The sequence below is a fragment of the Mobula hypostoma genome, chromosome 5 (genome assembly GCF_963921235.1).
Source record: "Mobula hypostoma chromosome 5, sMobHyp1.1, whole genome shotgun sequence".
Taxonomy (NCBI): domain Eukaryota; kingdom Metazoa; phylum Chordata; class Chondrichthyes; order Myliobatiformes; family Myliobatidae; genus Mobula; species Mobula hypostoma.
The window spans coordinates 1085956-1230134 of NC_086101.1; the positions used below are offsets into that span (position 1 = coordinate 1085956).

Here is a 144179-nt window from a genome sequence, read left to right on the forward strand (position 1 = left end):
ATCTGTGGAATTCTCTGCCACAGGAAACAGTTGATGCCAGTTCATTGGCTATATTTAAGAGGGAGTTAGATATGGCCCTTGTGGCTAAAGGGATCAGGGGGTATGGAGGGAAGGCAGGTACAGGGTTCTGAGTTGGATGATCAGCCATGATCATACTGAATGGCGGTGCAGCGTTGAAGGGCCGAATGGCCTACTCCTGCACCTATTTTCTATGTTTCTATGTTTTCTAAGTGAACTATCAGGGAGGAGGTGTTACAACCTCTCAGTGTATTGAGTTTGTGAAATTGCCGGGGCCTGAACGAGTGGGAATCACTGGGAATTTAGGGAATATTTCGCAGAGAGCCTCAAGTGGTTTTTGCTTCACACCTGTCCACAAATGAGGTTTCTGATAACTGTAGAGGGGCTGACTTGTGACTGTTGATTAAAATAGGAAACAAAAACAAGGCAGAAAACTGCGTCAGGGAGTCATGCCTTGGACTATTTCAAGGAGGTAACAGGGATTGTAAATGCAAATAGTATGGTGCATGTTCTCTGTATGGATTTTAGCAAGGGCTTTGACAAAGTCCCTAATGGCAGATTAATCTAACAGGTTAGATTGCATGGGATCCCGAGGGACGGGGCAGATTGGTTTCATAATTACCACAGTGGTAGGAAGCAGAGTATGATTTTTTTGTTTCTCAGAGTAGAGGGTATTTTTGTCTGATGTGTCACTGGGTTCGTTCTGGGACAAAAGTTGTTTGAAATTTATATATGAATATACACATCGCCAACGACACTAAAATAGGTGGTGCTGCAGATAGTTCAGAGGGGATCATCTAGCAACTTGGGCTGAGATTTGGCAAATGGCCTTCGAAGCAGATGAATGTCCAGAAATGCATTCTGATACAGTGAAGGCAGCAGTACTGGAGATACTTATGGAGCAGGATAAGGTGAAAGCATAGTTGTTTTCTCAGGAAGAAGGTGCTTAGAAACAAGAGGACGTTGGTGTAAAAGAGGTGAGAGATTTTAAATGCTAAGAGTTGAAGGATTTAATTGGATTGCCTTTGTGCATATGGATTGGAAAAGGACTTATTAAAATACATCGAAGAAAGCTTTATTTGCCAGTACATAGATCAGGGGTGCCAAACTCATTTTAGGTCACGGGCCGGGCCGATTGGACAAAATGCAATTTCATGCGGGCCGATCAGTTGGGCGCGCGCATGTTCCCACAGCTTTCATTACCTTCGTTTTTTCAACAATCTCTCACGTGTCCCAGTCTCTGCTATAACTACAAAGTGTTTCACTTTACGAATTTCGTTTCTTATGATGAAGATTGCCTAGTAAGCATTATTTTTATGATTGGTATTAACTTACAGTCATAGGCTACAAGAAAGTTGTGTTGAGAGAGAGAAAAACCGATGCTATTTTGGCTAAGATTGTTTTGGGAACCACACCCTTTCCATTAAAAAAACATATGAAATCAGACACTAGCAGACACAAATGTAGACCTAAGGAAGCAAATTGTAAATGTAGGCTACACAACTGCACCTAATTTTTATTAGCCTGCGTCCAGCAATCAAACTCAAACAATGAACACAGTTAGCCTCTAATTTTTATTGAAGTGATCACATTTACAATAATAGTCAGAAAATGAATGAATCACAATACTATGACACTCAATATTTCATGAATCATTTTGCTTACATGTCGCAATGCATCGAACAGTGTCACTGAATTTTCACTTGCTGCTTCCAGACACCTGGCATCTCTTGGCTTTAACCAGCCTGTCGACATCAGGGACCAGTTTCTGGGCAGTTGTGATTTTCATAATGTCATTTAGATGTCTGTGTGTCAGCTGCGAGTGCAGTTTGGATTTGTTAATGTTCATTATGGAGAACACCTGCTCAGAGATATGTTGTCCCGAACATGCAAAGGATCTCCGAGGCAAAATCTGTCATCTTGGGGAACATCAGTCCCAGGTATCGATAGAATGAGTCCAGACTCTCAGTCTCAAATTTATATTTCAAAGCCGAGTTACACTGAATTTCAGTTAGTTCCATTTGGAGTTCCTCCGGCACATCTGATGCTACGTTGACGGCAAACGGCGAGCAAAATAGTGAGAATTCCTTCTCGAGCTGATTGAAGACTTGGAAACGATTCTGAAACTCACTTCTCAGCCGTGATATTTTGTCCTTGTACCTGTCCATGTCGTCATTATTCCCATGAGCGACACACACAGACTGCAAAGAGGGGAAATGAGCTGGGTTGCTCCGGGATAGTTGCATCTCCCACAGGCCTAATTTAATTTGAAAGGCACGAATGCTGTCGTAGTATTCCGTAACAAGTTTGTTACGGCCTTACATGTTAACATTAAGCACATTTAAGTGCTCTGTTATATCCACCAAAAATGCAAGATCATGAAACCAGTCTGGGTCATCCAACTCTGCCACTGGCTTCCCTTTCTCGTTCATGAATAGTCCAATTTCCTCACGTAATTGAAAAAAAGGTTTGATTACAATCCCTCTGCTCAACCAGTGGACTTAGTGTGGTAGGGTAGGCCGTGCCCAATATTACTTTCGGACAAAAGAATGTCAAATTGCCAATTGTTGTGTACCTTGGCTCTAATAAAATTAACCGTTTTGATCACTACATCCATGACATTGTCCATTTTCAGGCTCCTGCTACGTAACCTCTTGGTGTATAATGCAAGGAAAATTCCAGAATTCCTGCTCTGGAATCTCTGTCTGAACTTTCTCTCTGAGTTTCACAACAACACCTGCCTTTTCCCCGACCATGGACGGTGCGCCATCTGTTGCCAGGCTGACAGCATGACTCCAGTCAACTCCCAGTCTGTCCAAGGCCTTGACGAAGCTGGAGAAAACGTTGTTCGCCGTTGTGGTGTTTGTCATGGGCACCATCTCCACAAACTCCTTGGTGACGGTCAAAGATACGTCAACACCACAAAGGACATCCTTTAGAACTGAGTACTTTAGTCAAAGGGTGGTACATCTGTGGAATTTGTTGCCACGAGCGACTGTGGAGGCCAAGTCATTGGGTGTATTTAAGGCAGAGATAGATAGGTTGTTGATTAGCCAGGACATCAACGGGTATGGGGTGAAAGCAGGGGAGTGGGGATGACTGGAAGAATTAGATCGGTCCATGATTGAATGGTGGAGCAGACTCAATGGGCCAAATGGCCTACTTCAGCTCCTGTATCTTATGGTCTTAACACTAACTCTTCATCACCTTTTACATGTGCGCTTTATTTATTTTTGTAGCTTCTAGATTTTTCTTTTTGCACTGTCCTGCTGCCACAAATCGATATATGTCCTGTCTTATGTCACTGATAATAAACCGAGTTCTGAGTTCTTGCACATGAATCACAAATGTTAGCAAGTGAAGAGAGCAAGACAGAGCATAATGCAACGAACAGGGCAATGTTGTTCTGCACCAAGTAACTGGTGAACTAATCTCTTCTACATGTCCACCATCTTTCATTTCTCTCACATTCACGTGCCTATCTAATCGGATCTAAAAGTCTCTAATCTTCTGACTCAATGACCACCCAGGCAGCAAATTCCAGCCACTCACCACCCCCTCTGTAAATAAATAAACAGACTTTTTAAAACAACCTTGCCACTTCAAATTACCCCTCTCAGTTTGAATGCATGTCCTCTGGTATTAGATATTTCAGCCCTTGGAAGATATTGTCTATCTGCTCCATCTCTGCCTCTCATAATCTCATAACCCACCCACCCCACCACCCAGATCTCCTTCAGCCTCCAGTGCTCCAGAGAAAACATTACAATTCTGTCCACCCTCTCACAGTAGATGCCTTTTAATCCAGGCCACATCCTGGCAATCCTCTTCTGCAGCCACTCCAAAGCCTCGACACCTTTCCTATAAAAGGGGTGACTGGAACTGCATGCAATACTCCAGATGCAGCCTAACTTGTCACAATGGGGGCGCTGGGAACGCACCCAAATGCAAGACACAGACACTGAAGTACAACGAACAAGACTTGACTAGAGTAGGGACGTGACAAGATACAGACAAGGAGCAGGGACAAGAACGCAGACTTGAGCTTGGACCCCGAGCCAGAGACTGGACAAGGACCCACAATCTGGGTCTTGCATCGGGCTCGGGCCCCAGAACCAGGCATGGAGATGACATGACTGCAGGATTGGAGTCTGGGGTCTTGAGGCTTGAACTTGGAGACAGGCTGGAGTCTTGGTCTTGAGGCCTGAGCTTGGAGACAGGCTGGGGTCTTGGTCTTGAGGCCTGAGCTTGGAGACAGGCTGGGGTCTCGGTCTTGAGGCCTGAGCTTGGAGACAGGTTGGGGTCTTGGTCTTGAGGCTTGAGCTTGGAGACAGGCTGGGGTTTTGGTCTTGAGGCCTGAGCTTGGAGACAGGCTGAGGTCTTGGTCTTGAGGCCTGAGCTTGGAGACAGGCTGGGGTCTTGGTCTTGAGGTCTAGGGTACTTCGAGGCTTGGGTACGGGCTCCGAGCCAGAGATTGGGCAAGGACCCAGAACCTAGGAGGAGGTTACAGGACTGGACATGGCTTGGGTGAGGAACTCCTAGGTAGGGCGAGACACAAGGACAGTAAAGGCACATGGACAGGACTCGGATAGGACTGGGCTAGGCACGGACTGGACGAGGGCCTTCAGGAGCACGGAGTCTTGGACTAGAAGAGACAGGAACATGGAACACAGAGCCGGGATCCCTCCATAGGAACAGGACATGGGGTCGGGACTCACACACATAACACAGAGCCGGGACCCCTCCCTGGGAACAGGACGTAGGGCCGGGACTCATACACAGAACACTGAACATGAAGAGACAGATCCCAACACTTGGTTGCAGCAAACGGTCGGACCCACCTATCAAAGGTGTGGACACAGAGACAGATCCCAACACTAGGTAGCGGCAAATGGCCGGACCTACCTAGCGAAGGCGTGGGCACAGAGAGACAATTCCACACAACGACAGACAGTTTCTTAACTTGACCTAACAAGGCTTCAGTCTTGCTCCAGCAGTAAGACTTCAGTGATACAGGCGGGGTATCCAGGCAAAGAGTCGGGCGAGGGGGGAGAAGACGGGGAGGGGAACAGGACAGTCCAGCAGGGAATCCCTGGTCTGCCTCTACCACCATCACCAGCAGCCTTTTCCACGCACTCTTAGGTCAATGGCTGTGCGAATCCTGTTCGAGATCATCTGATTGTATAGCTTTTCTAAGTTGCAGGTCAAGCTGATACCTCGGTAGTTATCTGTCTTCGTGAGGGATCCAGACTTGGGGACTGGGATAATGTATGAGAGTGACCACTGTTCTGGTTTGTCGCCTTTCATCAGTGCCGTATTACATATGTCCAGCAAGATGTTGTCCAGGTTGCAGTTCTTCAGGACATCTGGTGGTATCCCATCTGGTCCAGCACTCCTGCCTGTTTGAATGCTTACTTGGCCTTCTTCAGTTCCTCAATGGTGAATGGGCCGTCATCGATGTTGACTTGCGTTAGTATCGTTCTTCATCATCTGTGATCGTTGGAGGGCTTCCCAGCAGGTTCTTAAAGTGGGTAAACCATGTCTGGACATGGTCCTTTGCTGTTTTACCACTTATTTGACCTGATGGGGACTTCTTCCGTGTGCTAATCTCATTGACTAGGCACCATGCTTCTCCATGCTGCTTGTCTTCATTACCTCTCTAATCCTCTCAGTTAGTTCCTCTTCCTTCAGTCGGTCGTAGGTGGCAAAGAGATTTTTCTTTGCTGTCTTGAACTTGTCTCTTAGCGGGAGGAGAAGATGGCGGCGCGACGCAGCTGGCAGCGGCCACTCCGGTGGTGATGTCTGTTATCTGTCAAGCAGGGTGCTGTGCACAATCCTGATTTGATGGAGACAGATGTGAGATAACGAAGGAACATCTGGTGAAACTTCTGAAATGCCTGTTTCGCTGCCAATGCTACTGTGTGATCCAGAATCTCCGGAGGGGAAGGCCCCGAGTCCTCGGCTTTGCTTGTTGCTCGGTGGCCGGGGCGGGGTCGAAGCGCTCGGCAGAGATGGTGCTCGGTGTCGGAGGCTCAAAGTTTTCGAACGGACTCAGAGTCGGCTGCGGTCGGGTGCTTCCAATGCATCGGCAAGTTTGCGGCGCTTGGAGATTCATGGCAAGGAGAGTTTCTCCCTTCTACCGTCTGCGTGAGATGATGCGGCTATCGGGACTTGAGACTTTTTTTTACCGTGCCCATGGTCTGCTCTTTATCAAATTACGGTCTTGCTTTGCACTGTTGTAACTATATGTTATAACTACGTGGTTTTGTCAGTTTTAGTCTTGGTTTGTCTTGTGTTTCTTGTGATATCACTCTGGAGGAACATTGTATCATTGTTAAAGCATGCATTTCTAAATGACAATAAATGAGGACTGAATGTCCTCATAATCTAATCATCTAATCGAATCTAATCTAATAATTTACGTAGAAGTTAGGTTTCCTGCCGTTGCCTGTGTCTGTGATGCAGCTTTTCACTGCAGAACCTGAACTGCTGGATGGTGGGGGTTGTCTGGGTTCTCACTGGGTGGGACGGGGGGCTCAGGCAGCATCTATGGAGGGAGATGGACAGTCGACATTTCCCCCTCGAAACTCTGTTTCCTTCCACAGATGCTACCTGGCCCGTCGAATTACCTCAAGCATTTTGTGTGCATTGGTCATGATCTTATCACTTGATTCTGGCCTGATCCCAGAGGACTGGAAAATCCACAGTGGGTTTGTTTGATCCTCGCCATCCAGCACCACCCTCTTCTCGCTGATACCATCAGGAAGAGGTACAGGAGCCTGAAGACACACACTCAATGTTTTACACCAAAGAACACCTTGTATTTTCCGCCATCAGGTTTCTGAGTGGACCATGAGCCCATCGACAGTACCACACCAGTTTGCACCATGCAGTGCAACATGTAGTAAAATTATTTACTGTGCTGTCCTGCTGCCGCAAAACAACTATTTTCACAACATATGTCAGTCACAATAAACCTGATTCTGATTCTAACTCTTAACCCACACTGGTTCAACATCAGCCCTACTCCACCTTGTACCAACATCGTTGTTGGCTCTCTCCATGCCGACGAGGTGATGAGTTGCATCCCCTCTAGCTCTGTGAACCTCATCTCTTCGTCAGGGTGTACATGACGGTGTTCTTGGATCCCCAGGATGGAGATCTCGTGGCTGCTTGCCTGTGATGCCAACTCTGTGCATCGAGGCAAGAGGCGGATGGTGTTTGCGTTGAAGGTTGAGATGATCGTTTTTACCTCACAGCGCAAAACAGGCGCTGTTTGCTCGGCCCCCTGGTCGGACTCAACCCTCTTCATGGGGTTTGAGGTTGCATCTTCATACTGACTGCCTTGGCCAGGGTCTGGGAGTTGCACAGAGTTCCTGAGCACTCCCAGGGTTTGTTGGGTTGTCTGTCATCATAATGGCTTACAGGGCGCGAAACGTTTGTTTCATTTCAGAAGGAAGGTCCCACGAATTCCAGTGTGACAAGGAGCATTTCCAACGGAGACAGGAATACTGTCCGGGAGTGCGGTGAGAGACAACCCCAATTGGGAAGTGATGGATTACTCACCTATGGTTCCCAGTCTCTCCCCCACCACCTTTTTCTTCCCGCACAACCCCACAACCCCTCGACTGAGTTACAATTGAATGAACTTCCATCTGACCGAGATCTACAGATGCAGAAACCATTTCTTTCCCCTCCGCCATCTTCCTACCATTAAACCATCTACTGCCTTATCTTCCACTGGAAACCATCCTCTGTTAAACCGATCTTTGTGAAACTCCTCCGTTCACTGTCGCCTCATCCTTTCTAGCACACTATCTTCACTGGCTGATATCCGCCCCTCAACAGCGGTGGTGAAGTTAAAGTTAACAGTTAGCTTTGTTTGTCACACGTACATTGAAACATACAGTGAAACGGGTCGTTGTGCATCAATCACAAACACAGTCTGAGGATTGCCCTGGGCACTGCCACAAATGCCAACACACTTCTGGCGCCAACATAGCATGCCCGAACCTGTACACCTTTGGAATGTGGGAGGAAACCGGAGTATCCGGAGGAAACCCACGCAGGAAGAACATGCAAAGTTACAGACAGCAGCAGGAATTGACCCCGGGCCACTGGCGCTGTAATAGCGTTACGGTAACCGCCGGGCTACAGTGACACTCGAATGGGATGAGTTTTTACATCCTGTAAAAATATAACATTCGCTGTCACCGACGCTAGTGCTTACTTTAAGTCGTCGGTGATAAGGTTCGAACTCCGGTGACAGTTTTAATTAGCCAGACCTATTTTTTGCCCCGACTGGGGAATCAAGAACTAATCGGTATAAAGTGAGAAGGAAAAGACTTAACAGGGATTTTCACTCAGAGGGTGGTCAGCCATAGGAAGCATTTCCCGGGCAGCAACAGTTAAAAGGAGGGGGCATAATGTTAAGAGAGTGGAGGAAAGTACAGGGGGCTGTCAGAGGTAGATTTTCATACAGAGAGTGGCGAGTGCGTACAATGCTTTGTAAGGGTAGAAACAAAATGTTGTAACTACTCATTAACTTACAAAATGTTGTAAGCTGAAGTCGCTCGTTTCGACCTTCTCAGGGGCAGTCGATGGGCGGTAAGAGTCGTTCCTGCTGCCGATGCCCACATTCCGGACACAATAAATTCTTGCGCCTGTTCCCGGCAATTACATTTTGTTTCTGCCCTTCCTGCAGTACCGGTGTCCAGCAGCAGGGGGCGATCCTGCACAGTGAAACTGACCGCTCGCCATCCCCGCCCTCTGGATGAAAGCGGTACTGCAACACACTAAATTTCCTAATCTGCATCAGCGAGTCATTAAGAAAGAGAATGTGCTGGAGTTTTCGAAAAGTATTAGATTAGATTAAATTAGATTATGAGGACACGCAGTCCTCTTTTATTGTCATTTAGTAATGTATGCATTAAGAAATGATACAATGTTCCTCCAGAATGATATCACAGAAACACAAGACAAACCGACTGAAAAACTGACAAAAACCACATAATTCTAACATACAGTTACAACAGTGCAAAGCAATACAGTAATTTGATAAAGAACAGACCATGGGCACGGTAAAAAAAAGTCTCAAATTTTCTTGAATGTCCCATCATCTCACGCAGACGGTAGAAGGGAGAAACTCTCCCTGCCATGAGCTTCCAGCGCCGCAAACTTGCCAATGCAGCACCCTGGAAGCACCCGACCACAGCCGACTCTTGAGTTCATCCGAAAACTTCGAGTCTCCGACCAGCCCTCCGACACCAAGCACCGGGCACCACCTCTGCCAAGCGCTTTGACCCCGGCCCCGGCAATAGGCAAAGCTGAGGATTTGGGGCCTTTTCCTCCAGAGATTCTCGATCGCACAGTAGCAGCGGCAGCGAAGCGGGCATTTCAGAAGTTTCTCCAGGTGTTCCTCCGTGCTTCTCACGTCTGTCTCCATCAAATCAGGATTGTGCATGGCATCCTACTTACAAATACGATATCATTTCGGAGTGGCCGCATGCACTGCCTCGCGCCGCCATCTTCTCCTCCCTCCTAAGTTAGGTAAGTCACTGGGACCAGACGAGACATACCCCAGGCTGCTGTGGGAAGTGAGGGAGGAAATTACTGAGCCTCTTGCGATGATCTTTGTGTCATCAATAGGGATGGAAGAAGTACCATAGGATTGGAGGGTTGCAAATGTTGTTTCTTTGTTCAAGAAAGGGAGTAGAGATAACCCAGGAAATTATAGACCCGTGACTCTGACAAGTGATAGGCAAGTTATTGGAGAAGATCCTGAGAGCATTTGGAGACACATAATCTAATTAGGGATAGTCAGCATGGCTTTGTCAAAGGCAGGTCGTGCCTTACGAGCCTGATGGAATTGTTTGAGGATGTAACAAAACACATTGATGAAGGTAGAGCAGTGGATGTATTGTAGTGTATATGGATTTCAGTAAGGCATTTGGTAAGGTTCCCCATGCAAGGCTCATTCAGAAAGTCAAGAGGCATGGGATCCAAGGAGACCTTGTTTTGTGGATCCAGAATTGGCTTGCCCACAGAAGGCAAAGGGTGGTTGTAGGTGGGTCATATTCTGCATGGAGGTCAGTGACCAGTGGTGTTCTGCAGGGATCTGTTCTGGGACCCCATCTCTTTGTGATCTTTATAAATCATCTGGATGAAGTGTCACTCAGTTCGGACATGGCCCAAGTGTGGTGTGAGAGACACGGACGTGGGTCGACAGTTCACAGACTTCAATGTGAACAGTGTTAAAGGGAAAAGAAAACAATAAATGCTCGACCAAACAGGGCCGGTAACTAAAACTCTCAAATGGAAAATAAAGCCCACACTGTGGCTGAAAAGAGCAACTAAATATAAAAAGAATATTGACTCGACAGTCCATTTTCTCAGGCAAGGCAGAAAGCAGATGGACAGTAAAGTGTTACTGTGTTGTGTCTAAATCTCGACAAGCACTACGATGGAACGAATGGACTGAAGTACTATCACAATGAAATAATAATTAAATGGCACATGCATATTCACAAGCACAATAGTCGTATGAGGCTATCATACGAAATATGAGGCTATCAGGCAGGAACTTGGAAGCAGACATTGGAAACAGATGTTCTCAAGGAAGTGTATGGAAGAAATGTGGCAAATGTTCAGGGGATATTTGCGTGGAGTTCTGCATAGACTCGTTCCAATGAGACAAGGAAAGGATGATAGGGTACAGGAACCGTGGTGTACAAAGGGTGTTGTAAATTTCATCAAGAAGAAAAGAAGACTTTACGAAAGGTTCAAAAAACTAGGTAATGATAAAGAGCTAGAAGATTATAAGGCAAGCAGGAAGGAGCTTAAAAGTGAAATTAGGAGAGCTAGAAGGGGCCATGAGAAGACCTTGGTGGACAGGATTAAGGAAAACCCCAAGGCATTCTACAAGTATGTGAAGAACAAGAGGATAAGACGTGACAGAATAGGACCAATCAAGTGTGACAGTGAAAAAGTGTGTATGGAACCGGAGGCGATAGCAGAGGTACTTAATGAATACTTTGCTTTGGTATTCTCTACAGAAAAGGATCTTGGTGATTGTAGGGTTGACTTGCAGCGGACGGAAAAGTTTGATCATGTAGATATTAAGGAAGAGGATGTGCTGGAGCTTTTGGAAAGCATCAAGTTCATTAAGTCACCAGGACCAGACGAGATGTACCCCAGGCTACTGTGGGAAGTGAGAGAGGAGATTGCTGAGCCTCTGGCAATGATCATTGAATCATCAATGGGGTCGGGAGAGGTTCTGGAGGATTGGAGAGTAGCGGATGTTGTTACCTTATTCAAGAAAGGGAGTGGAGATAGCTCAGGAAATTATAAACCAGTGAGTCTTCAGTAGCTGGTAAGTTGATGGAGGAGATCCTGAGAGGCAGGATTTATGAATATTTGGAGAGGCATAATATGATTAGGAATAGTCAGCATGGCTTTGTCAAAGGCAGGTCGTGCCTTACGAGCCTGATTGATTTTTTTGAGGATGTGATTAAACACATTGATGAAGGTAGAGCAGTAGATGTAGTGTGTATGGATTTCAGCAAGGCATTTGATAAGGTACCCCATACAAGGCTTATTGAAAAAGTAAGGAGGCAAGGGATCCAAGGGGACATTGCCTTGTGGATCCAGAACTGGCTTGCCCACAGAAGGCAAAGAGTGGTTGTAGACGGGTCATATTCTGCATGGAAGTCAGTGACCAGTGGAGTGCCTCAGGGATCTGTTCTGGGACCCTTACTCTTTGTGATTTTTATAAATGACCTGGATGAGGAAGTGGAGGGATGGGTTAGTAAGTTTGCTGATAACACAAAGGTTGGAGGTGTTGTGGATAGTGTGGAGAGCTGTCAGAGGTTACAGTGGGACATTGATAGGATGCAAAACTGGGCTGAGAAGTGGCAGATGGAGTTCAACCCAGATAAGTGTGAAGTGGTTCATTTTGGTAGGTCAAATATGATGGCAGAATATAGTATTAATGGTAAGACTCTTGGCAGTGTGGAGGATCAGAGGGATCTTGGGGTCTGAGTCCATAGGACACTCAAAGCAGCTGCACAGGTTGACTCTGTGGTTAAGAAGGCATACGGTGCATTGGCCTTCATCAATTGTGGGATTGAATTTAGGAGCCAAGAGGTAATGTTGCAGCTAATATAGGACTCTGGTCAGATCCCACTTGGAGTACTGTGCTCAGTTCTGGTCGCCTCACTACAGGAAGGATTTGGAAATGATAGAAAGGGTGCAGAGGAGATTTACAAGGATGTTGCCTGGATTGGGGAGCATTCCTTATGAAAACAGGTTGAGTGAACTTGGCTTTTTCTCCTTGGAGTGACGGAGGATGAGAGGTGACTTGATAGAGGTGTATAAGATGATGAGAGGCATTGATCGTGTGGATAGTCAGAGGCTTTTTCCCAGGGGTGAAATGGTTGCCACAAGAGGGCACAGGTTTAAGGTGCTGGGGAGTAGGTACAGAGGAAATGTCAGGGGTAAGTTTTTTTAAATGCAGAGAGTGGTGAGTGCGTGGAATGGGCTGCTGGCAATGGTGGTGGAGGCAGATACGGTATGGTCTTTTTAGAGACTTTCGGATAGGTACATGGAGCTTAGAAAAATAGAGGGCCATGGGTAAGCCTAGTAATTTCTAAGGTAGGGACATGTTCGGCACAACTTTGAGGGCCGAAGGACCTGTATTGTGCTGTAGGGTTTCTGTGTTTCTATGTAAGTGGCAGCTGCTCAGCGAGATGACCCAGGCATTGGTACAATTTGGTCAGCAGTCAGTAAGGGAGATATGGCCCAAGTAGAGAAGATGAAGCACATGGGCAGTAGCTCCATTACTCAGAGAATGGCCCGGAATGGAGTCGAGGAACCAGATCCTAACCGGGTCACGTTGCCTCCACACTGACCTTGGCATTCCCAGCTGGTTGTGCCTGAGAAGTATCGGAGGATTGTCTTGAAGCCATTCTGGCCATATGGGATTGAAAAGACCAATGGATTGCTCAGAGAGTGGTTTTGTGGGCCCCGAATGAAGCCAGGTGTCGAAGAGTACGGCAGGTCACGCATGCGAAGGTACCACCTACGAGGGCCGCTCTGTTGTCCCACTTGCTGAGTACAGGGCCCCTTGACCTGGTGTGTATGGATTTCCTGTCAATAGAGCCAGATGCAAGCAACATGGCAAATGTCTTGGTCATCACGGATCACTACACCGATATGAGCAAGCTTTCCCTACCAACAATCAGAGGGCATCCACGGTGGCCACAGTGTTACGGGAGAAGTATTTCATTTGTTATTTCCTCCCCAGGCAGATACATAGTGATCAGGGATGGGATTTTCCGGAGTAGGCTCACACATGAGCTACTCAGCGTGCTTGGATTGAGAAGTTGAGGACAGACTGTTATCATCTGCAGGGTGATCCCCAGCCCGAGAGGTTTAATCGGACCTTGCTAGACATGCTCAGAACTTTGGAAATCAGCAAGAAGAACAAGTGGAGTCAACATATTGGACATCTTGTCCACTGCTACAACTGTACACACAATGAAGCTACCGGCTACTCACCATATTATCTAATAGAAACATAGAAAACCTACAGCACAATACAGGCCCTTCGGCCCACAAAGCTGTGCCGAACATGTCCCTACCTTAGAACTACCTAGGCTTACCCATAGCCCTCTATTTTTCTAAGCTCCATGTATCCATCCAGGAGTCTCTTAAAAGACCTTATCATTTCCGCCTCCACCATCGCCGCCGGCAGCCCATTCCACACACTCACCACTCTCTGCGTAAAAAACTTACCCTGACATTTCCTCTGTACCTACTTCCCAGCACCTTAAACCTGTGTCCTCTTGTGGCAACCATTTCAGCCCTGGGGAAAAAGCCTCTGACTATCCACACGATCAATGCCTCTCATCATCTTATACAACTTCGGGTGCGAGGTGAGGTTGCCCATCGACCTTTGTTTTGGGACTGGCGAGGAAGACCTACCACCGAAGACTTATCTGAAGAATGTGTCTGATATGAGAAAGGAGCTGAAAAAAGTCTTATGAATTAGCCGGGGTCGCGGCTGCCAGGCAGAATCAAGGAAATAAGAGGAGCTATGATCAAAATGTTACGTTCTCCTAACTCATGCCGGGAGACCGAGTCTTCATCAGGAATTTGGGGCCTCCTGGGAAGTGTAAATTGGCTGAACGCTGGGTGGCTACTCCCCATGTGGTGGAGAGTCAGGTGCCAAACGTACCAGTTTTCAGGGTGAAGCCAGAGGATGGGAATGGGCCTGTCAAGATTCTCCATCGGAACCACCTTCTGCCTCCGGGACCCAGAGCCCGACTTAGTAGCGGGACTCTGCAACAATGTGGGGTGACTGAAGGACCAACAGCAGGAGCGATTAGAGCAGCCCCCACCCCTGAATGGGATTCGGACTCGGAGGATGAAGAAATGGGGGTGTGGTATGTGTTGCTTTTTGCTAACTCTCCACTGATTGAGGAAGAGATCCCCAACCCTTCTCATGCTGCATCTGCTGAAACCAGGGGGACTATCTGTGGACAGGCTGGGTTTCAGCAGGACCGTGAAGGGGATAAAAGGCAGTTCAGCCAAGTGGCAGAAGGGTCCACGTTGCAGGAGGGCACGAGTGATAGACCGGGGGAGGCCTCACCAGGTAGACCAGCAGTATCCCACGGAGTAGGTGACTGGGTAAGGAGGTCTCAGATAATCAGGAGACCCCCAGATAGGCTGGCCTATGTAGCACTCGGGGAACAGAGAGCTACGGCTGTCCACATAGTGAGATATGTCACTACCCTTTACAAATGGATTGCAAGTTCTGACATCAGAAAATTCTTTTGAAAGTAGTGTTATTAATAATGGGATGACAAGTTATTTCCGAGTCATGGGGACATGACTTTTGGTGGGTGTGGGGGTGTAATGCCCTGCTTGATATGGCTCATGTTTTTTTCTGCTCTCTGTGCAAGCTGCTTGTTTGGGTTACTGTTGAAGTTCAGAACCAGGAGATATGTGTCCCATCCAGTGGGGATGAACGGATTCAGGGGAGGTTCCTCTGGTGAGGGACACTAAGGTTGGGGCTTTTGAGAGGGGAGAAGAGAGAAGACGCCGGAGAGGAGAAATCGGAGGAGTTGACCCGGAGTGGGGCCGGGATTTGATGAGGTCTGGGGAGATCGAGGAGGATCAGCGAAGGGGAAACCGTGAGCTCCAACTTGTGCACGTTAAACTGCTTCATTTAAAATGGGCCCTTCTTCTTTCCTTTCTTTTTTGTTTACTAACCCTTTAGTTAAATTACGAATTATAAAGTTAGATCTTTTAATTTTATGTGGTGTACCCTCTGTTATTTCATGGTACTGATTTGTAACAGGGTAACAAATCACGCAGCATTCACAGAAACAGGGGGATTTGAGGGACGTACACTTCAATGTCACACATTTGGTGGGGTGGGAGGGTGAATTCCCCAGATTTGCCCAGATTTGCACAGATGTGGTCCCAAAACCGACCCCTGTGGAACACCACTAGTCACTGGCAGCCAACCAGACAAGGATCCTTTTATTCTCACTCGTTGCCTTCTTCCAATCAGCCAATGCTCTAAACATGTTAGTAAATTTCCTGTATTACCATGGGCTCTTAAATTGGTAAGCAGCCTCATGTGTGGCACCTTGTCAAAGGCCTTCTGAAAGTCCAATGACATAGGTTGAAAAAGGGAAGAAGTCCTGAAGCAGAGTACAGGGAATGAGGAAGGAAGCCTTCCTGCCTGTCCTTTCGTTAGAAGGTATATTCTTTGATGTTAGGCTCCCAACTATGACCTTCTTTCAGCCACGTCTCAATGATGCCCACAACATCATACTGACCGATCTCTAAATGTACCACACATTCATCCACCTTATCCTGAATGCTACACGCATTGAGGTACAGCATCTTCAGTCCTGCATACTTTATCCGTTTGAATTTTACCACTGTGTCACAATTTAACTCTTTGCTCTGTCTGCTTTTGTACCCAATCACTGGCTGGCCCTTCTTTACATTTGTGTTACACCCAGCATCTACTTGTAAACCTGCTGGCTCATCCTCAGCTCTATCATCCCGGTTCCCATCCCTCTGCCAGATTAGTGTAAACCACTCCCAACGGCTCTCATAAACCTGCCTGCAAAAATATTGGTCCTCTCACATTCAAGTGCAATCCATCCCTTCTGTATATTTCCTACCTGTCCCAGAAGAGGTTCCAATGATCAAGAAATCTGAAATCCTGCCCCGTACTCCAATTCTTCACTGCATTTATCTGCCATCTCATTCCATTCGTATCCTCACTACTGTGGCACAGGCAGCAATCCTGAGGTTACTACCTTTGAGATCCTACCTCTCAGCTTACTTCCTCACTCCCTGTAACCTGCTTTCAGGACTTCTTCCCTTTTAAGACCCTAAGACATAGGGGCAGAAGCAGGCCATTTGGTCCATCAAGTCTGCTCCACCATTCAATCATGGGATGATCCAATTCTTGCAGTCATCCCCTACTCCCCTGCCTTCTCCCCATACCCTTTGATACCCTGGCTAATGAAGAACCTATCTATCTCTGCCTTAAATGCACCCTATGACTTGGCCTCCACAGCGGCTCATGGCAACAAACTCCACAGATTTACCACCCTCTGACTAAAGTAATTTTTCTGCGTTTAAATGGATACACTTCAATCCTGAAGTCGTGCCCTCTTGTCCTAGATTCCTTTACCATGGGAAATAACTTTGCCATATCTAAGCAACACACATAAAAGTTGCTGGTGAACGCAGCAGGCCAGGCAGCATCTCTAGGAAGAGGTGCAGTCGACGTTTCAGGCCGAGACCCTTTGTCAGGACTAACTGAAGGGTCTCGGCCTGAAACGTTGACTGCACCTCTTCCTAGAGATGCTGCCTGGCCTGCTGTGTTCACCAGCAACTTTTATGTGTGTTGCTTGAATTTCCAGCATCTGCAGAATTCCTGTTGTTTACCATATCTAATCTGTTCAGGCCTTTTAACATTCGGAATGTTTCTATGAGATACCCCCTTATTACCCTGAACTCCAGGGAATACAGCCAAAGAGCTACTAGACGGTCCTTATACGGTAACCCTTTCATTCCTGGAATCATTCTTGTGAATCTTCTCTGAATCCTCTCCAATGTCAGTATATCCTTTCTAAAATAAGGAGCCCAAACTGCACACAATACTCCAAGTGTGGGCTCACGAGTGCCTTATAGAGCCTCAACATCGCATTCCTGCTCTTATATTCTATACCTCTAGAAATGAATGCCAACATAGCATTCGCCTTCTTCACAACTGACTCAACCTGGAGGTTAACCTTTAGGGTATCCTGCACAAGGACTCCCAAGTCCCTTTGCATTTCTGCATTTTGAATTCTCTCCCCATCTAAATAATAGTCTGCCTGTTTATTTCTTCCACCAAAGTGCATGACCATACACTTTCCAATATTGTATTTCATTTGCCACTTCTTTGCCCATTCCCCTAAACTATCTCAGTCTCTCTGCAGGCTCTCTGTTTCCTCAATACTACCCACTCCTCCACCTATCTTTGTATCATCGGCAAGTTTAGCCACAAATCCATTAGTCCCATTAATCTAAATCATTGACAAGCATCGTAAAAAACAGTGGTCCCAACACGGACCCCTGTGGAACTCCACTGGTAACAGGCAGCCAGCCAGACTAGGATCCCTTTATTCGCACTCTCTGTTGGCCGCCGATCAGCCAACGCTCCACCATGCAAGCAGCTCCCCTGTAACTCCTTGGGCTGTTAGTTTGCTAAGCAGCCTCACGTGTGGCACCTTGCCAAAGGCCTTCTGAAAATCTAAGTATACCACATCTACTGCATTTCCTTTGTTTACTCCGCTTGTAATTTAGAAACAAAAAAACTACAGCACCATACAGGCCCTTCAGCCCACAATGCTGTGCCAAACATGTACTTACTTTAGAAATTACCAAGGGTTACCCATAGCCCTCTATTTTTCTAAGCTCCATGTACCTATCCAGGAGTCTCTTAAAAGACCCTATCGTATCCACCTCCACCACCGTCGCTGGCAGCCCATTCCATGCACTCTCCACTCTCTGTGTAAAAAAAACTTACCCCTGACATCTCCTCTGTACACTTCCAAGCACCTTAAAACTGTGCCCTCTCGTGTTAGCCATTCCAGCGCTGGGAAAAAACCTCTGATTATCCACATGATCAATGCCTCTCATCATCTTGTACACCTCTATCAGATCACCTCTCATCCCCCGTCGCTCCAAACAGAAAAGGCTGAGTTCACTCAACCTGCTTTCATAAGGCATGCTCCCCAATCCAGGCAACATCCTTGTAAATCTTCTCTGCACCCTTTCTATGGTCTTAACATCGTTTCTGTAATGAGGTGACCAGAACTGAGCACAGTACTCCAAGTGGGGCCTGACCAGGGTCCTATAAAGTTGTAACATTACCTCTCGGCTCTTAAACTCAACCCACAATTGACGAAGGCCAATGCACTGTATGCCTTCTTAACCACAGAGTCAACCTGCACAGCAGCTTTGAGTGTCCCAAGATCCCTCTGATCCTCCACACTGCCAAGAGTCTCACCATTCTACATTCTGCCATCATATTTGACCTATCAAAATGAACCACCTCAGACTTATCTGGGTTGACCTCCATCTGCTATTGCTCAGACTAGTTTTGCACCCTATCGATGTCCTGCTGTAAACTCTGACAGCCCTCCACACTATCCACAACACCCCCAACAACAGCAAATTTACTAACCCATCCCTCCAGTTCCTCATCTAGGTCATTTATAAAAATCTTGAAGAGAAGGAGTCCCAGAACAGATCGTGGAGGCACTGCACTGGTGACCGAACTCCATGCAGAATACGATCTGTCTACAACCACTCTTTGCCTCCTCTGATTAAGCCAATTCTGGATCCACAAAGCAAGGTCTCCTTGGATCCCATGCCTCCTTACTTTCTCAATCAGCCTGTCATGGGGTACCTTATCAAATGCCTTGCTGAAATTCATATACACTACATCCACTGCTCTTCCTTCATCAATGTGTTTAGTCACATCCTCAAAAAATTCAATCAGGCTTGTAAGGCACGACCTGCCCTTGACAAAGATATGCTGACTATTCCTAATCATATTATGCCTCTCCAAATGTTCATAAATCCTGCCTCTCAGAATCTTTACCATGTACAGTCCAAATACTGAAGTAAAACTCACTGGATTTTAATTTCCTGGGCTATCTCCACTCCCTTTCTTGAATAAGGGAAAAACATCTGCAGCCCTCCAATTCTCCAGAAACTCTCCCGTCCCCATTGATGATGCAAAGATCATTGCCAGAGGCTCAGCAATATCTCCCTCGCCTCCCACATTAGCCTGCCGTACATCTCTTCTGGTCCCAGAGGCTTATCTAAATTGATGCTTTCCAAAAGCAGTGAAGAAGGCTAATGGAATGTTGGCCTTTATTACAAAGGGAATGGAGTACAAGAGCAAGGAAATCCTTTTGCATTTGTATAGGGCCCTGGTGAGACCACACCTGGAGTATTGTGTGCAGTTTTGGTCTCCAGGGTTAAGGAAGGACATCCTGGTGTGGAGGAGGTGCAGCATAGGTTCACTAGGTTAATTCCTGGGATGTCCGGACTGTCTTACGCAGAGAGGTTAGAGAGACTGGGCTTGTACACACTGGAATTAAGGAGATTGAGGGGGGATCTGATTGAGACATATAAGATTATTAAGGGATTGGACAAGATAGAGGCAGGAAATATGTTCCAGATGCTGGGAGAGTCCAGTACCAGAGGGCATGGTTTAAGAATAAGGGGTAGGTCATTTAGGACAGAGTTGAGGAGGAACTTCTTCTCCCAGAGAGTTGTGGAGGCCAATTCTCTGGATGCTTTCAAGAAGGAGCTAGATAGGTACCTTATGGATAGGGGAATCAAGGGTTATGGGGACAAGGCAGGAACCAGGTATTGATAGTAGATGATCAGCCATGATCTCAGAATGGCGGTGCAGGCTCAAAGGGCCGAATGGTCTACTTCTGCACCTATTGTCTATTGTCTAAAAGCTCTTTCTTCATGTCTATATGCTCAAGCTTTTCAATCAGCTGTAAGTCATCCCTACAATTGCCAAGATCCTTTTCTGTAGTGAATACTGAAGCAAAATATTCATTAAGTACCTCAGCTATCTCCTTCGGTTTCATACACATTTTAACACTGTCACACTTGATTGGCCCTATTCTCTCATGTCTTATCCTCTTGCTCTTCACGTACTTGTAGAATGCCGTGGAGTTTGCTTTATTCCTGCTTGCCAAGGCCTTCTCATGGTCCATTCTGTCTCTCCTAATTTCAGTCTTCAGCTCCTTCCTGCTAAACTTATAATCTCCTGGATCTCTATCATTACTTAGTTTTTTGAACCTTTCGTAAGCTTTTGTTTTCTTCTTGACTGAATTTTCAACTGCCTTTGTACACCACAGTTCCTGTACCCTACTATCCTTTCCCTGTCTCATGAGAACATACCTGTGCAGAATGCCACGCAAATATCCCCTGAACATTAGCCACATTTTTGCCTCACATTTCCCTGAGAACTTCAGTTCCCAATTTATGCTTCCAGTTTCCTGCCTGATAGCTTCATATTTCCCTTACTCCAAATAAACGCTTTCCTAACTCATCTGTTCCTATCCCTCTCCAATGTGAGAGTAAAGGAGATAGAATTGTGATCACTATCTCCAAAATGCTCTCCCACTGAGAGATCTGACACCTGACCAGGTTCATTTCCCAATACCAGATCAAGTACAGCCTCTCCTCTTGTAGGCTTACCTACGTAATGTGCCAGGAAACCTTCCTGAACACACCTAACAAACTCCATCCCATCTAAACCCCTCACTCTGGGAGAAGCCAATCAATATTTGTAAAATTAAAATCTCCCACCATGACAACAGTGTTATTATTACACCTTTCCAGAATCTGTCTCCCTATCTGTTTCTCGATGTCTCTGTTACTATCAGGTGGTCAATAAAAAACACCCAGTAGAGTTATTGACCCCTTCCTGTTTCCAACTTTCACCCACAGAGACTCCGTAGACAATCCCTCCATGGCATCCACCTTTTCTGCAGCCGTGACACTATCTCTGATCGACAATGCCATGCCCCCACCTCTTTTGCCTCCCTCCCTGTCCTTTCTGAAACATCTAAAGCTGGCACTCAAAGTAACCATTCCTGCCCCTGAGCCATCCAAGTCTCTGTAATGGCCACAACATCATAGCTCCAAGTACTGATCCACGCTCTAAGCTCATCCGCTTTGTTCATGATGCTTCTAAAATAGATACATCTCAAACCATTGGTCTGAGCATATCCCTTCCTTATCACCTGCCTATCCTCCCTCTCACACTGTCTCCAAGCTTTGTCCATATGTGAGCTTTCCTCTGTCTCTTCAGTTCAGTTCCCAACCCCCAGCAATTCTAGTTTAAACTCTCCCCAATAGCCTTAGCAAACCTCCCCGCTAGGATATTGGACCCCTGCGAATCAAGTGTAACCCGTCCTTTTTGTACAGGTGACGCCTGCCCCAAAAGAGGTCCCAATGATCCAGAAACCTGAATCCCTGCCCCCTGCTCCAGTCCCTCAGCCACACATTTATCCTCCACCTCACTCCATTCCTAGACTCACCGTTGCGTAGCACAGGCAGTAATCCCAAGATTACTACCTTTGAGGTCCTGCTTCTCAACTTTCTTCCGAACTCCCTATTGTCTGTTTTCAGGACCTCCTCCCTTTTCCTACCTATGTCGTTGGTAACAATATGTACTACGACCTCTGGCTGTTCACTTTCCCACTTCAGGATATCGTGGACGCAATCAGAAACATCCCAGACCCTGGCACCTGGGAGGCAAACTACCATCCGTGCTTCTTTCCTGCATCCACAGAATCGCCTGACTGACCCCCTAACTATAGAGTCTCCTATCACTACTGCCTTCTTCCTTTAATTAGGAAGGGGAAAAAAGATTATGACAGAAAACTGGCAGGGAACATAAAAACTGACTGTAAAAGCTTTTACAGATATGTGAAAAGAAAAAGATTGGTTAAGACAAATGTAGGTCCCCTACAGACAGAAACAGGTGAATTGATTATGGGGAGCAAGGACATGGCAGACCAATTGAATAACTACTTTGGTTCTGTCTTCACTAAGGAGGACATAAATAATCTTCTGGAAATAGTAGGGACAGAGGGTCCAGTGAGATGGAGGAACTGAGGGAAATACATGTTAGTAGGGAAGTGGTGTTAGGTAAATTGAAGGGATTAAAGGCAGATAAATCCCCAGGGCCAGATGGTCTGCATCCCAGAGTGCTTAAGGAAGTAGCCCAAGAAATAGTGGATGCATTAGTGATAATTTTTCAAAACTCTTTAGATTCTGGACTAGTTCCTGAGGATTGGAGGGTGGCTAATGTAACCCCACTTTTTAAAAAAGGAGGGAGAGAGAAACCAGGGAATTATAGACCGGTTAGCCTAACATCGGTGGTGGGGAAACTGCTGGAGTCAGTTATCAAAGATGTGATAACAGCACATTTGGAAAGTGGTGATATCATCGGACAAAGTCAGCATGGATTTGTGAAAGGAAAATCATGTCTGACGAATCTCATAGGATTTTTTTGAGGATGTAACTAGTAGAGTGGATAGGGGAGAACCAGTGGATGTGGTATATTTGGATTTTCAAAAGGCTTTTGACAAGGTCCCACACAGGAGATTAGTGTGCAAACTTAAAGCACACGGTATTGGGGGTAAGGTATTGATGTGGATAGAGAATTGGTTGGCAGACAGGAAGCAAAGAGTGGGAATAAACGGGACCTTTTCAGAATGGCAGGCAGTGACTAGTGGGGTACCGCAAGGCTCAGTGCTGGGACCCCAGTTGTTTATAATATATATTAATGACTTGGATGAGGGAATTAAATGCAGCATCTCCAAGTTTGCGGATGACACGAAGCTGGGTGGCAGTGTTAGCAGTGAGGAGGATGCTAAGAGGATGCAGGGTGACTTGGATAGGTTGGGTGAGTGGGCAAATTCATGGCAGATGCAATTTAATGTGGATAAATGTGAAGTTATCCACTTTGGTGGCAAAAACAGGAAAACAGATTATTATCTGAATGGTGGCCGATTAGGAAAAGGGGAGGTGCAACGAGACCTGGGTGTCATTATACACCAGTCATTGAAAGTGGGCATGCAGGTACAGCAGGCGGTGAAAAAGGCGAATGGTATGCTGGCATTTATAGCGAGCGGATTTGAGTACAGGAGCAGGGAGGTACTACTGCAGTTGTACAAGGCCTTGGTGAGACCACACCTGGAGTATTGTGTGCAGTTTTGGTCCCCTAATCTGAGGAAAGACATCTTTGCCATTGAGGGAGTACAAAGAAGGTTCACCCGATTGATTCCTGGGATGGCAGGACTTTCATATGAAGAAAGACTGGATCAACTAGGCTTATCCTCGTTGGAATTTAGAAGATTGAGGGGGGATCTGATTGAAACGTATAAAATCCTAAAGGGATTGGACAGGCTAGATGCAGGAAGATTGTTCCCGATGTTGGGGAAGTCCAGAACGAGGGGTCACAGTTTGAGGATAAAGGGGAAGCCTTTTAGGACTGAGATTAGGAAAAACTTCTTCACACAGAGAGTGGTGAATCTGTGGAATTCTCTGCCACAGGAAACAGTTGAGGCCAGTTCATTGGCTATATTTAAGAGCGAGTTAGATATGGCCCTTGTGGCTAAAGGGATCAGGGGGTATGGAGGGAAGGCTGGTGCAGGGTTCTGAGTTGGATGATCAGCCATGATAATACTGAATGGCGGTGCAGGCTCGAAGGGCCGAATGGCCTACTCCTGCACCTATTTTCTATGTTTCTATGTTTTCCCCATCCTTCTGAGCCACAGGACCAGACACGGTGCCAGAGGCACGGCCACTGCTGCTTCCCCCAGGTCGGCCATCCCCCCACAAGAGTACTCAAGGAGCAGTATTTATTTTTAAGTGGGATATTGACTCTAGTATCTGATTCTTGCCCTTCCCTCTCCTGACTGTTACCCACTTATCTGTCCCCCAAGGCCACCACCATTGCTGGCAGCCAATGCATGCACTCACCACTCTCTGTATGAAATGGGAAGGTGAAGTTACCCCTGACATCTCCTCTGTACCTACTCCAAGCACTTTAAAACTGTGCCCGCTTGTGTTAGCCATTTCAGCCCTGGGAAAAAGCCTCTGACTACCCACACGATCAATGTCTCTCATCATCTTATACACCTCTATCAGGTCACCCCTCATCCTCTGTCGCTCCAAGGAGACAAGGCCGATTTCACTCAACCTATTCTCACAAGCCATGCTCCCCAATCCAGGCAACATCCTTGTAAACCTCCTCTGCACAGCCAGACATCGATAGGATACAAAACTGGGCTGAGAAGTGACAAATGGAGTTCAACCCAGTTAAGTGTGAGGTGTTTCACTTTGGTAGGTCAAATATGATTGCAGAATGTAGTACTATTGGTCAGACTCTTGGCAGTGTGGAGGATCAGAGGAATCTTGGGGTCCGAGTCCATAGGACACTCAAAGCTGCTGTGCAGGTTGACTCTGTGGTTAAGAAGGCATACGGTGCATTGGCCTTCATCAATCGTGGAACTGAGTTTAAGAGCCGAGAGGTAATGTTGTGGTTATATAGGACCCTGGTCAGACCACACTTGGAGTACTGTGCTCAGTTCTGGTCGCCTCACTACAGGAAGGATGTGGAAGCCATAGAAAGGGTGCAGAGGAGATTTACAAGGATGTTACCTGGATTGGGGAGCATGCCTTATGAGAATAGGTTGAGTGAACTCGGCCTTTTCTCCTTGGAGCAACGGAGGATGAGAGGTGACCTGATAGAGGTGTATAAGATGATGAGAGGCATTGATCATGTGGATAGTCAGAGGCTTTTTCCCAGGGCTGAAATGGTTGTCACAAGAGGACACAGGTTTAAGGTGCTGGGGAGAAGATACAGAGGAGATGTCAGGGGTAAGTTTTTTACACAGAGGGTGGTGAGTGTGTGGAATGGGCTGCCAGTGACGGTGGTGGAGGTGGATACGATAGGGTCTTTTAATGGACTCTTGGTTAGGTATATGGAGTTTAGAAAAATAGAGGGCTGTGGGTAACCCTGGGTAATTTCTAAAGCAAGGACATGTTTGGCATAGCATGGTGGGCCGAATTGTCGATATTGTGCTGTAGGTTTTCTGTGTTTCTATCTGCATAATCACAACCTCCAACACTGACTTGTAGCTCATTTTAAGAGGCTGGTCTGACATGAAGACTTAATCACATTTAGTTCTGTGTTCTGTGTTTCGAGCACAATAATTGAGTTATCATGGTTTTTCTTAAACATAAAATGCTTCACACCGTTCTGTTTGTGAAAACCTACAGGAAGACTGTCTGTACAAAGGAATTAACACATTCGTAACACAATCCAGTCTATGGTCTGGGCCAAACCAAAGGCACTTCCGTTACTTCTCACATCCTCTTGCAATTAAACTGTTTCGAGCTGATGCTGCTCCCCAGCACAAAACCGTGACCGCAGGTGGGGAGGGGAGTGGGTAGAATAAAGAGAAAGGCAGAGGAGAGGTAGCAAGTAGTTAGGGATGAAGTGAAAGAGCAGAGTGAGGGGAGGGGATGAGGAAAAGGTGAGAGAGAGAGAGGCAGTGAGAGAATGGGAGAGAGAAATGGAGAGAGAGAGTGTGAGAGGGAGAGATGGAGAACATAAGATATAGGAGCAGGAGTAGGCCATCTGCCCATCAAGCCTGCTCTTCTGTTCAATGGGATCATGGCTGATGAAAGAGCGGGACAGCGTGAGAGAGAGAGGGGCAGGAGAGAGAGAGTGCGATTGGATAAGGGATGATAAATGACTACATACAGTAGGGAAGTGAGTATGATTGTGAAGTGTGAAGGAAGAGAGTTGGAGAGAGAGGAAGGGAAGAAGAGGTATGGGAAATACTATCAACAGAGTAAGAAAGAGGCAGGAAGAAAGGGAGGACAATTGCTATGGGTCCCGGACAGAACATACTTTGAGCTTGTCCACGCCCTGTAGTGAAGTGACAGCAACAGTCTCGCACACTGCCCACAGCTGTGGATTTCCTCAGAGCAACCCAGGTCTGCCTGATAACGTTCACCCACTGCTATTTCACATTGAGATTGTTGGAAGCTACAGCATGAGGCTGCTGCTAATCACAGCAGTGTTGCTCATTTTTCTAACAGGTAAGTGGGCTTTGAGATTTTTTAGCTTGCAGGAGGGCGAGTTACTTTTAATGTAAAGTGGACAGTGAACTTCGCTCAAGTTCTGTACACATCCATGAGGAACTCTGAATCCGAGTCAACGCACAATGGGAGGGTGTTTGTTGGGACAGGGAAACGCTGTTTGTCAGAATGGAGGCTGCTTACTGGAGGTGTGCCACAGGGCTGGATGTTAGATTCCTGTTACTTGCTGTCTATATAAAAGAGTAGGATGCAAATATTGCATTGTTAAAGAGGGACAAAATCATGAAGGGTGATGAATATAGCACTGAAGGTGTTATATTTGAATGCACACAGTACACATAGGAAGGTAGATGAACTTGTAGCACAGACACAAATTGGCATGTATGACATTGTGCTCATCACTGAATCGTGGCTGAAAGAACATAAAACATAGAATAGTACAGCACATTACAGGACCTTCGGCCCACAATGTTGTGCCAACCCTCAAACCCTGCCTCCCATATAATCCCCCACCTTAAATTCCACCATATACTTGCCTAGTAGTCTCTTAAACTTCACTAGTGTATCTGCCTCCACCACTGACTCAGGCAGTGCATTCCACACACCAACCACTCTCTGAGTAAAAAACCTTCCTCTAATATCCCCCTTGAACTTCCCACCCCTTACCTTAAAGCCATGTCCTCTTGTATTGAGCAGTGGTGCCCTGGGGAAAAGGCGCTGGCTATCCACTCTATCTATTCCTCTTGTTATCTTGTACACCTCTATCATGTCTCCTCTCATCCTCCTTCTCTCCCATCCTCCTTCTCTCCAAAGAGTAAAGCCCCAGCTCCCTTAATCTCTGATAAAGAAGATTATAGCTGGGAGCTTAATGTCCCAGGATACACATTGTTTCAAAAGGACAGGCAGGTAGCCAGAAGGGTTGGTGGAGCTTGGTGGGTGAAAAATGAAATCAGATCATTAGAAAAAGGTGATATTGGGTCAGACGGTGATGAATCATTGTGTATAGAGCTACGGAACTGCAAGGGTAAAAAGACCCTGATGGGAGTTGTATACAGATCCCAAAACAGTAGAAAGGATGTGGTCCACAAATTACAATGGGAGATAGAGAAAGCATGCCAAGAGGGCAACGTTACAATAGTCATAAGGATTTTAATATGCACGTAGATTGGGAAAATCAGCTTGGTGCTGGATTCCAAGAGGGGGATTTTTAGGGTGCCTACGAGATGGCTTTTTAGAGCAGCTCCTGGCTGAGCCCACGAGGGGATCAGCTGTTCAGACCTCCAAACAGTAGTAAGAATGTGGGCTACAAATTACAGTGGCAGATATAAAATGCATGTTAAAAAGGGTAATGTTACAATAGTTTCATGGGGGACTTCAATGCACTGATAGATTAGAAAATCAGATTGGTGTCAGAATCCAGGAGGAGGAATTTGTAGAATGCCTATGAGATGGCTTTTTTAGAGCAGCTTGTGGTTAAACCCACTAGGGGATCAGCTATTCTGGATTGGATGTTATGCAGTGACAGAGGATGAGAGGTGACCGGATCGAGGTGTATAAGATGATGAGGGGCATTGATCGTGTGGATAGCCAGAGGCTTTTTCCCAGGGCTGAAATGGCTAGCATGAGAGGGCATAGTTTGGAAAGAGGTACCGAGGGGATGTCAGGGGTAAGTTTTTCACACAGAGTGTGGTGGCTGTGTGCAATGCACTGCCGGCAGCAGTGGTGAACGTGGATACAATAGGGTCTTTTAACAGTCTCTAGGATAGGTACATGGAGCTTAGTGAAATAGATGGCTATGCACGAGGGAAACTCTAGGCAGTCTCTAGAGTGGGTTACATGGTCGGCACAACACTGTGGTCAGGGGAGCCTGTATTCAGTCATGATTGAATGGCGGAGCAGACTCGATGGGCCAGATGACCTAATTCTGCTCCTATGCCTTATCGTCTTATGGTCTTATTTCTAATATGATAACCCTTTCATCTCCGGAATTATTCCATGAACCTCCCCTGAACCCTCACCAATGACAGCACATATTTCCTTAGATGAGGAGACCAAAACTGTTCACAATACTCAATACGAGGCCTCACCAGTACTTTAAAGCCTCAACATCCCATCCCTGCTCTTGTATTCTCAACCTCTTGAAATGAATGCTTTCATTGCATTTGCCCTCGGGCAGGATTCTCTAAAATTAATCTGCAGGTTGTTGGTGGTGAGGAAGGCGAATATAATGGAAACTTAGAAAACCTGCAGCAAATACAGGCCCTTTGGCCCAAAAAGCTGTGCCGAACATGTCCTTACCACCTCTTAAAAGACCCTATCGTATTCGTCTCCACCACCATCGCCGGCAGCCCATTCCACACACTCACCACTCTCTGAGTGAAAAACATACCCCTGACATCTCCTCTGTACCTACTTCCAAACACCTTAAAACTGCGCCCTCTCGTGCTAGACATTTCAGCCCTGGGAAAAAGCCTCTGACTATCCACACGATCAATGCCCCTCATCACCTTGTACAACTCTATCAGGTCACCTCTCATCCTCCGTTGCTCCAAGGAGAAAAGGCTGAGTTCACTCAATCTGTTCTCATAAGGCATGCTCCCCAATCCAGGCAACATCTTGGAAATCTCCTCTGCACTTTTTCTTTAGTTTCCACATCCTTCCTGTAGTGAGGCGATCAGAACTGAGCACAGTCCTCCAAGTGGGGTCTGACCAGGGTCCTATATAGCTGCAACATTACCTCTCAGCTCCTGAATTCAATCCCACGATTGATAAAGACCAATACACCGTATGCCTTCTTAACCACAGAGTCAACCTGCATAGCAGCTTTGAGTGTCCTATGGACTCCGACCCCAAGATCCCTCTGATCCTCCACACTGCCAAGAGTCTTACCATTAATACTATATTCTGCCATCATATGTGACCTACCAAAATGAACCACTTCACACTTATCTGTGTTGAACTCCATCTGCCACTTCTCAGCACACTCTTGTATCTTATCTCCAATTCCTCATCCAGGTCATTTATGAAAATCACAAAGAGTAAGAGTCCCAGAACAGATCCGTGAGGCATATCACTCGTCATCGACCTCCATGCAGAATATGACCCGTCCACAACCACTCTTTGCCTTCTGAGGGCAAGACAGTTCTGGATCCACAAAGCAATGTCCCCTTGGATCCCATGCCTCCTTACTTTCTCAATAAGCTTTGCATGGAGTACCTTATCAAATACTTTGCTGAAATCCATATGCACTACATCTACTGCTCTTCCTTCATCCATGTGTTTAGTCACATCCTCAAAAAATTCAATCAGGCTTGTAAGGCACGACCTGCCTTTGACAAAGCCATGCCGACTATCCCTAAATATTGTATCATTTTTTAATGCATGTATTACTAAATGACAATAAAAGAGGACTGCGTGTCTTCTTAACTAATTATATTATGCCTCTCCAAATGTTTATAAGCCCTGCCTCTCAGGATCTTCTAGATGGATGTTAGCATTCATTTTGAGAGGATTAGAGTATAAAAGCAGAGCTTGGATTACTGTGAGCAGATTTGGATCCCTTATCTGAGAATGTTGCTGAAACTGGAGAGGGTTGAAAGGAGGTTCACAAAAATGATACTAAGACTGAATGTCTTGTCGTATAAAGAGTGTTTGATGGTTCTGGGTCTGTATTCAGCTAAATTCAGAGGAATGAGGGGTGAACTAATTGAAATCTATTGAATGGCTTTGATAGAGTGGATGTGAAGAGGATGTTTCCTGTGGTGGGAGAGTCTAAGGCCAGAGGACATGGTCTCAGAATAGAGGGGTGTCCTTTTAGGGGGGAGATGAGGAGGAATTTCTTTAGCCAGAAGGTGGTGAATCTGTGGAATTCATTGCCACAGGCAGCTGTGGAGCCCAAATCTTTATGTATATTTAAGGCAGAGGGTGATAGATTTTTGATTGGTTAGTGCATGAAGGGATATGGGAGAAGGAAGGAGACTGGGGCTATAAAAAATGGCTCAGCCATGATGAAATGGTGCAGCAGACTTGATGGGCCAAATGGCCTAATTCTGCTTCTGTACCTTATGGTCTTAATTCATTGACAACACAGGTGGATAGCAAAGATGAAAAATTCTGCAGATGCTGGAAATCCAAAGCAACACACACAAAATGCCGGAGGAACTCAGCAGGCCGGGCATGGTCTTAAAATTTCAGCACCACATTATGGGCCGAAGGGCCAGTACCTCCCTATTCTACACCCACCGTTCTCTGGGTGAAGAAGTTGCCCTTACTTCCAGTTTACAGTTTCCCCCTCTCATCTTAAATAAACCACTGCTGTCTAGTTTTTGATTCCTGAAATCTGGGGAAAAAGACTGTGCATTATCTTTATCTATCCCCTCATAAGACCATAAGACATAGGGGCAGAATTAGGCCATTCAGCCCATCAAGACTGCTCCACCATTCCATCATGGCTGATCCCAGATCCCACTCACTCCCATACACCTGCCTTCTCGCCATATTCTTTGATGCCCTGATCGATCAGGAAACGATCGACTTCCACCTTAAACATACGCATGGACTTGGCCTCCACTGCAGTCTGTGGCAGAGCATTCCACAGTTTTACAACTCTCTGATTAAAAATTTCCTCCTTACCTCTGTTCTAAAGGGTTACCCCTCAATTTTGAGACTGTGCCCTTTAGTGCTGGATTCCCCACCATGCAAAACATCCTCTCCACATCCACCCTATCTAGTCCTTTCAACATTCTGTAGGTTTCAATGAGATCCCCCCATGCATTCTTCTAAATTCCAGTGAGTACAGGCCCAAAGCTGCCAAACACTCCTCATGTATTTTAGTAGTAGAAATAAATGTGTGGACTATTTTATAAACGGGGAGAAAATCCAGGAATCTGAGATGCAAAGGGACTTGGGAGTCCTCGTGCAGATCACCCTGAAGATTAATTGCAGGCTGAGTCTGTGATGAGGAAGGCAAATGCCATGTTAATATTCATTTCAGGAAGTTTAGAATACAAGAGCAGGGATGTGATGCTGAGGCTTTCTAAGTCACTGGTGAGGCCTCACCTTGAACATTGTGAACAGTTTTGGGCCCCTCATCTTAGAAAAAATGTGCTGACATTGGAGAGGGTCCAGAGGAGGTTCACAAGGATGATTCCAGCAATGAAAGGGTTATCATATTAGGAACATTTTGATGTCTCTGGGTCTGTACTCAGTGGAATTCAGAAAGATGAGGGGGGAATCTCATTGAAACCTTTCGAATGGTGAAAGGCCCAGACAGAGTAGATGTGGAAAGGATGTTTTCCATGGTGGAGGAGTCCAGGACAAGAGGGTACAGCCTCAGGATAGAGGGGCACCCTTTCAAAACAGAGATACCGAGAAATTTCTTCAGCCAGAGGGTGGTGAATTTTGGGAATTTGTTGCCACGTGCAGCTGTGGAGGCCAGGTCATTGGGTGCACTAAGGCAGAGATCGATAGGTTCGTGATTGGACATGCCATCATAGGTTACAGGGAGAAGGCCGGGAACTGGGGTTGAGGAGGAGATAGAAGACAGGATCAGCCATGATTGAATGGTGGAGCAGACTTGATGGGCCAGATGGCCTAATTCTGCTCCCATGTGTTATGGTCTTATGGTCTTATGGTCTTATGGGCTTATAGGTTAACTCATTCATCCCTGGATCAGTGTCATGAATCTGCCCTGGACTCTCTCCAATGACAACACATCCTTTCAGAGATATGGGGCTCAAGATTGTTGACAATGCTCCAAGTGTGGCCTGACTAGTGTTTTATTATCTCCTTGTTTTTAATCTGGCTGTGCTGGATTGGGTGTTATGCAATGATCCGGAGGTGATAAGAGAACTTCAGGTTAAGGAACCCCTAGAGATCAGAATATAATTGAGTTCACATTGCAATTTGAGAGGGAAAAATTAATATCCAATGTGTCAGTATTTCAGCAGAATAAAGGAAATTACAATGGCATGAGAGGGGAGCTGGTCGATGTTGACTGGAAAGGGACATTTGCAGGAAGGACAGCAGAGCAGCAATAGCTGGAGTTTCTGCGAAAAATGAGGGAAGTGCAAGACAGATATATTCCAAGTAAGAAGATACTTTCAAAGGGAAGAAGGACACATCCGTGGCTGACAAGTGAAGTCAGAGCCAAAGTAAAAGCAAAAGAGAGGGCATTCAAGGGGAAGATAGAGGATTGGGAAGCTTTTAAAAACTTGCAGAAGGAAGCTAAGAAGGTCATCAGTAAGGAAAAGATGAATTATGAAAGGAAGTGGTGACTAATATCAAAGAAGATAATGAAAGCTTTTTTAAGTATATACAGGGTGAAACAGAATTGAGGGTAGATATAGGACCAATACAAAATGACGCTGGACATATTGTAATGAGAGATGCAGAGATGGCAGAGGAACTGAATGTGTATTTTGCATCGGTTTTCACAGTAGAAGATGTCTGCAGTACACCGGACATTCAAGAGTGTCAGGGAAGTGAAGTTTGTGCAGTGAAAATTAAGACTGAGAAGATGCTCAGAAAGCTTAATCGTTTGAGGGCGGATAAATCTCTTGGACATGATGGAATGCACCCTCGGGTTCTGAAGGAAGTAGCTGGAGAAACTGCGGAGGCGTTAACGATGATCTTTCAAGAATCACAGAAACATAGAAAACCTACAGCGCAATACAGATCCTTCGGGCACAAAGCTGTGCCGAACATGTACTTACCTTAGAAATCACCCAGGGTTACCCATAGCCCTCTATTTTTCTAAGCTCCATGTACCTATCCAGGGGTCAGTTAAAAGACCCTATCATTTCCGCCTCCACCTCCGTCACCGGCAGCCCATTCTATGCACTTATCACTCTCTGTGTAAAATACTTATTAACCATAGAAAGCACAGCACAGAAACAGGCCTTTTGGCCCTTCTTGGCTGTGCCGAACCATTTTCTGCCTAGTCCCACTGACCTGCACACGGACCATATCCCTCTATACACCTCCCATCCATGTATCTGTCCAATTCATTCTTAAATGTTAAAAAAGAACCCGCATTTACCACCTCATCTGACAGCTCATTCCATACTCCCACCACTCTCTGTGTGAAGAAGCCTCCCCTAATGTTCCCTTTAAACTTTTCCCCCCTCACCCTAAACCCATGTCCTCTGGTTTTTTCCTCCCCTTGCCTCAGTGGAAAAAGCCTGCTTGCATTCACTCTATCTATACCCATCATAATTTTATATACCTCTATCAAATCTCCCCTCATTCTCCTACGCTCCAGGGAATACAGTCCTAACCTATTCAACCTTTCTCTGTAACTGAGTTTCTCAAGTCCCGGCAACATCCTTGTAAACCTTCTCTGCACTCTTTCAACCTTATTTATATCCTTCCTGTAATTTGGTGACCAAAACTGAACACAATACTCCAGATTCAGCCTCACCAATGCCTTATACAACCTCATCATAACATTCCAGCTCTTATACTCAATACTTCGATTAATAAAGGCCAATGTACCAAAAGCTCTCTTTACGACCCTATCTACCTGTGACAACACTTTTAGGGAATTTTGTATCTGTATTCCCAGATCCCTCTGTTCCACTGCACTCCTCAGTGCCTTACCATTAACCCTGTATGTTCTACGTTGGTTTGTCCTTCCAACGTGCAATACCTCACACTTGTCAGTATTAAACTCCATCTGCCATTTTTCAGCCCATTTTTCCAGCTGGTCCAAGTCCCTCTACCAATTTGTCAGGCAGGATTTCCCTTTACAGAAACCATGCAGACTTTGACTTAGTTTATCATCAGTCTCATTAGTTTATCATTAGTCTCATTATCATTTGTCTAACCACATCCTTAATAATAGACTCCAACACTTCTGTAACCACTGAGGTTGGACTAACTGGCCTACAATCTCATTTCTTTTGCCTTCATGATTTTATACATATCTCTGTAGATTCACCCGTCAGTCTCGTACATCTTAAGGAATAAAGTTTCAGTCTGCCCAACCTCTCCAAACAGCAGGCTCTCAAGTCCTGGTTACATTCTTCTTTACACTTTTTCCAGCTTAATGTAGCTTTCTTGTAACAGGGTAAGCATAACTGTGCACAATACTTCATGTTGTACAACTGTTACATAGTGTTCCATCTCTTGCACTGAGTGCCCTGACTGATAAAAGCCATTCTGCCTTCATCCAGGGCACTACAGAAAGGAAGGGATATGGGGGTAGGCAAAAACTATTCACAATCTTGTTGATTAATAGAATAAGCTCAACGGCCAGAATGGCCACTGTCTGCTCCTATCTTTCATGTTTTTACACATCAAAGTGGAATCCATTGTAAATTTGAAGCAAATAAACAAAAGTGAAAAATATGTCTGTCTGCATAAAAACAGGAAGATAGAAATCAGTCATCAATGCACTGGACCAAAAGTTGACAGAGGAATCCTGAGCAAAAAGGGACTTTTCTCACAAACAGCAGTCTGGTTCTCACAGCTAAACTTTCCATTTGCAGGAAGCAAATAGATTTGGAGAAGTTGTTCAATATGAGGATGTATTTAACCACATTAAGAGTTAGTAGAGGGGAATTTGTCGGATCTCTGTTCAAACAGAAGTGAATAGCATTCAGGTCATACTGGAATGGAATGGAGGTGCAGAGGGATTGGATCAGTGATGTTACAGATACTGCAGATGCTACAGATGAAAATGGGAAAAGACAAGAGGAAGGGAGAAAGAATAACATCAAGGCTGGATTTTGGTTGGAGGAAAAAATCAAGGTCAAGTTCTAGTTTATTGTCATCTTGCTGTACATATATACAACCAAATGAAACAATGTTCCTCTGGACCACAGTGCACCCACAAAACAAGACTCACACACAACACATAAAGCAAAATATTACCACAAATATTTGTGGTGGTGGTTGCAGGTATTCATTAGTGTCACAGCCCGAGTCCTGATGATCCTGTATCTTCTCCCTGACAGCAGTGGCTCAAAAGGGTTGTGGGTGGGACGGCTGGATTCTCAACAATACTTCGGTCTCTTTGTCGACAACACTTCTGGTAAATGTCACAACTGTGAGGAGAGAAACCCTGGTGAGCCTCCGGTGGGATTGTGCGGCGTAGTGCCTTGCAGTTTCTGTACCACACAAGGATGCAGCCAGAAAGGGGACTCCCAATGACGTTCCAGTAGAAAGTTGTTAGAATGGGAGTGGGGAGCCTTGCATACCTCATTCTTCTCAGATTGTAGCTGCCTCTGTGCCTTCTTGACTAGTGAGGATGTATTGTGGGTTTAGGTTAGATCATCCATTATGTGCACACCAAGGAACTTTGTGCTCTTCACTCTCCCCACGGGAGACCATGGATGTGCAATGGAGAGTGTCTGACCTGTGCCTTCATCTCTTTTGCCTCGTCAATGTTGAGACTCAGGTTGTTGTTCTCACACCATTTGACAAGCCTCTTTCTCTTCTTTTTGCATGCTGATAAGATCATTAGGGGACTTGATGACACAGTTTGACCTGGATCTGGCAGTGCAGCCATGAGTCAGTAGCGTTAACAGCGGTGGCTGAACACACACTCCTGGGGTCACCAGTGTTCATTGTGATGGAGCTTGAGGTGTTGCTGCCAACTCAAACTGATTGGGGTCTTTCCATCATGAAGTCCAAGATCCAGTTACAGAGAGGGGAGCTGAGTCCCAGTGAGGACAATTTAACCAGCACTCTCTGAGGGATGATCATGGTAAACAGCGAGCTGAAGTTGATGAACATAACCCTGGCACATGAGGCATTGTTGTCTAGGTGGGGCAGGATGGCATGGAATGCTGAGGCTATGCCATCATCGGTGATCTGGTTTGAGCAGTAGGTGAACTGGAAAGGGTCCAATGTAACTGGAAGGTGGGATTTTACATAATCCATTACCAGCCGCTCAGAGCACTTCATGATTATTGAAATCAGTGCCATAGGGGATAATTGTTTAGTCCAGTTCCTATCACTCCCTTGGGCACTGGAATGATACTGGCTCCCCTGAAGCCTGCAGACCATTTCAAAGAGATATTAAAGATCTCTAAAGCTGGGCTGCACAGTTCATCAACACCTAACCAGGCATCTTGTCCAGCCCCACAACTTTGTGTGGGTTTACCTGACGAGGACCCTCCTCACCATGGCTGTAGCCAGCCAGGGTGCCAGTTCCTCAGGAAGAGAGGGGGTTTTACCCTATGTCACATCACTCAATGTATCAAATTATGTATAGAAAACATTCAACCTATCGGAAAGGTTGACATGCAAAATGGACTTGTAATCGGTTATAGCTTGTATACCTTGCGTGTACCTTATGTCCCTGGTGCACAAAGGTATCTGTGAACTTTCTGTGAGTAGTCCTGCTTTGCCTTCCTGATGGCCCGGGAGCTCTCGTTGACCTTAGGGTCATCCTGGCTACCAATCTGAAGGCAGCATCCTAAGCCTCTGCTATCAGCCATGGTTTCTGGTTTGCTCTGGCAATGTAGTGTTTAATCACAGTAACATTCTCAATGCATGACTTACGAGTCAAGCAACTCATAATCCTTGCTTTATTCTGTCTTTGACTTCCCTCAACTATGGCTGTCTCATCCTCCCTTTAGACCTTCCGAATTTCTCCCAGAAACTCCAGTCATTGCTGTTCCCAACAATTTTTTTATATCATGGATGCCATGGATGTTCCATGGATCACAGGCTGGGAACCTTTGCTTTATTCTGATCGTCCCTGTGTATTCCTGGTGTCAAGGGGGAATAAAGGGATCTGTGAATATATGATTTTTTGAAATTGGTGCTACAGGCAGATAAGGTCTAAGAGAGAACTTTTGGCACATTGCACTTCATAAATCAAATTATTGTGTGCAGAAGTTGGGATGTTATATTGAAGTTATGTAAGATATTGGTGAGGCTTAATTTGGATGTTGCTGTGCAGACTATTTTACAAATGCGGAGAAAATCAAAGAATCTGAGTTGCAAAGGGGCTCGGGAGTCCTTGTGCAGAAAGAGCTAAAGGTTAACTTGCAGCTTGACTCCGTGGTGAGGAAGGCAAATGCAATGCTAGTTTTCCTTTCAAGAGCAGGGATGTGATGCTGAGGCCTTATGAGGCACTGGGGAGGCCTCACCTTGAGTATGTGAACAGGTTTGGGCTCCTCATCTAAGAAAAAATGTACTGGCATTGGAGAGGGTCCAGAGGTCTGGGTCTGTACTTGCTGGAACTTAGAAGGATGACGAGGGAATCTCATTTAAACCTTCTGAATGTTGAAAGACAGAGTAGATGTGGAAAAGATGTTTCACATTTTTTGGGGAGTGTAGACCAAAAGGGCACAGCCTCAGGGTAGAGGGGTGTCCTTTTAAAACAGATGTGGAGAAATTTCTTTTGCCAAAAGGTGGTGAGTTTGTGGAATTTGTGGAGGCCAGAATGTTGGGTGTATTTAAGGCAGAGCCTGATGGTTCTTGATTGGACACGGCATCAAAGGTTACGGGGAGAATGCCAAGGAGTGGGGCTGAGGAGGGGAAAGAAAAGATCAGCCATGATTGAACGGTGGAGAAGACTCGATGGGCCAGATGGCTTAATTCTGCTCCTATGTCTTATGGTCTTATGAGAGGAGCTTCTTTACAGAGGCTGGTGAGCAGTTGAAATGAGCTGTCAACACATGGGGTGGATGCAGGATCAATTTCAACATTTAAAAGAAATTTGGATGAGTAGGTGGACAGAGTGGTGGAGGATTATGGTCCAGGTGCAGGTCGATGGGACAGTTCGGCAGACTAGATGGGCCAAATAGCCTGTTTCTGCTGAAGAATCGGGTTTATTAGCACTGGGATGTCGTGAAATTTGTTAACTTAGCAGCAGCAGTTCAATACAATACATGATAATATAGAAAGAGAAAAATAAAAAAATAAATGAGGGAATCAATTACAGTAAGTGTATGTATATTCAATAGTGCGAAAACAGAAATAATATGTATTTTTTAAAAAGTGAGGTAGTGTTCAAAGATTCAATGTCCATTTAGAAATCGGATGGTAGAGGGGAAGAAGCATGTTCCTGAATCGCTGAGTGTGTGCCTTCGGGCTTCTGTACCTCCTCCCTGATGGTAACAGTGAGAAGAGGAATACAGCATTGAGAATAGCACTCTATCACTCTGTTCCTTTGCCCAGAGTAAAAGTCAGCGACAACCAAAGAACCCAAGGCCTGATGTATGTACTTGGGATTTCCCGTCGACAGCACAATCAGAGTTACGGAGCCAACAGCTTAGATTTAAGTTGAAAGCTACAGTTTGGCATTTTCAGATCAATTCAGTGCAGTCAGATCTTATCATAGTATTGAAAGTATACAAATACAATGACAGTGGGTGACCTTCTGAAATCTCACTGTCGACATAGTGCCGGGAGTTAACCAGTGGACCTCAACCCATTTGATTAGATTATTAGATTATGAGGACACGCAGTCCTCTTTTATTGTCATTTAGTAATGCATGCATTAAGAAATGATACAATATTTCCTCCGGTGTGATAGTGGGGTACCGCAAGGCTCAGTGCTGGGACCCCAGTTGTTTACAATATATATTAATGACTTGGATGAGGGAATTAAATGCAGCATCTCCAAGTTTGCGGATGACACGAAGCTGGGTGGCAGTGTTAGCAGTGAGGAGGATGCTAAGAGGATGCAGGGTGACTTGGATAGGTTGGGTGAGTGGGCAAACTCATGGCAGATGCAATTTAATGTGGATAAATGTGAAGTTATCCACTTTGGTGGCAAAAATAGGAAAACAGATTATTATCTGAATGGTGGCCGATTAGGAAAAGGGGAGGTGCAACGAGACCTGGGTGTCATTATACACCAGTCATTGAAAGTGGGCATGCAGGTACAGCAGGCGGTGAAAAAGGCGAATGGTATGCTGGCATTTATAGCGAGAGGATTCGAGTACAGGAGCAGGGAGGTACTACTGCAGTTGTACAAGGCCTTGGTGAGACCACACCTGGAGTATTGTGTGCAGTTTTGGTCTCCTAATCTGAGGAAAGACATCTTTGCCATAGAGGGAGTACAAAGAAGGTTCACCAGATTGATTCCTGGGATGGCAGGACTTTCATATGAAGAAAGACTGGATCAACTAGGCTTGTACTCGTTGGAATTTAGAAGATTGAGGGGGGATCTGATTGAGACGTATAGGATCCTAAAGGGATTGGACAGGCTAGATGCAGGAAGATTGTTCCCGATGTTGGGGAAGTCCAGAACGAGGGGTCACAGTTTGAGGATAGAGGGGAAGCCTTTTAGGACCGAGATTAGGAAAAACTTCTTCACACAGAGAGTGGTGAATCTGTGGAATTCTCTGCTCCAGCAAACTGTTGAGGCCAGTTCATTGGCTATGTTTAAGAGGGAGTTAGATATGGCCCTTGTGGCTACGGGGATCAGGTGGTATGGAGGGAAGGCTGGGGCGGGGTTCTGAGTTGGATGATCAGCCATGATCATAATAAATGGCGGTGCAGGCTCGAAGGGCCGAATGGCCTACTCCTGCACCTATTTTCTATGTTTCTATGTTTCTATGTAAAACACAGGACAGACCAAGACTGAAAAAACTAACAAAACCACGTAATTATAACATATAGTTACAACAGTGCAACAATACCATAACTTGATGTAGAACAGGCCATGACACAGTAAAAAAGTTCAAAGTCTCTCGAAAGTCCCACATCTCACGCAGACAGGAGAAGGAAGAAAACTCTCCCTGCCATGCCCGACCACAGTCCAACTCTGAGTCATCCGAAAACTTCGAGCCTCCGATCAGCCCTCCGAAACCGAGTACCGAGCACCATCTTTGCCGAATGCTTTGACCTCAGCCTCGATCGCCAGCAGCAGGCAAAGCCGGGGATTTTGGGGCCTTCCCTCCGGAGATTCTGGATCGCACAGTAGCAGCAGCAGCGAACCGGGCATTTCAGAAATTTCCAGATGTTCCTCTGTGCCTTCTCACATCTGTCTCCATTAAATCAGAATTGTGCACGATTCCACCTCTTATTCCACAAGCATTTTCATTCAGTCATTCCACCTTCTTCACTGTTCCCATTTACTCCTCCTCTTACATAGATCCGTCCTATTAAATCATCCCATTGCAGCACCTTCCATTCCATAGCCCTGTGTCCCACTTTCATCTTCCCCCATTCCACAGATGCTGCTCCTGGTCTGTCGGAGCCCCCACCCCTCTGCTTCCTGTCTCACAAAAACTGCTCCATTCCACAGATACTGCTCCTGGACCCACTGGACCCCCCCCTCTGCTTTCTAGCCCATTAAAATATTCCCCATTCTACAGATGCTGCACCTGGCCCCACGGCTTCCTGTCCCGTGACCCCCACCCCACAATACCTCTATCTGTCAGACACCATGTCCTTCTGAATCCTATTGTCACACACTGCACCATCCCCCTCACGTTAGACAGACTCCTCTCATTCTCAGTCTCAATGCTAGGGAGAAAGCTTTTTCAAGTACATTAAAAAATTGAAGAGAGAGGAGGGTGGATATCGGACCTATAGAAAATGAGGCTGGAGAAATAATAATGGGGGATAAGGAGATGGCAGATGAACTAAATGAGTATTTTGCATCAATTTTCACTGTGGAAGACACTAGCAGTGTGCCTGATGTTGTGTGAAGGAAGAGAAGTGGGTGCAGTTACTGTTACAGGAGAGAAGATACTCAAAAAGCTGAAAGACCTAAAGGTACATTAGTCACCCAGACCAGATGAACTGCACCCTAGGGTTCTGAAAGTGGTGGCGGTAGAGATTGTGGTGGCATTAGTAATGATCTTTCAAGAATCATTGGACTCTGACGTGGTTCGGGAGGACGGAAAATTGCAAACGTCACTCCACTCTTTAAGAAAGGAGGAAGGCAGCGGAAAGGAAACTATAGACCAGTTAGCCTGACCTCAGTGGTTGGAAGGATGTTAATGATGAGGTTATGGAATACTTGGTGACACAGGGTAAGATAGGAAAAAGTCAGCATGGTTTCCTAAAGGGAAAATCTTGCCTGACAACCTGTTGGAATTCTTTGAGGAGATTACAAGTAGGATAGATAAAGGGGATGCAGTGGATGTTGTATATTTGGACTTGCAGAAGGCCTTTGGCAAGGTGCCACACATGAGGCTGTTTACCAAGTTAAGAGCCCATGGTATTACAGGAGAGTTACTGCATGGTTAGAGCATTGGCTGATTGATCGGAGGCGGCAAGTGAAAGTAACACAATCCTTTACTGGTTGGCTGCCAGTGAGTAGTAGTATCCCACAGGGGTCGATGTTGGGACGGCTTCTTTTTATGCTGTTTATCAATAATTCAGATGATGAAATAGATGGCTTTGTTGCCAAGTTTGCATTTGATGCAAAGATTGGTGGAAGGCCAGGTAGTGTTGAGGAAACAGGTAGGCTGCAGAAGGACTTAGACAGATTAGGAGAATCAGCAAGAAAGTGGCAAATGAAATACAGTGTTGGAAAATAGGTGATCATGCACTTTGGTAGTAGAAATTAATGAGCAGATTATTTTCTAAACATGGAGAAATTCCAAAAATCTGGGATGCAAAGCGACTTAGGAGTCCTTGGGCAGAACACCCTAAAGGTTAACTTGCAGGTTGAGTCGGTGGTGAGGAAGGCAAATGCAAAGTTGACATTCATTTTACGAGGTCTGGAATCCAAGAGCAGGGATGTGATGCTGAGGCTTTGTGAGGCACTGATGAGGCCTCAGCTTGAATATTGTGAACGGTTTTGGGCCCCTCGTCTAAGAAAAGACGTGCTGGCCTTGGACAGTGTTCAGAGGAGGTTCACAAGGATGACTCCAGGAATAAGAGACTTATCATACGAGGAACACTTGGTGACTCTGTGTCTGTACTCACTGGAATTCAGAAGGATGGTGGGGGGGTGGGGGGGGGATCTCATTGAAGCCTTTCGAATGTTGAAAGGCCTAGACAGAGTGGATGTGGAAAGGATATTTCCCATGTTGGGGGATTCTAGGACAAGAGGGCGTCCATTTAATACAGATATTATTTAGCTAGAGGGTGGTAAGTTTGTGGTATTTGCTACCACAAGCAGCTGTGTAGGCAGGTCGTTGGGTGTAACTAAGGCAGATATTGATGGGTTCTTGATTGGTCATGGGATCAAAAGGTACAGGGAGAAGCCTGGGGAAGGGGACTGAGGAGGGACAGAGAAAGGGATTTGCCATGTTTGAATGCCAGAGCAGACTCAATGGGCCAAATGGTCTTAATCTGCCTCTGTTTTATGGTCTTATATAGACCATTGACGAAGCTGAAATTAGGAAGGACTTGGAGAAGGACCTCAGGCTGAGGGACTATTGTGAGATACTATTCAGTGCCTTTGTTGGTGTTAAACAAAAACGGAGGTTAAAGAAAATATCTTTTGCAAATAGTCTGTTAAAAGTGTCAACAGGACAAGTGATTAGTAGGAGGCTTCACTTCGTTCATTTCCTGTTTTGATATTATTTTGTTTCCCTCTGCGTTTTGGGCAGCCTGAGGTTCTGGCCCTTTGAGGTTTTCTCTGTTGTTAACTTCACACGATGTGAATATGAAACCAGATTCTATTGCACTGCGAGGTGTTAACTGTCAGGGGGGTTTTCGATGGCAGAGGTTCCACAGAGTCATGGAACAGTTGTATCAGAGGGATCAGAAGGTAGGCTGAGGGGGTGGTGTGGTTCTGCTGGTAAAGAATGGCATCAAATCAGTAGAAAGATGGTAAATCTTTGTGGGTTGAGTTAGGAAACTGCAAGGGTAAAATTACCCTGATGGTGTTTATATATAGGCCTCCCAACAGTAGCTGGGATGTGATCAATATGTTACACCAGCAAATAGATTAGATTAGATTGTGAGGACACTCAGTCCTCATTTATTGTCATTTAGAAATGCATGTATTAAAAAATGATACAAAGTTCCTCCAGTGATATCACAAAAAAAGGACAAACCAAAGACTAACACTGACAGAACCACATAATTATAACATATAGTTACAGCAGTGTTCAAACAATACCATAATTTGATGAAGAGCAGACCATGGGCATGGTAAAAAAAATCTTAAGTCCCGATCGACTCTGATAGTCCCCGATAGCAGGTGGCAAAAAGGGAGAAACTCCCCTGCCATAAACCTCCGGGCACCGACAACTGCTGATGCATTGGAAGCACCCGACAGCCGACTCTGAGTCCATCCGAAAACTTCGAGCCTCCAACCAGCCCCTCCGATACAGCCTCCGGAGCGCCATCCTCTGCCGAGCGCCTTCGACCTCGCCCCGGCTGCCGAAACAAGCAAAGCCGAGAATTCGGGGCCTTCTCCTCCGGAGATTCAGGACCACACAGTGGCAGTGGCAGCGAAGCGGGCGTTTCAGAAGTTTCTCCATTAAATCAGAATTGTGCACGGTACCTACCTAACAAATACAGATATCATTTTGGAGCGGCCGCGCGTGCTGCATCGCGCTGCCATCTTCTCCTCCCTCGGTATCAAAGCCGTATCAAAAGGGCAATGATATAATAGTCATGGGAGATTTCAACATGCAGGTCAATCGGGAAAATCAGGATGGAAATGGATCTCAAGAGAGTGAGTTTGTTGAATGCCTATGAGATAGTTTTTTAGAGCAGTTTGTCATGAAGCCTAATAGATCAGCTATACTGGATTGGGTGTTACGTAATGAACTGGAGGTGAATAGGGAGCTGACGGTAAAGGAACCTTTCGGAACAGTGATCACAATATGATTGAGTTCAACTTGCAATTTGACAGGTAGAACATAAAGTCTGACGTGGCAGTATTTCAGTGGAGTAAAGGAAATTACAGGGGCATGAGAGATGACTGCACAAGCACGTGGATGCCAGTGAGTTAGAGAAGGACAAGAGTTTAAAAGGAGACAGGTTTATAGAAGAGGTGTCAGAGCAGCAGGTGACGGAGTCAGAGGGTTTTGGCTCAATGGGGCTTCAGTGATAATGGGTCAAGGAGAGGCAGGTTATTTGTGAAGAATAGAAACAGGAAGTGTGCCCGTGAGGCCGGTGTTCTGCACTGGGTGTCAGATGTGGGAAGTCCGGGAGACTCTCAGCTTCCCAGGCGGACACATCTGCACCAGGTGCGTCGAGCTGCAGCTCCTTAGGGACCAGGTTAGGGATCTGGAGATGCAGCTCGATGACCTTTGTCTGGTCAGGGAGAGTGAGGAGGTGATAGAGAGGAGCTATAGGCAGGTAGTCACTCTGGGGCCTCAGGAGACAGATAAGTGGGTAACAGTCAGAAGAAGGGAGGGCAAGGGTCAGATACTAGAGAGTACCCCAGTGGCTGTTCTCCTTAACAATAAGTACTCCTGTTTGAGTACTGTTGGGGGGAGCTACCTACCTGGGGGAAGCAACAGTGGCCGTGCCTCTGGCACAGAGTCCGGCCCTGTGGCTCAGAAGGGTAGGGAAAGGAAGAAGGCAGCAGTGATGGGGGACTCTATCATTAGGGGGTCAGACAGGTGATTCTGTGGATGCAGGAAAGAAACTTGGATGTCCACGATATCCTGAAGTGGGAAGGTGAACAGCCAGAGGTCGTGGTGCGTATTGGTACCAATGACAAAGGTAGGAAAAGGGAGGAGATCCTGAAAATAGACTACAGGGGGTTAGGAAGGAAGTTGAGAAGCAGGACCTCAAAGATAGTAATCTTGGGATTACTGCCTGTGCCACACAACAGTGAGTATAGGAATGGAGTGAGGTGGAGGATAAATGTGTGGCTGGGGGAGTGGATCAGGGGGCAGGGATTCAGATTTCTGGATCATTGGGACCTCTTTTGGGGCAGGTGTGACCTCTACAAAAAGGATGGGTTGCACGTGAATCCAAGGGGGACCAATATTCTGGCGGGGAGGTTTGCTAAGACTATTGGGGAGAGTTTAAACTAGAATTGCTGGGGGTGGGAACTGAACTGAAGAGACGGAGGAAGGAGCGGTTGGCTCACAAACAGAGAAAGCTTGGAGATGGTGCAAGAGGGAGAATAGGCAGGTGATAGACAAGGGACGTGCTCAGAGCGATGGTTTAAGATGTGTCTATTTTAATGCAAGAAGCATAATGAACAAAGTGGATGAGCTTAGAGCGTGGATCAGTACTTGGAGCTATGATGTTGTGGCCATTACAGAGACTTGGATGGCTCAGGGGCAGGAATGGTTACTTTGAGTGCCAGGCTTTAGATGTTTCAGAAAGGACAGGGAGGGAGGCAAAAGAGGTGGGGGGCATGGCACTGTTGATCAGAGATAGTGTCACGGCTGCAGAAAAGGAGGAAGTCATGGAGGGATTGTCTACGGAGTGCCTGTGGGTGGAGGTTAGGAACAGGAAGGGTCAATAACTCTACTGGGTGTTTTGTATAGCCCACCCAATAGTAACAGGGACATCGAGGAGCAGATAGGGAAACAGATTCTGGAAAGGTGCAATAATAACAGGGTTGTGGTGGTGGGAGATTTTAATCTCCCAAATATCGATTGGCATCTCCCTAGAGCAAGGGGTTTAGATGGGGTGGAGTTTGTTAAGTGTGTTCAGGTAGGTTTCCTGACACAGATGGACCTACAAGGGGAGAGGCTGTAGTTGATCTGGTATTGGGAAATGAACCTGGTCAGGTGTCAGGTCTGTTAGTGACAGAGCATTCTGGAGATAGTGATCACAATTCTATCTCCCTTACCATAGCATTGGAGAGGTATAGTAACAGACAAGTTAGGAAAGTGTTTAATTGGAGTAAGGGGAAATATGAAGCTATCAGGCAGGAACTTGGAAGCATAAATTGGGAACAGATGTTCTCAGAGAAATGTACAGCAGAAATATGGCAAATGGTCAGGGGATATTTGCTTGGCGTCTGCACAGGTACATTCCAATGAGACATGGAAAGGATGGTAAGGTACAGGAACCATGGTGTATAAAAGTTGTTGAAAATCTGGTTCAAATAGAATTTGGATTAGTTGACAGTTTTCCTCTTCAGGCCTCAATAGCTGACAAAAGATTGATGGCCCAGTTGGAAAAATTTAATAATGCTTGGATAAATCTTACATTAAAAGTATGGCAGAAGGTGGTTAATTCATGTGGAATTAATAACATGTTAAAACTCTTTTGATGGTGTGCATATGATACCGAATTCCTTCCCAACAGAGGAGATAAAAGATTTGAGCTATGGATAAAGAAAGGTCTTACAACCTACCTCTCATTTATAGATAAAAGAGTATTACAAAGTTTCCAAATCCTGCAGGACAAACATGGCCTAGAACATAATGACTTTTTTAGGTACCTTCAAATACGAAACTATGTTAACCAGAGTTGTAGATATACAGACCTATCAACAGTAGAATTAGAATTTTTCAAGATTCTGAATTCGGCTTGCAGTTCAATACCTAGTAAATCAGTTTCTCGCCTATATAATGCACTCTCCCATGCTAAAAATGTAAATACACTGTATATTAAAGAGAAGTGGGAGAAAGAAGCGGGGTTGGTACTTTCAGAGGAGGCTTGGGGGAAAATCTGCAGCTTTCAATGGTCCTCGACTAATTCTTTGACTTGGAGAGAACATTGTTGGAAAAACATTATAAGATACTTCAAGACCCCATATCAGGAAAAATATAAAGATACAAATGTGATGTGTTGGAGAAGGTGCAGCTCCAAGGAGGCAAATCATTTTCATATTTTCTGGGATTGCCCTAAATTAAGTCTATTTTGGGAAGGTATTCATAGAACATTAGTTAAGGTACTTAGGTCCCAGATACCTCTGAACTTTGAGACGCTCTATTTGGGGCATGTATTGTTCCTTGAACAGAAGGAAGATATAAAGTTGCTGCAGGCCCTCTTAGCGGCAAGTAAGAAATCAATCACTAGAAAATGGCTAAATCCAATACCACCTACATTAGAAGATTGGTACGAAATTATCTTGGAAATATTTAAAATGGAAAAGTTGACTTACTCCCTGAGAACTCAAAAAGAAACATTTTATCAAATCTGGAATAAATGGATTCAATATATAACCCCAATGCGAGCAGACTTTAGATGACTCTCCTAATAATTTATATTGCTCTTCTCATCAACACAGTAATATTGCTAACGTAAGCACCCCTAGTCTAAATGTTTGTTGTTTTTTTTTGGAAAATAGAGAATTAACACAAGTAAAGGGAAAGATTTGGGAAAGGGATAAAAAAATGAAAAAATTAAGTAAATAAGTACATAGGGATTGGATAATTATGTCTGCGGGCAGGAACACGCACGAACAAATTGGGATATAAACACCTACAATGGTTGGTATATAGGCTTGTATGCAACATTTTGGACCAGTGGAAATGGTCCAGAAGGGTTGTATGGAAACTATTATTACCATTTTTCTTAACAACTAATTTCATTACTTAGCCTAATAGGTTAGATTTACCACAGTACATAATTATCTATTTAAATGTTTATTTTCCTTTTATATCATCTCAATGTGTACTTAAGAATGTATAAATAATTGTAGTTTTATACATATAAAAAAATGGAAAAGGTTATATGTGTGAAAAAAGTACATGATAATTGTGAATTCCTTATCCAAATAAAAATAAAATTAAAAAAAAAAGAAAATCTGGTTCAGCAGAAAAGAAGGCATTTGATAAGGTACCCCTTGCAAGGCTTATTGAGAAAGTAAGGAGACATGGGGTCCAAGGGGACATTGCTTTGTGGATCCAGAACTGGCTTGCCCACACAAGGCAAAGAGTGGTTGTAGACGGGTCATATTCTGCATGGAGGACGGTGACCAGTGGTGTGCCTCAGGGATCTGTTCTGGGACCCGCACCAGCAGGCACAGAAAGAGCTTCTTCCCTGAGGCTGTGACACTGCTGAACCTCTCATCACAGCGCTAAGCAGTATTGCATCCGTATTGTACTGTCTCGGTACTTTTATATCTGTGTGCTGTAGCACTTTTTTTATTCACAGTTATTTTGTAAATAACACTATTCTTTGCATTTCTGGTCAGATGCTAAATGCATTTCATTGGCTTTGTATCTGTACTCGGCACAATGACAACAAAGTTGAATCTAATCTAATCTTACTATTCGCGATTTTTATAAATGACCTGGATGAGGAAGTGGAGGGATGGGTTAGTAAGTTTGCTGATAACACAAAGGTTGGAGGTGTTGTGGATAGTGTGGAGAGCTGTCAGAGGTTACAGTGGGACATTGATAGGATGCAAAACTGGGCTGAGAAGTGGCAGATGGAGTTCAACCCAGATAAGTGTGAGGTGGTTCATTTTGGTAGGTCAAATATGATGGCAGAATATAGTATTAATGGTAAGACTCTTGGCAGTGTGGAGGATCAGAGGGATCTTGGGGGCCGAGTCCATAGGACACTCAAAGCAGCTGTGCAGGTTGACTCTCTGGTTAAGAAGGCATATGGTGCATTGGCCTTCATCAATCGTGGAACTGAGTTTAGGAGCTGAGAGGTAATGTTGCAGCTCTATAGGACACAGACTCCAGTTGGAGTACTGTGCTCAGTTCTGGTCACCTCACTACAGGAAGGATGTGGAAACCATAGAAAGGGTGCAGAGGAGATCTACAAGGATGTTGCCTGGATTGGGGAGCATGCCTTATGAGAATAGGTTGAGTGAACTTGGCTTTTTCTCTTTGGAGCGACGGAGGATGAGAGGTGACCTGTTAGAGGTGTATAAGATGATGAGAGGCATTGATCATGTGGATAGTCAGAGGCTTTTTCCCAGGGCTGAAATGGTTGCCACAAGAGGACACAGGTTTAAGGTGCTGGGGAGTAGGTACAGAGGAAATGTCAGGGTAAGTTTTTTACTCAGAGAGTCTTGAGTGTGTGGAATGGGCTGCCGGCAATGGTGGTGGAGGCGGATATGATAGGGTCTTTTGAGAGATTTTCGGATAGGTACATGAAGCTTAGAAAAATAAGTGGCTATAGGTAACCCTAGTAATTTCTAAGGTCGGGACATGTTCGGCACAACTTGTGGGCTGAAGGGCCTGTATTGCGCTGTAAGTTTTCTATGTTTCTATGCTTCTAAAAGCTTACGAAAGGTTCAAAAAACTAGGTAATGATAGAGATCTAGAAGATTATAAGGCTAACAGGAAGGAGCTTGAGAATGAAATTAGGAGAGCCAGAAGGGGCCATGAGAAGGCCTTGGGGAGCAGGATTTAGGAAAACCCCAAGACATTCTACAAGTATGTGAAGAGCAAGAGGATAAGACGTGAGAGAATTGGAGCAAACAAGTGTGACAGTGGGAAAAGTGTGTATGGAACTGACGGAGATAGCTGAAGTACATAATGAATAGCAACACACATCAAAGTTGCTGGTGAACGCAGCAGGCCAAGCAGCATCTATAGGAAGAGGCGCAGTCGACGTTTCAGGCCGAGACCCTTCGTCAGGACTAACTGAAGGAAGAGTGAGTAAGGGATTTGAAAGCTGGAGGGGGAGGGGGAGATGCAAAATGATAGGAGAAGACAGGAGGGGGAGGGATAGAGCCGAGAGCTGGACAGGTGATAGGCAAAAGGGGATACGAGAGGATCATGGGACAGGAGGCCTAGGGAGAAAGACGGGGGGGGGTGACCCAGAGGATGGGCAAGAGGTATATTCAGAGGAACAGAGGGAGAAAAAGGAGAGTGAGAGAAAGAATGTGTGCATAAAATTGAGTAACAGATGGGGTACGAGGGGGAGGTGGGGCCTAGCGGAAGTTAGAGAAGTCAATGTTCATGCCATCAGGTTGGAGGCTACCCAGACGGAATATAAGGTGTTGTTCCTCCAACCTGAGTGTGGCTTCATCTTTACAGTAGAGGAGGCCGTGGATAGACATGTCAGAATGGGAATGGGATGTGGAATTAAAATGTGTGGCCACTGGGAGATCCTGCTTTCTCTGGCAGACAGAGCGTAGGTGTTCAGCAAAGCGGTCTCCCAGTCTGCGTCGGGTCTCACCAATATATAAAAGGCCACATCGGGAGCACCGGACGCAGTATATCACCCCAGTCGACTCACAGGTGAAGTGATGCCTCACCTGGAAGGACTGTTTGGGGCCCTGAATGGTGGTAAGGGAGGAAGTGTAAGGGCATGTGTAGCACTTGTTCCGCTTACATGGATAAGTGCCAGGAGGGAGATCAGTGGGGAGGGATGGGGGAGACGAATGGACAAGGGAGTTGTGTAGGGAGCGATCCCTGCGGAATGCAGAGGGGGGGGAGGGAAAGATGTGCTTAGTGGTGGGATCCCGTTGGAGGTGGCGGAAGTTACGGAGAATAATATGTTGGACCCGGAGGCTGGTGGGGTGGTAGGTGAGGACCAGGGGAACCCTATTCCTAGTGGGGTGGTGGGAGGATGGAGTGAGAGCAGATGTACGTGAAATGGGGGAGATGCGTTTAAGAGCAGAGTTGATAGTGGAGGAAGGGAAGCCCCTTTCTTTAAAAAATGAAGACATCTCCCTCGTCCTAGAATGAAAAGCCTCATCCTGAGAGCAGATGCGGCGGAGACGTAGGAATTGCGAGAAGGGGATGGCGTTTTTGCAAGAGACAGGGTGAGAAGAGGAATAGTCCAGATAGCTGTGAGAGTCAGTAGGCTTATAGTAGACATCAGTGGATAAGCTGTCTCCAGAGACAGAGACAGAAAGATCTAGAAAGGGGAGGGAGGTGTCGGAAATGGACCAGGTAAACTTGAGGGCAGGGTGAAAGTTCGCTCCCTACACAACTCCCTTGTCCATTCGTCCCCCCCATCCCTCCCCACTGATCTCCCTCCTGGCACTTATCCATGTAAGCGGAACAAGTGCTACACATGCCCTTACACTTCCTCCCTTACCACCATTCAGGGCCCCAAACAGTCTTTCCAGGTGAGGCATCACTTCACCTGTGAGTCGACTGGGGTGATATACTGCGTCCGGTGCTCCCGATGTGGCCTTTTATATATTGGTGAGACCCGACGCAGACTGGGAGACCGCTTTGCTGAACATCTACGCTCTGTCCGCCAGAGAAAGCAGGATCTCCCAGTGGCCACACATTTTAATTCCACATCCCATTCCCATTCTGACCTGTCTATCCACGGCCTCCTCTACTGTAAAGATGAAGCCACACTCAGGTTGGAGGAACAACACCTTATATTCCGTCTGGGTAGCCTCCAACCTGATGGCATGAACATTGACTTCTCTAACTTCCGCTAGGCCCCACCTCCCCCTCGTACCCCATCTGTTACTCAATTTTATGCACACATTCTTTCTCTCACTCTCCTTTTTCTCCCTCTGTCCCTCTGAATATACCTCTTGCCCATCCTCTGGGTCACCGCCCCCCCCGTCTTTCTTCCCGGACCTCCTGTCCCATGATCCTCTCGTATCCCCTTTTGCCTATCACCTGTCCAGCTCTCGGCTCTATCCCTCCCCCTCCTGTCTTCTCCTATCATTTTGCATCTCCCCCTCCCCCTCCAGCTTTCAAATCCCTTACTCACTCTTCGCTAGTCCTGACGAAGGGTCTCGGCCTGAAACGTCGACTGCGCCTCTTCCTATAGATGCTGCTTGGCCTGCTGCGTTCACCAGCAACTTTGATGTGTGTTGCTTGAATTTCCAGCATCTGCAGAATTCCTGTTGTGTACATAATGAATACTTTGCTTCAGTATTCACTACGGAAAAGGATGTTGGTGATTGAAGGGATGACTTACAGCAGACTGAAAAGCCTGAGCATGTAGATATTACGAAAGAGGATGTGCTGGAGCTTTTGGAAAGCATCAAGTTGGATAAGTCACCAGCACCGGAAGAGATGTACCACAGGCTACTGTGGGAGAGGAGGGAGGAGATTGCTGAGCCTCTGGTGATGATCTTTGCATCATCAATGGGGACAGGAGAGGTTCTGGAGGATTGGAGGGTTGCAGATGTTGTTCCCTTATTCAAGAAAGCGAGTAGAGATAGCCCAGGAAATTATAGACCAGTGAGTCTTACTTCAGTGGTTGGTAAGTTGATGGAAAAGATCCTGAGAGGCAGGATTTATGAACATTTGGAGAGGTATAATATGATTAGGAATAGTCAGCATGGCTTTGTCAAAGGCACGTCGTGCCTTACGAGCCTAATCGAATTTTTTGAGGATATGACTGAACTCATTGATGAAGGTAGAGCAGTAGATGTAGTGTATATGGATTTCAGCAAGGTGCGAGCAAGGAGGCCTACAAACCTGTCTCAGTTACACCAGTTCTGTCTGGAGGAATGGAACATAATTCCAGCAACTTACTGTGAGAAGCTTGTGGAAGGCTACCCAAAATGTTTGACCCAAGTTAAACAATTTAAAGGCAATGCCACCAAATACTAACAAAGTGTATGTAAACTTCTGACCCACTGGGAAAGTGATGAAAGAAATAAAAGCTGAAATAAATCATTCTCTCTACTATTATTCTGACGTTTCACATTCTTAAAATGAAGTAGTGATTCTAACTGACCTAAGACAGGGAATGTTTTCTAGGATTAAATGTCAGGAATTGTGAAAACCTGAGTTTAAATGTATTTGGCTAAGGTGTATGTAAACTTCTGACTTCAGCAAGGCATTTGACAAGGTACCCCATGGAAGGCTGATTGAGAAAGTAAGGAGGCGTGGGATCCAAGGAGATCTTGCTTTGTGGATCCAGAATTGGCTTGCTCATAGAAGGCAAAGAGTAGTTGTAGATGGGTTATATTCTGCATGGAGGTCGATGACCAGTGGTGTGCCTCGGATATCTGTTCTGGGACCCCTACTCTTCTTGTGATTTTTATAAATGAGGAAGTGGAGGAATGGGTTAGTAAGTTTGCTGATGACACAAAGGTTGGAGGTGTTGTGGATAGTGTGGAGGGCTGTCAGAGGTTACAACAGGACATTGATAGGATGCAAAACTGGGCTGAGAAGTAGCAGATGGAGTTCAACCCAGATAAGTGTGAAGTGGTTCATTCTGGTAGGTCAAATATGATGGCAGAATATAGTATTAATGGTAAGACTCTTGGCAGTGTGGAGGATCAGAGGGATCTTGGGGTCCGTGTCCATAGGACACTCAAAGCTGCTGCACAGGTTAACTCTGTGGTTAAGAAGGCATATGGTGCATTGGCCTTCATCAACCGTGGGATTGAGTTCAAAAGCCGAGAGGTAATGTTGCAGCTATATTTGACTGTGGAGTGCTGTGTTCAATTCTGGTCACCTCACTACATGAAGGATGTGGAAACCATAGAAAGGGTGCAGAGAAGATTTACAAGGATGTTGCCTGGATTGGGGAGCATGCCTTATGAGAATAGGTTGGGTGAACTCGGCCTTTTCTCCTTGGAGCGACGGAGGATGAGAGGTGGCCTGATAGAGGTGTGTAAGATGATGAGAGGCATTGATCGTGTGGATAGTCAGAAGCTTTTTTTCCCAGGGTTGCAATGGCTGGCACGAGAGGGCACAGTTTTAAAGTGCTTGAAGTAGGTACAGAGGAGATGTCAGGGGTAAGTTTTTTACGCAGAGAGTGGTGAGTGTGTGGAATGGGCTGCCGGCAGCGATGGTGGAGGTGGATACGATAGGGTCTTTTAAGAGAGTGCTGGATAGGTACATGGAGCTTAGAAAAATAGAGGGTTATAGGTAATGCTAGGTAATTTCTAAGGTAGGGACATGTTCAGCAGAGCTTTGTGGGCTGAAGGGCCTGTATTGTGCTGTAGGTTTTTCTATGTTTCTAAGAGAGAGGAGTTGGGCCAAAGTAAACTGGCAGGGATGACAACAGGTGGCAATAGCATGAGTTTCTGGGAAAAATGAGGAAGTTGCAGGATAGATGTATTCCAAAAACAAAGAAATACTCAAAGGACAATTTGTTGGTGATGAGAGTAAAATAAATGTAAGGAAGGAGAAGCCAATGATTGGGTACAAATGGAGACAGAGCAAAGAGTTAAATTGCACCACAGAGGCTAAATTCAAAAATGAAGTATGCTGGACTGAAGGTGTTGTATTTAAATGCACATCGCATTCAGAATAAAGTTATCAAAGTCATGGTGCAATTAGAGTTCGGTCAGTATGACGTTGTGGGCATCACTGAGTCGTGGCTGAAAGAGGCCATAGTTGGGAGTTTAATATCAAAGGATATACTTGGTATCAAAAGGACAGGCAGGAAGGCATAGGCAGTGGTGTGGCTCTGATGGTTGAGATGGAATTACATCTTTAGAAAGAAGTGACATGAAGTCAGACAATGAATCAATGAATGGTGTCGGATTGCAAAAGAGGCAATTTGTTGAATGCCTATGAGATGGCATTTTAAAGCAGCTTGTGTTTGAGCCTACTCAAGGAAAATTTATCTTAGATTGGGTGTTGAGCAATAACCCAGATCTTATTCAGGAGCATAATGTAAAAGAACCTTTCAGAGGTGTGATCATAATATGATTGAATTCATACAGCAGTTTGAGAGGGAGAAGCATAACTCACCAGTATCTGTACTACAGTGGAATAAAGGGAATTACAGAGACATGTGAGGAGCTTGCCCAGGTAGATTGACGGAGGATACTGGTGGGGATGATGGCAGAACAGGGATGGTTGAAGTTTCTGGGAGTAGTTCACAAGGCGAAGGATAGATATGTCCCACAGAGGAAGATGTTCACAAATGGCAGTGGTAGGCAACCGTGGCTGAATAAGCAAGTTAAGGACTGTATAAAAGCCAAGAAAAAGGCATATAAGGTAGCAAAAGAGGGTGGGAAATTGGATGATTGGGAAGCTTTTAAAATCCAACAAAAGGCAACTAAATAAGCTATAAGAGGGGAAAAGATGAGAGCAGACTAGCCAATAATATAAAATAGGATACCAAAAGTTTTTTCAGTAATGCAAAGAGTAGAAACATAGAAACATAGAAAACCTACAGCACAATACAGGCCCTTCCTCGGGGGCAGCAATGGCTACTTCAAGTCCCAGGCTTTAGATGTTTCAGAAAGGACAGGGAGGGAGGCAAAAGAGGTGGGGGCATGGCACTGTTGATCAGAGAGAGTGTCACGGCTGCAGAAAAGGAGGAAGTCATAGAGCGATTGTCTACGGAGTCTCTGTGGGTGGGAGTTAGGAATAGGAAGGAGTCAATAAGTCTACTGGGTGTTTTTTATAGACCACCAAATAGTAACAGGGACATCCAGGAGCAGATAGGGAGACAGATTCTGGAAAGGAGTAATAATAACAGGGTTGTTGTGGTGGGAGATCTTAATTTCAAATATTGATTGGCATCTCCCTAGAGTGAGGGGTTTAGATGAGTGTTGTTTGTTAGGTGTATTCCGGAAGGTTTTTTTGACACAATGTGTAGGTAAGCCTACAAGAGGAGAGGCTGTACTTGATCTGGTATTAGGAAATGAACCTGGTCAGGTGTCAGGTCTCTCAGTGGGAGAGCATTTTTGAGATTCTTCATTACGATAGCACTGGAGAGGGATAGGAACAGACAAGTTAGGGAAATGTTTAATTGGAGTAAGGGGAAATATGAGGCTATCAGGCAGGAACTTGGAAGCATAAATTGGAAACAGATGTTCTCAGGGAAACGTGCGGAAGAAATATGGCAAATGTTCAGGGGATATTGTGTGGGGTTCTGTGTAGATATGTTCCAATGAGACAGGGAAAGGATGGCAGGGTACAGGAACTGTGGTGTACAAAGGCTGTTGTAATTCTATTCAAGAAGAAAAGAAGAGCTTATGAAAGGTTCAAAAAACTAGGTAATGATAGAGATCTAGAAGATTATAAGGCTAGCAGGAAGGAGCTTAAGAATGAAATTAGGAGAGCCAGAAGGGGCCGTGAGAAGGCCTTGGCAGACAGGAAAGGGTGTAGAGGAGATTTACAAGGATGTTGCCTGGATTGGGGAGCATGCCTTATGAGAATAGGTTGAGTGAACTCGGCTTTTTCTCTTTGGAGCGACGGAGGACGGAGGATGAGATGAGAGGATTGACTCGATGGGCTGAATGGCCTACTTCTGCTCCTATAGCTTATGATCTTAATAATGGACACTGCCCTTAGGAGTCACCATTCCTTGAAGATGACCTGGGTACTTTGTAGGCTAGAACCCAAGATGGAGCCAACTAAATTTATAACCCTCTGCAGCTTCTTTCAGTCCTATGCAGTAGCTCCCCACACCAGACAGTGACGCAGCCTATCGGAATGCTCTCTACGGTATAACTGTAGAAGTTTACCCAGTAATTCGACATACCACAGGCTCTCCCTCTCTCTCTAACAAGGGAAAAAGAAGTGTCCCCATTTCACAGCAAGACGGGAGACATAACAAACAATGCGCTGATCTATGATGTTAAAAATCCAACAAATAAAAGTGATATTCAAATATCCTTTTGACATGGGAGGTAAATAAGAGGAAAGTGTACAGTCCTCGGCAGGACCCACAAGAGAATCCTCTTGGGGCACACAAGATGGCAGGACCATTGGTGTACAGTAGATGGCAGGAGTCACAGGACCATTGGTGTACAGTAGATGGCAGGACCCACAGGACCATTGGTGTACAGTAGATGGCTGGATCCATGGGACCATCGGTGTACAGTAGATGCAGGACCTCACTGAAGCATCAGTGTACCATCGGAGGGACCCACAGGACCATTGGTGTACAGTAGACGGCAGGACCCATGGGACCATTGGTGTACAGTAGATAGCAGGAGTCACTGGAGCATTGGTGTACAGTAGATGGCAGGACCCACAGAACTGAGAGGTAATGTTGCAGCTGTATAGGAACCTAGTCAGACCTCACTTGGAGTACTGTGCTCAGTTCTGGTCGCCTCACTACAGAAAGGACGTGGAAACTATAGAAAGGGTGCAGAGGAGATTTACAAGGATGTTGCCTGGATTGGGGAGCATGCCTTATGAGAATAGGTTGAGTGAACTCCGCCTTTTCTCCTTGGAGGAACGGAGGATGAGAGGTGACCTGATAGAGGCTAGCATGAGAGGGCACAGTTTTAAGGTGCTTGGAAGCAGGTACAGAGGAGATGGCAGGGGTAAGTCTTTTACACAGAGAGCAGTGAGTGCGCGGAATTTGCTGCCGGCGGTGGTGGTGGAGGCGGAATTGATAGGGTCTTTTAAGAGACTCCTGGATGGATACATGGAGCTTAGAAAAATAGAGGGCTATGGGTAAGCCTGGGTAGTTCTAAGGTAGGGACATGTTCGGCACAGCTTTGTGGGCCGAAGGGCCTGTATTGTGCTGTAGGTTTTCTATGTTTCTAACCATTGGTGTACAGTAGATGGCAGCAGTCACAGGAGCATTGGTGTACACTAGATGCAGGACTTGCAGGACCATTGGTGTACAGTAGATGACAGGAGTCACAGGGCCATTGGTGTTTAGTAGATAGCAGGACTTGCAGGATCATTGGAGTACAGAGGGATCTTGGACTGCACCCATTGCATCCTGTAAGTGGAAACACAAATAGTTATTGTGCATAATAATACATAACAGCATATTTGCTTTCAATGGTTGGGGTTATGAGTATAAAAGTTAGGAAAATATAACCTTCCTTGTTTAAGAGAAGATGGCAAAAGGGATATGAGAGGTTCATGGGACAGGAGGCCCAGGGAGAAGGAAAAGGGGGAGGGGGAAAAACCCAGAGGATGGGCAAGGAGTATAGGCAGAGGGACAGAGGGAGAAAAAGGAGAGAGAGAGAAAGAATGTGTGTATATAAATAAATAAATAACAGATGGGGTACGAGGGGGAGGTGGGGCATTAGCAGAAGTTTGAGAAGTCAATGTTCATGCCATCAGGTTGGAGACTACCCAGACGGAATATAAGGTGTTGTTCCTCCAACCTGAGTGTGGCTTCAGTAAATATAGTCTGTTATTGTCTGTGTGGGTCTGCCTGTCTGTTTGTCTGTCTCCCTTGGTTTTTATCTCTGTCTGTCTGCCACTCTCTCAATCCCCTTTTACCCCCCGATTCCCCCCTCCCACCCCTCCCCTTCCCCTTCCACCCTCCCCCTTCCCTCCTTCCTTTTTTCTTTGTACCTCTCTCCCACTGTCTTATACTTTCTATCATTCCCTCCCTTCACTTCCTTTCTACCTTCTCTCCTTCACTCTATCTTCTCACCCACATCAGCATTTCTCCTTCCCCCTACTCACTTCCAAGAAAAACCATCGTCTTACAAATAGCTAGTGACAGAAAATGGGGAAAAGGGATAGAAAATGGAATTTGATGCTCTGTGGTTTGTATCATATTGTGTGAACATTTTCTCTAGGTTGGAACACAGCCTTAGCAAATCCACAGAAGTTCATGGATGGAAGAATTAATCAGACTGTGCAGTTTCCTCTGTGCCACAACATCAGTGAGCCAGAGCACCTCTTTAATTTGGAGTGGCGATTCATTCAGGAAGGGATACGAAGTTCAATCCTCACATTTTCACCCAACTTCCTACACCCATTCATCTCAGAGACTTTCAAAACCCGTGTGAATTTCAACAGGACCAATGCAGTGTTACTCCTTAAAGACATACAAACTACAGACGAAGGAACTTATGAACTGGAAGTTACAAATGCAGCCGGGAAATCGTCTAAACGCTCAGTTTTTCTAACTGTAAATGGTAAACTCATTTCACTTCTTTGAATGGTCTCGGCCTGCTACACAATATGTGGCAGATATCAGTGTAGGACCGGGTCTGTGTTGATTCCACCTTGAGTGATCATATCAATCCAGGGATCACATTGCCCTTTTTGTGGCTAATTTCACTGTTAATAAGCAAAGATGTCTGAAGTACAGATTCACGAGGTTAATTCCACCAAGATTTCCTACCATACTTCCGGGTACGGAGGAGTTGTCTTGTGGGCTAAATGCGAGGTATTGCATTTTGGGAGATCAAGCTAGGGACGGACAGACAGTGAATAATAGGGTCTGGTGAGTGTTATAGTTTAAAGAAGCAGGTGATAGTTTGCTGAAAGTGGCAGCACTAGTAAATAGGGTTGTGAAGTGGGCATATGGCACACAAGCTACATAAGACTGCAGGAGATAGGAGCCGAATAAGGCCATTCAGCCCTGCGAGCCTGCTCCCCCATTCCATCATGTCTGATCCTGGATCCCACTCAACCCCATTCACATGCCTCCTCCTCAGCCCATCCAGTCTGCTCCACCATTTCTTCATGGTTCATCCATTTTCCTCTCAAACCCAGTCTCCTGTCCTCTCCCTGAATCCCTTCATGCCTTGACCAATCAAGAATCTATCAATACCTGCTTTAAATATACGTAAAGACTTGGCCTCCACAGCCATCTGTGGCAAGAAAATTCCACAGATTTACCACTCTCTGGCTAAAGAAGATGATCTTCATCTCCATTCTAAAAGGACGTCCGTCTATTCTAAGGTTGTGTCCTCTGGTCTTAGACTCCACCACCATTGGAAACATCCTCTCCACCCCCACTCAATCAACACCTTTCATGATTTGATAGGTTTCAATTAGGTTCCAGTGAATACAGGCCCAGAGCCATCAAGCATTTTTCATCTGACAAGCCGTTCAAAGCTGGAATCATTTTTGCGAACATCCTTTCAAGCCTCTCCAGTGTCTACATATCCTTTCCCAGATAAGGAGAAAAGATAAAAAAAGCAAAAGACAGGGCATACAAGGAAGCCAAAGTTAGTGGGAAGATAGAGGATCGGGAAGCTTTTAAAAACTTGCAGAAGGAAACTAAGAAGGTCATTGGGAAGGAAAAGATGAATTATGAGAGGAAGCTGGCGACTAATATCAAGGAAGATACTAAAAGCTTTTTTAAGTATATAAAGGGTAAAAGAGAGTCAAGGGTAGATATAGGACCAATAGAAAATGGTTCTGGAGATATTATAACGAGAAACGCAGAGATGGCAGAGGAACTGAATCCGTATTTGGAAGACATCTACAGTATATCGGACATCCAAGAGTGTCAGGGAAGTGAAGTTTGTGCAGTGAAAATTACAACTGAGAAGGTGCTCAGGAAGCTTAATGTATTGATGATGGAGACATCTCCTAGACCTGATGGAATGCACCCTTGGGTTCTGAAGGAAGTAGCTGGAGAGACTGCGGAGACATTAACATTGGTCTTTCAAGAATCAATAGATTCTAGCATTGTACTGATTGTCTGGAAAATTGCAAACTTACAAATTGCAAATCAGGGGTAAGTTTTTTAGGCATAGAGTGGTGAGTATGTGGAATGGGCTGCCAATGACAGTGGTGGAGGAGGATGCAATAGGGTCTTTTAAGAGACTCGTGCTTAGGTACATGGAGCTTAGAAAAATAGAGGGCTATGGGTAGGCCTAGGTAATTTCTAAAGTAAGGACATGTTCGACACAGCATTGTGAGCTAAAGGGCCTGTATTGTGCTGTAGTTTCTATATTTCTATGTTTCTACTCATGATTTCAATGTGTAAAGTCAAGGAATTCCATATTGTTAGTGTTGCTGGCCAGTGATAGAACATAGAAATTTACAGCACATTTACAGGCCCTTCGTCCTACAATGTTCTGCCGACCATGTCAACTACTCTGGAAACTGCCTAGAGTTTACCTCGTTCATAGTTCTCTATTTTTCTAAGTTCCATGTACCTATCTAAGAGACTCTTAAAAGACCCGATTGTATCCGTTTCCACCACCACCGCCGGCCGTGCTTTTCACACACCCACCACTTTCTGTGTGAAAAATTCCCCTCGGTACCTATTTCCAAGCACCCTCGTATTAGCCATTTCAGCCCTGGGCAAAAGCCTCTGGCTCTCCACACAATCAATGCCCCTCATCATCTTATACACCTCTATCAGGTTTCAAAGTTTCAAAGTTACATTTAAAGTCAGAGAAATATATACAATATACACCTTGAAATGCTCTTTCTTCACAACCATCCACAAAAACAGAGGAGTGCCCACAAAGAATGAATAACAGTTAAATGTTAGAATCCTAAAGTCCCCCCCAGCTCCCCTCCCTCCGATGCGTAAGTGGCAGCGAGCAACAATTGCCCCCTCCCCCTACCGGCAAAAAAAAAGCATGGGGACCCGTCACCGAGCACACAAGCGTGAGCAAAGCAACAATAAAGACACAGACTTGCAGTTACCCCAAAGACTACATTGCTCACCTGGCTTTTAATCATAGTCATACTTTATTGATCCTGGGGGAAATTGGTTTTCGTTACAGTTGCACCATAAATAATAAATAGTAATAGGACCATAAATAGTTAAATAGTAATATGTAAATTATGCCAGTAAATTATGAAATAAATCCAGGACCAGCCCATTGGCTCAGGGTGTCTGACCCTCCAAGGGAGGAGTTGTAAAGTTTGATGGCCACAGGCAGGAATGACTTCCTATGACGCTCTGTGCTGCATCTCGGTGGAATGAGTCTCTGGCTGAATGTACTCCTGTGCCCAACCAGTACATTATGTAGTGGATGGGAGACACTGACCAAGATGGCATGCAACTTAGACAGCATCCTCTTTTCAGACACCACCGTGAGAGAGTTCAGTTCCATCCCCACAACATCACTGGCCTTACCAATGAGTTTGTTGATTCTGCTGGTGTCTGCTACCCTCAGCCTGCTGCCCCAGCACACAACAGCAAACATGATAGCACTGGCCACCACAGACTCGTAGAACATCCTCAGCATCGTCCGACAGATGATAAAGGACCTCAGTCTCCTCAGGAAATAGAGACGGCTCTGACCCTTCTTGTAGACAGCCTCAGTGTTCTTTGACCAGTCCAGTTTATTGTCAATTCGTATCCCCAGGTATTTGTATTCCTCCACCATGTCCACACTGACCCCCTGGATGGAAATGTGCAGGCTGGTAGTTAATTAGTTATTGTAGGTTGCCCTGTGATTAAATGGGGGTTGCTGGGCGGAACAGGGAACGGTTCAAAGGGCCAGAAGTGCCTAATCTGCACTGGACCTCAACAAACAAACAAAGGAATAAATAGACAAACGGATGTTAATGACAGACTTCAGAGAAGTTGCCAATAACAAGGAAGATTGACTATGGATACAGCACAATATAAATCTGTTGGAACACTGATCTGAGAAATCTCAATCCTGACTAGGGCAAGGTGATGCATTTATGAAATAAAATAGGCCAGCGGAAAGGCGGGGAGATGAAGGCGTGTGCTATAGCTGACCTCATGGCTCAGGCATGGGAGTGACAGCTGAGGTGTTATGTTTCAATTTCACAAAACTGTGAGTTGTCTGCATTTAGTGTATTGCATGCTGTTAAGGTCACCACATTACAGGAAGGATGCAAGGATGTAGTTATAAACTGAAAACTGAAAATGACTCATTTATTCCAATTCCCAGAACTCTGTCCCATATCTTTGCTGAAATGTGACTCCGAAGCCATGGGCTCTTCTGTAATCTTTTATGTGGCACTCACCTACTAGATAAGAAAATTCCCAACTGTACCTCCTGTATTTTTCTCTCTTCCCACACTTCAACCACTCCTCCTAGATGTCACCATATTTACACGGCTAACTACTTGACCGACCCAGTTATCTTTGTGTGGCTGGACTGGGGAACGGACTCAGGGGGTAAGTGCAGACCAGGACTGATACCAGCCTGCTGGAACTGTAAAGCGGTTCTCCTACCACTCCATCACTACGTCACCCGAGCCCAGACGAGGTGTGGGCTGTCCATTTGCCTCCACAGATGTTGCCCAGCCTGCTGAGTTCCTCCAGCAATTTGTTTGCAGCTCCACATTCTTGCATCTGTAGCTTTTTGTGTCATCTCTCAATATTGTGTTAAAAAAATTATCCAAAATTTACTCTATAAACTCAGCCTTAGTGTTACTTTAGATCAGTCCAATCGAAATCTAACTCATGATGTTTGCAGTACTTCCTGTATAAGATGATCTTGTTGCACTTCTACACATCTTCGGATACGATGTTGCTGCCATCAGTAAATGGTGGCTGAAAGGTGGTTGTAGTTGGGAGCTGAATGTCCAAGGTTACACATTATATTAGAGGAGGATGAAGGTCGGCAGAGGGGATGGCGTGGCTATGCTGGTAAAAAAATAGCATCAATCATTAAAAAGATGTGACATAGGATTGGAAGGTGTTGAATCCGTGTGTGTTGAGTTAAAGAAACTGCAAGAGTCAAAGAATTCTGATGGCATTATATACAGGCCTCCAAACAGTAACTAGGATGTGGACTACAGATTATAACGGGAAGTAGAAAAGGTTATTGCAAAAGGGCAATGTTATAATAGTTATGGGAGACTTCAACATGCTGGTAAATTGGGAAATTAGGTTGATAATGCAACTCAAGGGAGTGGATTTGTTGAATGCCTACGAGACGGCTTTTTAGAGCAGTTTGTCATTGAGCCTACTGGGGATAAACTATACTAGATTGGGTATTATGCAATGAACTAGAGGTGATTAGGAAGCTTAAGGTAAAGGACAATGACACCTGCAAGAAGTGCATCCAGCTGCAGCTCCTAACAAACCGCGTTAGGGAACTGGAGCAGGAGCTGGATGACCTGCGGATCATTCGGGAGAATGAGGAGATTATAGATAGTAGCTACAGGGAGGTAGTTACGCCAAAGGAGCAGAGGACAGGAAATTGGGTCACTGTCAGGCGAGGGAAGAGGAAAGGGCAGGCAGAACATGGTTCCCCTGTGGATATTCCCCTCAACAACAAGTATACCGCATTGGATACTGTTGGGGGGGATGACTTAACTGGGACAAGCTGCAGTAGCCGGATCTCTGGCACTGAATCTGGCTCTGTTGTGCAGAACGGAGGGGGGAAAAGAGGAGAGCGATAGTGATAGGGGACTCAATAGTTAAGTACAGAAAGGAGGTTCTGTGGTTGTGACAGAGACTCCCAATGGTTTGTTGCCTCCTGGGTGCCAGCGTCAGGAATGTCTCTGGATGTGATTGGGAAGTGAGAGGCCTTCAAAGGAGACATTTTGAGAGTGCAGAGTTTGTATGTTCCTGTCAGAATTAAAGGCAAAGTGAATAAGAATAAAGAACCTTGGTTCTGAAGGGATATTGGAACTCTGATAAAGAAGAAGAGAGAGATGTATGACATGTATAGGAAACAGGGAGCAAATAAGGTGCTTGAGGAGTATAAAAAGTTCAAAAAAATACTTAAGAAAGAAATCAGGAGGGCTAAAAGAAGACATGAGTTTGCTTTGGCAGTCAAGGTGAAGGATAATCCAAAGAGCTTCTACAGGAATATTAAGAGCAAAAGGATAGTAAGGGATAAAATTGGTCCTCTTGAAGATCAGAGTGATCAGCTATGTATGGAACCAAAAGAAATGGGGAGATCTTAAATGGTTTTTTTTGCGTCTGTATTTACTAAGGAAACTGGCATGGAGTCAATGGAAATAAGGCAAACAAGTAGTGAGGTCATGGAACCTATACAGATTGAGGAGGAGGAGGTGCTTGCTATCTTGAGGCAAATCAGAGTAGATGAATCCCCAGGACCTGACAGAGTGTTCCCTCGGACCTTGAAGGAGACTAGTGTTGAAATTTCAGGGGCCCTGGCAGATATATTTAAGATGTCGGTATCTACGGGTGAGGTGCCGGAGGATTGGAGGATACCTCATGTTACTCCATTGTTTAAAAAAGGCTCTAAAAGTAATCCAGGAAATTATAGGCCGGTAAATTTGACGTCGGTAGTAGGTAAGTTATTGGAGGGAGTACTAAAAGACAGAATCTACAAGTATTTGGATAGACAGAAACTTATTAGGGAGAGTCAACATGGCTTTGTGCGTGGTAGGTCATGTTTAACAAAGCTATTAGAGTTTTTCGAGGAGGTTACCAGGAAAGTGGATGAAGGGAAGGCAGTGGATGTTGTCTACATGGACTTCAGTAAGGCCTTTGACGAGGTCCCGCATGGGAGGTTAGTTAGGAAAATTCAGTCGCTAGGTATACATGGAGAGGTGGTAAATTGGATCAGACATTGGCTCAATGGAAGAAGCCAAAGAGTGGTAGTAGAGAATTGCTTCTCCGAGTGGAGCCCTGTGACTAGTGGTGTGCCACAGGGATCAGTGCTGGGTCCATTGTTATTTGTCATCTATATCAATGATCTGGATGATAATGTGATAAATTGGATCAGCAAATTTGCTGATGATACAAAGATTGCAGGTGTAGTGGACAGTGAGGAAGGTTTTCAAAGCTTGCAGAGGGATTTGGAGCAGTTGGAAAAATGGGCTGAAAAATGGCAGATGGAGTTTAATACAGACAAGTGTGAGGTATTGCACTTTGGAAGGACAAACCAAGGTAGAACATATAGGGTTAATGGTAAGGCACTGAGGAGTGCAGTGGAACAGAGGGATCTGGGAATACAGATACAAAATTCCCTAAAAGTGGCGTCACAGGTAGATAGGGTCGTAAAGAGAACTTTTGGTACATTGGCCTTTATAAATCAAAGTATTGAGTATAAGAGTTGGAATGTTATGGTGAGGTTGTATAAGGCATTGGTGAGGCTGAATTTGGAGTATTGTGTACAATTTTGGTCACCAAATTACAGGAAGGATATAAAGAAGGTTGAAAGAGTGCAGAGAAGGTTTACAAGGATGCTGCCGGGACTTGAGAAACTCAGTTACAGAGAAATGTTGAATAGGTTAGGACTTTATTCCCTGGAGCGTAGAAGAATGAGGGGAGATTTGATAGAGGTATATAAAATTATGATGGGTATAGAAAGAGTGAATGCAAGCAGGCTTTTTCCATGTGACTGTGAGAATAGGAATAGAATGAGGTAGAGGATAAATGTGTGGCTGAGGGATTGGAGCAGGGGGCAGGGATTCAGATTTCTGGATCATTGGGACCTCTTTTGGGGCAGGTGTGACCTGTACAAAAAGGACGGGTTGCACTTGAATCCCAGGGGGACAAATATCCTGGCAGGGAGGTTTGCTAAGGCTACTGGGGAGAGTTTAAACTAGAATTGTTGGGGATGGGAACCGAACTGAAAAGACTGGGGAAGAGGAGGTTGGCTCACAAATAGAGAAAGCTTGTAGACAGTGCGAGAGGGAGGATAGGCAGGTGATAGAGAAGGGACGCGCTCAGAGTGAAGGTTTGAGATGCGTCTATTTTAACGCAAGGAGTGTTGTGAACAAAGCGGATGAGCTTAGAGCGTGGATCGGTACTTGGAGATATGATGTGGTGGCCATTACAGAGACTTGGATGGCTCAGGGACAGGAATGGTTACTTCAAGTGCCGGGTTTTAGATGTTTCAGAGAGGACAGGGAGGGAGGCAAAAGAGGTGGGGGCGTGGTACTGTTGATCAGAGATAATGTCACGGCTGCAGAAAAGGTGGGCACCATGGTGGGACTGTCTATGGAGACTCTGTGGGTGGAGGTTCGAAACAGTAAGGTGTCAATAACTTTACAGGGTGTTTTTTATCGGCTGCCTAATAGTAACTGGGATATCGAGGAGCAGATCGGGAAACAGATCCTGGAAAGGTGTAATAATAACAGAGTTGTCGTGATGGGAGATTTTAATTTCCCAAATATTGATTGGCATCTCCCTAGAGCAAGGAGTTTAGATGGGGTGGAGTTTGTTAGGTGTGTTCAGGAAGGTTTCTTGACACAATATGTAGATAAGCCTACAAGAGGAGAGGCTGTACTTAATCTGGTATTGGGAAATGAACCTGGTCAGGTGTCAGAACTCTCAGTGGGAAAGTATTTTGGAGATAGTGATCATAATTCTATCTCCTTTACAATAGCATTGGAAAGAGATAGGAACAGACAAGTTAGAAATGCGTTTAATTGGAGTAAGGGGAATTATGAGGTTATCAGGCAGGAAATTGGAAGATTAAATTGGAGACAGATGTTCTCAGGGAAAAGTACGGAAGAAATGTGGCAAATGTTCAGGGGATATTTGTGTGGAGTTCTGCAAAGGTACATTCCAATGAGACAGGGAAGTTATGGTATGGTACAGGAACCCTATTTTTGTATCATTCTTCACAGTGGAAGACATCTGCAGTATACCGGACATTCGAGAGTATCAGGGAAGTGAAGTTTGTGCAGTGAAAATTACGACTGAGAAGGTTCTCAGGAAGCTTAATGGTTTGAGGGTGGATAAATCTCCTGGACCTGATGGAATGCATCCCCGGGTTCTGAAGGAAGTAGCTGGAGAGATTGCAGAGGCATTGAAAATGATCTTTCAAGAATTGATAGATCCTGCCATTGTACCGGATGACTGGAAAATTGCAAATGTTACTCTGCTATTTAAGAAGGGTGGAAGGCAGCAGAAAGGAAACTATATAACTGCTAACCTGACATCAGTGGTTGGGAAGTTGTTGGAATCGATTGTTGGGGATGAGATTACAGTGTACCTGGAGGCACATGACAAGATAGGCCAAAGCCAGCATAGCTTCCTGCAGAGAGATTTAGACAGTTTGGGGGAATGGACAAAGAAATGGCAAATGAAATACAAGCAACATACATCAAAGTTGCTGGTGAACGCAGCAGGCCAGGCAGCATCTATAGGAAGAGGCACAGTCGACGTTTCAGGCTGAGACCCTTCGTCAGGACTACAATGAAATACAATGTTGGAAAGTGTATGGTCATGCACTTTGGTGGAAGAAATAAACGGGCAGACTATTATTTAGATGGGGAGAGAATTCAAAATGCAGAGATGCAAAGGGACTTGGGAGTCCTTGTGCAGAACACCTAAAGGTTAACCTCCAGGTTGAGTCAGTGGTGAAGAAGGTGAATGCAATATTGGCATTCATTTCTAGAGGTATAGAATATAAGAGAAGGGATGTGATGTTGAGGCTCTATACGGCACTCGTGAGACCACACTTGGAGTATTGTGTGCAGTTTTGGGCTCCTATTTTTGAAAGGGTATACTGATATTGGAGAGGGTTCAGAGAAGATTCACGAGAATGATTCCAGGAATGAAAGGGTTACCGTATGAAGGATATCTGGCAGCTCTTGGGCTGTATTCCCTGGAGTTCAGGAGGATGAGGGGGGAATCTCACAGAAACATTCCGAATGGTAAATCTGCGGAATTTTTTGCCACGAGCGACTGTGGAGGCCAAGTCATTGAGTATATTTCAGGCAGAGATATAGGTTCTTGATTAGCCAGGGCATCAAAGGGTACGGTGAGAAGGCAGGGGAGTGGGGAGACTGGAAGAATTGGATCAGTCCATGATTGAATGATGGAGCAGACTCGATGGGCCAAATGGCCTACTTCTGCTTCTTTATCTTATGGTCTAATGAGTATCGCCCAGTAGCACCCATATCCACGGTGATGAAATGCTTTGAGAGGTTGGTCATGGCTAGAATGAACTTCTGCCTCAGCAAGGATCTGGACCCACTGCAATTTGCCTATCGCCACAACAGGTCTACAGCTGATGCAGTCTCAGTGGCTCTTCACGCAACCTTGGGTAACATGTTGTAAAGTTTCACTGCTAATGTTTGGGTTATAACTAGAGATAACGGGGCTTTGGAATGTGGGCTATCCCATGAGAGGGATGTTGTTCTTTCTTGTGGGTTGGGACCGGAGATTTCGCCGTCTTTTGCTGGGGAGAGACGAGGAGAGAGAATGCGAATGAAGAGAGTTGGTAGACTGCTGGATGTAGTGGATGTGGAGCGAGGGTCCGAGGGTCAGCGATGCTCGAAGGAGGTCGACAGGGAATCAATGGACCGAACCGTGAGCCCCAACATTGCACTGTTTCATGAGAATCGGCCCTTTTCCCTTTTTTGTTTCTTTACTAACCATACAGTCAAATTAAGAATTATAAAGCTCAGTCATTTTATCGCGTACTGTGTACTGTTTGTTATGTCAGGGTACTGATTTGTAACAGGGGACACATCACGCAGCATCCATCCAAACGAGATTTCCTACGTTTGGCTGGGCCGATGGCTGTCTTCCCCTAGATTAAGCCACTAGCCAAACCGAGAGTTACACTTAGATCACCTGGAGAATATAAACACCTACGTCAGGATGCTGTTCGTTGACTATATCTCAGTGTTTAACATCATCATCATTCCCACAATCCTGATTGATATGCTACAGAACCTGGGTCTCTGTACCTCCCTCTGCAACTGGATCCTCGACTTCCTAACTGGAAGACCACAAACTGTGTGGATTGGTGATAACATCTCCTCCTCGCTGACGATCATCACCAGTACACCTCAGGGGTGTGTGATTAGACCACTGCTCTGCTCTCTATATACCTATGACTCTGTGGCTAGGTTCAGCTCAAATGCCATCCATAAGTTTGCCAATGATACAACCATTGTTGGTAAAATCTCAGAAGGAGATGAGAGAAGCAAGATAAACCAGTTAGTGGAGTGGTGTCACAGCAACAACCTGGCACTCAATGTCAGTAACATGAAAGAGTTGATTGTGGACTTCGGGAAGGGTAAGATGAGGGAACACAAACCAATCCTCATGGAGGAATCAGAAGGGATGCAGTATCAGAAAGGATAGCAAATACAGTACTCAAGGTGTTGTATCTCAATGCACGTAGTGTAAGAAATAAGGTGGATGATCTTGTTGCAATATTACAGGTTGCCAGGTATGATGTTGTGCCCATCACTGAATCATGGCTGGAGGATGGTTGTAGTTGGGAGCTGAATGTCTGAGGTTACACATTGTATCAGAAGGATAGGAAGGTGGGCAGAGGTGGTGGTGTGGCTCTACTGGTAAAGAATGTAATCAAATCAGTAGAAAGATGTGACAAAGGATCGGAAGATAGAAACATAGAAAAACTACAGCACAATACAGGCCCTTTGGCCCACAACGCTGTGCCAAACACATACCTTGCTCTTCACATACTTGTAGAATGCCTTGGGGTTTTCCTTAATCCTGCTCACCAAGGCCTTCTCATGGCCCCTTCTGGCTCTCCTAATTTCATTCTTAAGCTCTTTCCTGCTGGCCTTATGATCTTCTACATCTCTATCATTATCTAGATTTTTGAACCTTTCGTAAGCTTTTCTTTTCTTCTTGACTAGATTTACTACAGCCTTTGTACACCACAGTTCCTGTACCCTACCATCATTGTCTCATTGGAACATACCTATGCAGAATGTCGCGCAAATATCCCCTGAACATTTGCCACATTTCTGCTGTACATTTCCCTGAGAGCATCTGTTCCCAATTTATGCTTCCAAGTTCCTGACTGGTAGCTTCGTATTTCCCTTTACTCCAATTAAACACTCTCCTAACTTGTCTGTTCCTATCCCTCTCCAATACTATGGTAAAGGAGATAGAATTGTGATCACTATTTCCAAAATGCTCTCCCACTGAGAGACCTGACATCTGACCAGGTTCATTTCCCAATACCAGATCAAGTACAGCCTCTCCTCTTGCAGGCTTATCTACATATTGTGTCAGGAAACCTTCCTGAACACACCTAACAAACTTCATCCTACCTAAACTTCTTGCTCTAGGGAGATGCCAATCAATATTTGGGAAGTTAAAATCTCCCACCACAACCACCCTGTTATTATTACATATTTCCAGAATCTGTCTCCCTATCTGCTCCTCAATGTCCCTGTTACTGTTGGGTGGTCTATAAAAACACCCAGTAGAGATATTGACCCCTTCCTGTTTCTAACTTCCACACACAGAGACTCCATAGACAATCCCTCAATGACTTCCTCCTTTTCTGCAGCTGTGACGCTATCTCTGATCAACAGTGCCATGCCCCCACCTCTTTTGCCTCCCTCCCTGTCTTTTCTGAAACATCTAAAGCCTGGCACTCGAAGTAACCATTCCTGCCCCATTTTGATGTTGGATCCTTGTGGGTTGAGTTAAGAAAGTGCAAGGGTAAAAGGACGCTGATGGCAGTTATATACAGTCCTCCCAACAGTGGCTTGGGGGCGGACCACAGGTTACAATGGGAAATAGGAAAGGCGAGTCAAATGGGCAATGTTATGGCAAACATGGGAGATTTTAACATGCAAGTTGATTGGGAAAATCAGGTTGGTAATGTATCTCAAGAGAGTGAGTTTGTTGAAAGCCTTAGAGATGGCTTTTTAGAGCAGTTTGTCGTTGAGCTTACTAGGAGATCAACTATACTGTATTGGGTGTTATGCAATGAACTGGTGACAATTGGGGAGCTTAAGGTAAAAGAACCCTTAGGAACCAGTGATCACAATATGATTGAGTTCTACTTGGACGTAGAAGTATTTCAGTGGAATGAGAGAGGAGTTACCCAAAATAAATTAAAAGGAGCTGCTGGCAGGGATGTCAGCAGGGCTGCAATGGCATGTGTTTCTGGGAAAAATGAGGAAGGTGCAGGACACATGTATCCCAAAAATGCAGAAATGCTGAAATGGTAAAATAGTAGATCCATGGCTGACAAGGGGAGTCAAAGCCATTGTAACAGGAAAGGGCATACAACAAATCAAAAATTAGTGAGAAGATCGAGGATTGGGAAGTTTTAAAAACCTACAGAGAGCAACTAAAAAAATCATTAGAAGGGAAAAGATGAAATATGAAAGCAAGCTAGCAAATAATATCAAAGTGGATAGTAAAAATATGTAAAAAAAATGAAAGAGAAATGAGAGTGGATATAGGACTGCTAGAAAACTAGGCATGAGAAATAATAGCGAGGGACAAAGATATGGCTGATAAACTAAATGAATATTTAGCATCAACCTTCACTGTGGAGGACAGTAGCATTATGCCTGATGTTTTAGTGTGTGAAGGAAGAGGAGTGGGTGCAGTTACTGTTACCAGAGGGAAGGTGCTCAGAAAGCTGAAAGACCGAAAGATACACAAGTCACCCAGATCAGATGAACTGAGTCCTAGGGATCGGAAAGATAGCGGTAGAGATTGTGGAGGAACTAATAATGACCTTTCAAAAATCATTGGACTCTGCCAAGGTGCCAGAGGACTGGAAATTGCAAATTTCACTCCACTCTTTAAGAAATGAGGACAGCAGCAGAAAGGAAACTATAGACCAGTAAGCCTGACCTTAGTGGTTGGGAAGATGTTGGAGTCAGTGGTTAAGAATGAAGTTAAGAAGTACTTGGAGACATAGGACAAGATAGGACAAATTCAGCATAGTTTCCCAAAGAGACAATCTTGCCAGACAAACCTGTTGGAATTCTTTGAAGAGATTGTAAGTAGGGTAGATAAAGGGAATGCAGTGGATGTTGTATATTTGGACTTTCAGAAGGCCTTCGACAATGTGCCACACATGGGGTTACTTACCAAGTTAAGAGCCTATGGCATTACAGGACAGTTACTGGCATGCTTAGAGCATTGGCTGATTGGTAGGAGGCAGTGAATGGGAATAAAAGGATCTTTTTCTGGCTGGCTGTCAGTGACTAATGGTGTTCCACAGGGGTCGGTGTTGGGACCACGTCTTTTTATGCTGTATATAAATGATTTAGATGATGGAATTAGTGGCTTTTTTGCCAAGATTGCAAATGATACGAAGATTGGTGGAGGGACAGGAAGTGTTGAAGAAACAGGTAGGATGCAGAAAGACTTAGACAGGTTAGGAGAACAGGCAAGAAAGTGGCAAATGAAATATAATGTTGGAAAATTCACGGTCATGCACTTTGGTAGTAGAAATAAATATGTAGACTGTTTTCTAAATGGGAAGAAAATCCAGGAATCTGAGATAGAAATATAGAAACATAGAAATCCTACAGCACAATACAGACACTTTGGCTCACAGAGTGAACTGAAAATGTCCCTACCTTAGAAATTACTAGGCTTACCTATAACCCTCTATTTTACTAAACTCCATGTACCTATCTAAAAGTCTCTTAAAAGACCCTATCGTATCCTCCTCCACCACTGTTGCTGGCAGCCCATTCCACGCACTCACCACTCTCTGCGTAAGAAACTTACCCCTGACATCTCCTCTGTACCTACTCCCCAGCACCTTAAACCTATACCCTCTCGTGGCAACCACTTCAGCCCTGGGAAAAAACCTCTGACTATCCACACGATCAATGCCTCTCATCATCTTGTACACCTCTATCAGGTCACCTCTCATCTTCCGTCGCTCAATGGAGAAAAGGCCGAGTTCACTCAATCTATTCTCATAAGGCATGCTCCCCAATCCAGGCAACATCCTTGTAAATCTCCTCTGCACCCTTTCTATGGTTTCCACATCCTTCATGTAGTGAGGTGACCAGAACTAAGCACAGTACTCCAAATGTGGTCTGACCAGGGTCCTATATAGCTGTAACATTACCTCTTGGCTCCTAAATTCAATTCCACAATTGATGAAGGCCAATACACTGTACACCTTCTTAACCACAGAGTCAACCTGCGCAGCTGCTTTGAGTGTCCTATGGACTCGAACCCCAAGATCCCTCTGATCCTCCACACTGCCAAGAGTCTTACCATTAATACTATATTCTGCCATCTTATTTGACCTACCAAAATTAACCACTTCACACTTATCTGGGTTGAACTCCATCTGCCACTTCTCAGCCCAGTTTTGCATCCTATCAATATCCTGCTGTAACCTCTGACAGCCCTCCACACTATCCACAACACCCCCAACCTTTGTGTCATCAGCAAACTTACTAACCCATCCCTCCACTTCCTCATCCAGGTCATTTATAAAAATCAGGAAGAGTAAGGGTCCCAGAACAGATCCCTGAGGCACTCCACTGATGACCGACCTCCATGCAGAATATGGCCCGTCTACAACCACTCTTTACCTTCTGTGGGCAAGCCAGTTCTTGATCCACAAAGCAAGTTCCCCTTGGATCCCATGCCTCCTTACTTTCTCAATCAGCCTTGCATGGGGTACCTTGTCAAATGCCTTGTTGAAATCCACATACATTACACCTACTGCTCTTTCTTCATCATCAATGTGTTTAGTCACATCCTTAAAAAATTCAATCAGGCTCGTAAGGCATGATCTACCCTAGACAAAGCCATGCTGACTACTCCTAATCATATTATACCTCTCTAAATGTTCATAAATCTCTCAGGATCTTCCCAGCAACTTACCAACCTCTGAGGTAAGATGTACTGGTCTATAATTTTCTGGGCTATCTCTACTCCCTTTCTTGAATAAAGGAACAACATCCGCAACCCTCCAATCCTCCGGAACCTCTCCCGTCCCCACTGATGATGCAAAGATCATCGCCAGAGGCTCTGCAAGCTCCTCCCTTGCCTCTCACAGTAGCCTGGGGTACATCTCGTCCGGTCTCAGCAACTGATCCAACTTGATGCTTTCCAAAAGCTCCAGATGCAGAGGGACTTGGGAGTCCTTGTGCAGAACACCATAAAGGTTAATTAGAGTATTGTGAACAGTTTTGGCCCCCTTATCTGAGAAGAGATGTGCTGGCATTGGAGAGTGTTCAGAGGAGGTTCACAAGGATAATTCCAGGAATGAAAGGGTTATCATACAAGGATCGTTTGATGGCTCTGAGTCTGTACTCGCTGGAATTCAGAAGGATGGGGTCAGGGGTGTGGGATCTCTTTGAAATGTTGAAAGGCCTCGACAGAGTGGATGTGGTAAGGATGTTTCCCACGGTGGGAGAGTCTGGGACAAGAGGGCACAGCCTCAGGATAGAGGGGCGTCCTTCCTAAACAGATGTGGAGAAACTTCTTTCGCCAGAGGGTGGTGAACATGTGGAATTTGTTGCCACATGCAGCTGTGGAGGCCAGGCTGTGGGTGTTTTTAAGGCAGAGATTGATAGGTTCTTGATTGGACATGCATCAAAGGTTACGGAGAGAAGGCCAGGATTGGGGTTGAGGAGGGGAAAAAAAAAAGGATTGGCCATGATTAAATGGCAGAGCCGACTTGATTGGCCAGAAGGCCTAATTCTGCTCCTATGTCCTATGGTCTTATTTACTTGTATTTTCAAAAGGCATTTACTGAGGTGCCACACATGAGCTGCTTAACGAGATAAAATCCTGTGGCGTTGCAGAAGGGATGCTGGCATGGATTGCAGAATGGCTAACAGGCATGAGGTAGCAAGTGGCCATAAAGAGGGAATAGGATATAGAAGCAAGGAGATAATGCTCAGCCTTTCTTCGCCACTAATCCGGCCACACTTGGAGTATTGTCAACTGTTTTGGGCCCCATATCTCAGAAAGGATGTGTTGTCATTGGAGAGAGTTCAGAGGAAGTTCACTGGGATTATTCCAGGAATGAAGGGGTTAATGTATGGCAGCTTTGGCCTTGAGTTCACTGAGATTTAGAAGAATGAGTGGGGAACTCATTGAAAACTACCAAATGTTGAAAGGTATAGATAGGGTGGTGGTGGAGGGGATGTTTCCTATGGCGGGGGTATCCAGAACTAGAGGGTACAGCCTCAAAACTGAGGGGTGACCTTTTCAAACAGAGGTAAGGAGGATTTTTTTTTTGGCCTGAGAGTAGTGAATTGGTGGAATGCTCTGCCACAGACTGTGGTGGAGGCCAAGTCAGTGCATATTTTTAAGGCTGAAATTGATATTTTCCTGATCAATCAAATGATATGATGAGATGGCAGGTGTGTGGGGTTGAGTGGGATCTAGGATCAGCCATGGTGGAATGGTAGAGCAGATTCAATGGGCTGAATGGCCAAACTCAGCTCTTACGTCTTATGGTCTTATGGCCTTGTGTGTGTCTGGTGGGGAAAGACCTGAAATTATGGGAGTCCAAGTCATCGAATTATTTAACTATAACCTGCTAAATTAAGATTCATGGATCACTTTAAGCTTAGCATTAGCTCATTAGAAGGGATGATTCTCCAAACTTACAGCTGATGATATCTGGCTACTGACCAAAAAAGTGTAAACTCAGCATCACACCGTTCATCACCTGATGAATGCTGTAGAGATCGTCATCATCTATATCTTGCATATTTAATCACATCCTGCCTCCTGATCATCTCTGGTTCATCCATTTTCTGTTTGAATCTGCAGTTGCTGTATCCACTCTGGAAGTTGAAATGATCCCTGAGGCTCCACAGATTGGCGATAATGTGACTTTACAATGCTCTGCTCAAAAGGGAAATCGCATCCAGTACAGTTGGTTCCGATGTGATCTGCCTCTGTCAAGTGAAGTGAACTATCATCTGTCAAAGGACAACAGGTCCTTGACAATCCAGAATGTGCAGAAATTCGACGTTGGTATCTACAAGTGCAAGGTGGAAAACCGTATCAGCTCTAATCATGTAGATTTTGTGATGCAGCTCTGTTGTAAGTATATCATCATAACTTAATGATATCTTTTGATCACATGAGTAAGGGTTATCACTGCAGATGTTACCACATCAGTGCCAATGTTATTCATCCACTTCAGCTAAAGTTATGCTTCTTAGATCTGCATTTCTTCTCTGTACACCTCCCTTGCTTCTACTATATCTCACAATGTACTTAACCAACAGGTAATTTATTTTGATTTTAGATATGAAGTTCTTATCTGAGTTCCAGCCTCAGCTGATTTTTGGTGAAAAACAGTTAGATTTCCATGGCCCTTTAGAACTAAAGGGTACAGCCTCAAAATTGACGGGCGGCCTTTTAGAACGGAAGTGAGGAGGAATTTTTTTTTAGCCAGAGAGTGGTGAATCCGTGGAATGCTCTGCCACAGACTGTGGTGGAAGCCAAGTCTGTTCAATGCGGAAGTTGATAGAGTCCTGATTGGTCGGGGCATCAAGGGATATGGTGAGAGGGAAGGTGAATGGGTTTGAATGGAATCCGGGATCAGCCCTGATGAAGTGGTGGAGTGGACTCGATGGGCTGAATGGCCTAATTCTGCTCCTTTGTCTTATGTGTCCCGGAAGACGAGTGTGCTTTCAGTGTGCCGGATTTTTGTGGCTCTGGAAGCTGGTGTACTCGAGGCCAGCGCCATCATCTGATGCATTGTGGGAGACAGAAGATTGTAAGCAGCGAGCTGGTTGCTATCTCTGTGCCCAGAGACCCAAGTTCTTTGGGCACAGAGCTCGGAAAAAGCGAGGTAACAGACTTTTAACACCATAAATCAGCCAGTTGTTTTATTATGTCTCTCCTCTCGCTGTGAAATGAGGACATCTCTTTTTCCTTTATTAGGGGGAGAGGGAGCCTGTGGTATGTCGAATACCGGGTGAACGAGTAGTCTTTGGGGTACTGCAAGTCTGCGTCTTTATTGATGCTTTGCTGCACACTTGAGTGTTCGGTGGTGGGCGCCAATGCTTTTTAGCTGGTGGAGAGAGGGGGGGTTGTTGCTTTGCTGCTGCTTACACGTGGGGGGGAGCTGGGGGCGGGCTTTGGGGTTCTAACATTTAAATGTCATTCATTTTTTGGGGCACTCCTCTGCTTTCGTGGATGTTTGCGACTGAAAAGAATTTCAAGGTGTATATTGTATACATTTCTCTGACATTAAATGCACCCGTTGAAGTCTGCTCCACCATTTCATTATGGCTGATCCATTTTGCCTCTCAGTCCCAATCTCCTGCCTATCCTCATACCCTTTGTGCCTTGACTAATCAAGAAACTATTAGTCTCTGCCTTAAATACACATTAAGACTTGGCCTCCACAGTTGCCTGTGGCAACAAATTCAACAGATTCACCACTCTAAGGCTGAAGAAATTCCACCTAATTTCCATTCCAAAAGGAAGTCTCTATGTTTTGAGGCTCTGTCCTCTGGTCCTAGACTCTCCCACCATAGGAAACATCCTGTTGAAGGGTCTCGGCCTGAAAGGTCGACCGTACTCTTTTCCATAGATGTTTCCTGGCCTGCTGAGTTCCTCCAGCATTCTGTGTGTGTTGATAAGAAACATCCTCTCCACTTCGACTGTATCGAGGCCTTTCAACATTCGCTAAGTTTCAATTAGATCACCCTTCATTCTTCTGAATTCCAGTGAATGCAGAGCCATAAAACACTCTTTATATGACAAACCCCCAATCCTGGATTCATTTTTGCAATCATGGAATTATTTTCATGAACCTCTTTTGAACTCCTTCCAGTGTCAGCACATCCTTTCTATGATAAGGGGCCCAAAACTACTCACAATACTTCGTGAGGCCCCACCAGTGTTTTATAAAGCCTCAATATTACTTCTTTGCTTTTATATTCTAGTCCTCTAGAAATGAATGCTAACGTCACATTTCTTACCACCAACTCAACCCGCAAATTAATCTTTAGGGAATCGTGCACAAGGACTCCCAAGTCCCTTTGCATCTCCAATTGCCTCACATTTAGAAAATAGTCCATCTGTTTATTTCTTCTACTAAAGAGCACGACCATACACTTACTGACCCTGTGTTCTATCTGCCACTTCTTAACCATATAACGTAAAGAGACCACTGTGGAAAACCACAGTCACCACAGCCATCCAGAAAAGGTTCCTTTCATTCCCACTCTTTGCCTCTTACGGATCAGCCGCTGCCTTACCCTAGCCGGCATCTTTCCTGTAACACCATGGGCTCTTAACCTGCTAAGCAGCCTCATGTGTGGCACCTTGTAAAGGGCCTTCTGAAAATGAAAGTACACACCATCCACTGATTCTCCTTTGTCTATTCTGCTTGTTAAAAAAAGCATAGCAGCATAGAAAACCTACAGCACAATACAGGCCCTTCGGCCCACAAAGCTGTGCTGAACATGTCCTTACCTGAGAGATTACCCCGGGTTACCCAGAGCCCTCTATTTTTGTGAGCTCCATATCCTGTCTAGGAGGCTCTTAAAAGACCCTATCGTATCCGCCTCCACCACCGTTGCCGACAACCCATTCCACACACTCACCACTCTGTGTAAAAAACATACCCCTGACATCTCCTCTGTATCTACTCCCCAGCACCTTAAAACTGTACCCTCTCATGCTAGCCATTCCAGCCCTGGGAAAAGCCTCTGACTAACTACACAATCATCATCTTATACACTTCTATCAGGTCACCTCTCATCCTCTGTCGCTCCAAGGAAAAAAGGTTCACTCAACCTATTCTCATAAGGTATGCCCCCCAACCAGGCAACATCCTTATAAAAAGCAACACACATCAAAGTTGCTGGTGAACGCAGCAGGCCAGGCAGCATCTCTAGGAAGAGGTACAGTCGACGTTTCAGGCCAAGGCCCTTCGTCAGGACTAACTGAAGGAAGAGCTAGTAAGAGATATGAAAGTGGGAGGGGGAGGGAGAGATCGAAAATGATAGGAGAAGACAGGAAGGGGAGGGATGGAGCCAAAAGCTGGACAGGTGATTGGCAAAGGGGATATGAGAGGATCATGGGACAGGAGGCCTGGGGAGAAAGACAAGGGGCGGGGGAACCTAGAGGATGGGCAAGGGGTAAAGTCAGAGGGACAGAGGGAGAAAAAGGAGAGTGAGAGAAAGAATGTGTGTGTAAAAATAAATAACGGATGGGGTACGAGGGGGAGGTGGAGCATTAGCGGAAGTTAATGGGGCATTAGCGGAAGTAGCATCCTTATAACTCTCCTCTGCACCCTTTCTATGGTTTCCACATCCTTCCTATACTGAGGCGACCAGAACTGAGCACAGTACTCCAAGTGGGGTCTGACCAGGGTCCTATATAGCTGCAACATTACCTCTGGGCTATTAAACTCAATCCCACGATTGATGAAGGCCAATACACCGTATGCCTTCTTAACCACAGATAAACCTGCACAGCAGCTTTGTGTGTCCTATGGACTCGGACTCCAAGATCCCTCTGATCGTCCACACTGTCAAGAATCTTACCATTAATGCTATATTCTGCCATCATGTTTGACCTACCAAAATCAACCACCTCACACTTATCTGGGTTGAACTCCATCTGCCACTTCTCAGCCCAGTTTTGCATCCTATCAATGTCCTGCTGTAACCTCTGGCAGCCCTCCACGTTATCCAGAACACCTCCAACCTTTGTGTGATCAGCAAATTTACTCACCTATCCCTCCACTTCCTCATCCAGGTCATTTATAAAAATCACGAACAGTAGGGGTCCCAGAACAGATCCCTGAGGCACACCACTGGTCACCAGCCTCCACGCAGAATATGACCCGTCTACAACCACTCTTTGCCTTCTGTGGGCAAGCCGGTTCTGGATCCACAAAGCAATTTCCCCTTGGATCCCATGCCTCCTTACTTTCTCAATAAGCCTTGCATGGGGTACCTTGTCAAATGCCTTGCTGAAATCCATATACACTACATCTACTGTTCTACCATCATCAATGTATTTAGTCACACCTCAGAAAATTCAGTCAGGCTCGTATGGCATGACCTGCCCTTGACAAAGCCATGCTGACTATTCCTAATCATATTATACCTCTCCAAATGTTCATAAATTCTGCCTCTCAAGATCTTCTCCATCAAGTTACCAACCACTGAAGTAAGACTCACTGGTCTATAATTTCCTGGGCTATTTCTACTCCCTTTCTTGAATAATGGAACAACATTGGAACCCCCCAATCCTCCGGAACCTCCTCCATCCCCATTGATGATGCAAAGATCATTGCCAGAGGCTCAGCAATCTCCTCCCTCGCCTCCCACAGCAGCCTGGGGTGCATATCATCCGGTCCCGGCGACTTATCCAACTTGAGGTTTTCCAAAAGCTCCCCCACATCCTCTTTCTTAATATCTAAATGCTGAAGCTTTTCAGTCCACTATAATTCATCCCTACAATTGCCAAGATCCCTTTCCGTAGGAATATTGAAGCAAAGTATCCATTAAGTACCTCTGCTATTTCCTCTGGTTCCATACAGACTTTCCCACTGTCACACTTGATGGGTCCTATTTTCTCACCTCTTATCCTCTTGCTCTTCACATACTTGTAAATTGCTTTGGGGTTTTCCTTAATCCTGTCCACCAAGGTCTTCTCATGGCCCCTTCTGGCTCGCCTAATTTCTTTCTTGAGCTCCTTCCTGCTAGTGTTATAATCTTCTAGCTCTCTATCATTACCTAGCTTTTTGAACCTTTTGTAAGCTCTTCTTTTCTTCTTGACTAGATTTACAACAGCCTTTGTACACCACGGTTCCTGTACCCTACCATCCTTTCTCTGTCTCATTGGAACATACCTATGTAGAACCCCACGCAAATATCCCGGAACATTTGCCACATTTCTGCCATACATTTCCCTGAGGACATCTGTTCCCAATTTATGCTTCCAAGTTCCTGCCTGATAGCTTCATATTTCCCCTCACTCCAATTAAATGTTTTCCTAACTTGTCTGCTCCTATCACTCTCCAATGCTATGGTAAAGGAGGTAGAATTGTGATCACTATCTGCAAAATACTCTCCCCCTGAGAGACCTGACACCTGACCAGGTTCATTTCCCAATACCAGATCAAGTACAACCTCTCCTCTTGTAGGCTAATCTACATATTGTGTCAAGGAACCTTCCTGAACACACCTAACAAACTACACCCCATCTAAACCCCCCACTCTAGGGACATGCCAATGGATATTTGGGAAATTAACATCTCCCACCACGACAACCTCGTTATTATTACACCTTTCCATAATCTGTCTCCCTATCTGCTCCTTGACATCCCTGTTACTATTGGGTGGTCTGTAAAAAAACCCAGTAGAGTTTTTTACTCATTCCTGTTCCTAACTTTAACCCACAGAGTCTCCATGTCTTCCTGCTTTTCTATGGCTGTGACACTATCTCTGATCAACAGTGCCACACCCCCACCACTTTCGCCTCCCTCCCTGTCCTTTCTGAAACATCTAAAGCCTGGCACTCAAAGTAACCATTCCTGCCCCTGAGCCATCCAAGTCTCTGTAATGGCCACAACATCATAGCTCCAAGTGCTGATCCATGCCCTAAGCTCATCCGCTTTCTTCATAATATCCTTGCATTAAAATAGACACATCTCAAACCATCGGTCTGAGCGTGTCGCTTCTTTCTCACCTGCCTATCCTCCCTCTCGCACCGTCTCCAAGCTTTCTTTATTTGTGAGCCAACAGCCTCTTCCTCCGTCTCTTCAGTTTGATTCCCACCCCCCAGCAATCCTAGTTTAAACCATCCCCAATAGCCTTAGCAAATCTCCCCGCCAGGATATTGGTCCCCCTGGGGTTCAAGTGCAACCTGTCCTTTTTGTACAGGTCACACCTGCCCCAGAAGAGGTTCCAATGATCCAGAAATCTGAATCCCTGCCCCCTGCTCCAATCCCTCAGCCACACATTTATCCTCCACCTCACTGTATTCCTATACTCACTGTCACGTGGCACAGGCCGTAATCCTGTTGTTTCTTAAAGATTTCCAACAGATCTGTCAGGTAAGATTTTCCCTTGAGGAAACCATGCTGACTACGGCCTGTCTGACCATTTGCCTCCAAGTATCCTGAGACCTCATCCTTAATAATCGATTCCAAAATCTTACCAACCACTGAGGTCAGACTAATTGGCATATAACTTCCTTTTCTCTTCCTCTTTCTGCTCTTGAAAAGTGGAGTGACACTTGCAAATTTCCAGTCTTTCAAAACCATTCCAGAACCTAGTGATTCCTGAAAGATCATTACTAATACCTCCACAATCTCTTCAGCCACCTCTTTCCTGGCTGTACATTTTCTGGTCCAAATGACTTATCTATCTCAGTCCTTTCAGTTTCCCAGTAACCTTTCCCTAGTATAGGCAACTTCACACACTCTGACCCCGGCACTCACAAACTTCTAGCATTTTGCTAATGCCTCCCGCGGTGAAGACTGATGAAAAATACTTATTCACTTCATTTGCCATTTATAAATAAATATAAAAGAAACGTTTGATAGCTCTGAGTCTGTACTCACTGGAATCCAGAAAGATGAGGGGGGCTCTCATTGAAAACTTACGAATGTTGAAAGGCCTAGACCAAGTAGATGTAGAAAGGATATTTCCCATGATGGGAGAGTCTAGGACAAGAGGACACAGCCTCAGGATAGAGGGATGCCCTTTCAAAACAGAAATGCGAAGCAATTTCTTTAGCGAAAGGGTGATGAATTTGTGGAAGTTGTTGCCACATGCACCTGTGGAGGCCAGGTCGTTGGGTGAGATTGATAAGTTCTTGATTGGACGTGGCATCAAAGGTTATGGGGAGAAGGCCGGGAACTGGGGTTAAAGAGGAGAAAAGAAAAGGATCAGCCATGATTGAATGGTGGAGCAGACTCGATGGGTCAGATGACCTAATTCTGCTCCTATGTGTTAAGGTCTTATGGTCTAAATATTTACTGAATTCTTACATTTAATTTCAGTACCATTGCGTGAAAACCCAGACATCTATGGGCGCCTTGGATATGGTGGTTATCTGGGATATATTGGGTACATAATCCTCATTATGTTGTGCTGCCAGAGGAAGAAACAAGCAAAGAAGTTGTCAACAGAGAGTGGTAAGAACACAGCAGAAGATGTGGACTAAGTGCATTTGTACTGCATGGAGAAAAGCCCCTGTGATCCTGCTTGTCCATGCTGAACAAGTTGACCACCTGAGCTGGCCCCATTTACCTGAATTTGGCTCATATCCCTCTAAATTTTTCCTCTTCATATACATGTCCAAATGTCCTTTAAACTCTGCATTTGTGCCTCTCTTGACCACTTCATCAAGCAGCTGGTGCACCTCAGGGGTGTGTGCTTAGCAGCTGCTCTACTCTCTGTATACACATGACTGTGTGGCTAGGCATAGCTCAAATACCATTTATAAATTTGCTGTCGATACAACCATTGTTGGTAGAATCTCAGATGGTGACAAGAGGGCGTACAGGAATGAGATATCCCAACTCGTATAGTGGTGTCGTAGCAACAACCTGGCACTCAACATCAGTAAGATGAAAGAGCTGATTGAGGACTTCAGGAAGGGTAAGACGAAGGAACACATACCAATCCTGATAGAGGGATCAGAAGTGGAGAGAGTGAGCAGTTTCAAGTTCCTTGGTGTCAAGATCTCTGAGGATCTAAACTGGTCCCAACATATCGATGCAGTTATAAAGAAGGCAAGACGAGTGACTATACTTCATTTGGAGTTTGAAGAGTTTTAGTATGTCAACAAATACACTCAAAAACTTCTATAGTTGTACCGTGGAGAGCATTCTGACAGGCTGCATCACTGTCTGGTATGGAGGGGCTACTGCACAGGACCGAAAGAAGCTGCAGAGGGTTGTAAATCTAGTCAGCTCCATCTTGGGTACTAGCCTACAAAGTATCCAGGACATCTTCAGGGAGCAGGGTCTGAGAAAGGCAGCGTCCATTATTAAGGACCTCCAGCACCCAGGACATGCCCTTTTCTCACTGTTACCATCAGGGAGGAGGTACAGAAGCCTGAAGGCACACACTCAGTGATTCAGGAACAGCTTCTTCCCCTCTGCCATCTGATTCCTAAATGGACATTGAACCCATGAATACTACCTCTCTTTTTTAATATATATTATTTCTGCTTTTTGCAGGACATTTAATCTATTCAATCTATGTATACTGCAATTTATTTATTTATTTATTTATTTCTTCCATATTGTGTATTGCATTGACCTGCTGCTGCTAAGTTAACAAATTTCACAACACATGCCGGTGATAATAAACCTGATTCTCATTCTGATTCTGGTTTTAGATACCCACCGCCCTCTGTATGAAAAACTTGCTACTCAGATCCCCATCAATCTTTCCACCCTTATCTTAAATCTAAATCCCTAAAGTTTTAGACTCTCCCTGCCCTGGGAATAAGTCTGTGACAATTCAGCTAATCTTTGCCACTCATAATTTTATAAATATCTGTAAGGTCACCCTTCAGACTCCTATGCTCCAGGCAAATAGACCCTCGCCTATCTGGTCTCTCCTTATAATTCAAGATCTCTGTTTTGGTAACGTCTTTATGAATTTTCTTCATCCTTTCCAGTTTAGTAGCATACTTGCTATAGCTAGGCACAGAGCTGGGTCCCGCAAGGGTCCAGGTACCACATGATGACCGGTGGTGTGTACTGGTCACACAGAGCTGGGTCCCGTGAGGGTCCAGGTACCACGTGATGACCGGTGGTGTGTACTGGTCACACAGAGCTGGGTCCCGTGAGGGTCCAGGTACCATGTGATGACCGGTGTGAGGGTCCAGGTACCACGTGATGACCGGTGGTGTGTACCGGTCACACAGAGCTGGGTCCCGTGAGGGTCCAGGTACCACGTGATGACCGGTGGTGTGTACCGGTCACACAGAGCTGGGTCCCGTGAGGGTCCAGGTACCACGTGATGACCGGTGGTGTGTACCGGTCACACAGAGCTGGGTCCCGTGAGGGTCCAGGTACCACGTGATGACCGGTGGTGTGTACCGGTCACACAGAGCTGGGTCCCGTGAGGGTCCAGGTACCATGTGATGACCGGTGTGAGGGTCCAGGTACCACGTGATGACCGGTGGTGTGTACTGGTCACACAGAGCTGGGTCCCGTGAGGGTCCAGGTACCATGTGATGACCGGTGTGAGGGTCCAGGTACCACGTGATGACCGGTGGTGTGTACTGGTCACACAGAGCTGGGTCCCGTGAGGGTCCAGGTACCACGTGATGACCGGTGGTGTGTACTGGTCACACAGAGCTGGGTCCCGTGAGGGTCCAGGTACCACGTGATGACCGGTGGTGTGTACTGGTCACACAGAGCTGGGTCCCGTGAGGGTCCAGGTACCATGTGATGACCGGTGTGAGGGTCCAGGTACCACGTGATGACCGGTGGTGTGTACTGGTCACACAGAGCTGGGTCCCGTGAGGGTCCAGGTACCATGTGATGACCGGTGTGAGGGTCCAGGTACCACGTGATGACCGGTGGTGTGTACTGGTCACACAGAGCTGGGTCCCGTGAGGGTCCAGGTACCAAGTGATGACCGGTGGTGTGTACTGGTCACACAGAGCTGGGTCCCGTGAGGGTCCAGGTACCACGTGATGACCGGTGGTGTGTACTGGTCACACAGAGCTGGGTCCCGTGAGGGTCCAGGTACCATGTGATGACCGGTGTGAGGGTCCAGGTACCACGTGATGACCGGTGGTGTGTACTGGTCACACAGAGCTGGGTCCCGTGAGGGTCCAGGTACCACGTGATGACCGGTGGTGTGTACCGGTCACACAGAGCTGGGTCCCGTGAGGGTCCAGGTACCACGTGATGACCGGTGGTGTGTACCGGTCACACAGAGCTGGGTCCCGTGAGGGTCCAGGTACCACGTGATGACCGGTGGTGTGTACTGGTCACACAGAGCTGGGGTCCGTGAGGGTCCAGGTACCATGTGATGACCGGTGTGAGGGTCCAGGTACCACGTGATGACCGGTGGTGTGTACCGGTCACACAGAGCTGGGTTCCGTGAGGGTCCAGGTACCACGTGATGACCGGTGGTGTGTACCGGTCACACAGAGCTGGGGTCCGTGAGGGTCCAGGTACCACGTGATGACCGGTGGTGCGTACTGGTCACACAGTCTACATGATTGTGGTTCACATTCTCCAGTTCAATTCATCATCTTACACTTATCTTTTGATTTTGTTTCAGAAACAATTTATGAAAACAGCTATTTCAGCAAACAGATGGCTCTCTCCAGCATGCACGACACCAAGATTTTGAGCAACAAACCAAAGAGCAAGCAAAGCATACTATAAAGCAACCACGTTTTCTCAGATCATGCTATTAAGGTACGGTTTGGACCGCTACTTGGCTTAATTTGCGGTACAGAGATGAACATATGCCAATCATTACTGAAAACTCGAGGTTTGATTCTTTCAGCTCACATTACTTGATGCATAATGCCTGTCAACATATGGCCTTACTCCAATCAAAGGAACTTTAGATATTGTGAATTTGACAGAAAAGCAGAAAATTCTACAAAACTGTAGACACCATGGTTTATGCTATTGCAAATTACATTCCCTTAATTAGAATTTATTCAACTAATAAAACTGCAAAAATAAGTTAGTGACCAACAAGATTCTATGATTGTGGTGTTTGTTAAGACTTTAAAGATCGGAGTGGAATTCGGTCATTCGGCCCAAACTCCTGCCTACTCCCTGTGACACTTGACAGCCTTACTGATCAACCTCCGCTGTAATGACTTGGCCTCCACAGCTGCCTGTGACAATGAATTCCACAGATTCACCACACTCTGGCTAAAGAAATTAGAACATAGAAATCTACAGCACATTATATGTCCTTCGGCCCACAATGTTGTGCCAACCATGTAACCTACTCTAGAAACTGCCTAGAATTTCCCTAGCGCAAAGCCCTCTATCTTTCTAAGCTCCATGTACCTATCTAAGAGCCTCTTAAAAGACGCTATTGGATCCACCTCAACCATGCACCCAACACTTACTGTGTGAAAAGCTTACCTCTGATATTCCCCCTTGTACCTACTTCCAAGCACCTTAAAACTATGTCCCTTGTGCTGGCCATTTCAGTTCTGGGAAAAAGCCTCTGGCTATCCACATGATCAATGCCTCATCATCTTATACACCTCAGTCAGGTCACTTCTCATCCTCCATCGCTCCGAAGAGACAAGGCCAAGTTTACTCAATGTATTCTCATAAGCCATGCTCTCCAATCCAGGCAAAATCCTTGTAAGTTCCCTCTGAACTCTCTCTTCCACATCCTTCCTGTAGTGAGGGGACCAGAACTGAACACAGTACTCTGTGGGGCTAACTGAGATGTCAAATAGCTGTAACATTACCTCATGGCTCTTGAACTCAATCACATGGTTGATGAATGCCAACACACCATACGCCTTCTTAACAACACTGTCAACCTGTGCAGCAGCTTTGAGTGTCTTATGGACATGAACCCCAAGATTTCTCTGATCTTCCACACTGCCAAGAGTCTTACCATTAATATTATATTCCGTTTTCAAATTTGACCTACCAAAATGAACCACTTCATATTTGTCTGGGTTGAATTCCGTCTGCCACTTCTCAGCCCATTTCTGCATCCTATCAATGTCCTGCTATAACCTTTGACAACCCTCCAGACTATCCACAACACCCCAAACTTTTGTGTCATTAGCAAATTTACTAACCCACCCCCATCCTTTTACATCCGCGTCCAGGTCATTTATAAAAATCACAACAGCAGGGGTCCCAGAACAGATCCCTGCAGAACACTACTGGTCACCGACCTCCATGCAGAATACAAACTACCCACAACCACCCTTTGCCTTCTGTGGGCAAGCCAGTTCTGGATCCACAAAGCAAGGTCTCCTTAGATCCCATGCCTCATTACTTTCTGAATGAGCCTCGCGTGCGGAACCTTATCAAATGTCTTACTGAAATGCATCCACCGCTCTAACTTCATTAATGTGTTTTGTTACATCCTCAAAGAATTCAGTCAGGCTTGTAAGGCATGACCTGCCCTTGACAAAGCCATGCTGACTATCCCTAATCAGATTATGTCTCCAAATGCTCATAAATCCTGCCCCTCAGGATCTTCTCCAACAACTTTCCCACCACTGAAGTAAGACTCACTGGTCTATAATTTTCTGGGTTATCTCTACTCCCTTTCTTGAACAAAGGAACAACATTTGCAAGCCTCCAATCTCTGGTAATTCTCCCGTCCCTATTAATGATGCAAATATCATCACCAGCAATTATCTCTCTTGCATCGCACAGTAGTCTGGGGTATATCTCATCTAGAGCCGGCAATTTATCTAACTTAATGCTTTTCAAAAGCTCCAGCACATCCTCTTTTTTAATGTCTACATGCTCAACCATTTCAGTCCGCTGTATGTCTTCCCCACAACTGCCAATGTCCTTTTCCCTGGTGAATACTGAAGCAAAGTATTAATTCAGAATCTCTGCTACCTCCTCCGACTGCATGCACAGATTTCCACTGTCGCACCTGATTGGTCCTATTCTCACACGGTTCATCCTCTTGCTCTTCACATACTTGTAGAATGCCTTGGTGTTTTCCTTAATCCCACTCACCAAGGCCTTCTCATGGCCCCTTCTGGCTCTCCTAATTTCATTCTTAAGCTCCTTCCCGGCACCTTGTAATTTTCTAGAGCTCTAACAGTACCTAGTTTCTTGAATCCTTCATAAGCTTTTCTCTTCTTCTTAACGAGATTTTTTACATCCTTTGTACACCATGGTTCTTTTACCCTACCATCCTTTCTGTGCCTCAAATGCAGAGCATTTCAGAAATTTATTACCTTCTGGCTAAAAAAAAATTCCTCCATACTTCTGTCATAAAGGTCACCCCTCAATTTTGAGGCTGTGCCCTCTAGTTCTGGATACCCCCACCATAGGATACATCCTCTTCACATGCACCCTATCTAGTCCTTTCAACATTTGGTAGATCTCTTTGAGATCCCCCCGCATTCTTCTAAATTCCAGTGAGTACAGGCCCAAAGCTGCCAAACACTCCTCATGTGTTAACCCCTTCATTCCCAGAATTATCCTCATGAACCTCCTCTGGACTCCCTCCAATGACAACACATCCTGTCCGAGATATGGGGCCCAAAACTGTTGACAATATTCAAAGTGTGGACTGGCTAGTGTCTTATAAAGGCTTAGCATTATCTCCTTGCTTTTATATTCTATCCCCCTTGAAATAAATACCAACATTGCATTTGCCTGCTTTACCACAGACTCAACCTGTAAATTAACCTTCAGGGAGTCTTGCACGAGGACTCCTAAGTCCCTCTGCACCTCTCCCCATTTAGAATATACTCCGCACTATTGTTCCTTTTACAAAAATGCATTATCATACATTTCCCAGCACTGTATCCCACCGGCCGCATTTTTGCCTATTCTTCCAATTTGTCTAAGTCCTGCTGCAATCGCATTGCTTCCTCAGCACTACGTAACTCTCCATCTAACTTTGTATCATCCACAAATTTGCCACAAAACTATCAATTCCATTATCCAAATTACTGACAAACAATGTGAAAAGCAGCAGACCCTACACTGATCCCTGAGGAACACCACTAGACATCGGCAGCTAAACTGCAAAGGCACCTTTTATTCCTACTCACTGCCTCCTGTCTGTCAGCCATTCCACTCTCCATGCCAGTATCTTTCCTATAACTCCAGAAGATTTTATGTTGTTAAGCAGCCACATGTGTGGCACCCTATCAAACACCTTCTGAAAATCCAAGTACCTGTAGATGACATCCACTGTCTCTCCTTCGTCCATTCTGCTTGTTACTTCCTTGAAGAACTCTAACAGATTTGTCAGGCAAGATTTCCCTTTTACAGAAACCATGCTAACCTTGACTTATTTTATCGTTAGTCTCTGATTACCCCTGAAACCACTGAGGTTAGGCTAACTGGCCTATTGTTTGCTTTCTTTTGCCTTCCTCCCTTCTTAAAGAGTGGAGGGACATTTGCAATTCTCTAGATCCATGCCTGAATCAAGTGATTCTTGAAAGATCATGTACAATGCATTTGTTATCTCTTCAGTGACCTCTCTCAGGTCTCTGGGATGTAGTCCTTCTGTTCCATTCTCCAAGCAACTCGAAACCTCATCCTTAACAATAGACTCCAACGCTTTCCCAGTCACTGAGGTTAAACTAACTGGCCTATCATTTCCCTTCTTTTGCCTTCCTCCCTTCTTAAAGTGTGGAGCGGCATTTGCAATCTTCCAGTCCTCTGGGTCCGTGCCATCATCAGGTGATTCTTGAAAGATAATGCCCAATGCATCTATTATCTCTTCAACATTATACACTTTGGTTCAGAAGCCTGTTGGTTGAGGGGTAATAGCTGTTCCTGAACCTGGTGGCAAGAGTCCTGTGGCTCCCGTGCCTCCTTCCTGATGTAGCGGCGAGAAGAGAGCATGGCTTGGATTGTGGGAGTCCTTGATGATACCGCTTTCCTGTGGCAGCATTCGGTACTGTGATGGGATCCTGAATTACCCCTATGAACTGTGCTCGTTTACCCCCATTAACTGTGCTTTTGAAAAGAGAGAGAGAGAGTTATTTAACACCAACAACTTGTTTGTAAAAGAGAGAGAGAGAGAGAGAGAGAGAGATGAAGACTAATTGTTGGACTGTCATTTAAGGCACTGGGAAGTAACTTTTGGATTTCTGCTGAGTTGGGGACAGCACCAAGCAGCTCGTAAGTTGCTATGGTGACCGAAGGCAGCGTTATTTAATGGACACTCGATGTTATGATTTTCAGCAGGCTGTTGATACTTCTCAAGGACAGTTGCCTGCTTGTGCATTTCTTACACAGAGAGAGGAAGGAGGAGTTATTTGAGTGACAGTTGATGCTCAGCACGGGAAGATAAAATAAGAGGTCAGATGATAGACCTCAGTCATATGTTTTGGACACTGAATGAGCATCGTTGTGCCTGCAAGAGAAGTGGGTTTTGGAGGATTGATCAGGTGGATCGATCCGTCGCTCTTGCAGTGGAAAAAGAAAAGGGGTTGACGGGTGGGGAGTTGTCCGTGTGTCCACCCTTGCCTGGGGGATAGCTCCACCACAGAAAATCGGTCCTCTTTGTTGAAGTCACAGTCGGTGACTGTTAAAGGATTTCAAAGGACAACGAGAAGATCGACGGCATCAGCTCACCTGGAGACTCAGATCTCTCCCTCTCTCTCCATCACTACTCAACTCAATACCACGAACTGAACTGAACTGAACTGAACTTTACTCATCATCGTCAGACTGTATCTTTTTACCCCTAGACTAAGAGAAGCTTGGTTTTTTTCATACATATATATTCCACACTTACTGATATACTTACTTATATATATATAATCATTGCTAAACTGTTTAATTTATCTACATTTATATTACTGTATTGCGTAGTTACTAATAAATATTATTAGTTTATAGCAATACTGGACTCCAAAGTGTTTTCCATCTCTGCTGGTTCTTTATTCCCGTCACAGGGTACATGACAGTACAGATGTGTGAATGGTGGAGAGGGCTTTACCTAGGGAGGACTGGGCTGTGTCAACTACCTTTCGGAGGCTTTTCCACTCAAGGGCTCTGGTATTCCCATACCAGGTCATGATGCAACCAGTCAGTAAACTCTTCACTGCACATCTCGAGGAGTTTGTCAGAATTTTAGATGATACACGGACTATACACAAAATTCTGAGAAAGTAGAGACACTGATGGGCCATCCTCGCAATGGCAGTGATATGCTGGACCCCGGACACATTTTCTGAAATGTTCATGCTGAGGAATTTAAAATTACTGACCCTCTCCAACTCTTTTCCCTTGTTGAGGGCTAACTCATGGACCTCTGTTATCTCCTGCTGTTGTCAATAATCAGCTCCTTGTTTTTGCTGATATTGAGAGAGAGGTTGTTGTGACACTACTCAGCCAGGTTTTCACTCCTCGTCCTATACGTTGATTTGTCACTACCTTTGCAGCCTTATTAATGACACTCAGTGGCCACTTTGTTAGATACACCTGCCTGCTAATGCATAAAAACATACAGACATGGTCAAGTAGCTCAGTTTAAACATCAGAATGAGGAAGAAATGTGATCGAAGTGACTGTGAAGTGGAATGATTTTTGGTGTCAGAGAGAGTGATTTGAGTAGCTCAGCGACAGGGGCAGGTCACAGTGAAAAGGCTTCCTGCAGGTTGACGACATATGCTTAGAAGTACAGAAGGGACATTGTTGGAAGCAGGCTAGTGGTGAGAGTCAGAACATTAGGCTTTGGTTCAAAGGAGGCTTCGGCTTGAAAGAGGTGTTGATTCTGGGTAAGCATCTGTTACGGTTCCCTTTTTATTTTCACTTACTCTACCTAGTGTAGTAAATCAGCGGTCCCCAAACACCAGGCCGCAAAGCATGTGCTACCGGGCCGCGAGGAAACGATATGATTTGGCGATATGAGTCAGCTGCACCTTTTCTCATTCCCCGTCACGGTCACTGTTGAGCTTGAACGCACGCGAGGTCATTATGCACGCGTCATCCGTGTCAGCGTGGGAAGAAGATCAACTCCTCGAGCTTGCAAATGACGGTGGGCTGAAAAGTATGTTTGACATAACATCTCTGCCGGCATTCTGGGTCAAAGTCAAGGCTAAATATCCTGAGATAACCATGAAAGCATAGAAAACGTTTCTTCCATTTCCAACATATCTCTGCAATGAATGCAACGAAAACTAAATTGTGGAATAGACTGGACATAAGGAACCCCCTTCGAGTATTGTTGTCTCCCATCACCCCTCGATGGCACCGTCTTGTTGCAGGGAAACAAGCCCAGGGCTCCCACTGATTCAGCGATATTGGTGTGTTGCAATGATTTTATACGTTCATACGGGGAAAATATGTGCTGCGTGTTTAATATCCAAACGTTACTTAAAATGTTATGATGCTATTGGCTTATAAGTGATTTATATAACCATATAACAATTACAGCACGGAAACGGGCTATCTCGGCCCTTCTAGTCCGTGCCGAACGCTACTCTCACCTAGTCCCACCGACCTGCACTCAGCCCATAACCCACCATTCCTTTCCTGTCCATATACCTATCCAATTTTTCTTTGAATGATAATATTGAACCTGCCTCTACCACTTCTACTGGAAATTCGTTCAACACTTACTTCAAGCTCCCCTGGCCTCCCCTGATAATTGACTTATTACTATATTCATGCGAGGAAAATATGCTCTGTGTGTTTAATATTAAATTCGTTAGATAAACCCTTTTAGAAACGAAATTGAGTGTATTAGACACTTATAACTGATATTCTGGTCGTGATTCACACCCCTCCCCCGAACAGAATCGCCAAAAACGATTTGTAGAGAAAAAAATCGGAAGGTACACACGTGCAGGTCACGCATGCGCACTGGTGCCCGCACAAGGCTTCATGGTCATTATCGTCTATATGGGTAAACACAACGTATTTGACTGCTACTCTTGTCCATTGGCAATCCCACCTCCCCCCCGCCCCCCCCCCCCCACTGGGTCGGCCGGTCCTCAAGAGTATTGTCAATATTAAACCGGTCTGCAGTGCAAAAAAGGTTGGGGACCCCTGTAGTAAATTGCCGTTGTGTGTTCTTTAGATTAGATTCAACTCTATTGTCATTGTGCGGAGTACAGATACAAAGCCAATGAAATGCATTTAGCATCTGACCAGAAATGCAAAGAATAGTGTTATTTACAAAATAACTGTGAATTAAAAAAGTGCTACAGCACACAAATATAAAAGTACTGAGACAGTACAATATGGGTGCAATACTGCTTAGCGCTGTGATGTGAGGTTCAGCAGGGTCACAGCCTCAGGGAAGAAGCTCTTCCTGTGCCTGCTGGTGTGGGAGCGGAGGCTCCTGTAGCGCCTACCGGATGGGAGAAGAGTAAAAAGTCCATGGTTAGGCTGAGATGCATCCTTGATAATGCTTTTCGCCCTGCCCAGGCAGCGTTTATGGTAGATGTTCTCAATGGTGGGCAATTGGGTGCCGATAATCCACCGGGCAATTTTCACCACATGCTGGAGCGCGTTGCAGTCTGATACAGGACAATTGCCATACCACACTGAGATGCAGTTGGTGAGTATGCTCTCAATGGTACAGCGGTAAAAGTCCGTCAGTATCCTGGGACAGAGGTGAGCTTTCTCCATGCTCTGCAGGAAATAAAGGCACTGTTGCACCTTTTTGATCAGGATGGAGGAGTTCAGGGACCAGGTGAGATCCTCTTGAAGCCTGATGTTGAATTCCTGGGAGACCCAAAGTCCTCCAGGGAACAACATCTGCATGGTGCATCCAGCTGCAGCTCCTTGAAGATTGTGTTAGGGATCGGGAGCAGCAGCTGGAAGACCTTCAGCATGTACGTGAGAGTGAGATGATCCACCCAAATCACAGGGAAGGAGTCACCCCTAGGTGGCAGGAGGTGAGTAGCTGGGTGACTGTCAGCAGAAATGGAAATGTAAGCAGGCAGTTAGCGCCGAGTATCCCTGTAGCCATTCCCCTCAATAATAAGTATACTGTTTTGGATACTGTTATGGAGGATGACCTCCCAGTGGAATGCCACAGAGACCAGGTTACTGGCACTGAGCATAGGTACATGGTTCAAAGGAGAAAGAGGGAGAAGAGGGAAGTGGTAGTGATAGGGGGCGCAATAGTCAGGGGAACAGAATGGAGTTTCTGTGGAGGTGAACAGGGCACCCAAATGGCATGTTGTCTCCCAGGTGGGGAGCGTGCCTTATGAGAATAGGTCGAGTGAACTTGGCATTCTCTCCTTGGAGCGACAGAAGATGAGAGGTGACCTGATAGAGGTGTATAAGATGATGAGAGGCATTGATTGTATGGATAGTCAGAGGCTTTTTCCCAGGGCTGAAATGGTTACACACAAGAGGACACAGGTGTAAGGTGCTGGGGAGTAGATACAGAGGAGATGTCAGGGGTAAGTTTTTTACACAGAGAGTGGTGAGTGCGTGGAAGGGGCTGCCGGCAACGGTGGTGGAGGCGGATATGATAGGGTCTTTTAAGAGACTTTTGGATAGGTATATGGAGCTTAGAAAAATAGAGGGCTATAGGTAAGCCTAGTAATTTCTAAGGTAGGAACATGCTCGGCACAACTTTGTGGGCCGAAGGGCCTGTATTGTGCTGTAGATTTTCTATGTTTCTATGACAGGGATGTCTCAGATCGTGTCCACAACATTTTGCAGAGGGAGGGAGAGTTGCCAGATGTCTTGGTACATACTGGTACCAGTGACAGAGAAAGAAAAAGCAATGAGGTCATGAAGAAAGAATTTAGAGAGCTAGGTAGACAGTTGAGAAGCAGGACCTCATGGGTAGAAATATCTGGATTGATTATGTGAGTGATGATGATTATGGTGTGAATGGTGTTGGTGATGGTGTGAGTGGTGATGGTGATGGTGTGAGTGGTGTTGGTGATGGTGGGAGTGGTGATGGTGTGAGGGGTGATGGTGATGGTATGAGTGGTGATGGTGATGGTGTGAGTGGTATTGGTGATGGTGGGTGATGGTGTGAGGGGTGATGGTGATGGTGTGAGTGGTGTTGGTGATGGTGGGAGTGGTGATGGTGTGAGGGGTGATGGTGATGGCATGAGTGGTGATGGTGATGGTGTGAGGGGTGTTGGTATGAGGGGTAATGTTAATGGTGTGAGTGGTGTTGAAGATGGTGTGTGTTGTTGGTGTGAGTGATGATGGTGATGGTGTGGGTTGTGATGTAAGGCGGGGAGTGCTGTATTTTTCTACATTTCATTTTAATTCTTGTGATAAGAGGGTGTCTTATCAATTATTTGTGTTTGTTCTCTGTGCAGAAGAATGGGCAGTGATCTAATTCAGACATATATGTTTCTAAGTGGCTTGACAGTGAATTGTTTTCATATGTGATAGAGTCACAAACAGAGCTGCAAAATGGGGACGCAGTCATTTAAAACTGAAGTGCCAGGAATACTCTTCTCCCAGAGGATATCTTATAGTTTTATAGTTCTTCTCTCAGAGAGTTCCAGAGACATCTTCCTCAGGGCATGTTGGGGACTGGATCATCAGATTAATTTAAGATGGTTATAGGTAATATTTGAAAAAATTAAAGAAATGAGTGTTTAGTGAACTGGCAAAGGAAGTGTTGAGGCGATCATAGATCAGCCATGATGATATTATATGGCAGAGCAGGTTTGACTGGCAAAGTGGTCTTCTATTTTGTTGATTTGCTTTGTGTGTGGTGCAAATGTCACTCATGAAAATCATCCCAAAAGATATTATGAAATGACATTGTTTCTCTCAGTGGCAAACCATAGAACAGAGCAATATACTTCTTCTAAACCACCTTGCCCAGTACGTCGTGGAACTTGTTACTTGTGGTTTACACTTTGAGTTTCTAGATAAAGTAAAATTATACATAGACAATTAAATTACTGTTTATAGATTGAATTAGTAGTGTACATCCAATCATATTCTGTGATATAAGATATAGGTAATAGTCAGGTGTGAGTATTGCAGGACATCTATCAAGTGGAAAATGACCACGACAACAGTAATTTCCCAAAGTATCTACAGCCTGTTGCCTCATTTCAAGCAGAGCTGCAAGCAGAGGAAAGCACGTGCTGGACAGAGAGGAAATCAACACTTGCTGGAAGGAGCATTTTGAGCAATTGCTTCAATCACCTTCAGCAACAGTCCGTTGGAGGAATTCAGCAGATTGAGAAGGTTTAGAGGAAAGATGTAAATAAGATTGCTTGTGTGCTTGCAACACTGTGTGCCTGACAGAGTGATCAGCTGCACTGGGGTTCCACAGGGGACTGTCTTGTCTTCCTTTCTCTTCAGCATTTACACCTCGGACTTCAACTACTGCACAGAGTCTCGTCATCTTCAGAAGTTTTCTGATGACTCTGCCATAGTTGGATGCATCAGCAAGGGAGATGAGGTTGAGTACAGGGCCACGGTAGGAAACTTTGTCACATGGTGTGAGCAGAATTATCTGCAGCCTAATGTGAAAAAGACTAAGGAGCTGGTGGTAGACCTGAGGAGAGCTAAGGTACCAGTGACCCCTGTTTCCATCCAGGGGTCAGTGTGGACATGGTGGAGGATTACAAATACCTGGGGATACAAATTGACAATAAACTGGACTGGTCAAAGAACACTGAGGCTGTCTACAAGAAGGGTCAGAGCCGCCTCTATTTCCTGAGGAGACTGAAGTCCTTTAACATCTGCTGGACGATGCTGAGGATGTTCTACGAGTCTGTGGTGGCCAGTGTGATCATGTTTGCTGTTGTGTGCTGGGGCAGCAGGCTGAGGGTAGCAGACACCAGCAGAATCAACACACTCATTCTTAAGGCCAGTGATGTTGTGGGGATGGAACTGGACTCTCTCACGGTGGTGTCTGAAAAGAGGATGCTGTCTAAGTTGCATGCCATCTTGGTCAATGTCTCCCATCCACTACATAATGTACTGGGTGGGCACAGGAATACATTCAGCCAGAAACTCATTCCTCCGAGATGCAACACAGAGCGTCATAGGAAGTCATTCCTGCCTGTGGCCATTAAACTTTACAACTCCTCCCTTGGAGGGTCAGACACCCTGAGCCAATAGGCTGGTCCTGGTCTTATTTCCTGGCATAATTTACATATTACTGTTTAATTATTTATGGTTTTATTACTATTTAATTATTTATGGCGCAACTGTAACAAAAACCAATTTCCCCCAGGATCAATAAAGTATGACTATGACTATGACAAGATGGAAGGGATATGGAGTGCTCTGGTCCGGGTGCAAATCAATAGGACTGGGTGGTTTAAATGGTTTGATATGGACTAGATAGGCCAAAGGGCCTGTTTCTGTGCTGTACCTTTTTAAGACTCTACTCTTGTGCATGAAAATTCCAGGGGATCAGCATTTTAAGACCATAAGACATAGGAGCAGAATTAGGCCATTTGGCCCAACAAGTCTGCCCTGCCATGGCTGATCCTTTCCCCCTCCTCAGCCCCACTTCCCCACTCCCCCGCCGTTTCCCCGTGACTTTTGATGCCGTGTCCAGTCAAGAACCTGTCAAGCTCTACCTTAAATACACCCTATGACCTGTTCTTCGTAGCTGCTTGAAGTAATAAATTCCACAAATCACCACCCTCTGGCTAAAGAAATTTCTCTGCATCTCTGTCTTAAATGGACACCCCTCGATGTTGAGGCTGTGCCCTCTTGTCCTAGACTCCCCCACCATGGCAAATATCCTTTCCACATCCACTCTTTTTTTTTGGCCTCTCAACATTTGAAAGCTTTCAATGAGATCCCCCCTCATTCTTCTAAATTCCAGCAATGGTCCCAACACCGACCCCTGCGGAACACCACTAGTCACCGGCAGCCAACAAGGAAAGGAAAGTTTTATTCCCACTCGCTGCCTCCTGCCAATCAGCCAATGCTCTAACCATGCCAGTAACTGTCCTATAATGCCATGGGCTCTTAACTTGGTGAGCGGCTGCATGTGTGGCACCTTGTCAAAGGCCTTCTGAAAGTCCAAATGTACACTATCCACTGCTTCCCCTTTATCTATCCTACTTGCAAACTCCTCAGAGAATTCCAAAAGGTCTATCAGGCAAGATTTTCCCTGAAGGAAACCATAGTGACTTTGTCCTATCTTGTCCTGTGTCACCTTATCCTTAACAATTGACTTCAACATCTTTCCGACCACTGAGGTCAGGCAACTGGTCTATAATTTCCTTTCTGCTGCCTTCCTCCTTTCTTAACGAGTGGAGTGACATTTGCAATTTTGCAGTCCTCTGGCACTATGCCAAGGTCAAATGATTTTTGAATGCCTCCACAATCCCTACTGCTCCCCTCTTCAGAACCCTAGGATGCAGTCCATGTACACAAGGGTTCATATGTATCCTTAGGTCTTTCAGTTTTTTGAACACCTTCACCCATGTAATAGTAATTGCACCCACTTCTCTTCCCTCATACTCTTCAATGTCTAGCACACAGCTAGTGTCTTCCACAGCGAAGACTAGCACAAGATACTCATTTAATTCATCTGCTATCTCCTTGATCTGTTTTTATTTTTTACGTACTTGAAAAAGCTTTTACTGTCCACTTTGATATTTTTTGCTAGTTTCCTTTCATATTTAATCTTTTTCCTCCTAATGATTCTTTCAGTTGCTCTCCATAAGCTTTTAAAATCTTCCCAATCCTCTGTATTCCCACTGGGTTTTGCTTTGTTGTATGCCCTCTCTTTTGCTTTTACATTAGCATTGGCTTCCCTTGTTCACCACAGTTGTACTATTTTGCCATTGAGTACAAAAAGAACAGGTTACACCTGAACCCAAAAATCAGCGGGAGGAGAGAGTGCAGCACGCTGCCTGTGCACAGACCTCCGGTGAAAAATGATATCGTATCCGTTAAATAGGGGACGTGGACAATTCTGATTTGATGGAGACAGACGTGAAAGCACAGAGGAACATCTGAAGAAATTTCTGAAATGCCCGGTCGCTGCTGTCGTTACCACGCGATCGTGAGTCTTCCGGAGGGTAGGCCTCAAAATCCCCGGTTTTGCCTGCTGTTGGTGACTGAGATTGAGGTCGAATCGCTGGGATAGAGATGGTGCTCGGTACTCAGTGTCGGAGAGCTGATTGGAGGCTCGAAGTTTTCGGATGACTCAGAGTCGGACTGTGGTCGGGCATAGCAGGGAGAGTTTTTCTTCCTTCTCCCGTCTGCGTGAGATGTGGGACATTTGAGAGGCTTTGAACTTTTTACTGTGCTCATGGACTTCTTCATCAAGTTATGGTATTGTTGCACTATTGTAACTATATGTTATAATTATGTGGTTTTGTTAGTTTTTTCAGTCTTGGTCTGTCCTGTGTTTTATGATATCACACCGGAGGAAATATTGTATCATTTCTTAATGCATGCATTACTAAATGACAATAAAAGAGGACTGCGTGTCTTCATAATCTAATCTAAAAAAAAAGGTCCAATATCCTAGCAGACACATTTAATAGAGCTGTTCGGGAGGGTTTAAACTAATTTGGCAGGGAGATGGGAACGGAGTGATAGCGTTGAGGAAGGGGAAAACAGAAATAAATCAAAGATTGCGTGCAACAGAGATTATAGAAAGTTCAGGCAGGAGATGAAGCTTAGCCAGTGGGATGAGTTACAGGGCAATAGAGGCGTGGTGCAGTTAAAACAGAAAACAACAAATACTGGACTGAAAGTGTTGTATTTGAATGCACACAGCATAAGGAATAAAATGGACGATCTTGAAATTCAGCTACAGACTGGCAAATATGACGTTGTGGCCATCTCTGAAACTTGGCTAAAGGATGGCAGAGAGCTGAACGTCCAAGGATATACGGTGTATTGGAAAGATAGGTTAGTAGGCAGAGGGGGTGGTGTGGCTCTGTGTAGAAGAAATAATATTAAATCATCAGAAAGAGATGATATAGGATTGGAAGGTGTAGAGTCTCTATGGGTTGAGTTAAGAAATGGCAAGGGTAAAAGGACCCTAATGGCAGTTACATACAGGCCTCCAAACAGCAGCAGGGACATGGATTACAAATTACAGCAGGAGATAGAAAAGGTGTGTCAGAAGGGCAATGAGAGGGGAACTGACCAAAGTTGACTGGAAAGGGATATTTGCAGGAAGGACAGCAGAGCAGCAATGGCTGAAGTTTCTGCGAAAAATGAGTGAAGTGCAAGACAGATGTACTTCAAATAAGAAGAAAATTTCAAAGGGAAGAAGGACACATCCGTGGCTGACAAGTGAAGTCAGAGCCAAAGTAAAAGCAAAAGAGAGAGCATACAAGGAAGCCAGAGCTAGTGAGAAGATAGTGGATTCGGAAGCTTTTAAAAACTTGCAGAAGGAAACTAAGAAGGTCGTTAGGAAGGAAAAGATGAATTATGAAAGGAAGTGGTGACTAATATCAAAGAAGATAATGAAAGCTTTTATTAAGTATGAGAGTCGAGGGTAGATATAGGACTAATACAAAATGATGTTGGAGATATTGTAATGAGTGATGCAGAGATGGCAGAGGAACTGAACGTGTATTTTGCAACAGTCTTCACAGTGGAAGACATCTGCAGTATTCCAGACATTCAAGAGTGTCAGGGAAGTGAAGTAGTACGTGCAGTGAAAATTACGACTGAGAAGGTGCTCAGGAAGCTTAATGGTCTGAGGGTGGATAAATCTCCTGGACCTCATGAAATGCACCCTCGGATTCTGAAGGAAGTAGCTGGAGAGATTGTGGAGGCATTAACAATGACCTTTCAAGAATCGATAGATTCTGGCATTGTACCAGATGACTGGAAAATTTCAAATGTTACTCCGCTATTTATGAAGTGTGGGAAGCAGCAGAAAGGAAACTATAGACCTGTTAGCCTGACATCAGTGGTTGGGAAGTTGTTGGAATCGATTGTTAGGGATGACATTATGAAATACCTGGAGGCACATGACAAGATATGTCAAAGTCAGCATGGTTTCCTGAAAGGAAAATCCGGTCTGACTAACCTACTGCAATTGTTTGAGGAAATTACAAGCAGGGTAGACAAAGGAGATGCAGTAGATGTGGTGTACTTGGATTTTCAGAAGGCCTTTGACAAGGTGCCACACATGAGGCTGCTTAGCAAGATAAGAGCCCATGGAATTACCGGTAAGTTACTTGCACGGGTGGAGCATTGGCTGGTTGGCAGAAAACAGAGAGTGGGAATAAAGGGATCCTATTCTGGCTGGATGCTGGTTACCAGTGGAGTTCCACAGGGGTCGATGTTGAGACCGCTGCTTTTTATGATGTATGTCAATGATTTGGACTATGGTATTAATGGATTTGTGGCTAAATTTACCAATGATACAAAGATAGGTGGAGGAGTGGGTAGTATTGAGGAAACAGAGAGCCTGCAGAGAGACTGAGATAATTTAAGTGAATGGGCAAAGAAGTGGCAAATGAAATACAATGTTGGAAAGTGTATGATCATGCACTTTGGTAGAAGAAATAAACGGGCAGACTATTATTTAGATGAGGAGAGAATTCAAAATGCAGAGATGCAAACGGACTTGAGAGTCCTTGTACAGGATACCCTAAAGGTTAACATCCAGATTGAGTCGGTTGTGAAGAAGGCAAATGCAATGTTGGCATTCATTTCTAGAGGTATAGAATATAAGAGCAGGGATGTGATGTTGAGGCTCTATAAGGCACTCGTGAGACCACACTTGGAGTATTGTATGCAGTTTTGGGCTCCTTATTTTAGAAAGGATATACTGACATTGGAGAGGGTTCAGAGAAGATTCACAAGAATGATTCTAGGAATGAAAGGGTTACTGTAGGAGGAATGTCTGGCAGCTCTTGGGCTGTATTCCCTGGAGTTCAGGAGAATGAGGGGGGATCTCTTAGAAACATTCCGAATGTTAAAAGGCCTGAACAGATTGGATGTGGCAATGTTATATCCCATGGTAGGGGAGTCTAGGACAAGAGGGCATGACTTCAAGATTGAAGGACTTCCTTTTAGAACTGAGATGCAGAGAAATTACCTTAGTCAGAGGGTGGTAAATCTGTGGAATTTGTTGCCACAAGTGGCTGTGGAGGCCAAGTCATTGGGTGTATTTAAGGCAGAGATAGATAGGTTCTTGATTAGCCAGGGCATCAAAGGGTATGGGGTGATGTCAGGGGAGTGGGGATAACTGGAAGAATTGAATCAGCCCATGATTGAATGGCAGAGCTGGCTCGATGGGCCGAACGGCCTACTTCTGCTCCTATATCTTATGGTCTATTTTCCTTATTTTTTTCCCAGAAACTCAAGCTATTGCTGCTCTGCTATCATCCCTGCCAGCATTTCCTTCCAATTTACTTTCTCCCTATCTAATTTCAAATTGACACACACAACACGCTGGAGGAACTCAGCAGGTCGGGCAGCATCCGTGGAAACGATCAGTCGACGTTTCGGGCCGGAACCCTTCGTCAGGACTGTAGGGGGAAGGGGCAGAGGCCCTATAAAGAAGGTGGGGGGAGGGTGGGAAGGAGAAGGCTGGTAGGTTCCAGGTGAAAAACCAGTAAGGGGAAAGATAAAGGGGTGGAGGAGGGGAAGCAGGGAGGTGATAGGCAGGAAAGGTGAAGAAAGAATAGGGGAAAACACAATGGGTAGTAGAAGGAGGCAGAACCAAGAGGGAGGTGATAGGCAGCTGGGGGAGGGGGGCAGAGTGACATAGGGATAGGGGAAGGGAGGGGGAGGGAATTACCGGAAGATGGAGAATTCTATGTTCATACCAAGGGGCTGGAGACTACCTGGACGGTATATGAGGTGTTACTCCTGCAACCTGAGTTTAGCCTCATCATGGCAGTAGAGGAGGCCATGTATGGACATATCTGAATGGGAGTGGGAAGCAGAGTTGAAGTGGGTGGCTACTGGGAGATCCTGTCTGTTTTGGCAGACGGCGCGGAGGTGCTCGATGAAGCGGTCCCCCAATCTGCGTCAGGTTTCACTGTGGACTCAATCATATTGTGCTCACTGCCTCCTAAATGCTTTTTTACCTTAAGCTCCCTAATAAATTCCAGTTCATTACATAACACTCTACCAGAATAGCTTATCCCCTAGTAGGCTCAATGACAAACTGCTCTAAAAGCCATATCATAGGCATTCAACAAACTCACTTTCTAGAGATCTATTTACAACATAATTTTACCAATCAACCTGCATGTTGAAATCTCCCGTGACTATCATAACATTGCCCTTCTGACATGGATTTTCCATTTCCAACTCTGGTCCACTTCCCAGCTACAGTTGGGAGGCCTGTATATAACTGCCATCACGGTCCTTTAACCCTTGCAGTTTCTTAACCATACCAACACCACTCACAACATCACCAACACCATCTCCACACACACCATCAAAACTCACACTGTCACCAGCAGCATTCATACCATCAACAGTCACACCATCACCGTTAGCACTCACACAATCACCATCACCACTCACACTAACACCACTCAATCACTATCACAACTCACACAGTTACCATCACCACTCTCACCATCACCCCTCACACCATCACCATCACCACTCACACTATCACCAACACCACTCAATCACTATCACAACTCACACTATCACCATCACCACTCACACCAACACCACTCAATCACTATCACAACTCACACAGTTACCATCACCACTCACACCATCACCATCACCACTCACACTATCACCAACACCACTCATACCATCACCACTCAATCACCATCACAACTCACACAGTTACCATCACCACTCTCACCATCACCATCACCACTCACACTATCACCAACACCACTCACACCATCACCACTCAATCACCATCACAACTCACACAGTTACCATCACCACTCACACTATCACCATCACCACTCTCACCATCACCATCACCACTCACACCATCACCATCACCACTCACACCATCACCACTCAATCACCATCACAACTCACACAGTTACCATCACCACTCACACTATCACCATCACCACTCTCACCATCACCATCACCACTCACACCATCACCATCACCACTCACACTATCGCCATCACCACTCTCACCATCACCATCACCACTCACACCATCACCACTCACACCATCACCACTCAATATCACAACTCACACAGTTACCATCACCACTCTCACCATCACCATCACCACTCACACTATCACCATCACCACTCACACCATCACCATCACCACTCAATCACCATCACAACTCACACAGTTACCATCACCACTCACACTATCACCATCACCACTCACACCATCCCCATCACCACTCACACCATCACCACTCAATCACCATCACAACTCACACAGTTACCATCACCACTCACACCATCACCATCACCACTCACACCATCACCACTCACACTATCACCATCACCACTCTCACCATCACCACTCACACCATCACCATCACCACTCACACTATCACCATCACCACTCTCACCATCACCATCACCACTCACACCATCACCATCACCACTCACACCATCACCACTCAATCACCATCACAACTCACACAGTTACCATCACCACTCTCACCATCACCATCACCACTCACACTATCACCATCACCACTCACACCATCACCACTCAATCACCATCACAACTCACACAGTTACCATCATCACTCACACCATCACCATCACCACTCACACCATCACCACTCAATCACCATCACAACTCACACAGTTACCATCACCACTCACACTATCACCATCACCACTCACACCATCACCATCACCACTCACACCATCACCACTCAATCACCATCACAACTCACACAGTTACCATCACCACTCACACTATCACCATCACCACTCTCACCATCACCATCACCACTCACACCATCACCACTCAATCACCATCACAACTCACACAGTTACCATCACCACTCTCACCATCACCATCACCACTCACACCATCACCATCACCACTCACACCATCACCACTCAATCACCATCACAACTCACACAGTTACCATCACCACTCACACCATCACCATCACCACTCACTCACCATCACAACTCACACAGTTACCATCACCACTCACACTATCACCATCACCACTCACACCATCACCACTCAATCACCATCACAACTCACACAGTTACCATCAGCACTCACACTATCACCATCGCAATTCACACCATCAACATCTGCATTAACACCATCACCATTAATGCACCATCAGCAATGGCATTATCACCTTCAGCACTCATTCCGTCAATATTCTCGCCACACCACTGATACCGGGGCGAAGTTAAGATGGCGCCAAAAGGCAGCTCCTTTGCTTGTATCTTCAGAAATAGCTTTATTTCTATCTTTGACATCTCTTTTGTTCCTTTTCAGGGTTAGGGGGGTTCTTCTGAAGACCTTGACCTGGAGTTACAATCTGACTTTGGATATTTGCGGGAGTGGGACCCACTCTCAGGGCCTCTCGACCGACCACTTTTTGATATCCCAAGGACGTGGCCTGGAAGACGAACACACCTTCAGAGTTCCAGGATTTTGTGGCTCTGGGGACATGCTGATTCGAGGCTGGTGCCCCTGACTGAAGCGTCGCGGAACATTAGGAGCAGTGTGTTAGCTATCGGGCGTTGTGTGCCCGGAGAGCTGCGCCTTTTTGCTGCCGACTCTCTGGGCACAGAGCTTGGAAAAAGCGACGCAACAGACTTTTAATATCGTAAATCAGCGAGTTGTTTGTTATGTCTCCCCTCTCGCTGTGAAACGGGGACGCCTCTTTCTCCCTTATTAGGGAGAGAGAGAGCCTGTGGTATGTCGAACGAGTAGTCTTTGGGGTACTGCAAGTCTGTGTCTTTACTGATGCCTCATTGCACGCTTGAGTGCTCGGTGAAGGATGCAGATGCTTTTTAACTGCTGGGGGTTAGGGAGTTACTGCCTTGCTGGTGCTGGTGCTTGGGAGGGGGACTTGGCGGGGGGCTTTGGGGTTCTAATGTTTTAACTGTCATTCAGTTTTTGGGGCACTCCTCTGTTTTCGTGGATGTCTGCGAAGAAAAAGAATTTCATTATGTATATTGTAGACATTTCTCTGACATTAAATGAACCTATTGAAACCTATTGATAGCATCATGATGAGTATTCACCACTCACACTATCTCAATCACCTCTCATACAATCAACATCACCAGACACACCATCACCGATCATAGTGTCACATTGACCACTCACACCATCACCATTGTCATTCACACCATCACCACTCAAACAATCACCATAGTGTCACATTCAGCGCTCACACCGTCACCATCGTCATTCGCACCATCACCAAACAATCACCACCCACAGTGTCACATTCAGCACTCACACCATCACCATCGTCATTCACACCATCACCTCTCACACAATCACCATCAACAGACACATCATCAACACTCACACCATTACCATCATCATTTGCACCACCACCATCACTGTCACCTCTCACACAATCACCATCAACAGACACATCATCACCACTCACACCATCACCATCGTCATTCACACCATCACCTCTCACACAATCACCATCAACAGACACATCATCACCACTCACAGCGTCACATTCACCACTCACACCATCACCATCGTCATTCACACCATCACCTCTCACACAATCACCATCAACAGACACACAATCACCACTCACAGCGTCACCGTCATTCACACCATCACCTCTCACACAATCACCATCAACAGACACACAATCACCACTCACACCATCACCATCGTCATTCACATCATCACCTCTCACACAATCACCATCAACAGACATATCATCACCACTCACACCATCACCATTGTCATTCACACCATCACCACTCAAACAATCACCATAGTGTCACATTCAGCGCTCACACCGTCACCATCGTCATTCGCACCATCACCAAACAATCACCACCCACAGTGTCACATTCAGCACTCACACCATCACCATCGTCATTCACACCATCACCTCTCACACAATCACCATCAACAGACACATCATCAACACTCACACCATTACCATCATCATTTGCACCACCACCATCACTGTCACCTCTCACACAATCACCATCAACAGACACATCATCACCACTCACACCATCACCATCGTCATTCACACCATCACCTCTCACACAATCACCATCAACAGACACATCATCACCACTCACAGCGTCACATTCACCACTCACACCATCACCATCGTCATTCACACCATCACCTCTCACACAATCACCATCAACAGACACACAATCACCACTCACAGCGTCACCGTCATTCACACCATCACCTCTCACACAATCACCATCAACAGACACATCATCACCACTCACAGCGTCACATTCACCACTCACACCATCACCATCGTCATTCACACCATCACCTCTCACACAATCACCATCAACAGACACATCATTACCACTCACACCATCACCATCGTCATTCACACCATCACCTCTCACACAATCACCGTTAACAGACACATCATCACTACTCACACCGTCACCATCGTCATTCACACCATCACCTCTCACACAATCACCATCAACAGACACACAATCACCACTCACACCATCACCATCGTCATTCACACCATCACCTTTCACACAATCACCATCAACAGACACATCATCAACACTCACACCATCACCATCGTCATTCACACCATCACCTTTCACACAATCACCATCAACAGACACATCATCACCACTCACACCGTCACCATCGTCATTCACACCATCACCTCTCACACAATCACCATCAACAGACACACAATCACCACTCACAGCGTCACCGTCATTCACACCATCACCTCTCACACAATCACCATCAACAGACACACAATCACCACTCACACCATCACCATCGTCATTCACATCATCACCTCTCACACAATCACCATCAACAGACACATCATTACCACTCACACCATCACCATCGTCATTCACACCATCACCTCTCACACAATCACCATCAACAGACACATCATCACCACTCACACCATCACCATCGTCATTCACACCATCACCTTTCACACAATCACCATCAACAGACACATCATCACCACTCACAGCGTCACATTCACCACTCACACCATCACCATCGTCATTCACACCATCACCTCTCACACAATCACCGTCAACAGACACATCATCACCACTCACACCGTCACCATCGTCATTCACACCATCACCTCTCACACAATCACCATCAACAGACACACAATCACCACTCACACCATCACCATCGTCATTCACACCATCACCTCTCACACAATCACCATCAACAGACACACAATCACCACTCACACCAACAGCATCACAACTCACACCATAACCATCACTATTAACACACTATCACTCACACAATCACCACTCAAAGAACATAGAAACCTGCAGCACACAAGCCCTTTGGCCCACAATGCTGTGTGAACTATGCATCCTACTCAATACGTGGAACTATAACGTTGAGGCCATTCCAGAGACTTGGATGACACGGGCAGGACTGGCTGCTGAGTGTGCTGGGGTTTAGATGTTTCCAAATGGTGAGGGAGGGAGGCACAGGAGGTGGGGGACTGGCACTGCTAATCATTTATGGATTTATGGAATCCGTTACCACATACAGCTGTGGAGGCCCGATCATTGAGGGTGTTTAAGGAGGAGATTGATAGGTATCTAATTAGTCAGGGTATCAAGGGGTATGGGGAAAAAGCCGGAAATTGGAACTAGATGGGAGAATAGTTTAGCTCATGGTGGAGTGGCGGAGCAGACTCGATGGGCCGAATGGCCTATCTCCGCTCCTTTGGCTTGTGATCTTGTGATCAGGAATAGTACCAGGGCTGTAGAAAATAAGGAGACCATGGAGGGATTGTCTACTGAGTCATTGTGTGTGGAAGTCACAATGGAAGGGGGCAATAACTACTGGGTATTTGTATAGACCCTCAGTCGTAAAAGAGACATTGCGGAGCAGATAGAGAAGCAGATTCTGGAATGGTGCAATAATAATAGGGTTGTTGTGATGGGATATTTTAACTTTCCTAATACTGGAATCAACTTAGTGCAAGCGGTTTAGATGGGGTGGAGTTTGTTAGGTGTGTTCAGGAAGGTTTCCTGACACAATATGTAGATAAGCCAACTGCAGGAGAGGCTGTACTTGAGCTGGTATTGGGAAATGAAACTAGTCAGGTGTCAGATCTCTCGGTGGGAGAGCATTTTGGAGTTAGTGATCACATCTCTATCTCTTTTATCATACCACTGGAGAGGGATAGGAGCAGACAATTTGAGAAAACATTTAATTGAGGTAGGGGGAAACATGATGCTATTAGGCAGGAACTTGGGAACATAAATTGGGAGCAGATGTTCTCAGGGAAATGCACGGCGGCATTGAAGAGGGTCAGAGGAGGTTTGCAAGTATGATTCCAGGAAAGAAAGGGTTATCATACAAGGAACCTTTGATGTCTCTGGGTCCGTACTTGCTGGAATTAGAACCATAGAATCATAGAAACTACAGTACAGAAACAGGCCTTTTGGCCCTTCTTGGCTGTGCCGAACCATATTCCTACCCTCACTGGCATGTAGCACAGGTAGCAATCCTGAGATTACCACCCTCGAGGTCCTGCTTTTCAACTTCCTACCAAGCTCTCTATACTCACTCTCCAGGACCTCCTCACTCTTCCTTGCTATGTCATTGGTACCGATGTGCACCACGACATCTGGCTGGTCACCCTCCCACTTCAGAATGTCATGCAATCGATCAGAGACATCCTTAACCCTGGCACCCGGGAGGCAACAAACCATCCTAGATTCTCTGTCACGACCACAGAACCTCCTATCTGTACCTCTAACTATCGAGTCCCCTATCACTACCGCTCTCCTCTTTTCCACCCTCCCTTCTGCACTGCAGAGCCAGACTCAGTGCCAGAGATCCGGCTACTGCAGCTTGTCCCAGGTAGGTCACCCCCCCAACAGTATCCAATGCGGTATACTTGTTGTTGAGGGGAATGGCCACAGGGGAACCCTGCTCTGCCTGCCCTTTCCTCTTCCCTCGCCCGACAGTGACCCAATTTCCTGTCCTCTGCTCCTTTGGTGTAACTACCTCCCTGTAGCTACTATCTATAATCTCTTCATTCTCCCGAATGATCCGCAGGTCATCCAGCTCCTGCTCCAGTTCCCTAACGCGGTTTGTTAGGAGCTGTCTCACTCTGACTCAGTCCACTCCGACGATGGCCGCTGTATATGGTGGTCTGCTTTTAAACCTTGGCGTGCTACGTCACACGCCTGCGCAGGTCAGACCCTTCTCCCCAGCAGTGTTAAACAAAAAACAACTTTTTCTTCCCGATTTCTTCCACTCGCTTCTTCAGCCGTTTGCTTCGACTGAAACAAGAACCGTTGAAATTCAGAAAGATGAGGGGGGGATCTCATTGAAACCTTTCGAATATTGAAAGGACTAGACAGAGTAGATGTGAGAAAGATGTCTTCCATGGTAGGGAAGTCTAGGATGAGGGCACAGCCTCAGGATAGAGGGGTGCCCTTTCAAAAAAGAGATGTGGAGACATTTCTTTAGCCAAAGAGTGGTGAATTTGTGGAATTTGTTGCCACATGCAGCTGTGGAGGCCAGGTCGTTGGGTGTATTTAAGGCAGAGATTGATAGTTTCTTGATTGAACATGGCATCAAAGGTTACAGGGAGAAGGCTGGGAACTGGGATTGAGGAGGAGATAGAAAAAATGGATCAGCCATGATTGAATGGCAGAGCAGATTCGATGGGCCAGATGGCTGAATTCTGCTCCTATGTCTTATGGTCTTATGGCAGATATGTGGCAAATGTTTAGAGAACATGGCAATCTGCATGGGTATGTTCCACTGAGGCAGGGAAAAGTATGGCAGAGTAAAAGAACCATAGATTTACAAAGAATGTAGAAAATCCAGTTAAGAAGAAAAGCTTATGGAAGCTTAAGGTACTGATAGAGCTCTAGAAAATTACAAGGGTGCCAGGAATAAATTTGGAGGGCTAGAAGGGGCCATGAGAAGGCCTTGGCGAGCAGGATTATGGAAAACCCCAAGGCACTCTGCAAGTATATGACGAGCAAGAGGATGAGCCATGTGAGAATAGGACCAAACAGGAGCGAGAGAGGAAACATATGCATGGGGTTGGAGGAGGTAGTGGAGGTACTTAATGGATACGTTGCTTCAGTATTCACCAGTGAAAAGGACCTTGGCGATTGTGGGAATGACTTACAGAGGACTGAAATGCTTGAGTGTATATACATTAAGAAAAAGGATTTGCTGGAGCTTTTGAATGGTATTCAGTTAGATAAGTCACCTGGACCTGACAAGATTTACTCCAGGCTACTGTAGGATGTGACGGAGGAGACTGCTGAGCCTCTGGCGATGATCTTTGCATCATCAATAGGGACTGGAGAATTGTAAGGTTGCAAACATTGTTCCCTTGTTCAAGAAGGGAGCAGAGATAACCCAGGAAATTATAGACCATTGAGTCTTACTTCAGTGCAGGACAAGATGTTGGAGAAGGTTCAGAAAGGCAAAATTTATGAGGATTTAGAGAGACATAATCAGATTAGGAATAGCCAGCCCGGCTTTGCCAAGGGCAGGTCGTGCCTTATGAACCTGATTGAATTCTTTGTGGATGTGACTAAACACATTGATGAAGGTAGAGCAGTGGATGTAGTTTCTAGATTTCATTAAGGTATTTGATTAGGTTCCCAATGCAAGGCTCATTCAGAAAGTAATGAGACATGGGATCCAAGGAGACCTTACTTTGTGGATCCAGAATTGGCTTGCACACAGAAGGCAAAGGGTGGTTGTGAATGGTTTGTATTCTGCATGGAGGACAGTGACCAATGGTGTCCCACAGGGATCTGTTCTGGGACTCCCCCTCTTTGTGATTTTATAAATGACCTGGATGAGGAACTAGGAGGGTGGGTTAGTAAGTTTGCTGATGATACATAAGTTGGGAGAGTTGTGGATAGTCTGGAGGGCTGTCAGAGGTTATAGGAGGACATCAATAGGATGCAGAACTGGGCTGAGAAATGGCAGATGGAATTAAACCCAGATAATTGTGTAGTAGTTCATTTCGGTAGGTCAAATTTGAAGACAGAATATCATATTGGCAGTGTGGAGGATCAGCAAGATCTTGGGGTCCGCGTCCATAGGACACTCAAAGCTGCTGTGAAAGTTGACAGTGCTTGGAAGTAGGTACAAGGGGGATGTCAGAGGTAAGTTTTTCATCAGAGAGTGGTGGTTGTGTGGAATGCACTGCCAGCAACGGTGGTAGAGGTGGATATAATAGGGTCTTTTAAGAGCCTCTTAGATAGGTGCATGGAGCTTAGAAAAATAGAGAGGTATGCGGTAGGGAAATTCTAGGCAGTTTCTAAATTAGGTTACATGGTCGGCACAACATTGTGGTCTGAAGGGCCTGTAATATGCTGTAATATCCTGCATATGTATGTTCTCTGTGCTATGTAATTGGATAGTATGCTTTCGCAAATAAAACAAAGTGCAGTGTTTTACGTTTAATGAAACCCATAACACATTTTGTTGAACTCCAAAACCAAAACCTAAACATGAAATTGTGCAATAACATCATGTCAGAGGAAACTCTTAAAGTGAAACTCAATGTTGGTGGTTGTGAATGATGTACATATATCTCAGTTACGACGAATGATTGACGGTAGAAGGAGATGAGTTACTAACTTCAAACTTTCTGCATAATCATTCAAAGGGCTGACCTGCATGTGCATGTAACGAGAGCTGTATAATTCATCTCCTTCTAACTTAGGCCACGAACCTATCAATCACCCCTGCTGTGGACACTTTCTGGGGTCCAAGATCCGTATGCTCCACGACCGCCGGACTAAGTGTGTAAATGTAGGAGCGGACTATGTTGAAAAATAAATGTGCTAGGTTTTTAAAAATTGACTCCTTCTACCTTAGGCCACGAACTTATCAATCACCCCTCGTATGTTACCCTGCACAGCAGCCCCCCACCCTCAACCAATTTGCTAAAACAGCCATTGTGAGCCTGTGTGGAGCTGGGACGAGCTGCCCGACTTGGGTCCTGTGCTCCATAGGTGGAGGAACAGCAGGAGCCTTTGGCTCATCCAGAGATGCACTGACACGCTGATGGTCATGTTGTGACATCAGGGAGCATGGTAGCAGAATACTCCAAGTACTGGTGGGCTGGTGTAATGCGATCTACTGAAATATGCTCAAGTTTACCCCTCAAATCGAGTCTTTTCTTCCCATTCCAAAACAAAGAATGAGCCATTGTAAGTGGCGGGCGGGGTGGGGGGGGGCGCTTAGCGGGTGCTTGTGTGTGTCATGGGGGATGAAAACGAACGAGGTAGAACATAGGTCAACAGGAACCCAGGAATGCTGTACGCTAGGATGGGAGCTCGGAATAGGTGAAAAGGAATTGAATTTACTAAGGAGGAAGGAACGCTGTTGAGAGACCAACCGGGTGGTCATGGCATCAGGGATGAAATCGCCTGGCATTCATAACAGCTGCCCGTTCACTGGCTCAGCCACGGATAACCGCAGGTCCTCTTCTGAAGCAGTTCTGAGCCACAGCAGGACACATGGGAGACAATCATGCCAACACTCATTGGGCAGGGAGGCCCTCAGAGCAGCCTTTAAGGAGCAGTGAAACTGTTCCATTGCCATTGGTCTGTGGGTGATACACTGTGGTGTGATGTATCCTAATGCCAAGACTCTGGACAATCACAGCCCAGAGGTCTGAAATGAATTGGGGACTTGTAAATATGACTTCCGGTAAGATGGCGGTGCATTTGAACGTAGCAACCTCTCGGGGGTACATTCTTCTTTTTAAGATGTGTTTCTTATGGTTGTAAGACTATACTATACTATACTCCAAGATCAACCAGTAAAGCAGATCTACCAATTCAATTGAATTGAAATGTATTGACTTTATTACTTCCATCCTTCATATACATGAGGAGTAAAAATCTTTACCTTCTGTTTCCTTCTAAAAGTGCAATGTGCATTTTATAGTAATTTATAATAAATAGTATATACAACAAAATAATTATGGGAGATTTCAACATGCAGGACGATTGGGAAAATCAGGTTGGAAATGGATCTCAAGAGAGAGAGCTTGATAAATGCCTACAAGATGGCTTTTTAGAGCAATTTGTAGTTGAGCCTTCTAGGGGATCAGCAATACTGGATTGGGTGTCATGTAATAAACCAAAGGGATTTAGGGAGCTTTAAGTAAAATAACTCTGAGGAGGCAGTGATCACAATATGATTGAGTTCAACCTGCAATTTGATAGGGAGAAAGTAAAGTCTGATGCAGCAGTATTTCAGTGGAGTAAGAGAAATTACAGTGAGAGAGAGGTGTTGGCCAGAGTAAATTGGAAACAGTTGCTGGCAGGGATATCAGCAGAGCAGCAACGGCGTGCGTTTCTGGGAAAAAATGAGGAAGGTGCAGGACATGTTTATTCCAAAAATGAAGAAATACTCAAATAGCAAAATAGTGCAACCGTGGCTAAGTAAGAGTTTGGCACGGACTAGAAGGGCCGAGATGGCCTGTTTCCGTGCTGTAATTGTTATATGGTTATATGGTTACATGGCTGACAAGGGAAGTCAAAGCTAATGTAAAAACAGAGAGAAAACAACAAAGCAAAAAATACGGGGAAGATAGAGGATTGAGAAGTTTTTAAAAACTTACAGAGATCAACTAAAAGAATTATTAGAAGGGAAAGATGAAATATGAAAGCTAGCTAGCAAATAATATCAAAGTGGATAGGAAAAGCTTTTTCAAGAATGTTAAAAATAGAAGAGAAATGAGAGTGGATATGGGACAGCTAGAAAATGATGCAGGAGAAATAATAACGGGGGGCGGGGTAGGAGATGGCAGATGAACTCAATGGGTATTTTGCACCAGTCTTCACTGTAGAAGACACTAGCAGTGTGCCAGATGTTGAAGGGTGTGAGGGAAGAGAAGTGGGTGTAGTTACTGTTACAAGGGAGAAGGTGCTCAAAAAGCTGAAAGACCAAAGGGTACCTTAGTCACCCGGACCAGATGAATCAGAAAACCTACAGCACAATACACGTCCTTGGCCCACAAAGCTGTGCCGAACATGTCCTTACGAGCTACCTAGGCTTACACATAGCCCTCTATTTTTCAAAGCTCCATGTAGCTATCCAGGAGTCTCTTAAAAGACCTTATTGTTTCCGCTTCCACCACCGACGCCGGCAGCTCATTCCACGCACTCACCACTCTCTGTGTAAAAAACTTACCCCTGACATCTCCTCTGTACCTACTCCCCAGCACCTTAAAACTGTACGCTCATGTGTTAGCCAATTCAGCCCTGGGAAAAAGCCTCTGATTATCCACACGATCAATGCCTCTCATTATCTTGTACACCTCTACCAGGTCACCTCTCATCCTCTGTTGCTCCAAGGAGAAAAGGCCGAGTTCACTCAACCTATTCTCATAAGGCATGCTCCCCAATCCAGGCAACATCCTTGTAAATCTCCTCTGCACCCTTTCTATGGTTTCCACATCTTTCCTGTAGTGACGCGACCAGAACTGAGCACAGTACTCCAAGTGGGGTCTGACCAGGGTCCTATATAGCTGCAACATTACCTCTCAGCTCTTGAACTCAATTCCACGGCTGATGAAGGCCAATGCACCATATGCCTTTTTAACCACAGAGTCAACCTGCGTAGCAGCTTTGAGTTTCCTATGGACTCGGAAACTAAGATCCCTCTGATCCTCCACATTGCCAAGAGTCTTATCATTAATACTATATTCTGCCATCATATTTGACCTACCAAAAAGAACTACCTCACACTTATCTGGGTTGAACTCCATCTGCCACTTCTCTGCCGAGTTTTGCATCCTATCAATTTCCGATTGTAACCACTGACAGCCCTCCATACTATCCACGACACTTCCAACCTTTGTGTCATCAGCAAATTTACTAACCCAACCCTCCACTTCCTCATCCAAGTCATTTAAAAAATCACAAAGAGTAGGGGTCCCAGAACAGATCCCTGAGGCACACCACTGGTCACCGGCCTCCATGCAGAATATGATCCATCTACAACCTCTCTTTGCCTTCCATGGGCAAGCCAGTTCTGGATCCACAAAGCAATGTCCCCTTGGATCCCATGCCTCCTTACTTTCTCAATCAGCTTTGCATGGGGTACCTTATCAAATGCCTTGCTGAAATCCAAAAACACTACATCATCAACCTACCTTCATCAATATGTTTCGTCACATCCTTAAAAAGTTCAGTCAGGCTTGCAAGGCACGATCTGCCTTTCACAAAACCATGCTGACTATTCCTAATCATATTATGCCTCTCCAAATGTTCATAAATCCTGCCTCTTAGAATCTTCTCCTACAACTTACGAACCACTGAAGTAAGACTCACTGGCCTATAATTTCCTGGGCTATCTCTACTCCATTTCTTGAATAAGGGAACAACATCTGCAACCCTCCAATCCTCTGGAACCTCTCCCATCCCCATTGATGATGAAAATATCATTGCCAGAGGCTCAGCAATCTCCTCTCTTGCTTCCCACAGTCGCCCACAATACATCCCGTCTGGTCCTGGTGACTTGAAGCTTTCAAAAAGCACCAGCACATCCTCTTCCTTAATATCTACATGCTCAAGCTTTTCAGACTGCTGCAAGTCATCCCTATAAGTGCCAAGATCCTTTTCCATAGTGAATACTGAAGTAAAGTATTCATTAAGTACCTCTGCTATTTCCTCCGGTTCCATACACACTTTTCCACTGTCACACTTGATTGGTCCTACTCTCTCACATCTTATCCTCTTGCTCTTTACTTGTAGAATGCCTTGGGATTTTCCTTAATCCTGTCTGCCAAGGCCTTCTCATGGCCCCTTCTGGCTCTCCTAATTTCATTCTTAAGCTTCTTCCTGCGAGCCTTATAATCTCCCAGATCTCTATCATTACCTAGTTTTTTGAACCTTTCGTAAGCTCGTCTTTTCGTCTTGACTCGATTTAAAACAGCCTTTGTACACCACGGTTCCTGTACCTTATCATCCCTTCCCTGTCTCAGTGCAACGTATCTACACAGAACCCCACAAAAATATCCCCTGAAAATTTGCCACATTTTTTCTGCACATTTCCCTGAGAACATCTGTTTCCAATTTATGTTTCCAAGCTCCTCCCTGATAGCCTCATATTTCCTCTTACTCCAATTAAACGTTTCCCTAAATTGCCTGTTCCTATCTCTTTCCAATGCTATGGTACAGCAGAAAGAATTATGATCACTTTCTCCAAAATGCTCTCCTACTGAGAGACCTGACACCCGACCAGGTTCATTTCCCAATACCAGATCAAGTACAGCCTCTCCTCTGGTAGGCTTATCTACATATTGTGTCAGGAAACCTTCCTGAACACACCTAACAAACTCCATCCCATCTAAACCCTTCGCTCAAGGGAGATGCCAATCAATATTTGGGAAATTAAAATCTCCCACCACAATAACCCTGTTATTATTACACCTCTGCAGATTCTGTCTCCCCTCCTTGATGTCCCTGTTACTATTGGGTGGTCTATAAAAAACACCCAGTAGAGTTATTGACACCTTCCTATTCCTAACTTCCACCCACAGAGACTCCGTAGACAACCCCTCCATGACTTCCTCCTTTTCTGCAGCCGTGACACTATCTCTGATCAACAGTGCCATGCCCCCACCTCTTTTGCCTCCCTCCCTGTCCTTTCTGAAGCATCTAAAGCCTGGGACTTGAAGTAGCCATTCCTGCCCCTGCACCATCCAAGTCTCTGTAATGGCCACAACATCATAGCTCCAAGTGCTGATCCATGCTTTAACCGCATCTGCTTTGTTCATAACACTCCTCGCATTAAAATAGACATAAGAACATAAGAAATAGGAGCAGGAGTAGGTCATCCGGCCCATTGAGCCTGCCTCACCATTCAATAAAATCATGGCTGATCTGTCCGTAAACTCATCTCCATCTACCTGCCTTTTCCCTATAACCCGTAATTCCCTTACTATATAAAAACCTATCTAACTGTATCTTAAATATATTTAATGAAGAAGCCTCAACAGTTTCCCTGGGCAGAGAATTCCACAGATTCACCACTCTCTGGAAAAAACAGTTTCTACTCATCTCCGTCCTAAATCTTCCCCTGAATCTTGAGGCAATGTCCCCTAGTTCTAGTCTTACCTACCAATGGTAACAACTTTCCTACTTCTATCTTATCTATCCCTTTCAAAATTTTGTATGTTTCTATAAGATCCCCTCTCATTCTTCTGAACTCAAGAGTACAGTCCCAGGCGACTCAATCTCCCCTCATAGGTTAACCCCTTCATCTCTGGAATCAACCTGGTGAACCTCCTCTGCACTGATTCCAAAGCCAGTATATCCTTCCTCAAGTATGGAGACCAGAACTGCACACAGTACTCCAGGTGCGGCCTCACCAGTACCCTGTACAGTTGCAGCATGACCTCCCTGCTCTTGAATTCAATCCGTCTAGCAATGAAGGCCAACATTCCATTTGCCTTCTTAATAACCTGTTGTACCTCAAGCCAACTTTTTGCGATTCATGCACATGCACTCCAAATTCCCTCTGCACAACAGCATGCTGCAATCTTTCACCATTTAAATAATATTCTGCTCTTCTATTATTCCTTCCAAAGTGGATGATCTCACATTTACCAAATGGTATTCCATCTGATCTTGGCCCAATCAATTAACCTACCGATATCCCTCTGCAGACTCTCCACATTCTCTGTAGAATTTGCTTTTCCACTCAGTTTAGTGTCATCAGCAAATTTTGCAACACAACACACAGTCCCTTCTACCAAATCATCAATATAAATGGTAAACAGCCGCAGACCCAGCGCCAACCCCTGCGGCACCCCACTCACCACTGACGGCCAACCGGAGAAACACCCATTTATACCAACTCTCTGCCTTCTATTGGTTAACCAATCCACTAGCAGATAGGGAGACAGACTCTCGAAAGGAGTAGTAATAATAGGGTTGTTGTGATGGGAGATTTTAATTTCCCAAATGTTGACTGGCATCTACCTAGTGTGAGGGGTTTAGATGTGGTAGAGTTTGTTAGGAGTCTTCAGGGTTTCTTGACACAATATGTAGATAAGCCTGCAAGAGGAGAGGCTGTACTTGATCTGGTATTGGGAAATGAACCTGGTCAGGTGTCAGGTCTCTCAGTGGGAGAGCATTTTGGAGATATGATCACAATTCTATCTCCTTTACCATAGCATTGGAGAGGGATAGGAACAGACAAGTTAGGAAAAGGTTTAATTGGAGTAAGGGGAACTACGAGGCTATCAGGCAGGAACTTGGAAGCATAAATTGGAAATAGGTGTTCTCAGGGAAATGTACCGAAGAAATGTGGCAGATGTTCAGGGGATATTTGCATGGGGTTCTGAGTAGGTATGTTCCAATGAGACAGGGAAAGGATGTTACGGTACAAGAACTGTGGTGCACAAAGGCTGTTGTAAATCTCATCAAGAAGAAAAGAAGAGCTTATGAAAGGTTCAAAAAACTAGGTAATGATATGAATCTAGAAGTTTAGAAGGCTTGCAGGAAGGAGTTTAAGAATGAAATTAGGAGAGTCAGAAGGGGCCATGAGAAGGCCTTGGTGGACAGGATTAAGGAAAACCCCAAGGCATTCTACAAGTATGTGAAGAACAAGAGGATAAGACGTAAGATAATAGGACCAATCAAGTGTGACAATGGAAAAGTGTGTATGGAACCAGAGAAAATAGTAGAGGTACTTAATGAACACTTTCCTTCAGTATTCACTACGAAAAAGGATCTTGGTGATTGTACGGATGACTTACAGTGGACTGAAAAGTTTGAGAATGCAGATATTAAGAAAGAGGATGTGCTGGAGCTTTTGGAAAGCATCAAGTTGAAAAAGTCACCGGGACCAGACAGGATGTACCCCCGCTACTGTGGGAAGCAGGGGAGGAGATTGCTGAGCCTCTGGCAATGATCTTTGCATCATCAATGGAGACAGGAGAGGCTCCGGAGGATTGGAGGGTTGCGGATGTTGTTCCTTTATTCAAGAAAGGGAGTAGAGATGTCACAGGAAATTACAGGCCAGTGAGTCTTACTTCAGTGGGTGGTAAGTTGATGGAGAAGATCCCCAGAGGCAGGATTTATGAACATTTGGAAAGGGATAATATGATTAGGAATAGTCAGCATGGCTTTGTCAAAGGCAGGTCGTGCCTTACGAGCCTGATTGAATTTTTTGAGGATGTGACAAAGCACATTGATGAAGGTAGAGCCATAGATGTAGTGTGTATGGATTTCAGCAAGGCATTTGACAAGGTACCCCATGCAAGGCTTATTGAGAATGTAAGGAGGCATGGGATCCAAGGGGATATTGCTTTGTGGATCCAGAACTGGCTTGGCCACAGAAGGCAAAGAGTGGTTGTAGATGGGTCATATTCTGCATGGAGGCTGGTGACCAGTGGTGTGCCTCAGGGATCTGTTCTGGGACCCCTACTGTTCGTGATTTTTATAAATGACCTGGATGAGGAAGTGGAGGGTCGGGTTAGTAAATTTGCTGATGACACAAAGGTTGGTGATGTTGTGGATTGTGTGGAGGGCTATCAGAGGTTATAACAGGACATCGATAGGATGCACAACTGGGCTGAGAAGTGGCAGATAGAGTTTAACCCAGATAAGTGTGAGGTGGTTCATTTTGGTAAGTCAAATATGATGGCAGAATATAGTGTTAATGGTCAGACTCTTGGCAGTGTGGAGGATCAGAGGGATCTTGGGGTCCGAGTCCATAGGATACTCAAAGCTGCTACACAGGTTGACTCTGTGGTTAAGAAGGCATACGGTATATTGGCCTTCATCAATCATGGGATTGAGTTTAAGAGCTGAGAGGTAATGTTGCAGCTATATAGGATCCTGGTCAGACCCCACTTGGAGTACTGGGCTCAGTTCTAGTCGCATCACTATAGGAAGGACGTGGAAACCATAGAAAGGGTGCAGTGGAGATTTACAAGGATGTTGCCTGGATTGGGGAGCATGCCTTATGAGAATAGGTTGAGTGAACTTGGCCTTTTCTCCTTGGAGCGACGGAGGATGAGAGGTGACTTGATAGAGGTGTACAAGATAATGAGAGGCATTGATCGTGTGGATAGTCAGAGGATTTTCCCCAGGGCTGAATTGGCTAGCACGAGAGTGCATAGTTTTAAGGTGCTTGGAAGTAGGTTCAGAGGAGATGTCAGGGTAAGTTTTTATTACGCAGAGAGTAGTGAGTGCGCGGAATTGGCTGCCGGCGGTGGTGTTGGAGGCAGAAATGATAGGGTCTTTTAAGAGACTCCTGGATGGCTACATGGAGCTTAGAAAAATAGAGGGCTATGGGTAAAGCCTAGGTATTTCTAAGGTAGGGACATGTTCAGCACAGCTTTGTGGGCGAAAGGGCCTGTATTGTGCTGTATGTTTTCTATGCTTCTATGTTTCTATTCATGCCAATACACTTCCTTCGACTCCATGCATTTGTATCTTATTTATGTCTCTTGTGCGGCACCTTATCAAATGCCTTCTGGAAATCCAAGTATACGACATCCACCTGTTCCTTTCTATCCACTGCACTCATTATATCCTCAAAGAACTCCAGTAAGTTTGTCAAACAGGACCTGCCCTTCCTGAATCCATGTTGCGTCTGTCTAATGGAACCACGTCTTTCTCAATGTTTGGCTTTTCTTCCTTAATGACAGCTTTTCTTCCAAATGAAAAGGAGAAGGAGGAGAAGACGGTGGTGCGAGGGCAGTGTGCGCAGCCACTTCAGTGATGATGTCTGTTATCTGTCAAGTAGGGGACTGTGCACATTTCTGATTTGATGGAGACAGACGTGAGAGTACAGAGGAACATCTGGAAAACTTCTGAAATGCCTGCTTTGCTGCTGCTGCTAATGTGTGGTAACCGGAATCTCCGGAGCAGAAGACCCCGAAACCCTCAGCTTTGCTTGTTTCAGCGGCTGGGGAGAGGTCGAAGGTGCTCGGCAGAGAATGGCGCTCAGGAGGCTGTATTGGAGAGGCTGGTCGGAAGCTCGAAGTTTTCGGACGGATGGACTCAGTGTTGGCTGTGGTCGGCTGCTTCCAAGGCATCGGCAATTTGTCAGTGCCTGGAGATTTATGGGAGGGAGTTTCTCCCTTTGCCGCCTGCTATCGGGGACTCGGGAGTCGATCGACTTGGGAACTTTTGAGACTTTATTTACCGTGCCTATGTTTTGTTCTTCATCAAATTATGGTATTGCTTTGCACTGCTGTAACTATATAATGATAATTATGTGGTTCTGTCAGTGTTAGTCTTGGTTTGTCCTGTTTTCTGTAATATCACTCTGGAGAAACATGCATGTATGCAGTTCTAAATGACAATAAAAGAGGACTGAGTGTTCTCATAATCTAAAGCTTTCAAGCATTTTCCCGACTACAGATGTTAAGCTAACTGGCCTATAGTTGCCCATCTTTTACCTACATCCTTTTTTAAAAAGTGGCGTGACATTTGCTGTCTTTCAATCCACCGGGACCTGCCCAGAGTCTAGAGAATTTTGGTAAATGATTACCAAAGTGTCTACTGTAACCTCCGCCAATTCTCTTAGCACCCTGGGATGCATCCCATCAAGACCAGGGGACTTATCTACCTTCAGGCCCTCTAGTTTGCTCACCACTATCTCTTTAGTGACAGTGATTTTATCGAGGTCCTCACCTCCCATTTCGTCCACAACATCATTCTTTGGCATATTAGACGTGTCCTCCACCATCACAAAATAGTCGTTCAATGCTTCAGCCATTTCCTTATCACCCAATATCAATTTCCCCTTCTCGTCTTCCAAGAGACCTACATTGACTTTAGCCACCCTCTCCCGCTTTATATATTTATAAAAACTTTTGCTATCTGTTTTTATATTTTGTGCTAATTTACTTTCATACTCTTTCTTCCCTTTCCTTATTTCTTGTTTAGTTGTTCTCTGTTGCTTTTTAAATTTTTCCCAATCCTCCAGTCTCCTGGTACTCTTTGCGACTTTGTACACATGAGCTTTTAATTCGATACTATCTTTTATTTCCTTAGTTATCCAAGGCTGGCACTCCCCACACTTACTGTCATTACTTTTGACTGGAATATACTTTTGTTGAGCACTGTGAAAAATCTCTTTGAAATAGTCCGTGAGCCAGGACCCCAAATTTGCTCCACCAGTATCATCTGGGGGGAATAATTCTGATAGTGATTTTTGGCAAGGTATACACCCCTAGTACTAGAAAATATGTGATAACATTGCAGCGGGGCTGGCTTTCTGTTATGCCCCTGCAAAATTCTGCAAGGAAGCACATTCGTAGGAATCTGCAATCTGAGCTGGACAATTCAGTCGATATATTTCCAAATGACAAAGGAAAATTGTTAATGATTCCTGAAAGTGTATCATTAAGGGATGTTGTCTTGGAAAATCAAACTCTACAGAGGGAACTCAAAGTTTGGAGGGCCAAGGCAACCAATTTCGACAAGATCATAGATCAGACTTCATCACATATCAGATCAATCATTAGGCAGGCGATGACTGTGACTCCCTGGCCATTCCATCCATCTGATGTGAAAGATAGTGCTCACACCTCCATGCCCGATCAACTAGAGCCGCTTCTTGTTGGACTGCTCACTGGAAATCCTGACACCAAGACTCAAACACAGAGGGTCACTGCTCTGGTTCAGGTATTTAGTCAGGACATAATATAAGCTGTGACATGTGGTCAATGTAAACCACCAAAGCACCTTCTACTTCCTTTTGCAGTAAAAACACTGACGGGTAACACTGAGCTCATCCAAACACTGAACAGGCTTGGGCATGGGCTGTCTTACTCCCAACTTGAAGAGAACAATACTGGCCTGTGTGTCCAAAAGCTAGCAACAGCCTCCAACCAGAGAGTTGTACTTCCAGCCTCCATCAAGCCTTATGTCTTCACCAATCTTGCATGGGACAATATCGATAGACTTGAGGAAACTCTCACTGGAAAGGGAACATCAGATAGAGTCAATGGCATAGTGGTACAGGCCAATGTCTATGGACCACATCTGCCAAGAGCTGAGCTTCCACACATTGAGAAACTGAAGCACAGATTAGTCACCATTGAGGACCAAGAACTGGAAGTATAGGTAGCAGGTGCATGTGTGGGCCCACAGCCTCTCCCCACCAGGGAAGGAAACCAAGGAAGCTGCTCTTCTTGCCTGCAAGAAGAACCTGGTGTGGACACTTGGAAGGCAAACAGATCCAGAGAATCAGACAATCCCAAACTGGACTAGTTTTAATATCAGTACCAGGGACCAAGAACCAACCTCACAAGATATTGTTGGGTATCTGCCTACCATCAATTCACCAGCCACAGAGTTGACCACAGTATTTGAAATCTTGAACCAATCAGAGCTAATCAGGAAGGAACTTCATCTAGAAACAATTGTGGTAGTCATGGATCAAGCACTCTATGCAAAAGCCACTGAAATTGCCTGGAAGCACAAAGAGCACTTCTCCAACATTCTTCTCAGGATGGGGACATTCCATACCATATGTAATGCCTTAGCCATCCTAGGAAACCGATTTCGGGATGCTGGTCTAAAGGACATATGCACAGAGGCTGAAATTGTCGCAGAGGGGTCCATCAATGGAGTCCTTGATGGTAAACACTACAATCGTGCTGTCAGGGTCCACAAGTACATCTGTGAAGCACTGATGAGACTCACATGGGCAGAGTTCACACCATGGGTTCAGGACAACACTCCAGAGAGGAGTGGTGCTGTGCATGTTACACAACAAAACTATAAATAAAAACACTAGAGACTGGATCTAAGTTAACAGGGCTTTTTACTTATGGAACCTGAACCGAACACATATATACAGATCAATACACGCCTAATAGCGCATGTTCAATAACATGTTACTACGACATAAAATAGTCCCATATTATACAGTAGGCTCCTCCCCTTTCATTTTAAAAGTGTATCAACTTTTTTTTAAGTTAATAGAGGCACTACGCTAAACAAATATTGTATGTGTACCCTTAATATACAAATGCCCACCAACTGTTTAATTAGTAACATAATAATATGAAATTATAACAAAGTAATGTAATAATAATAATAATTATTATAACTGGTCTCTGGCAGGGCGGGGGGGCATCTCTGCCTCTCCCTGCAACATTTGATTTGGGGAGTGAGTCTCCACAGGTACATCAGGTGGGTCCTCAGCACTGATGACAGGCTTATCTGTGGCTAAGGCTGATGTGGTCACATCAGGAGTGTTTGCTTCTATGTCCGGGGAGTCAGGGTAAGGTGTTGTTGTGTTTTCCATCTGTGCATTCAGGATTTGATCCACATGATGTGCTTCTATGTCATGGGAGTTCGGGTAAGGTGTTGTTGAGTTCTTCACCTGGGCATCCCAGATTTGATCCACATGACGTCCCCATACATCCTCTCCCACCTGTACTCTATACATCAGTGGCCCATCTGTGGTGAAAATTATACCCGGCTGCCACATTTCAGTCTGGTAATCCCATACAAGAACTGACACTGAAGCTCCGTGTAGACTTAACATTCAAGTGTTTGAACTGTCTGTTCACCACATCACGCCGTACATCTGGTTTAAGAAGATCCATGCAGGACCTCAGGTTCCTGTTCAGAAACATCATCGCTGGAGTCTGGTTAGGGGTTGTGTGCACTTCATTATGATAGGCAAGGAGGAAGCTGTCTATCTTGTGTTGTAGTGGTCGATTTTCGCTGTCCCTTGCCTTCAAGGCTTTCTTGAATGTCTGTACAAATCTTTCTGCCAAGCCATTTGAGGATGGATGGTAAGGAGCTGATGTAAAGTGCTTGATTCCATTGTTCTTCACAAAACCTTGGAATTCTTCAGAAACAAATTGTCGTCCATTGTCTGTGCAGATTTGCTCTGGTATGCCATTCCTAGCGAACATGGTCCTCAGAACTGTAATGGTCTTTTCCGATGTGGTTGTCTTCATTTTGATGACCTCTGGCCATTTGGAATGTGCATCGAAGGCGATTAAAAAGATAGAGTCCATAAAGGGTTCAGCAAAGTCAGTGTACACTCGCTGCTATGGTGATGAGGTCCACTCCCATGGATGGAGAGGGGCATGTGGTGGTGTGTTCTGGAGCTTTTGACATCCAGAGCAGTTCTTGGTCAAGTCCTCAATCTGTTTATCGATTCCTGGCCACCACACATAGGCACGGGCGAGACCTTTCATCTTCATGGTACCCAGGTGCCCCTCGTGCAGCTCCTCCAGCACTCTGGTGCATAGCTTGGGAGGGATCACAACTCGTGAGCCACACATTAGTGTTCCTTGACACACTGACAACTGCTCCTTCCTCGCTGAGAAGGCTGGAAACAGTGTGTTACCCCGTGCTTGCCATCCCTTTACCATGAAGTCATACACTTTTGACAACATAGGGTCATTGTGTGTTTCCCTTTCAATGAGGCTGTTTGTTACTGGTAACTGTTCAACTATTGTTGTGTGAAAGATCTGAATCCATTTACATAGTGATCCCGGAAGTGGGCAGTGGTAAATGTGACAAACCATCTGCGTTGCCATGTTGCTTGGTCCTCTGTATTCAATGTCAAACATGTGACCTCCTAAGAAAAGGGACCATCGCTGCAGCCTTTGTGCTGTCATCACTGGAACACCTTTTCTTGGGTTGAAGCTTGACACGAGAGGCTGATGGTCAGTCAACAGGGTAAACTTTTGGCCATACAGGTAGTGACTGAATTTCTTGACTCCCCACGAGGCTTAGGCCTCTCCGTCAATCTGTGCGCAGTTGCGTTCAGCTGAAGTTAGCGTTCTTGAAGCAAAGACTATTGGTCGTTCGGAGCCATCTGGAAACTTGTGCAATAACACAGCTCCTATCCCATGGGGTGAGGCATTACAAGCTAGTCAGATAGGTAAGGAGGGGTCAAAGTGCGCGAGCACCCCGTCTGAAGTTATGAGTCTTTTAGTTTCCTGAAACGCTTTCTCATAGCTCTCAGTCCACTTCCAATGTGTCCCTGCCTGTAATAATGCATTTAGTGGGTGTAGGACTGTGGATAGGATAGGCAAGAACTTGTGGTAGTAGTTCACTAGACCGAGATATGGAGACTCATTTTCAGGTGGTGGTGCCTTAAGTACCGCTTCCATCTTGTCTTGAGACATGTGTAAGCCATCCTTGTTGATCACATGCCCACAGTATGAAATTTCCTTTCTGAAAAAATCACATTTCTCTCAATTAGCTCTGAGCCCATATTCTCATAACCTGGTGAGCAATTGTTCATGGTTAGAAAGATGTTCGTCGTCATCCTTGCTGGTGACAGTGATGTCATCCAGGTAACACTGAGTCCCTGGAATCCCCTGCAGGACCTGGTCCATTGCCCTTTGCCAGATTGCAGGAGCTGATGCTATCCCAAACACCAACCTGTTGTACTGGTAAAGTCCTTTGTGTGTATTTATTGTCAGGTATTTCGTGGATGCTTCGTCGATTTCCATTTGGAGGTAAGCCTGGGTCAAATCAATTTTTGTGAAATGTTCCCCTCCTGACAGGGAAGGAAAAATGTCCTCAATACGAGGTAGAGGATACTGTACTGTGCGGAGAACTGGGTTAACAGTCACCACATATGAGCACCTTGCTTGGTTTTCCTGGTTTTGTGCTGGAGGTTTTCTTCATCACTGGAACAATAGGCGTGGCCCATTCACTCCAATCCACCTTTGACAGGACCCCAGTCTGCTCCAGTTTTTTCAGCTCTGCCTCTACTGTAGGACGGATTGCATATGGCATTGGTCTGGCTTTGTGAAATTTTGGACATGCATTTTCCTCAATCTCAGTCTTTGCTTTCATGCCTTGAAGTGTCCTATTCCTTCCACCTAAGAGAGGGAAAACTCTGATTTATGATTATGAAGACATGCAGTTCTCTTTTATTGTCATTTAGTAATGCATGCATTAAGAAATGATACAATATTTCCTCTGATGTGATATCACAAAACACAGGACAGACCAAGACTGAAAAAACTGACAAAAACACAAAATTATAACATAATAGTTACAACAGTGCAACAATACCATAACTTGATGAAGAAGTCCATGAGCACAGTAAAAAGTTCAAAGTCTCTCAAATGTCCCACATTTCACGCAGACGGGAGAAGGAAGAAAAACTCTCCCTGCCATGCCTGACCGCAATCCACCTCTGAGTCATCTGAAAACTTCAAGCCTCTGAATCAGCTCTCCGACACCGAGTACTGAGCGCCATCTCTGTCTGAACGATTCGACCTCAACCTTGGTCGCCAACAGCAGACAAGGCCAGGGATTTTGAGGCCTTCCCTCTTGGAAGATTCCTGACCGCGCAGTAACAACAGCAGCGAACAAGCGTTTCAGAAATTTCTCCAGATGTTCCTCTGTGCTTTCATGTCCGTCTCCATCAAATCAAAATTGTCCATGGCCCCTATTTAACGGATACAATATCATTTTTCACCAGAGGGCTGCGCACGCGTGGCACGCTGCTCTCTCTCCTCCCGCCGACCTCCGTTGACTTCAAACCTCCGCTGCCTTGGAGCCATACCCACTCATGGGAAGGGCTTCGGGAGTAAACCCTGAGGACAAATCCGGAGCTGGAGTCCCTAAGGCAGTCCGACGTTGCCTTCAACCTCGTTCTGGCAACTCCTGTGACGACTCTAGTGCCAAGCTGTATCGGCCCTTGCCCTTCCCTTGAACAACATCGGTAGCGTGGAGAGGGGAGACTTGCTGCATAGGCAACTGCCACTCTTCCATACAACCTTGCCCAGGCCTGCGCCCTGGAGAGACTGAAGCAAGACGTTCCAGGCGCAGATCCATGGTCTCACGAGACTAACGGATGCCATCAGAGGTTCAGTGGCTGTGTTTTACCTCCATGGATCACTGTCACTTTAATTTTGCCTTTGGAACGCACCTTCTGTCCTGTGTAAGTCTTTAGCAGTAGTTTAGTTTGTTTCAGAGGTATAGGCGAAAACAGTCGTTTGTAGTCGCGTACAGAGATCACTGTTAAGGCTGAGCCTGTGTTCAATTCCTGCCACTTGTGGAGTGATCCATATTACTCTTCAATCATCTGTCTCTTCCACGCTGTGAAGTGGCAGACGAGACAATTCACTTTTGTCTGAGTCATTTTCATCAGAATTGCTTTCTTTCATTTTGTGCACATTATTGTATTTACCTTTCTGGGGTTTTTTGTTCTCTGTATTTTTCCCTTTTCCTGCTGTTTACTAGCTTTGTATACTCTGCCAGTGTGGTCCTGTTTGCCACAGTTTCTGCATTCTTTATCTTTAAACCAACAGTCATCAGGGTCATGTGACCTGTTCCCACAATGGTAACGTTTCTTTCCTTCATTTCTGCACAGTGATATTTTATTCATAGCATATTCCAAAGATGTTTGTTGTATCTGTGAAGCACCTGGTGCGGATGTTTCTAATGACATTGAGATGTTTAGCACTTTCTCTAATGTAAGGTGTTTTTCACACGGGCTTTTTCTGTGTGGTTTCACAGTACATCCCACACACCAACCTGTCCCTCAATGCGTCCGATAGACCAGCTCCAAATTGACAATGTTCTGATAATTTGCGCAATTCAGCACAATATTCAGAAATGCTTTCATCTTTGCCCTGATTCCATTTATGGAATTTAAATCTTTCAGCAGTGACGAGCGGTTTGAGGTTTAAATGCTGTTGGAGAGTGTCTACTATTTGCTTGAACATTTTGTCAGCTGGCTTTTCAGGGGTTAACAAGCAGGCCATATGTTTTTGTGCCCATTACACTAAGGCTACGTCCACACTCGACCAGATAAATCTGTAACCAAAGCCTTTTCTCTTCATTTTGACCCTCTGTCCACACTGAAATGGCGTTTTCCTCCCCCGAAAATGGAGCTTTTCTAAAACACTCTCCAGGGTGTTTAAATCTGAAAACGCTGGTTGGCCGTTGCAGCGTGTACGGGATAACCAGCTAATTTTAAAACCGCTGTCGTGACATGCCGGAACAAATGGCGGCAGCGTGGCATCTCATGGTTTTCCTGAACGCAACCTCCAACACCACAACAATATCTGACAATAGATGTGTAACAGCCTAATGTAACATTGTATGGAATTACAAGATAACACTGATGCAGACATGTTTTATACATTTAACAAGGTGCTTTATTAATGTATTGCTTGTGCAAACATTCAATAGATGCAATTGTCACTTTTGCCCAGTAGCTCATTTTATTGCAATGTTAAATACAGCAAAATAATATAGAACATAGAATAGTACAGCACAGTACAGGCCCTTCGGCCCACAATGTTGTGCCGACCCTCAAACCGTGCCTTCCATATAAGCCCCCACCTTAAATTCCTCCATATACCTGTCTAGTAGTCTCTTAAACTTCACTAGTGTATCTGCCTCCACCACTGACTCAGGCAGTGCATTCCACGCACCAACCACTCTCTGAGTAAAAAACCTTCCTCTAATATTCCCCTTGAACTTCCCACCCCTTACTTTAAAGCCATGTCCTCTTGTATTGAGCAGTGGTGCCCTGGGGTAGAGGCGCTGGCTATCCACTCTATCTATTCCTCTCATTATCTTGTACACCTCTATCATGTCTCCTCTCATCCTCCTTCTCTCCAAAGAGTAAAGTCTTAGCTCCCTTAATCTCTGATCATAATACATACTTTCTAAACCAGGCAGCATCCTGGTAAATCTCCTCTGTACCCTTTCCAATGCTTCCACATCCTTCCTATAGTGAGGTGACCAGAAGTGGACACAGTACTCCAAGTGTGGCCTAACCAGAGTTTTATAGAGCTGCATCATTACATCGCGACTCTTAAACTCTATCCCTCGACTTATGAAAGCTAACACCCTATAAGCTTTCCTAACTGCCCTATCCACCTGTGAGGCAACTTTCAGGGATCTGTGGGCATGTACCCCGAGATCCCTCTGCTCCTCCACACTACCAAGTATCCTGCCATTTACTTTGTACTCTGCCTTGGAGTTTGTCCTTCCAAAGTGTACCACCTCACACTTCTCCGGGTTGAACTCCATCTGCCACTTCTCAGCCCACTTCTGCATCCTATCAATGTCTCTCTGCAATCTTCGACAATCCTCTACACTATCTACAACACCACCAACCTTTGTGTCGTCTGCAAACTTGCCAACCCGCCCTTCTACCCCCACATCCAGGTCGTTAATAAAAATCACGAAAAGTAGAGGTCCCAGAACAGATCCTTGTGGGACACCACTAGTCACAATCCTCCAATATGAATGTACTCCCTCCACCACCACCCTCTGCCTTCTGCAGGCAAGCCAATTCTGAATCCACCTGGCCGAACTTCCCTGGATCCCATGCCTTCTAACTTTCTGAGTAAGTCTACCATGTGGAACCTTGTCAAATGCCTTACTAAAATCCATATAGATCACATCCACTGCACTACCCTCATCTATATGCCTGGTCACCTCCTCAAAGAACTCTATCAGGCTTGTTAGACATGATCTGCCCTTCACAAAGCCATGCTGACTGTCCCTGATCAGACCATGATTCTCTATATGCCTATAGATCCTATCTCTAAGAATCTTTCCCAACAGCTTTCCCACCACAGGCGTAAGGCTCACTGGTCTATAATTACCCGGACTATCCCTACTACCTTTTTTGAACAAGGGAACAACATTCGCCTCCCTCCAATCTTCCGGTACCATTCCTGTGGACAACGAGGACATAAAGATCCTAGCCAGAGGCTCAGTAATCTCTTCTCTCGCCTCGTGGAGCAGCCTGGGGAATATTCCGTCAGGCCCCGGGGACTTATCTGTCCTAATGTATTTTAACAACTCCAACACCTCCTCTCCCTTAATATCAACATGCTCCAGAACATCAACCTCACTCATATTGTCCTCACCATCATCAAGTTCCCTCTCATTGGTGAATACCGAAGAGAAGTATTCATTGAGGACCTCGCTCACTTCCACAGCCTCCAGGCACATCTTCCCACCTTTATCTCTAATCGGTCCTACCTTCACTCCTGTCATCCCTTTTTTCTTCACATAACTGAAGAATGCCTTGGGGTTTTCCTTTACCCTACTCGCCAAGGCCTTCTCATGCCCCCTTCTTGTTCTTCTCAGCCCCTTCTTACGCTCCTTTCTTGCTTCCCTATATTCCTCAATAGACCCATCTGATCCTTGCTTCCTAAACCTCATGTATGTTGCCTTCTTCCACCTGACTAGATTTTCCACCTCACTTGTCACCCATGGTTCCTTCACCCTACCATTCTTTATCTTCCTCACCGGGACAAATTTATCCCTTACATTCCTCAAGAGATCTCTAAACATCGACCAAATGCTAGAGACTGGAGCTAAGTTAACAGGGCTTTTTACTTACGGAACCTGAACTGAACACACATATACAGATCAATATGCACCTAATAGCGCATGATCAATAACGTGTTACTACCACATAAAATAGTCCCATATTATACAGTAGGCTATATGGTATAAGTGGGATGATCAAATCATTCTTAGACCATGTGAACAACACGACCAGTGACTTGAACCAACAGGAGTTGAACAATCTGCTGGAAAGTCCACTCTTAGCTGAGCTGATAACCCTGTGGACAGACTTTCTGGGTCACCTCCATCACAACAACTGGCAGACTGTGAGAACCAGGCATCCACCTCAGAGAGTGTGGAAAGTTCAGATGAAGATGTGGAAGACGTGGAAGACTTGGAAAATTATTATGATTATCAATAGGTTATGAAAGTATGGAAAGCAGTCTTTGATTAAATATATTCATTTTACAACCAAATGTTTAGCACACATAAAGCTACCACTGTGCAATGCTATCACATGTTTTCTAACTCTAGAGATGTATACCTTGCCAAAAATCACTATGAGCATTATTCCCCCTCAGGTGGTACCGACCAACCCTACTGGCTCATGGAATAAAGGTATTTTACTGTTCCTCAACTGTCCTATCAAATAGCCTGGGCTCCCAATCCACATTAGCCAACTCCTCCCTCAACCTGTTGTAGTCTCCCTTGTTCAAGTATACTATTTCATCCTCCATCTGTATGCGAAATTCAATCATATTATGATCACTCTTTCCAAGAGGATCCCTGACTACAAGATCGTTAATCTTACCTGTCTCATTGCAGAGGATTAGATCTCAGATAGCATTTCCCCTTGTAGGTTCACTAACATGCTGCTCAAGAAAACCATCACGAATGCATTCTATGAAGCCCTCCTCAAGATTTCCTTGACCAACCTGATTCACCCAATCTATGTGGAAGTTAAAATACCCCATGACAACTGCCGTTCCGTTCTTACAAGCCTCAGTTATTTCTTGGTTAATTGCCTCTGCCACTGCAATATTTTTATTAGGTGGCCTATAGACAACTCCCACCAGTGATTTTTTTCCCTTTACTATTCTTAATCTCCACCCAAATGGACTCAACATTCTGCTCCGTAGATCTTATACCATCTCTCACAATCGCCCTGATCTCATCCTGAATTAAGAGTGCCACCCCACCTCCTTTGCCTTCCCTCAGTGAGTCAGTCAGTCAGTGGGTGCCATCCCGAATTCGGGGTTGGCAGCTATGCACCTCCATCTTCTTCGATCTTGCGCTCTTTTTCTGGCCTCAGCATAACTCAACCCAGTCCATTGCCTCACATTATCGTACCAGGTGGTTCGCTGCCTTCCTCTTTCCCTCTTTCCTCCTATCATCCCTTCCATAACAATTCTGCAGTCCACCACCTCTTAACAAGTGCCCGGCATATTCCAGCTTCCTTTTCTGCACATTCTTCAGCAAATCCTTTTCTCTCCTCGCTCTCTTCAACACTTCCATATTACTGACCTTCATCACCCATCTCATTTTCTACATTCTCCTTGAACACCACATTTCAAATGCCTCCAGTCGTCATTGCGCTTCCTTGCATAACGTCCACGATTCGACTCCATACAACAGACTGCTCCAGACGTAGCATCTCCAAATTCTACAACGCAGCCCAGAGTCCAACCTCTTGCCACACAGCATGTCACTCAGGCTCCAGAACGTTGATCTTGCAATCTCAATTCTTTGTCTAATTTCTGTATCACATTTCCCATCCTCTGTGACCATCTGTCCCAAGTACACAAACTTCTTGACTTGCTCTATGCCTACGCCGTTAATTTTGATACTGATTTTGGGGACTTCTTTCTTCCGTGATACTACCATCAGCTTCGTCTTTGCAGCATTTATTTTCATTCCAAATTGTTCACCTTCAGCATTTATCTTATCTACTATTCTGAGTAACTCGTCGTCAGTCTCGGCTAACAACACTGAATCATCTGCATACCTCAAGTTGTTCACTGTCACTCCACCAATTTGGACACTAGCTTCATCGTTCAACACCCTGAAGATTACCTCTGAGTAAATGTTAAATAATAAAGGGGAGATAATGCAGCCCTGGCGAACCCCTTTTTGGATCTCAACTTCCGGTGAATTCCCACCACTAGTTCCTATTACTGCCTTCTGATGTCAGTACAGACTTGCAATCAGTCGAACATCTTTCCCATCCAGCCCCATGAGTTCAGACAATTGACCAGCTGTTCATGATTGACTTGGTCAAAAGTTTTTTCGTAATCCAGGAAGCACGTGTAAATGCCTTTTTTTTTCTAGACCTCATTCCACAATCACTCGCAAATTGAAAATCCCTTCACGGGTACCCTTACCTGGTATAAATCCGCTCTGGCACTCACTGATTTCATTAGGAACTGTCCCTTTTTATTCTGCTTAGAAGTATTAATAACAAGATCTTGGAGGCATGACTTATAAGACTTATAGTTCTAAAGTCTGAGCATTTCATGCTGTTATTTTTCTTTGGGATCATGACAAACTCTGACTCCACAAAATCTGTTGGCCACTTTCCTGTTGAGTAGATTGTATTGCAATGCTTCGTGATCTCCTCAACCTCTGAGTCGCCAAGGCATTTCAACATTTTGGCTGTAATACTATCTACACCACAAGCTTTACCAGTTTTTAACTTTCCAATGGCTGCTCTTCCGCTACCAAAATTTCTGGACCTTCCGTGTTCTTCTCACTTACTTGATCATTTCTAGCATCATAGTAATTCCCTAATGTATTCCATCCATCTACTTCCCACCTTGTCATTCTCAAAGAGTACGTTCCCATCCTTGTCTTGAATAATGCCAGTCCTCGATTGTTTCTTGTTTCGGTTGGTCATCTCTGCAATCTCCCTGTGCATATCCCTTGAATGATGGAACATGCCCATGGTCTCTATCTTTTCACACTGTTTTATAAACCATTGTTCTTTAGCTTTTGCACATTCTGCTCTTATTTGTTGGTCCAATTCCCTGTACCTTGATGTGTCCTTCTTGTGCTTCCTTCTCTCTTCCATGAGCTTCAGAATGTGATCCGTCATCCAGGCTTGTTTAGCTACGCGCCTTCTTTTGGGGAGACATTCTTCAGCTGCCATTTGCATACAGTCCTTCAGGTTTGACCACATGTTATCTGGTGCCTGCTCCATGTCTTCTACTCTCAGTCCTTTAAACCTATTTTGTACCGCTGCAGAAAATCTTTCACTATACTCGCTCTTCTTCAGTAAGTCCATATCCAGCCTGGCTTTCTTGGTTGCAGCCTTAATCTTCATCTTTAGTGCAATCTCACCCTAACAACCACCGGGTTGTGATCCGAGCCTATATCGGCACCTGGATAAGTCTGGGCCATCCTAATACTTCTCCTGAAGCGTTTCCTCACTGCCTATCTTTCCGTATTACCTGATACCCTTTGATATTTAATTCCCAGTTATCGCCACCTTGCAACCAGGTTTCTGTAATGGCCTAAATCATATGCCTTGGTACTGACCTGTGCCACAAGTTCACTAACCTTGTTTCTAATACTATGGGCAGTTGGATAAAGTGCCCTTATCCTCATTGTCCAAGTAGAACCGTGACCTATGCATTTTTGTTTTTTACCTTTATGCACTTTACTCTTACTTTTTTCTTCACTAACTCTAGCTTTGGTCTCTGCATCACTTCCCTCTTCTTTTCTGTCTGGGTTCCCATTCCCCTGCCATATTAGCTTAAAATCTCCCCAACAGCACCAGCAAACAATCTCCCTAGGACATTGATCCCAGCCCTGCCCAGATGTAGACCGTCCGGACGGTACTGGTCCCACCTCCCCCAGAAATGGTTCCAATGCCCCAAGAATCTGAAACCCTCCCTCCTGCCCCACCGCCCAAGCCACATATTCATTCTAGCTCTCCTGCTATTCCAACTCTGGCTAGCACGTGGCACCGGTCATAATCCTGAGATTATTACCTTTGAGGTCCTACTCTTTAATTTATCTCCTAGCTCCCTAAATTCAGCTTCTAGGACCTCATCCTCTTTTCTTCCTATATCGTTGGTACCCACATGCACCACGACAGCTGGCTGCTCACCCTCCCCTTTCAGAATGCCCTGCAGTCTCTCCGAGACATTTCTGACCCTTGCACCCGGGAGGCAACACACCATACAGGAGTCCTGATTGCGGCCACAGAAGCTCCTCTCTATTCCCCTTCCCATGGAATCCCCGACCACAACAGCTCCGCCACTCTTTTTCTTGCCCTCATGCACAGCAGAGCTACCCACGGTGCCATGATCCTGGCTACTGCTGCATTCACCTAATGAGCCATCTCCCCCAACAGACTCCAAGGCGGTATATCTGCTTTGGAGGGAGATGACCACAGAGGACTCCTGTACTACCTTCCTGCGACTAGTCTTCCTGTTGGTCACCCATTCCCTATCATTCCTTAGATCCTGAAACTGCGCTGTGACCAACTCACTAGATTTTTCTATCCACAAGAGTCTCAGCATCTCGGATGCTCCAAAGTGAGTCCATGCGCAGCTCCAGTGCCTCCATGTGGTCCCGTTGAGCCAAAGCCTTCCTACTTTGTCTCCCCCTGCTCCAACGCCCGCTGTATAAATCTGTATTCTTTTTAAAACCTTCTCATCGTTCTCACTGACCGACGTCCATGCGCTTGTGCAGTCGTGCCCCGTTCAAACCGCTGAAGAAATAACTGTCACCTTTTGAACTCTAGACACTAGACACTAGAATACTACAGCACAATACAGGCCTTTTGGCCCTCGATGTTGTGCCGACCATATATTCCTAAAAAAATGTACTAAACTCAGACTACCCCATAACCCTCTATTTTTCTTTCATCCTTGTGCCTGTCCAAGAGGCTCTTAAATACCCCGAATGTTTTAGCCTCCACCACCATCCCTGGCAAGTCATTCCAGGCACCCACAACCCTCTGTGTAAAAAACTTACCCCTGATAGCTCCCCAAACTTCCCTCCCTTAACTTTGTGCATATGCCCTCTGGTGTTTGCTATTTCTGCCCTGGGAAACAAGTACTGGCTATCCACCATATCTATGCCTTTCATAATCTTGTAGACTTCTATCAAGTCCCCTCTCATCCTTCTACACTCCAAAGAGCAAAGTCCCAGCTCTGCTAACCTTGCCGCATCAAACTTGTTTTCCATTCCAGGCAACATCCTGGTAAATCTCTTCTGCACCTTCTCCATAGCTTCCACATCCTTCCTATAATGAGGTGACCAGAACTGAACACAATACTCTAAGTGCGATCTCACCAGAGATTTGTAGAGTTGCAACATGACCTCTTTACTCTTGAACTCAATCTCCCTATTAATGAAGCCTAGCATCGCATAGGCCTTCTTAACTAGCCTATCAACCTGTGCAGCGACCTTGAAGGATGTATGGATTTGAACCCCAAGGTCCCTCTGTTCATCCACACTCTTAAGTAACCGACCATTAACCGTGTACTCAGCCTTCTGGTTTGTTCTTCCAAAATGCATCACTTCACACTTATCCGGATTGAACTTCATTTGCCACTTTTCTGCCCAACTCTGCATCCTGTCTATATCCTCTTGTAACCTTTGACAACCTACTGCTCCATCCATAACTCCTCCAGTCTTTGTGCATTCTGCAAACTTACTCACCCAATCTTCCGTCTCCTCCTCATCCGGGTCACTTATAAAAATCACAAAGAGCAGGGGTCCCAGGACAGATCCTTGCGGCAGTCCACTAGTCGCCGACCTCCACGTAGAATACTTTTCTTCCACTACTACCCTCTACTTTCTTCCTGTAATCCAATTTTTTATCCAAACACACTGATCCCATGCCTCATGACTTTGTGGATGAGTCTCTCATGGGGGACCCTGTGAAAAGCCTTGCTAAAATCTAAGTAGACCACATCTACCACCCTACCCTCATCAATTTCTTTTGTTACCTCTTCAAGAAACTCATTTAGGCTTGTGAGGCATTACCTTCCCTTCACAAAGCCATGTTGACTATCCTTGAGTAGACTGTACTTTTCCAAATGCTCGTAGATCCTATCCTTAAGAATCCTTTCCAATAGTTTGCAGACCACCGACGTAAGACTCACCGGTCTATAGTTCCCAGGATTCTCCCTATTATCTTTTTTAAACAAGGGAACTACATTTGAAATTCTCCAATCCTCCGGCACATCCCCTACAGCCAAAGAGGATTCAAAGATCATAGCTACTGCTCCAGTGATCTCTTCTCTCACTTCCCACAGCAACCTGGGGTATATCACATCCGGCCCTGGGGACTTATCAATCTTGATATTTTTAAGAATCCTTAATCTCCACATTGTCCAGCACCCAGGCCTGTTCTATTTCGACCTCACCCTGATCAAGGTCCTTTTCACTTGTGAATACTGAAGCAAAGTATTCATTTAGGACCTCCCCAACCTCCTCTGCCTCCAGGCACAAGTTGCCTTCTTTAACCTTTAGCAGCCCCACCTTCATTCTTGTCATCCTTCTGTTCTTCACATACGCATAGAACGCCTTGGGGTTCTCCTTAATCCTACATGCCAAGGCCTTCTCATGCCCCTTCGAGCTCTCCTAAATCCTTTCTTAAACTCCTTCCTGGCTACCCTATATTTCTCATGAGCCCCTGCTGCTTCCTGCTTCTTATATCTAACATATGCTTCCTTCTTCCTCTTGACAAGTTGCCTCACGTGTTTTGTCAGCCACGGTTCCCTTTTCCTACCATTTTTTTCCTTGTCTCAGTGGGACAAATCTACCCTGAACCCAGCACAAGCAGTCCCTAAACTTCCTCCACATTACTTCTCTGCTTTCACCCTGAACATCTGTTTCCAATTTACTCTCGCTAGTTCCTGCCTCATCCTTCATAGTTAGCCCTTCCCCAGTTAAGCACTTTCCTATTTTGTCTGTTTTTATCCTTTTCTATAGCGATGCTGAAGCTCAGGGAGTTGTGGTCACTCTCATCAAAATGCACCCCCACCAAGAGGTCTGCCACCTGACCAGATTCATTACCCAGAACTAGATCCAGTATGGCCTCTCCTCTCGTCGGCCGGTCCACATACTGTGTCAGGAATCCTTCTTGAACACACTTGACAAATTCAGTCCCATCTATCCCCCTTGCAGTCAGGAGGTGCCAGTCAATATGAGGGAAGTTGAAAACACCCATAACTACAACCCTGTATTTCCTGCACCATTTTCTAAAATCTGCCTACTTATCTGCTCCTCGGTGTCCTGAGGGCTATTTGGCAGCCTATAGGCTACTCCCAGCACAGTGATTGATCCCTTCCTATTTCTGACTTCCACCCACACCGACTTAGTGGACACTCCCTCTGCAACCTCCTCCCTTTCTATAGCCGTGATACTATCCCTGACCAGTAACGCTACTCACCTCCCTTTTCTACCTCCCATCCCATTCCTTTTAAAACACTGAAACCCCAGTAACTGCATCAGCCAATCCTGCCCTTCCTCCAGCCAAGTTTCAGTGACGGCCAAAACATCGTAGTTCCACCTACTGATCCATGCTCTAAGTTCATCCCCTTTATTCCTAATACTCCTAGCGCTGAAATAGACACATTTCAACCCCTCTAACTGGCTACATTTATGTTTTGTCCCCTGCCTGTCCTTCCTCACCAACTCAGAACACATAGCATCGTGCCCTTGTCCTTCTATCCTAATCTCTGCACTCACATTCTGATTCCCACCCCCCCCCCGCCAAACTAGTTTAAACCCTCCCCAACAGCTCCAGCAAACCTGCCCGCCAGGATATTGGTCCCTTTCCAGTTCAGGTGCAGCCTGTCCTTTTTGTACAGGTCAGACCTTCCCCAGAAGAGATCCCAATGATCCAAAATTCTGAACCCCTGCCCCTTGCACCAACTCTTCAGCCACACATTCATCTGCCATAACTTCCTGTTCCTACCCTCTCTGTCTCGTGGCACAGGCAGCAATCCCGAGATTACCACCCTTGATTTGTGGTATCCGTTAGTCTCACGAGACCATGGATCTGCGTCTGGAAAGTCTTGCTTCAGTCTGTGTTAGAGCAGCGTCTGTTGTGGCTATAGAGTCCCACACCGGAGTGACAGTCTCGGCTGCAGCGACTGCACTTGAAGCCACCATCCTCCAGTGTTGTCTTGGTGCTGTTTTTCCGACGAGTGCGCTTTTCTTCAGCAGCAAGCCTCAGTTTCTCTTCTCCTCTTTTTAGACCTCTGTGTAGTTCCAGCCTCCAGTGAGAGCGATCGCTTGTGATGTCCTCCCACCTCTCAACGTTCATTTTCAATGACTTCATGTCTCTCTTGCAGACATCTTTGAAACGAAGATGGGGCCGCCCTTGTGCTCTCTTGCCGGAGGCCAGTTCCCCGTAAAGCAGGTCTTTCGGGATCCTCCCATCTGACATGCAGTGTACGTGGCCCAGCTAGCGGAGACAGCATTGTTGGAGCAGGGTGAAGAGGCTGGGTATCTGGGCGCGGGCCAGGACCTCATTGTTGGTGACTCGGTCAGTCCACGTGATGTCCAGGATGCGTCTCAGGCTGCGAAGGTGGAAGTTGTCGAGATGCTGCTGTTGTCTGGAGTAGAGGCTCCAGGTCTCGCTGCCGTAAAGCAGTGTGCTGAGGACGCAGGCCCAGTAGACTGCAACCTTGGTGTGCATCGTCAGCTTTCTGTTCTCCCAGACTCTCTTTGTCAACCTGGCGAATGTTGAGGCTGCTCGTCCGATCCGTCTGTTGATCTCGGGGTCTAGGGAGAGGCTGTTTGTGATGGTGGAGCCAAGGTATGTAAACTCATGAACTACCTCCAGCTCGCAGTTGTTGATGGTAATGGCAGGGGGGTGCTCAACGCCTTGGCTCAACGCGTTGGTCTTCTTCAGGCCGATGGTCAAGCTGAAGTCCTGGCAGGCTCTTGAGAAGCTGTCCATGAGGTCTTGCAGTTGCCGTTCAGAGTGTGTTGCCAGTGCCGCGTCGTCTGCAAACAACATGTCCCTGATGAGTACTTCACGAACCTTGGTTTTCACCCTCAGCCGGGACATTCTAAACAGCCTCCCGTCCGATCTGGTGTGGAGTTAGACACCATCAGTTGATGTTTCAAAGGCGTGCTTCAGCATGACTGTGAAGAAGATGTCGAACAGGGTGAGGGCAAGCACACAGCCCTGCGGATGTTAAAGACCTCTGAAGAAGAGCCATCGAACTGAACTTGAGGTCCTGCTTTTTAACTTCTTTCCTAACTCCCTATATTCCTTCTTCAGGACCTCATCCCTACTCCTATCTATGTCGCTGGTCCCCATATGGACCACGGCATCTGGCTGCTCACTCTCTCTCCTGAGAATACCAAGAACTCGATCGAGATATTGTGGACCCTGGCACCAGGGAGGCAACAGACCATCCGGATTTCTCGATCTCTCTCACAGATCTTCTTATCTGTCCCCCTAACTATCGAATCCCCTATCACTACTGCTCTCCTCTTTTCCCTCCTTCCTTTCTGAGCTGAGGGTCCCGTCTCGGTGCCAGAGACTTGACCACTACAACTTGTCCCTGGTAGGTAGTCCCCACCAAAACAGAATACGTATTGTTGATGGGAACGGCCACAGGGGTGCTCTGCTCTTTCTGTCTATTCCCCTTCCCTCTCCTGACAGTCACCCAGTTACCTGTCTCCTAACTTTTAGGAGTGACTGTCTCCCTGAAACTCCGATCTATTACTGCCTCTGCCTCCTGAACGATCCGAAGTTCATCCAGCTCCAGTTCCTTAACTGCCATGATGAGGCTAAACTTAGGTTGGAGGAGAAATACCTCATATACCGTCTAGGTAGTCACCAGCCCCTTGGCAGGAACACTGCTAATCTCCAGCTTCTGGTAATTCCCTCTCCCTCCCCTCCCCCATCCCAGTTTCACTCTGCCCCACCTCCAGCTGCCTTTCACCTCTCTCATGGTTCTGCCTCCTTCTGCTACCCATTGTGCTTTCCCCTATTCCTTCTCCACCTTTCCTGCCTATCCCCTCCCCCACCCCTTTATCTTTCCCCTTACTGGTTTTTCACCTGGCACCTACCAGCCTTCTCCTTCCCACCCTCCCCCCACCTTCTTTATAGGGCCTCTGCCCCTCCCCCTACAGTCCTGACGAAGGGTTCCGGCCCAAAACGTTGACTGATCGTTTCCACGGATGCTGCCCGATCTGCTGAGTTCCTCCAGTGTGTTGTGAGTGTTGCAACTGCTTTCTGCTGAGTCTGAGCTATTCAAATCTTGATTGACTTGATTGCACAATCCAACTGCCAAAATCTCTCGAGCCAAAGCCTCAAAGCTCCACGTTTCACTGGCCGCTCTACTGGCCCTTCCTTGCTTTCAAACTCTTCTCGCTGTTCTCACTGGCTGACAACCACGCGCTTGCGCAGTTGTGCTCCGTTCAAATGGCTGAAGAAATAACACCCTAGATGTGGAGGAACTAGTAATGATCTTCCAAAAATCATTGGACTCTGTCATGGTGCCAGAGGATTGGAAAATTCCAAATGCCAGTCCGCTCTTTAAGAAATGAGTAAGGTAGCAGAAAGTTAATTATACACCAGTGAGCCTGACCTCAGTGGTTGGGAAGATGTCGGAGTCAGTGGTTAAGGATGAGGTTATGGAGTACTTGGAGACACAGGACAAGATAGGACAAATTCAGCAGTTTCCTAAAGAGACATTCTTGCCTGAGAAACCTGTTGGAATTCTTTGAAGAGATTACATATAGGGTAGATAAAGGGTATGTAGTGGATGTTACATATTTTTACTTTCAGAAGGACTTTGACAATGTGCCACACATGTCAAGAGCCCATGGGGCTACTTACCAAGTTAAGAGCCCATGGCATTACAGGAACGTTACTGGCATGGTTAGAGCCTTGGCTGATTGGTAGGAGACCGTAAGTGGGTATAAAAGGATCCTTTTCTGCCCTGCCCTGCCCTGCCCTGCCCTGCCTTGCCTTGCCCATTGTTGCTTTGAACAGTCTCTGTGTCCACGCCTTTGCTAGGTAGGTCCGGCCATTTGCCGCTACCTAGTGTTGAGCACTGTCTCTGTGTCCACACCTTCGCTAGGTAGGCCCAGCTGCTTGCTGCTAGCTTGTATTGCGAACTGTCTCTTTGTGCCCTCGTCTCTGC

At 45.5% G+C, this 144179-nt stretch overlaps 2 protein-coding genes across 4 annotated transcripts in view; one reads left to right on the top strand and one right to left on the bottom strand.

Moving 5' to 3' along the window:
- Positions 1 to 25634: 25634 nt before the first annotated feature.
- Positions 25635 to 106590, top strand: LOC134346069 (V-set and immunoglobulin domain-containing protein 1-like). Of its 2 annotated transcripts, XM_063047364.1 has the most exons (6): positions 25635 to 26253; positions 58349 to 58690; positions 75886 to 76161; positions 83102 to 83236; positions 86355 to 86494; positions 106049 to 106590. In XM_063047364.1, exons 1-5 carry the CDS (start codon positions 25983 to 25985, stop codon positions 86459 to 86461), a joined length of 1131 nt encoding a protein of 376 aa, XP_062903434.1. In that variant the 5' UTR covers positions 25635 to 25982; the 3' UTR covers positions 86462 to 86494; positions 106049 to 106590. The 2 variants fall into 2 exon arrangements, with proteins under 2 accessions (XP_062903434.1, XP_062903435.1); XM_063047365.1 differs by lacking the exon at positions 58349 to 58690.
- A 21924-nt stretch (positions 106591 to 128514) lies between these two features.
- The window catches only part of LOC134346071 (uncharacterized), a 208762-nt gene continuing 193097 nt past the window's right edge, over positions 128515 to 144179 (bottom strand). For both annotated transcript variants that reach the window (XM_063047373.1, XM_063047372.1), the window contains one exon: positions 128515 to 128600. The gene's annotated coding sequence lies outside the window, so the exon portion shown is untranslated. The remainder of the gene's footprint in view (positions 128601 to 144179) is intronic.

Excerpts from the sequence above, each read along its gene's own strand:
- LOC134346069 (XM_063047364.1), top strand. The coding sequence starts at position 25,983 with ATGGGAAATACTATCAACAGAGTAAGAAAGAGGCAGGAAGAAAGGGAG. Across the intron at positions 58,691-75,885 it reads AGTTTTTCTAACTGTAAATG|TTGCTGTATCCACTCTGGAA; the intron begins GTAAACTCATTT and ends TTGAATCTGCAG. Across the intron at positions 83,237-86,354 it reads GAAGTTGTCAACAGAGAGTG|AAACAATTTATGAAAACAGC; the intron begins GTAAGAACACAG and ends ATTTTGTTTCAG.